This window comes from Homo sapiens, chromosome 9 (genome assembly GCF_000001405.40).
Source record: "Homo sapiens chromosome 9, GRCh38.p14 Primary Assembly".
NCBI classification, from domain to species: Eukaryota; Metazoa; Chordata; class Mammalia; order Primates; family Hominidae; genus Homo; species Homo sapiens.
Genome location: NC_000009.12, coordinates 119,855,468 through 119,999,646, shown reverse-complemented (window position 1 = coordinate 119,999,646; position 144,179 = coordinate 119,855,468). Strand labels below are relative to the sequence as shown.

The window sequence follows — 144,179 nt, the reverse complement described above, 5'->3', positions numbered from 1 at the left end:
GACTCTGTTGTCCAGGCTGGAGTGTAGTAGCACAATCATGGCTCACTGCAGGCTTAACCTCCTGGGCTCAAGCGATCCTCCCACCTCAGCCTCTCAAAGTGCTGGAATTACAGTTGTGAGTCACCATGCCCGGCCAATATTTGCTGAATGGATGAATGAATGAATGAACAAATAAATGCTCAGGAAATGCTATTTCCAACCCTCATTCCTTTTTGTAAACTGTAAAGTGCAACTGATTGTCTATTACAGCAGAAACAACAGATACTCTACCCACTTGACAAATGAAGAGCCTGAGAACTAGAGTGAAATACTCATCTCCTATATTGTACAGTTTTTTCAGTTGACCGAGAACTTCCATGGTGTTTCATTCATTCAAGACATGTGCTGAGTGTCTACTGTGTACTTGGCCTTTCACAGTTGAATCTTGTGGCCTGCCTGATGGGTAGAAAGCACATGTTGCATTATGCCCATTTCTCAGGAGTGGGGGAATGCCACAGGAAATTATATGGCCAAACTCATTGAGTCTCTAATGCTGCATTTCTACTTGTCTCCCTCAAGTGACCTGCTTCAGGTTCTGTTCCTTCATATTGGTCTGCCTGGAGAATCTTAGAATTTTCATAGGCTTGATGTTTGCCTGGAAGGCAGGGGAGAAACTGTTAGAGGGGGAGGAGACTGGAACTATAAATGCCTTGCTTCCTGCAGCATTCTGAGCACGGGCATGGTGTCTGTGACATTGAGTGTGTTTAATAAATACATTCCCTGCTTAATCTTCCCCTTCCTCCAGTGGCTGCCGTCTACTCAGGATAATGTCCAAACACTTGGCATGGCTTATAAGGCAAGGAATGCAAGTGTACAGCTGAGAGGGTATCCTCACTTCTTGCATTCCATTTGCCCTCCAGGCCTTCCCTGGTACTCTCAGACCAGGCTGTCCTGTAAAAACACCAAGTAAAAACAAGTCATGGTCTGTTTTTTCCTCCATGTTCCCAGGAGATTTGGGGTTTCTTAAGGGCAAGGCCATCTCTTTCACCTCTTTACCTCCAATACCTGCAACAGGGCCAGGTGCGTAATAGAATTGTAATAAATGTCTGTGAAAGAAGTCGTTGAATGAAACTTGTTCACTCCAGGAGGCGGTGTGGACTGGAGTGTGTTCTTGTTTCTCATTTGCATTGTCTGGTGCTGGGCCCTCCCCGGGGCAGTGACTGACCTTTGCTGCATCTTCCAAAGTGCGTTGTGCTGCGGGTCTGCAGCTGTGTGTCTGGCATGAGCTCGCATCTATTGCTGCAATTTGTGAGCACCAAAGCCATTTAATTAAACGGGATGGAATTGAATCTGCGAGGTTGTTACCACCGATACTGTTTTCCATGCATGGCCGTTCTGCAAGGGAATCCACGGGAGGCCTGGGTGTGAGCTCCTTGCTCATTCTGGGCCTACTCCCCACCCCCAGCCCAGATGGCATGTGGGGGCGGCTGAGATTCTGGGCACAGATCTGAAGTCAGAGGTTCAAAGCCCCTGCATGTGCGTGTCCCTGTGGGTGGGTCGCGAGCCGCTGACAGACGTGTGCCTCTCCCCAGGAAGCAGCCAGAGCTGCTTAAGCTAATTTTGCTGAGGGGAACCTTGCCAAGCCAGAGGGAGCTTTCATTTGCCTAAGTTTGCATCAATAATTAATCCAACCTGGTTTTACACAAGACTCAACATAAAGTTATTAGCTCTGAGAGCTTTTCTTGAGCTGGTCCCAGAAGAGGGCTATCATGAGCCCAGGAACTGATGACCCAGTGAGGCTGCATAGGTGGCTTAGAAAGTTGTTTTCTCCTTCCCCGTTTCAAGCTTCCTCCATGGTTCCATCTAGGCCTCTGCCATTGATGGCCGTAACCTTCTGAAGTTCAAGGTCATTTCTCTGCTCAGAAACCTTCCATGGCTTTCCACTGTGTCCCTAATTCAACACCAATTCCCCCTGGATTTTCCTATATTTCCTACTTTCCCTCTCATAATTCCCCTCCATTCTGTCAATATTGCCAGACTGCCTCAACTCCCTGTCCGTCATTGCCTTGGCTCATGCTCTCCGCACCATATTTTTGTGGGTTGAACACTTACTCATTCCTCAAGGCTGAAATCCAATGCCATCTCCTCTAGGAAGCCTTTTATGATTTCTTCAACAAGGATCATCTTCTTTTTTCCACCTTCCAGAGATCTCTATTTTGAAAGGTACCAGTTTATCGTATATGACAATATTTATATACATGTCTTCATCCCCAAGCGGGTGTATGTTTCTTGTGGGTAGGTAGTAATAATTAATAAAGAAATGTCCACTAGACGTTGGGCAAGGGAAGGGGAGAAAATTGCAAAGGAAAGCTCTAACGAAGGGACGGGGGCAGTTCTGTACTTGCTGTTTCTTTCCCTGGATTGGATTTTTAATCTTATTTCCAAATTTAGCTAACAGCACCATTAGCTTCTGTTATGTGAGCTGGAAACCTCATCTTTTGTGAGCGTGTTTTTTCCTCCACCCAAATGGCTATTAAGTGTTGTCATTTATCTTCAGGAATATCTCCCAAATCTACCTGCAGTCCCTTTGTTATAGCAGCGGACCTCAAAATCTCTTGGAGGAAACAGCTTCTGATCTGCGGTTTCTGCCTGGGGTCTCCACCAACCCAGTCTTTTCCGAATACTCCCACAAGAGCCTTGCTCCCCTTCTCACAAACCTCCCTAAGTTGGGCCTAAGGTCAGAGCCTCACCTCTCCAACCAGGCATTCACAGCCTCATTCCTCACCACTGTCCAACCTACACCAGCTCCACTGAACTTCCCCTTGTGGCTCAAACATGCCCTGCTCTTCAAGGCCTTGCTACAGTTTCTTTTGTTGAGAAGGTTCTTCCAGCTCCCTTACCCTTTCAACCCTCAAGGCCCAACTCAAAAGTCCCCTGTCCTATGAAGTCAACCCTGTCTTCTCTTGCAGAGTTAGGGGAACTCCTCTTTGCTCCGATAGCACTTTGCTTGCACCTTGATGATAGCAGTAGTCCTATTGTATGATATACAGCTGACCCTGGAACAACGCAGGTCTGAACTGCATGGGTCCACTTTGACACAGATTTTCTTTTATCTCTGCCACCTCTGAGACAGCAAGATCAACCCCTTCTCTTCCTCATCCTCCTCAGCCCACTTAAAATGAAGATGATGAGGATGAAGATCTTTATGATGATCTACTTCTACTCAATGAATAGTAAATATATTTTCTCTTCCTTTTGATTTTCTTAATACCATTTTCTCTCTGGCTTACTTTATTGTAAGAGTACAGTATGTAATACACATAACATACAAAATAGGCCAGGCATGGTGGCTCACGCCGGTAATCCGAGCACTTTGGGAGGCTGAGGCGGGTGGATCACCTGAGGTCAGGAGTTGTAACCAGCCTAACCAACATGGTGAAAGCCTGTCTCTACTAAAAATACAAAAATTTTCTGGGCATGGTGGCAGGCGCCTGTAGTCTCAGCTACTTGGCAGGCCGAGGTTGCAGTGAGCTGAGATCATGCCATTGCACTCCAGCCTGGGCAACAAGAGTGAAACTCTGTCTCAAAAAAAAAAAAAAAAAAAAAGTGTTAATTGATTGTTTATGTTGTTGGTAAGAATTCCGTTTAACAGTAGAATATTAGTAGTTAAGTTTTGGGGGATTCAAAAGTTATATCTGAATTTTCAACTGCACAGGGGTCAGTGATTGTTTAAGGGTTGACTGCATTGCTTACCTCTGCATTGTTTAAGGGTTGACTGCATCTTTTATTCATGCATTTGCCCCCTGAAATCTGATCCCTTTGAAGGCAGTGATCATATTTTCTTTGTTTCTATATTCCCTTCTGCAAAGGTTTAGCCCACAGCAGATGCTCATGAAATATTTGTTGAATTGCTACATGAATATTAGAGAAGTTGGACATTAGAGAAGGCAGTCTTATGATCTATTGGGTGAGGAGATATCTGCTATGGTTATCGTCATTGTCTTAGTTGCTATTATTTCTCACCTGTCAAATAACACGTATACTATGCCCACCTGGCTTAGGTGTTCAGGCAAGTTTATATTTCAGATATCCTGATTTTCTGTCTCCTTGAAGAACATTTAGACTTCTCAGATCAGATGCCCTAGTATTTTGTTTTTAATGAAAATTTCTTCAAAAATACATTAAATGCCAAATCTATCCTCAGCCCTGGTCAGGTGCTGGGCAGAGTATCTGAAGCCGCATGGTTCCTGCATGGGAAAACATTCACCATCTGCTTATGGGATAGGACAAACAGACTAGTGTAAAGCAGGCTGTGCCTAATAATGACATTTCTGATCATAAAGTTGATCACCAAAAGAAAACCTCTATAGTAATAGAGCTACAACTGTGCTCTTCTCTTTTAGCAGTCAGTGCTAGCAAAGAGTCTTTTTTTGTTTTGTTTTGAGACAAAGTCATATTTCCAAGTTTTACTCCAGATATAAAATGTTGAAAGTGATGTGGAGTGAGGAGGGAGGTGGAGAGGGAAGGTATACGTATTTTAAAAGGTCTTTCCAGGGATCTGATACACCACCTTGTTGCCCAGGCTGGAGTGCAGTGGCATGATCTTGGCTCACTGCAGCCTCCGTGTCCCGGGTTCAAGCAATTCTCCTGCCTCAGCCTCCCGAGTAGTTGGGACTACTGGCACATGCCACCATACCCGGCTAATTTTTTGTATTTTTGTAGAGATGGGGTTTCACCATGTTGCCCAGGTTGGTTTGGAACTCCTGAGCTCAGGCAATCCGCCCACCTTGGCCTCCCAAAGTGCTAGGATTACAGGTGTGAGCCACTGCGCCCGGCCTGCAAGGAGGCTTTAAAGTGGGAGAATTAAATCATTCTGTTTAGAAAGGCATCACTGAGGTGTAGTTTGTTGAGCAAGATGGATCGAAAGTGTCTGTGTTTTGTTTGCCGGTTGACCAGCATACATTTCACCAGAACCGTTTTCTTTTTCTTTTTTTTTTTTTGCTCCCACTTCTCATACGATACCAACTGCCTTCTCTTTTCTTCCCAATAAATCTCCTTTTGTTTCTCTTGAGACTCTCCTGCCAGCCTGTCAGGAACTCTGCACAAAATAGTGTATTTCTGTCAAGAGTTCCATGTGAAGTGTTAACTGTCTTTTGAACACAGGAGGCAGCTGAGACGGTGTGGAGGGACACCCTTGTCCCAATGCCTGTTTACTTCCTTTCTGGCAAGCTCTGAGCCTGCCAATTCAGCTGCAGACACGGAGAGGGGTCCCATGGTCCTGCTCAGTTCCCAAAGGCTCTCTTGGAAAGAGCCTTGGAGAGGAGAGGATGCCTGAGGTCTTGTAGCTGATGGGGAAGCAGGACCTTCTGTGACCCCTGTGAATAATATTCCTAACTCAGAGCCACAGAACAGCACCATGCAAATGGGTCAAGGTGAAATGCTTCAGCTAGCCTGCTGTATGTCTTCAGGTCAGGTGCCGTACCTCTGTGTTTTCAGTTTCCCCATCTATATGAAAGGGAGAGTCCATGGTCCGTAGGGTGCCTTCCAGCTCTGTCATTCTATCATTTCACAAATCTGCAGCAGCTAAACCTCGTTGAAATGTGATTCTCTCTTGGGGATCCAAAGTCAATAGAAAAAGAATGGTCTAGGAGGTAATTCAAAGACCCAGGAGGGACATTCGTTCAAGGCTGTAGAAATAAAAATAATAATAAAATCTAGGATCAAAGTGCTTTTCCATCTCTCATCTCATTTGATCTTCCCAACAGTCCTATGGGAAGAGTCAGATACACAGGACTTTTCAGTGGACCATCAGAGCCACTATGTGCAGATGTTCAGGTTGTGCACTGGACAAGTGTGGCACATATGAGGAAACACCTTTCAAATTAGAAATATAGACTAACTTACATGAGATAGTGAACACAGTCAGAGAATCCAAGCCTTCTAGCTGGCATACAGGGCTGTGCATACACCCAGGGGAATCAATTGTACAACACGCTCACTGGTGAACACACATGTGCATGGCTGCCCCAGTCCCAAACACACTTTGGATGACTCCTGAGCTCACCTGCCTGTTGCTCTTGGAGACCCAATTCCATTTTTCCTCTCTCACAATCTGACACCATTGCTTCATCTGAGGGGTAAGACTGGAGTCTCAGAGAGTGTGTTCTGCAAATGGTGTGTGTGCCTGTGCTGGGCGAATGTGGGAGTAGACAAGATGTAGGGTCAATGGGGTTTGCCCACTGACCTCTGAAAACTTCCCCTGGGGCACAGTCAGGCCAATCCAAGGGGGCATATCCACACAGCAGCAGCACCACATAATTCCTATGGCACACACACTCTGGCCACCATTTTGAAAAGAAGCTGGAGATGCTGAATGTCTGTGCTTGTGAATTTTAGCTGATGGAACAGATTAAAGTGAGGGCTAGATCTTCCCCCTCTGCCCTATCCCCTCACTTCTCTTCCTCCACCTCCCCCTTTACATGAGGGCCATGCCAGGGGCGCTATCATAGCCGGAGGGGCCATCTGCCCACATCCCTGCTCTGCCAAAGCCAGACCGCTTAGGGGTATGCTGGTTAATACACCCACTTTAAAAAATGTTGCTGGAGCTACGGCATCTTTTCTTGATTTGCACAAAGATGCATTATAGGCTAGCTGTGGACATGTGGACTAAGGTGCATGCTTGGGGCTCTCTGTGGGCTATCATTTGCTGCACATATCACAGGTAACTTCCAAGATACTTTTGATACAGGTTGGATCATGCCACTTCCTCCTCAAACACCTTCGATGGCTCCCCATTTCTGTGACAGAGCTTTGCAATGGTAGAGGATAAAGGGCAAATGCCAGAATTACACAGGGCACATGATCAAAGTCATATTTCTAAGTTTTACCCGAGCTATAAAATGTTGGAAGTGATGTGGAGTGAGGAGAGAGGTGGAGAGGGAAGGTATATGTCTTTTAAAAGGTCTTTCTGGGGATCCGATACACCAGCCTGGCTAAGAAACACCATGTTGAAGGATACTACTTAGACCTTGCCATGGTTTTCTAGGACTGGCCCTAACCTAATTTTCTAGCTTCCTGTCCTGCCAGGCTCCTCCGCACACCCATGTTTCAGGCCACTCAGTAGAAAACCTGAGTGTCCATTATCTGGACACTATAGTCTAGATGCCATCTCCTCTGTGAAGCCCTCTGTGATTCTTTGGTGCAAATGGCTCCCTTCTTCCTTTGTGCTCCCACATCCTAACTGGGTGGGGGCTGAGATGTGGGTATGTCAGGGGCGTAGTCAATATCATCACACTGTTACACACACTGCTCCATCCAGTCAACCCATGGCTTTAGTAGGTTTTTCTCTTAGGAAGGAAAAGGAAAGAGATGATGGATATGCACGTGTGCTTGTGTGTTTGCATTGCTGTGTTTGTGTGTGTGTGTGTGTGTTTGTATGTGTGTGACTGGGTGTCTGACTGGGAGGGAGGAGGAGGGAAGAGAAGAATGACAGGATTTGGTGGCCTCTGTGCCCTGCTGTCAGCAGAAGCAATGGATTTTGAGCATTGACAGAGGGATGACAGTTGGAGCTGAGAGGCTGGATCCCTCCCATGTGAGACCTCAGGGCAGATGCAGCCCTGTACAGGGCACAGTGCGACCTAGAGGTATGTAAGGGATGTCTCCTGCCCTTACCCTCTCAGCCCCAGACCCCCGGTGCACCGTGGCTGCCGAGCAGAGTTGGATGCTGCTGCTGGAGCAGTGACTGCTGGAGGCACCAGCAGTGGTGGTGAGGTGCCTCAAGGAGAGAAGTCCAGAGTAAAGAATCCACCAGAATTCTTCCCAAGTGGTAGTATTTGAGAGGGGCCAGAGCACCTGCAGGAGAGCTGTGGCTGAGAGCCAGGGTGCTTCTGGCTTTTCTGCTGGGGAGCTCCTGGCTGGAGAGGCCAGGAGTTTAGAGTGTCAGAGGTATCTGAGGGTGCCCACAGTAGCTTCCTAGGGCTTCCATAGCAAACTACCACAAGCTGGATGGCTTAAAACAACAGGAATTTACTCTTTCACAGCTCTAGAGGCAGGAAGTCTGAAATCTAGGTGATGGCGGCACCACACCCTCTGGAAGGTTCTAGGGGAGAATCTGTTCCATGCCCTTCTCTTAGCTTCGGATGTCACCACCAACCCTTGGTGTTTTATGGCTTGCAGCTGCCTCAGAGCTCTGCCTCCATTGCCACGTGGCATTCTTCTCCCTGGGTGTCTCTGTCCACACACAACACTCCCTTCCCTGTGCCTCTCTCACCTCTTCTTATAAGGACACAATCATATTGAGTTAAGGGCCCACCTTACTCCAGCATGACCTTAACTAATTATGTGGATAACAATGGTAACAACTCTATTTCCAAATAAGGTCACATTTTGAGGTACCAGAGATTAGGAATTCAACATATCTCTTTGAGAGTACAATTTACCCCATAACAGGGCTGCAATAGTGCTGCCAAGGCCTGGACTTGAGGAGCCTGGATTCAGGTCACTATATCAGTGGCTGTCCTCTAGTTCTACCATCATTGCTCTTTCTCCTGCTACTATTACTAATACTTCTAGGTAATACAACAGTAGTCTGTCATTATCTGTGGGGCATATGTTCCAAGATGCCCAGCAGGTGTCTGAAACTATGAATAGTACCCTATATATCCTATGTTTTTTTCCTAGGTATACATACCTATGAGAAAGCTTAATTTATAAGTTAGGCACAGTAAGAGATTAACAACAATTACTAATAATAAAATAGAAAATTATAACAATATACTGTAACGCAAGTTAGGTGAATGTGATCTCTCTTTAAACATCTTATTTTACTTTACAGTGGGTAATAACTGCAGAAAGTGAAACTGCAAATAAGGGGAGGACTGTTGTAAATGAGCATTTACTATAAGCCAAACACTGTTCTAATCGCTTTGCTGTGCTGCTAATTTGTTCTAAACTTCATAACAATCCTATTGAATAGGTGCTCTTATTATCCTCATTTCATAGATGAGTAGACTGAGGCATGGAGTGGGGAAGCAACGTGTTCAAAGCCACACAGCTTGTATGTGGCAGTGTCAGGAGTAGAATCCAAGTAGTCTGGATCCAGAGGCTATGTGCCTAATACATATGCTAAACCTCTCAAGTTAGTTTGTGGACACATTCAATAATCTAAGGCAAAATTTTAGAGATGCTGAGGGCAGGAGCTGAAGTGGTCTGGGCCTTGTCTGTAAATCTCAACCCTATCAAGACTTAGGTAATAGTGGCAGCATCCCCACATCGAACAGGCTGGTTACTATCTGGTCACCACCAATATATTATCATTCCTGGTAAACCCAAATGTCATTATGTAATAGGTCCTTTGCCCACCTTAACCTTCAAATCCTTATTGCATACCTGGTAGGAAAGCCAGTCTTCCTTTTCCTACCTCTAGAGATTTTAAGGGGCTTTATTCCCTCTGTGCCACTTCTGGTTCCATTTTGCTTCTGTGGTTATCTTGGTCCTCTCATCTTCTCCCATTTTGCGCATCTTACCTAAGCTGAGCAGATCCTCATGGGACAAACCTCAGTGTTTTCACTTCCCCCAAAGAGCCAGCAACCAAGACCATGCATGGCAGCATGAAGCTTAGGGGATGAGGATCAGGGGGATAATGTTGCAGGATGACATGAACATTCACTTAAAGTGAACACTAGGTACCCAGTTTCTAGAAAATCTCCCTGCAGGAGGACTAGCCACTACCTAGACCTTACTGTCATCATGTTGATCAGCTTCTTCTCGGTCTCTTCCCACCCAAGCTCCCCTCACCCCTCATACTTTCTGTTCATTCTTTTGCAGATCTTTCTTATATCCAGGGATCATTTAAAATAATTATTTATTGTACATTTCTTACACAATGTAGAACACTGCAATGCAAGATCAATGCATGTGCCCTTGATGACCTCTTACTGTGCTGTGTTTCACCTTCTTTTCCCAGACATACACTAGGTGGATATGTTGGGGTTACTTTTCCTACCCAAAAAGTACCTTTCCAGGTATTTCATTTTCTTAAAAAAAAAAAAAAAAGCTATCCATGCTAGAGGAAATTATGCCCCTTTTTAGAGGCAGAGTGGCTGCTGCAGTCAGTTAATAGTATTACTTTCCCTTTGTTATCTATGTTGGAATTGGTTGTTTACACGTTCTTCTTTCCTGATGGATTGTAAGCACCTTAAGGGAATAATTCCTGTCAGTCACTTCTTTTTATCTTTCTTTGCACTTAACGCATACCAAAGGCTCTGTCAATGGTGACTAATTGATGAAACCAAATTGAAATCAGCTCTCCAAGATGGCTGATGGAGATGTAAACCAACATTTATTGATTCTCTACTATGTGCTATTTGTTACACTTAATACACATTGCCTTATTTGATTTTCAAAATGATCCGATAAGATCGATCTCTTACGTATCAGATTAAACCCTTACATATAAAAGGATTGCAGCTCACAGGCATGGAGACCTTCTCTAGGACCATAGGATTGTAACTGGGATCTGTAATAGGTGTGTGAGTAAGAAATGCAGGAGTCTCCTGGGTTACCTGCCACTAGGAAAATTACCAAAAAGTCTCCTTCCAAGTCCATCAGCATTCCTAGGTATCTCATCTGCCATGGTCTCCAGCCTTCTGCCTTGTGACAGCTGCCCTGTGTCTCCTGGTACTCCCACCCGAAGTCATCCTCTAGTTCTGGCTACAGTGCCGATGGCTGATTACATCTGTATGCTCCATCAAGTTTGTGTAAACCCCAAGCTCCCAGGATACTAGCGCAATAGTTTTTGGTTCTGTTTTTCCAGCCTAACCCTTGGTGACTATGCTGTTATGAATGGAACACTGGCCCTTTCCCCACTGATGTTGTACTCCAAGATATGTCACAGACTGTAGTGAGAAGGCCTTCTTGGCAACTTTCTGATCACTTAGACAATGGTTATGCTCCAAATAGAACTCATGCTCTTGCTTCCCTCTCAAATGTAATGCTCATCTGTCCCTCCTCATCTCAGTGAAGAGGAACATTATCTGTCTGGTTATGCAAGCCACAAGTCCCAAACTTACTTTTTATAGTATCCTTCTTCTTATCTTGCACTCCAATCCATCTCTAAAACCTGACAGTTTTACCTCCTCAGTGTCTCTCCTCTCAATACTTCTCCAGGCTCTATCCTCACCACTAGTCTGAAAAACCATAGTCTCCTGCCTGGATGACTTCAGTAGCTTCCTGCTTGGTTCACCCAAATCCACTTGATATACTCTAAACAGTCCTCCATATTATAGCATGAGAAACCTTTTAAATGCACAGAGTTGATTACTGTCCAAAACGCTTCAATGAATTTCCACTGCTCTTTGAATAAATATCATGTAGTTTAGAAGCTAGTTGAGTCAAGGACAGAGCAGGGACTAACAGGTGAAAAGAAAGGCAAGTGGGGAGATCAAAACCCCTGGCCAATGCCAGTTGATCTATAGGTGGATGGGTATCCTCCTGGCGTGAAAGTGAGTAGAGAGATTTGAATTCATGTTTGTTTTTAGAACTTAAGGGTATTCTGTGATAGGTGTTCCTATTTCACAGGTGTTGCATTGCCTGTGGCAATGGGGAGGATGTAAGAGGTCCTTGATCTCACAATTTGTGGTACTTCTTAATCTTAAAAACCTGTTTGTTAGGCCGGGTGCGGTGGCTCATGCCTGTAATCCCAGCACTTTGGGAGGCCAAAGTGGGCGGATCACCTGAGGTCAGGAGTTCAAGGCAGCCTGGCCAACACAGTGAAACCTCATCTCTACTAAAAATACAAAAATTAGCCGGGTGTGGTGGCTGGTGCCTGTAATCCCAGCTACTCGGGAAGCTGAGGCAGGAGAATTGCATGAATCCAGGAGGCGGAGGTTGCAGTGAGCTGAGATTGTGCCGCTGCACTACAGCCTGGGTGACAAGAGCAAGACTCCATCTCAAACAACAACAACAATCTGTTTGTCATCTCAATTTACTCATCTATTATTCATTCTATATGCTCCTTGTTTACTCCTACCCAGAGAAATGATAATAAGGGCTAATATTTACTAAACATCTACTATGTACTCATCCTTTATATAGATTGCCCTATTTAACGTTCATAATAATTCTGCAGTTTAGTTCTTATTCAGCCCATTTTACAGAGGAGGAAAACAGGGACCAGAAACTCAGTAACTTCTGTGGTGGTCATACTGTTACCAAGTGGAGGGAGTAACATCTAAGCTCAAGTCTGTTGGACTCCAAGGTATGCAGTATTTCTTGCATGCTAAATAGGCAGCTGATCTCTTCAGCCTCTAGTGTTATTTCTGCGTTCTTACCCTGCAGCTACTTATTCAAGGTGGAGCTCAGGTCCAGGCCCAGGTTTATTAGGCTCCATGCACTTGCAGCCTGGTGGTTAATAATTCAGATCCTGCAGCCAGACACACCTGAGATGCATCCCGTATTAGCTAAGTAATCTTGGACAAGTAGCTCAGCTTTTCTGAGCCTATTTCCTCATAGAGTTGTGATGCGGATTAAATAAGAAAGTATATTTAAGAATTTTGCAGTGTCTGGCCTATAGCAGGTGTTCAATGAGTGGTTGCTAATGAAGTTATCTGTCCATTCAATAAGCATTAATGGAGGACACACTATGTGTTAGGTGCACTATCCACTCCCTGTATCGAGGTTATGCGCCGTAATGAATTAAACTGTGCCCTTCCCTTCTTCCTAGTCTTTGCTGGAGCCTGTGCTGCATATGGAGTGGAGACCTTTCCCTCCCCCGAGACCTGCAGGGCGCTGCTGCTCTTATTTATCATTTAGGAAGCATCTGCTCTTTGGTGAAATATCACCCTCGTGAACAAACACAGTACGGGTGTTTGACCTTTTTCGATGAGCGTTGGCTTCTTTGCTTACCGCGAGGAATGAAGCAGATTTGAGAAGGAGACATGTGTCAAAGGACCTTTCAAAGGAGTCACCAGATGGGTGCCTGGGTGCTGACCCTGGGGCTGAGAGTAGCAGTCAAGAGGAATTTGAAGCTGCAAATTAATAACCCTGATCCTGTTATTCTGAGAGGCCAAGAAATCTCCTCAACATCTGCAGGTGCAAAATCTGAAAATGAAGTCAGCCTGGCAGATGCCAAGAATGCAAGGCAGGCATCAGCTGCTGTGGCCCTTGCTGTCTTGCTCTGGTCTCCCTCTCATGCCCTCTGCAGCAGCAGGTGGCATCTGTCAGGCAGAACCCAGAAGGCACAGCTGGCCATGCCCTCTCAGGTGAGCCTGCAGATGGCATCAATGAGCCCTCGGGTTTGCAGTGGCATCAGTTCAAAGTCTCTAAATCCTCCCACGGCCTGTGACTGGGAGTGGTCTGGGCCGGAGGCTGGGATCACTGGGAGGGGCAAAAGCAATTTTGTAAACTAAAAATCACTAGACATCGCACTTGTACAGGAGAGCAAAGTTGCAGTACTAATCTCACTGCAGAGGGGCTGTGCCACTTAGACCAAACTGATCTGCCTCTCAGGGCCTTACCTTGTTCCTCTGCTCATGGGGCAGGCAATCTCTCCACCTGGGGGTCTTACAGGACTCTACTTAGGAATAGAACATTCATGCAAACTGCTATTCTAATGTAAGGGACTATTATTAATTGTCTTCATTCATAAGCATTTACTGATACCTACTGTGTTCCAAGTTCTTTCTGGAGTTTGCGGGGACAGAGACATGAACTAAACAAGGTCATTGCCTTTGCAGAGCTTAGTATTTAGTGGGGTCAGGATTGGGGTAGAGATGGGGAGAGGAGGCAGAGTAGGTGAGGCAAAGATAAAGTCGCTGGCACAAAATAGGAGGCACATGGTTCTTAACACTGTCCATGTGAGATGACGCTGCAGTGGGTTTAGGACCTGCAGAAGAGGAAGGGTTGGAAATTGGGAACACGGAGAATGAAGCAGGCTTGGGGCAGGAAATCACTGCAAGTTTACAGCAAATGGGATAGGCTCACACTCCTAGGTAGGAGAATAAATGAGGTTGTGGGATCTAAGATTTGAAAAGGAGCTTGTGGCTGAACCACACACACTATGGGGACTTTCTTCTGAAGGCAGTAAGGAGCCACTGGAGATTTTCAGGCTGTGCTTTGGGGCATTTAATATTGTAACATTTTATATGCTGTGTTGGTGTTGGAAGAGGCGGTGAGACTAGAGGCAGGAAGATTAGTTAAGTGGCTATTACACTAGGGCAGGAGGGCTAGAAATTAATATCTCAGAATCTACCAATTTCTGTGGTCACCTTCATGACCTATCACCAGCCAGGGGTCTGCAAATGGATGGGCTGGAGATATGTCTGGAACATTATCGTGGAGGAAGTAAGGAGGCAACAAATAAGAGAGTGGAGACAGCATGAAATATTTTCAATACTGGAGATGCTGAAAGGAGTCCGCCTCTCTCATTCTCTTGACTTCTCTTTTTATCTGCCTTATTTTCAGCTGGGATCTCAGATTCTGCAAATGCATCCAGAACAAACAAACACACGAAAATCAATGCAAACTAGACAAAGACCTTTCTGGGCTGAAAAGTAAAGATGGCAGGAGGTCTCCATTAATCCCCTTTCCCATAGGGTGGATGCACGGGGTAGGAGGCAGGGTACAGTGAGCCATGGTGGAGCCAACTCTGTCCTCTGCCACTCAGTAGTTGGACAACCTTGATCGAATTCATTAATACCTCTGAGTCATCATTTCCTTGTCTGAAAATGGAGTGATTGTCATCTCATGGTGTTGTGAGTGTTATGATGCTCTGAGAAAAATATTGCCCAATCAATGCTGGCTTCTCTTCCCTGTCACTGATGAACATGATGACCAGTTGTTTATTGTAGCTAAAATACTACAATAAGAGTTTTCTTTTTTTTAGTCAGCTTTAACTCAAGATAGTGATTTTGGCTAGGTTACAATTCTCTTGACAGAGGTTGTCAGTAGTCATTTACACCTCAGTATGAACAAATTTTAATTTACAAGGTGTCCAAGCTGGAGATGTCTGTATAGGTGACCCAGAACAACCCACTTGCTTTAGTACTGGGGACCCTTTAGTCTAGATAGGGGAGCAAAGTTTCTCAAAGTCTTAAAAAGAGTTAGAGAAAGAACCAGGATCAGAACTCGAGTCTTCTGCCTGCTAATAAATTGCTACCTTTTCAATTGTTCATGGCAAGAATTTATTCATTTTATTTATTATTTTTAAAGCAGGCAGGTGCTAGAGCCTGAGACAGGAAGATGGCTGGGAAGAGAAAAACGTAGTAAAGTATGCTACCACCACTTTTCAGGCTTTCTTGCATTTTGGGAACTGTGAAGATAGGTATGTCCTATATGATTGCAGGATTGAAGCCAGGCTCTTCACTGGAAGAGCAAATGAGATGCTCTTGAGTCCATGGAATAGCTAGTTGAGAGGTGGATGGTGGCAGATGCAGGACCCTGGGCAAATTACTTAATCACTCTGAGCCTCAGTGACTTCATCAGTAAAATAGGAACATTCTTATAATCCACTTATCCAGGACTCATCAAGTGATGGTGAAGAGATCTTGACAGCTCCAAGGCTTCACTGACGAGGCATTAGGACTTCAGCCCCAAGAGAATCTTCCCCAGCTTGGAGGAGCCCTCAAATTGGGAATGTCCCCTACAGCCTCATAAATAAGCGTGTGTGTGTGTGTGTGTGTGTGTGTGTGTGTTGCCTCAGAAATAAGCATATGGGTGTGTGTTTTGCTCTTGGACTCTGAGTCTCGCCACTGTGTCTGCACTGAAACTCCAGTATCTGACCAGGGATGCTGCAGCCCAGCATCCCAAAAGCCACCACCCATGTATGCAGGGCAAGGATGCCCTCTTCCCAATTCTTTACCTCATCTTGTCACCTGAACCCCAGTACAATATTCCTTGTGCCCCACACTTCATCCAGTCCCTCGGAGAACAGCTCAGGTGGTAGCTGGGTCTGCCCTTCTCCCCACTGGGGCCCTAATCTTTCCGAAGATGTGGTGGGTGCTGGACATCATGCTATCCTCTGCTGCCTTATCTTTCCCCACCCTCTTAGGTTCTGCCCACACAGAGTCCCTCTTTTCTCAGACAATTACAATGAGGTCTCCAGCAGTATGGTGTGCTGGAGAGTGTGGCTCAGGAGCCAGGCTGCTTGGGTTTGAGACTCACCCATGTCTGCCACACACTAGCTTTGTGATCTTGGGCAGGCCGTGTAACCTCTCTCTGACTCAGCTCCTTTATCTATAAAAAGGAGATGACAGTAATACCTGTCTGGTTCAGATTAAATGAGTGAGTAGAATCTAGCATGCAGTGAGTGGTCAATAAATGTGCATAAACATACAAATATATGCATTCTGTAAAGAAGTGTGCCTTTCACTCTACCTACCAGGAACCTCTGAATTTGGCTATGATTATTTGTTCAGTGTCCTATACTCTGCAAGTCTTGGGACAATATTACCATCTCTCGTCAGTGGATGTAAAACTAGTAGGCTGAAGGGCTCTTCTTAACACTGGGCAGTGAAGCATTTAGCTATTTCCCAAAGGTTATGAGATAGACTCGGGAAGAGGGGTGCAATGTTCTGGCAAATGAAAGTACAAGGATCATGTCTTAGGTTGACTTTCCTGTGAAGTAGATTCTGGGATAGAGATTGGCTTGCAGAATATTTACTGGTAAATGCTATGGGGGAGGAAAAAGGAGCGGGCAAAGGGAGAAGCTGAACTGTGTTGCAAGCCAAGTGAAAGCCTCATCTGACCCACAGAGCACTCTAGATCTTGGTGGCCCTTTAGAGTTGTCCTGAGTTACGGTGAGGGCGATAGGTCTTCCTTCCCCAGTCATTGGATGCAGACTGTCCCTGGGAAGGGGCCATGACCTAGGACAAGACAAGCCCTCTTCAGCAGAAGGCGGTTTCAGAAAGAACTGCCAGCTAAGTGCCATCTTCCACCAACACATCCAACAGCTGATGGAATAAGTCCTTCCTTCCTGAGGAGGATCAGTGTGGCTCAGCGTGGCCCCCATGACAGACCAGGACAAAGAAATTACAACAGGATCATATCTGGGGGCCTCTTACTAACCATCCTTGCAAGCTGACTAGACTCAAATTCCTCAGCAGGGCATATGCCTATCTTTATAATTGACTTTGGCCTGTTCATATCCTGCCACATCATTCCTTCTTCCTTAGGCACTCATTCTTTCACCCTCCAAGAACTTCTTATGGATCCTATCATGTCCTTCCCTCTTTCTGTGTCATTGCATATGTTGCTCCCTCTTCCTGGAATACCCTTCGATCCCTTCTTTTCATTACTGGGAAACATCCTCATTCTTCAGATCCAGATCAAATATTACCTCTTCTTGTGTTCCATCCCATTTTGTATGTATCTTTAACGTTCATCCATTCGTCCATTCAATCATTCAACATATATTTGTTGTATATCTAGAACGTGCCAGGCTCTGTGCTACCACTTCCCATGGTCCTGCTAGTAAAGGCAAGGGCCATTTTGATTCATCTTTGTGCTGTGAACATCTAGTCTAATGGCTATCACAGAATAGGTGCTTTCAAATTCTTGTCTAATAAATTCTTGTCCAATAAAAGAAACGCAGTGGATTCAGAGTTAGGTCAGATGAACCCCCAGTGTCCTTTCCAGCTAGAATCATGTGTGGATTTGCAATTCTTAGACTGACAGGGGATATAGGGATCATGCTTCATGTGACATTATTGAGCACCTCCCAAGTTCCAGGCACTCTGCAATGCCCTGGAGATGCAGCGATATCCCTGATCTCAGACAGTTTAGATTTTGATGGGACACAGACATATTCATGCATAGAGTATCACCTGAATACCAGATAGGATGTGCTCAGTGCCTAAGGAGAGGGGCAGAGAGAATGCCTGTGATTTGGGGGAAGGGCAAAGCCACATCCTCCTGGTGAAGGAGGAATCAGAGAAGGTCCCATGGATGAGAGGTAAGTGAGCTGATGCTTGAAGCATGGGCAGGATATGGAGATGGAGGCATAAAGTCCCCGGGAATCAGTTGTGGGAAGGGGAAATAATCTACTTTGGTAATAATAACATTTAAATTCATTTTCCCCTTTCACATAAAACTGACCTTTGCCTTTAATATAATCTGGCAACACCTCTTGAAATATATTTTCATGGCATATGGTTTTGGGAGGCCATTAATATGTGATATTCTTCAAAAAATAAAAAGTTCTATGGACAAGTAGGACTTTGGGCTAAAAAAAGTTGAGCAAGTCTCTCCACTGCAGGCCTTTTCATAGCCTTTAATGTCGCTGATGGGGAGACAGGGCAGGGAAGCATTCCCTAAACTTATGGACATCACAATCATTCTGTTCTCAGCCTAGCATTTCTGAAAGAGTGTTCCAAGGAGCAATCTGGCCTCCCTTTCTGCAGTGTCAGCTGAGGGGCTGCTGAGAATCAGGGAGAAGGCCATTTGTAGGGAGAAGGGCACAGGCTCCAGGTCTTATTCCCCCAGGCTGACACTGTAAGGAGGGTGAAGGAAGTCGACATTTGAATTCCTGCTTTGTGCTTCGTGCCATGTCTCTTGCAGATGATGGTGTGTCACTTAACTCCCTGACGCAGATATTCTATTTCATGGAATACAAGATTCAGAGAGGCAAATGGACTTTCCCAAGGTCACACAGGTTGGAAACGGCAGGGTTGGGGTTTGGACCAGGCCCATACACCTCCGGTGTCCATGCTTTTGCCTTTAGTATACACCCACATGACAACTCAAGGTTTCTTCTGACAAAAACTTCCAAGACCTTTGAAGCAAACCTTTGCTGAGCTCTCTGTATGGCCCCAGGGTCCCAATTCCTTTCCCCACTGATGGGAGCCCAGCTTCCAAGGGTCTTCTTTAGTTTAGCTTTCAAGACTCTTCCAATCCCATGGACTCAGAATGACTGTGCAGGACAAAGGAATTTGTACCCCAAACTGCCCTTGACTCCCTCTGCCCCTCCATCATGCCTCATCCCCCACCACCAAGGAGGAGAAATGCCTTCATTACGGAAGGGCCATCCCAGCCTCACCTTATTACCCATGCCTAGGGTGGAGGGTTCCTATTTCGGGGGAAGGGAGAGCAGACACACTGAATTACTAGGTGGAATAAAGCTCCTTTTGGCTAGAAACGGAGTTTTTTTTTTTTTTTTTTTGCAGAAGTCCTTCCTTGATTTTTGCACTGTCAGAGGCTGTTTTCATATTTTATGTTTTCTGGTCTTTTAGCATTCTGCCTGGTTTGCTCTCACACTTTAGTGGGCAATTTTCAAACATTACACCTCAGTCGTGGCAGACTTTGGGGGCTAGGGAGGTCAAGACTTCCAGGCTGTGATGGATGTAGAATTGAAGGAATGGGTGCTAGGGCTAAGGAGAGCTTGGGAGCTGCACAACCCCACCTGCTTCAAGAAGCCTTCCCTGATTGCATCCGAAGCTGGAATTCAGCTCTCTCTGCTCTGCAACCTACAGAACTCCTCTCAGGGAGGCAGTCTGGTCCAGTGGTTAGGTTCATGACTCCATAGCCTCACTGCAGGCCACTTACTTGCTGTGAGACCTTGGCCAAGGCCCTTAACCCCTCTGTGCTTTCATTCCTTTATCCTGTAATGAGGGAAGTAAGTGTACTCACATTAATATTAGGGTTGCTGTGAGCCGTGAGTTGTTACATGTAAAGCACCAAGAACATGCTCAGCACATAGTAAGTGCTCAGTAAATGTCAGTTAACACAATCCTAACAGCTTCTATTTATTGAGCACTTGCTATGTTTTATGGATCTCAACTTGTTTAATTCCTGTAAACAATACTGAGTCTTGGTGTTGACCTCATTTGACAGATGAGGAAAGTGAGTCTCAAGGAAGTTGAGTGACTTCCTTGACATCACACAGCAGGGCAGAGGGGACTGGGGACTGAACATAGTTCTGTTGAACTTCAGTGTCAAAGCACCTTGCACTTCCTAGTTTGTATTAAAGATATTTGAGCAAATGCTTTCTGTCCCCTATGACAATTTCAGTCTCTAAAGAGAAGAATCCTATGCCAGTTCACATTTGTAACCCCCATAGCATGTAGCACAGAGCATTGCTCTATAGATATTTGTAGAATAAGTGAATGATATCAGGGAAAAAATGAAGATCGCATATATTGAGTCCCTACTGTGTGCTAGATATGTTGCCATGCATCTCTTTAAAGTCTCACAGGAAGGTATTATCTTTGTTTTACAGCTGAGAAAGCACCAGAGGACTTTCTTAGTTCCAAAGTTAAGAAAGGAGATTTGATGCCAGATGACCTTTTTAATGGCCTTTGCAAAGATACACTTAGAATAAAATGGAATTTTAATGCTGAAAGGAACTGCAGAGAGGCAAAGCTAATGCACTTCACCACCACTGTCTAGTGGAAGGCAGTGCAAAGGCAAGAACAGAGGCGTGGGAATTGAACAAAACTTTTCCCAACCTTGGCTCTAACACTTTCTGATAAATGACATTGAGCTAGCTCCTTGACAGCTTTGAGCTGCCATAAAAAGCTGTGGGATGAGAGTATTCTGAGAAGAACGCACAGCCCATGAAAGGGCCTGGGGATGGGAGAACCTGATACTGGAAAGACAGGCAGGTCAGGGAGGCTGCAATGGGAGAAAATGGGAGTGAGTGGAAAGAGTGAGATTGCACAGGGGCATGGGCCAGGTTGTTTAGCACCCTGTGGACCTCAGCAAGGCATGCAGATTTCATTCAGGATGCTACAGTTAAGTCATTCAAGAGTTCTAAGGCAAGTCAGGAAATTGTGATAATTTTCCAGGTAAGGGCTGGTTGTGGCTTGGAAAAGAGAAATAATGACAAATGGTTGGATTCAGCCAATATGGTGGGGATAGAGCCAAGAAAACTACTCTTGGGTTGGATATGGAGTCTAAGGACAAGAAAACAATTTAAGATAACTTCAAGGTGTTGGGCTTGGGAAACTGAGTGGACAGTGCTACCTTTATTAATATGGGAACAACTTGGGGTGGCGGGAGTGTGTAGGAATTGAGTTCTGATCTAAGCATGTTACATTTTAGATGCCTATTAGATATCTAGTTGGAGACGCTGGAAGGGCAGTGAATTAGGAAAACATCCTGTAATGTACATGAGAGTCATTAACATATACAAAGATCAGGTGAAGACATGGGAGTGGTGGAGATTCCAGAGAGTGGGGCTCACAAAAAGGGTGGGGAAGAATCCTAGGGCCAGGCAGCATTCTGAGGTTGGGCCGAGTGTGGGAGCCAGCAGAGGAGGCTGAGCATGTACGGCCAGGGAGGTGAGAGGAACACAGTGAGGGTGAGGTGCCAAGGATTTCTAGAGAAGAAAATATCTCAAGCAATGGGAGTGAACCTACAAAATATCAAGAGGAAGACAGATAACTCACTACTGGTTTGGCTGGAGGTGGGCCAGAGATGACTTTGATAAGAGTCATCTCAATGGAGGCGGGGGTATAAGCCTGATTGGAGTGGGGTAAAATTAGAGAGGGAGGTAAGAAAGTGGGCATAACAAGGATAGGCTGGGCTTCCAGGTAACTTACTGAGAAATGGGATAATAGCAGGAAGTGGCTATGGAGTCATAGGATTTTATGAAGCTAGGTGGTATTATGACACATGTATGCCATTGTAGGAAGAATGAATCCATATTCAGTAAAAACAATTACCACCCAGTGCACAAAACAGTAAGTGCTTGAAAAATGAGGGTTATTATTACCATTCAACATATCTCGATTAAGCATCATTGTGCTCTGGAAGTTGCCATTGTGGTAATCATTAGTGCTGTTCACCAATACTTGAAAGTCTGCACTTTTTGGCTCCCTGGTGCAGTCATGAGACCAGCCAAAAGAGTTGTGCATGGAAGCAATGTGTGACATGCTCCCACTGGAATATTTTATTGCCAGCATGTGATCCTCCAGAACTCTGCTCTCCTGGTGTGTGATTGTGGAAGCACACATCAAAGCAGAACTTTCATCAGCTTGGGCTACAACGAGCAGTCTCCTGATGACAGAGCCATGCACTATGAATGAGACATAAACCATTTTTTCTGTTAAACCCTTGCATTTTTGGTGATGCTTGTCTCTGTGGCATATCCTTGACTCTCCTGACTGAATCGGCAGTGATAATCAGTGAGCCAGACGGAGACATCTTTTCAGTAATGCTCACTGCCCAACTTCAGGCATTATTAGTGTTACTGAGGGGAGGTGAGGACCTGTGGGAATGGAAGGCAGGGGCCTTAATCCCCACTGAGGATCCAGGTGACTTAGACCCAGAACTGAACCCAGGTCTATTGGACTCAAATGTCTGACCCCTGAGGAGGGGATATTTAGGCTGAGACTTGAGGGGTGAGTGGCAGTTAGCCAGGTGAGGGAGAAGCTGAGCTGAGAGAGAAGCTGGACAGAGGGAATCCATGTGTTTGAAACTTAAGAGACAAAGCTCCATTCAGAGATGGAAAGAAGTCTGGACCAAAGTCTGGTTCAATTCAGAGATGAAAAGAAGACTATGTCTGCAGTGTGTAAAGAGTGAGAGAGGAACATGAGGCGAGTGTGTAGACACAGGCAGGACTAAGGTAGTAGAGGGCTTTGCCATTTTATGCATTTTAGACTTTATCCTCATGTCAGAACTGGGTCTAGGATCTCATTTTCTTCACTCCCAGTGTTATGGGCCAAATTGTGTCCTCCCAAAATTTATATGTTGAAGTTCTCTTTCCCAGTACCTAGAAGGTGACCATGTTTGGAGATAGGTTCTTTAAAGAGGTTAAGTTAAAATGCGGTCATTAGGGTGGGTTCTAATCTAATTTGACTAGTGTCCTTATACAAAGAGGAGATTCTTCTTAACTGCCACTTACCCTACAAGTCTCAGCCTAAACAGGGGTTGGACACTGGAGTCCAATAGTCTTGTGTTCAGTTCTGGGTCTAAGTCATCTGAATCTTCAGTGTAGATTAGGACCCCTACCATTCATCACACACAGCAGGAAGACCACATGAAGACACAGGGAGAGGATAACCATCTATAAACCAAGGAGAAAGGCCTCAGAATGAAACCAATTATGCCAACGCCTTGATTTTGTACTTTTAGCCCCAAAACTGTGAAAAAGTAAATTTATGTTGCTTAAGACACTCAGCCTACGGTACTTTTTCATGGCAGCCATAGCAAACTAAGGCACACAGCCTCTGCTACCTTTCTAAGTTAAATCAAGGAGCTATCTGGAGCTGAGACCTTCAATAGGAAGCACTCTCAGAGCCAACCCACAAAAGGCTTCAAGGTCTCTGGCATGGGGAGGAGAAGGAGCCTTAGAACTTTATGGCAACTGAAAGAATGCTGATGTTTCACCTTCATGGGCTGTTTAGAACCTACGCTCATGTTCTTAGGAGTTGCCACCAAAACTATGGTGGTAGAAAGTCAGACATTGTCATGCCCAGTCTAGTCTGGCAGTGCATGGCAAGCATTTGAAATTCACCCTCCTTCTCTCTGGAATTCTGAGGGAAGTTAGTACAAAGATCAATAGACAAATGAGAAGTCGAGTTTGACTTTTTTTAAAGTGAAGTGATTCTTCATAACCTGGTGCAAAGCACTGGTAAAAACTGAAGAACGTGGAAGAGGTCCTCACACAGGAGGCTTGAGGAAGCTTTTCTCCAGTTGCCCTGGATCTCTATTTCTGTCATACTTCATTATCTGCATCCAGAAAATTGATGACTGGGGTTAGGGTTAGGGAAGAAAGACCAGTTGGAAGCATAAGACACATGAGCACATTTCCCCTAAAGTGTGGATGTGCTAAGCTGGTCCAACTGCCTAGCCCTTGCCTGGGGCAGTAACCCTGGCCAGGCTGCCAACATGGAAGAAAAGGCCACAGTAAGGAGGTGACTGGGGATTGAGTGCTTTTCAGAGCCTTGGTGCTTTCAGCAGTTCATGAAGCAGGAAATAAGATTAAATAGGAAATAGGCCTTCTGCATGTGAATGCAAGTGAAATATTGGAGAAGAGGGCAGGCTTTTCACATGCTGGGACCTATGCCAGTCATTAGTGAAACATGGTCCAGAACTTCAGGTCCTGCCACTCAGATGAATGCGTCAGTCCTCCTTTGGGTTGAGTTAGCAAAGGGTGGCAGGGAGCCTATTCATGCTCCTTCATTACGGGCCATGGCAGCCTAGGCTGATGTCCTGTCCATGACATAACTGACCTGTCAAGGTTACAGAGAGAATGTGACATCCCCCTTTCTGAATAAACATGCTCAAGATCCACTCTCCTACTGACCCCCTCTTTTCTATCTCTATTGCCATTAACTTCCATGCCCAAGTCCAAAATGATGGTGGGAAGATGGGCCCTGGGCTGTGAGGGCTGGTTAGGTAACTGCTCCACTTACATGTTGTGCTCCCACCTCAAGGCCTGGATGAGAGAGGTGTGAAATCTAGCAGCGCATTTCAAGCCCACATGATTCAAAATATGTTTCCTATTTTTAAATTGGGTTTATTTATATATTCAACAGTTACTTTTTATAAATAGAAATAGAATAGCAATGAAAATCTTCTTCTCTTTTTATATCTTCACAGATTCCTTAAAGTTATGGCCCTGGATTCTCCCATTTCAATGGCATTGCTCTGGCCAACGGGTCAGATGGGGCAGTGCATTTGCCTTTTCCTAGGCCTATGGCACAGTTGCTAGTTATACTTTCAGCCCATGGAGATCATGTTGGCTTTGAGAAATTTCTCTTGTGAAAAGTCGTACTAAGTTTATATTCTTTGAACTTGAGAAGGTGAGGAGTGAGGACTTGGATCGGATCAGCATTCTACTCACTCACGGTTAATGCAATGTCCCATTCAATGTCAATTGCAGCATCACTGCTAAAGTCTCTCAGGGAGGCCAGGTGTGGTAACTCACACCTGTAATCCCAACACTTTGGGAGGCCGAGGCGGGCAGATCACTTGAGCCTGGGAGTTCATGACCAGCGTGGCCAACATGGTGAAACCCCATCACTACTAAAAATACAAAAATTAGCTGGACATGGTGGTGGGCTCCTGTAATCCCAGCCACTCAGGAGGCTGAGGCAGGAGAATCGCTTGAACCCAGGAGGTGGAGGTTGCAGTGAGCCAAGATCACACCATTGCATTCCAGCCTGGGAGGCAGAGTGAGACTCCGTTTCAAAAAAAAAAAAAGGTCTCTCAGGGAATTTCATGCACTGAGCTCCCACAGGGCCCAATGTTACCAAGGCAGGCCAGATCCAGACTCCATGGGCCTTACATTCTGTGTATCACGGATCTACCCAGGAATGTGGACTCAGCCATTCAATGTCATTAAAGTCAAAGACATTCTATCCTATCCTGTTACTGTGAAAGAAATTGAAGACACACAATAAGAGCATTTGACTTGGTGCATATCAGGGATTTATTCAACAAGTCCGAACTCTGTGCCAGGAGAGCAGTACAGTGTGGAACTAGAGTTGAGGCTTTGGAATCGGTCCTGTGTTTGGAGACTGGACTCACCACAAATGGGTTGAGTAAACATTGGCAAGCTGTTTCACTTCTTTGAACTCCAGTTTGCTCATCTCTGAAAGGGGACACAAAAATGCTAGCTTTGTTGCATTGTTTCTAATATGAAATAAGGAAGTATAAGCAGGGTGGCTTGTGCTCAATAAATGTTGGCCTTGTCTCCTTGTACTTCCATCAGCACCATGCTGGGAAGTGCATTAGAACAACTATCTTGAAGGAGCTCACAGTGTGGACATAAGTTGTGGGAGGTCAGGTACAAGTTTTCTCTAGTTCTCTGTTGTATCCTTAGGTCTCAGCACTATATGTGTCCCACAGTCCACACTTGACAAGTATTTGTTGCTTACCAACTCAATATACATGGATTTCAGGAACATAAATCTGAGGCAGAACATGATCCACCTCTTGGGAGTAGTCAGGACAGCAAATGGCAGTGACTGCATTCGTACTGGAGTTTTGATGATGACCAGGATCTAGGAAGAGGGAACAGCATTACAAAGACGCAGATGGCAAGGAACAGCACACTGAGTGATAATGTTGGGGCATAAAGTAAAAGGTGACAGAGAAGGGGTGATGGGAGATGAGGCTGGAGCAGTAGGCAGGGGCCAGGGCATCGAGGACTTTGAACTTGACTCTGTGCATTTCAAGCCCACATGATTGAAATCATTCAGTGGTTCTGTGGGAACCACTGAAGGGCTTTGTTCAGAGGTGTAGCGTGGTCATACTTGCATTTTGGAAAGATCACCTGGGATGAATGGGGAGACACAAAAGTAGAGGCAAGGAAACCAGTTAGGAGACTGTTGCCATGAGCTTGGGAGGCAGTAACCATTAAGATCATGACGATGTGCAAGGAAGGGAATATCTAAGGGTAGTTGAAGCTGTGCAGATTATAGGACTCAGTTGTCACTTGGTGGCTGGTGCAAGTCCTGGGGCCTACAACCTACTTGGAAACAAAAGGGTAACCTTTGGATTCTATCCCCACTCAGTAGGATGGGAGGCCTCTTGCATTTCCTAATGAGGGCGGGGTAACGCACTGCCCTGCTGGAGGTTCCTTCCCAGAGGTGTCTGTTAAGGGCAGAGGGATCGCTGTGCCATCTCTTTATTCACCAGGGCTGTCAATCTGGAAAACAAAGGTGTTGTCAAACTGCCTTATTGAGAAGTAGTTTAAATTAACCTTGACAGGTAGATTAATAAATAATAAGGCCTGAATAGCTTATAAAAAAATCAATTACACTATAAATTTTAGAAGAGCACGTGCTCAGCTCCAACCTAGTGAAGCTGCAGCATTCTTGAACCAAATGTGCCCAAACTCAATTCCAGGCAATTTTATTTTTTGGGAGATTAGACAGGATGCATTCAGTGGGGCAGATTACTGTACATTCTGGAATGGCTAAGGGATATTTAGTGGGTGAGGATGATTTGTAGAAAACAAGATAATTTACTCTCATTCGCCTACCTGTAATGTGTAGCACGTGATTCTGGCATGTCTCTCTTTGCATAATAATTCTGCTTTGCCTGGGCTGGAAGGAACCCAAGGGTCATGTGACCTAGTAATTCTCAAACCTTCCAGACTAATATTTTGTGATGCTACCTTTATTATCCTGAAATGGGATTCATAAATTATATAACCCACCTAGACATCTCATTTTAAAAATCTATATAATGCCCAAACTGCAAAGTCAATGAAAAATAAAAAGCAAAGTAATTTATAATAAAATAATATGTATGTTGATAAGTGAATGAGTGGATGTGACTAGACTGGAAGACATAATAGCAGACAGATGATTGCTTGATAGTTACTGAAATGGATGTGTGGAATTGGCCACCCAAATACACGAACAGCATGGCCTTTCGAGTTGTAATTTTCTGAAACAGTAGCTATCTGAACAAACAAGCACAATTTCTTCTGGATTTGCATGATACCGGCATCCAGGAAAATTCAGTGTATATACATGTATGTTACAATCATGCAAAAATGCTTTCTCTATGTGTGAAATGGAACTAGGATCTAGACCCAGATAATTACAACGTAGACTTTTCATTTATATGTCAGGTGAAACATCCCAAAATTGAGTGGGGTGTGGTCGAGTTCTTCATTGGCTCGGTCTTCTCTTTTGCCGCAGGCTGTCTAGCATCCAAACTCCAGTGGAATCCCTTCTATCTGTTGTGACAACCAAAACTGCCCTGGAACTATCTAAATCATTCTTTAGAGGTACAGTTGCCCATACTGAGATCAATAGTTCTTATTTAACCTCCTCATGGTTTGGATGGAGATACAAAAAGCCACGAAGGGGAAGAACTTGTTCCTGGTAAAGGGAGGTTGGAACCCAGGTCTCATGTCTGCTGGCTCAGTGCTGTCCCACTGGCCTGACTCTCCTGCAAAGTTGGTCCTCCTGCAAATGTCTTCGAAAGCTGGTCTATAGAGAGATCCTTTTGTTCAATGGAGGTTCAGCCCTTAACCTGGCCAGTGTGAATTCTGGGCTTCTGTACTGTGTGTATATTCTTAAAGTGAGATGCATCTGCAGTTTAACATTTTTTGTGCCTATTTTCTAATCATTCTCAGCAAAGGTGTGTAAAGGACTGAGGATAACACTGTATGCCTTGTGATCTACAGAGCATTGGAAACACTTTCTGCATCAACATTTCTTCCCACCGACTGGCTAGGATGCCTAGAATTTCCCCATACCTTTGAGTAAAGCCATTTAAAGTTTCCTTTAAAATGCAAACACTTTTGATTTACTCACATGAATTCTTCAGTGACCTCTTAGGTCCTCAGTTGCTTTATCTATATAATAGGGATAACACACCTACTTCATAACTGTTATGAAGATTAAATGTGATTAATGAATAAAATTAAAACACTTGTGATAGAGTAAGTGGCAAAACCTTGTTTATCTTCCGACCTCTTCACAAAGAGGTCTGGTGGGTATAAGGCGCACATACTGCTACTCATTCCCACCAATCTCAAGGCAGACATCACCAATTTATTTCAGCACTCTTATGCATGGACACCAACACGGCCTTGGGTAACTTCTCGGATTAGAACTCCAGGCAGCCAAGACTAATTGGAATCAGCACAGGAATTGAAAGCTTTCTTTATCTTTGCTTTAGCTAATTGCTGGACATTAACTCCCTTTATGTTAATGAGAGATGAGATAATCCCTCAGCTACCAGAGCCTGGAGGGACAGAGAAAGTTTTATGGAGAAGCAAAAGATGACAGAGAAAGAAGAAGGGAAGGTACATCAGAATGTCCAAGAACAGGGCACTGAGCTGCTGGCACACAGCATAAGCCCTGCCTTCAGAAGTTAATAAGCCACACGCAAGGCACCTAGCATGCGCCTGTCACACATGGGTGCTCAATATCCAATGGTCCTCTTCCTGCTTGTTTGCTTCCCTCACTGTTTGGTCAGGTCTCCGAACTAAGGCACCTTGCTGCCATATTGCCCATAGAGTTCAACCCAACTTTAATGATAATCAAGAACCATTGGGCTGAGCGCGGTGGCTGGGTGTAATCCCAGCACTTTGGGAGGCCAAGGCGGGCGGATCACGAGGTCAGGAGATGGAGACCATCCTGGCTAACATGGTGAAACCCCTTCTCAACTAAAAAAAAAAAAAAAAAGCCAGGGGTGGTGGCGGGTGCTTGTAGTCCTAGCTACTCGGGAGGCTGAGGCAGGAGAATGGCATGAACCCGGGAGGTGGAGCTTGCATTGAGCCGAGATTGTGCCACTGCACTCCAGCCTGGGCGACAGAGTGGAGACTCTGTCTCAAAAAACAAAAAAAACAAAACAAAAAAAAACAAAAACAGAATCATTGGCCAGGTGTGGTGGCTCACACTTGTAATCCCAGCACTTTGGGAGGCCGAGGTGGGTGGGTCACAAGGTCAGGAGATCGAGACCATCCTGGTCAACATGGTGAAACCCCATCTCTACTAAAAATACAAAAAATTAGATGGGCGTGGTGGCGTGTGCCTGTAATCCCAGCTACTCGGGAGGCCGAGGCAGGAGAATCGCTTGAACTAGGGAGTCGGAGGTTCCAGTGAGCCGAGATCGTGCCACTGCACTCCAGCCTGGCAACAGAGTGAGACTCCATCTAAAAAAATAAAATAAAATAAAATAAAATAAACCATTAACATTTACCAAGCATTTATCACGAGCATTTATCACGTATCAGAAATCCTTCTCAGTACTTTCTATAGATTATGTTAACTTAGCCTCCTAATATCCTCGTGAGGTGGATACTATGATATTTCCCATTTTACAGATAAATAACAAAGGGCCCAGAGAAGTTAAGTTATGCTCCAGCTAGCCAGTAGTGGAGCTGGGATCTGAACCTATAGGCTTCTGCTGTTGAGGACAGTGGGATCATGCTGCCTTCCTGCACCACTGTGAGCCTGGCCCTGTGCCGGTGATAGGAGGTGAAGGGCATAGTCCTTGACATCAAGGGGCTTTTGTTCTGGCAGTAGAGGCTGGTGGTGAGCCATCCTTGGAAGGTTTCTGGGGGTGACTGGTCAGAAAAGGAGGAGCTGCGGTCAAGCAGGTGAGGTGTTGGAGGCTGAGATCCGGGTGTCAATGTTCAAAGTTTGAATTTGTACTCTATTGAGGCAAGGGGTAACCCAGGGGTATAAGAACTGAAGACACTAGAAATACTGCATTCTCTATTTCTAAAAGTCAAAGACTGTGTGATTCTAAGACTCCACCCCTATAGCTTAGAGAGTTAATTTTTCTATAATTTCATAATTCCTACATGCTAGAATTAAAAGGTTCTATGATCTCACATTTCATTTTATTATAGAATCCACCCACAGAGCCAGAAGCAGGCTTCCCCGCATCCCCTTTGGTTATGTTTGGGAATCACTGCGGCTTTCCTTGCCTTCTGGCTGTTGCCGCTGTTGCCCTCTAGATGGCGCCCAGCCTTCTGAGCAATAGTGCAGGACACCGGCCCGGAGACTGCACAGCTCCAGAGAGCTTCGAGGGCCAAGTCTGCAGTTTGGTTGCTTCCTCCTGAAATCAACGTGGGAGTCTTAAAAGCACGGGGAGAATAGTCTACTCAGCAGGGAGCATTTCGGGATGATGCAGCCATTCATAGGAAGCATGGAGAGGCTTGGTAAGTGTCATGCCAAACAAGCACCCTGAAAGAGGATTGTCATCACTGCTTTGCAAATGAGGAAGCTGAGGCGCGGAGCGGTGAGGTAACTTGGTTCAGGCCCCAGAGTTAGTAAATGGTAGAGCAGGTCTCAAGCCCACCTCTCTTCTAGTCCGGCTTTTCACTGCAGAGGCTGCCTCCAGAAGGACACTAGGAAAGGAGTGGGGAACATAACATGGCCCCTGGCAGCCAGTGCTGTGGTGCGGAGGGCCCATGGGTCCTAAGGGCCCAGAGGAGGCAGCCCCCCTGTGGCCCCAGCTCACCAGGGGGGCTCACTAGGACCACTGCAACTTCTTCTCCAGGAGTCTTCCTGCCTTCTGGCAGTTCCTCCTCTGCACCAGTTGGCGACCTCTTTGTGATGCAATCTGACCACTTCACTCGTTCCTTAGAATCCTTCAGCAGCTTCCCATTGCCTATGCATTTCAAAATGTCTGCCTTGAAATTTAAGCCTCTATGGTCATGGACCCCCCCATATCTGCAACCTCTTTTCATACACTTTATCTACTCTTCAACCATGATCAGCTTTTGGCTTCCTCCTTTGCTTTAAGGACCCTTGTGATTATATATTAGACCCACCTGAATAATTGAGGCTAATCTGCCCATTTCAGAGCCAGCTGACTGGCAACCCTGATTCCATCTGCAACCTTAATCCCCACTTCCTGTGGAAGGCAATGTATTCACAGCTTCTGGTGATTAAGACTTGGACATCTCTAGGAGGACATTATTATGCCTAGCACCTGTTCCATGTTCTCTCTGGCCTGCATACTTTTGCCTAAAATGCCATTTCCCCCTTCCACAACTGGAAAACTCCTATTCTTTCTTAAGGATTTAGCTCCAGTGTTGCCTCCCTTGTGAATTCTCTCCTGAGAGCAGTTAGATGCTCCTCCCTCTTTTGGGTTCCTACATTACCTTGTGTGTGCGTGTGCACGTGTGCGTGCATGTGTATAACACTTCTCAGACTGTAATTTTACTATTTGTTCTCTTGATCGTGAGCTCCCGACAAGAGTAACCTGATTTACTCAGCTCTGTTTACTCAGTACCTGTTTACTGCCTGATACAGTGTTTGTGTTCAAGAAAAGTTTATTGAGTAGGAGAATGAATATAGTGAAAGCTGGAAGTTGGGAAGCCTGCTATATTTTAATTTAATTTTTCAATTTTAATTACGAATTTTGGACATCCCCTTTCTGGGACTCAGTTCTCCCACCCTGTAGAATTCATGTCAGGAATTAGAGGAACTTGGTCTCAGTTATGATTAGGCACAGCTGAGAGTGCTTACAGAGTAGCTTAAATGGGGTGAAAGCTTATTTCTTGTTCACTTGAAAGTCCACGGCTGCTAGTGGCTGGACTTGTTGCCCATGAAAGAAACCAGGAAGAGCAATTCTAAAGAGATGTCCAATAACAAAGTATCATTCTTCTAGCATTGAAGTCATCAGCCTGGTGGCTGAGATCTTTCCAAGTTTCCAGATCTTTTACCTGAGGTGGTGTGGAGGCAAGGGATGATTAGATTGACAACTAATCTCAACCCTTACCTGCCACTTACCTCCCAATCAAGTGGTGGTCATACCATTGGTCATGTGATAGCACCCAGCTCTTTCCAATTCATCCCTCCACCATCTCTATGATGTGCCCTTTGACTTCAAGGTCCAAGGAGAAACTCTAGCCATCATATCCATGTTTGTCACAGAATTATGGAGGAAGGCAGGGAGGAAAGGGCAGACGATACCCAACAAACAACTGTATCTTCAGAGAGGTTTGTGAAAGTTTCCACTCAACACCTGTGTTTGCGTCCATTCACTAGAATTAAGTCACATGGCCACACCTAGCTGCAAGGGAAGCTGAAGAATGTACCCTCTATTCTGGGCAGCTAGATTCTGTTGTTATGAAACAAGGGGAGCATGGATATTAGGGGGCCCTCTAGCAGCCTCTGCCGTAAGCTGTAATTTTCCAAGGATTAAGAAGGTGAAGAGGGGCATGCTGGCATCTTTGATGTATCATGACTCATCCTAAAGAAGTTTAGTAGTAACAGGAATGCAGTGAATCTGGAGGAAGGCAAAGGCCTTTACCTTAAGGCTGGGTGACTTTGATTGGACAGCTATTTGCATATCTACCTTTCTTCCATCCTCTCCATCTTAGCTAATTGATCTGGGATACAGCACTTGCATTAAAAAACTGAGTTTACCGATCTCGGAGCTAGTTACAGCCTGTAAATTGGGTCACTTTACACTCTGGCTTGTCTGGGACCATCCTGGTTTATGCCTGTTGTCCTGTGTAATGATCCAGAATGCCTCTCCCCTTCTCAGAAGTGTCCCAGTTTGAATGAAAAATTATATAGTCACTTGCCTATAAACAGTGTAGCATACTGGAAGAGAAGGGAAATAGTGATTTATATTTGACTCCCAGGAATATGAAATCTAGAATTCAGGCTTTTTTTAAGGTTTGGGCCAGTGGAAAGGTAGAGGACATGGAATCAAGATATAAGATATTGGGAATATCAGTCCTCACAGGATGAAGAGCCTCATGAGTAATAGCATCCACTGACTTTCAGAAATATATATAAGGTTCTATCCACCTGTCTCAAAAACTCTTCTTCAGCATAGCTTTTTATGACCATCCAACTGAAAGTGGCCTCCCCCACCTCCATTCCTTCTTGTTCTCTTACCTGGTTTTGCTTAATATGTAGCACTTTTCAATATTTGAACTTGTTTCTTCATCAGATTACATGTTTATTTTATGTTTCTTCCCATAGCTTCTGCCACTAAGAATCTAAACTTCCTATGATCACAGGACTTGTTATCACCTTCACTTTTGTGTCCTACTGTGTAGGACATATTATATTAATATATGATTAACCTATGGGTGGATGATTGGGTGAATGTGGGTGGTTAAGATAGTTTTTTGGAAGGTGGAAAGGTGAAAAAATCAGGAAGAGATTGGAAAGGTGGAAGGTGGCAGGTGGAAAAATCGGGAAGAGATTTAGAAGTCACTCAAAATTGGGAAGAGATTTAGAAGTCGCTAAAATTAATACTTATACAATGTTTACATAAACTTTTTCTGCATTGGACTGGGATGAGCCTTGGTGTGATCTCTAAGACACGGGATAGACCACATTGGCAACAAAATCCACAAAGGCTTTGCCAGTCAGAAGGGCCAGAGCATCATGGGGAGGTGGATTCTGGTGGTTGTAACACATGCCACTCATTTTCTGTTCTGCCAATGCTATTGCATTAGTTTCCTGGGGCTGCTATAAATAAAGTACAAACTGGGTGGCTCAAAACAACAGAAATTAATTCTTATAGTTCTGAAGGTTAGAAGTCCAAAATCAAGGTGCCTGTGGGGCCATTCTCCTCCTGAGGGCTCTAGGGGACAATCTTTCCTTGCCTCTTTCTAGCTTTGGTGGTTGCTGGCAATACTTGCTCTTCCTTGGTTGAAAACACATCACTGTAATCTCTGCCTCCATCATCATATGGCATTCTTTCTGCACATATCTCTGTGACCAAATTTTCCTCTTTTTATAAGGACACCAGTCACTGGAGTAGGGTCTACCCTACTGCAGTATAACCTCATCTTATATTGATTGCATTTGCAAAAATCCTATTTCCAAATAAGATCACATTCACAAATATCAGGGGTTAGGACTTCAACATATCTTTTTTGGGAATGCAGTTCAAGCCACAACAGCTATGGCACTGATGGGATTAAAGAGGTGTGAATCTTCCTTCTTTTTCTTGCTCATCCGCCATCCTAGTAAAGGGATCCTAAGCATTTTCAAAATCAGGCTCAATCCATTTGGCCCTGAGCAAGTGCACAGACTTTTCATTTTCTCACAGGCCCCCTCTCTGGGTTATCAATAAAAAGTAATCCTATGCTGCAAACTCTTTGCCCATAAGAGAAACCAGGAAAAGCAATTCCAAAGAGATGTCCAATAACAAAGTATCCTCATAGCATTAAAGTCATCAGTCTGGTAGCTGAGATCTCTCTAAGTTTCCAGGTCTTTTACCTGAGGTGGTGTGGAGACAGGGGGATGATTGACCTCTAAGAATCTCAGCCTTGCCTGGTGCAGTGGCTCATGCCTGTAATCCCAGCACTTTGGGAGGCTGAGGCGGGCAGATCATGAGGTCAGGAGTTCAAGACCAGCCTGGCCAACATGGTGAAACCCTGTCTCTACTAAAAATTAAAAAAAAATTAGCTGGGTATGGTGGTGCATGCCTGTAATCCCAGCAACTTGGGAGGCAGAGGCAGGAGAATTGCTTGAACTGGGGCGGTGGAGGTTGCAGTGAGCTGAGATTGTACTACTGCACTCTAGCCTGGGCGACAGAGTGAGACTTTGTCTTGGGGAAAAAAAAAAAAAAAAAAAAAAGAAAAGAAAAAAGAATCTCAGCCTTTGCGCTGCAAATTAAGTGTTGTTCATACCATTATGCATGTTATGGTCCAGAAAGAGTCTTCTTTCAGGGGAGAGAGGCAAAGACGTTGAAGAATATGGTGAGATGTCAGGTGACCCAGTTCTTCTACTGACAGAGGGGGACTGTCTCTCTGAGCCTGGATTTTCTAATCTCTAAAGTGTGCAAATGAACTTCTGTTATTTTACTCCCAAGTTTGCTCTGAAGATTGATTATGAGAATAGATATAGATAAGCTTTAATAACTTCAAAATTCTTCTCTGTATGTCAGTTGTAAATGTTAAGACAGCAGGAAAATGGCCAATGGCTTTTAAATTCTTTTTGAAGTATATTCTTGCACAATTTGTTTTTTTAGGATCTGAGGCTCAGAGAGGTTAAGTCATTATACAGAGGTAGCACAGCACTTAGTTGGCACAGGAGAATCACGCTGCCTCCTGTTTCTTCTTGGGTTTTTGGTCTTGGCTGTTTGTCCCCTCCAAGTATGACAATTGAGCTGGCATTGTGCTCTCCCCTTTAGCCCTTGTCTCCCCCACCTGCCTTCTCCCATACTCCCCTGGGAAAGTGCTGAGGACTAGCAGGAGGCTTTGCTTTCCAGGCAGCAAGGCTTTCATGAGTTAATGGGAAATCTGTTTGTGGTTTTCTTCGTCACAGCATGAGGGAGGAAGTGGCACGTCTGGAATGTGAAGCAGCCTGAGGCTGTGAGCAGGGATCCAAATGCTGCCCAGCCCGAGGGGAGGCAGCCAGGGTCTGAAGCTGCAGCCAGCAGCCCGGACCAAGGTGAATGTTCTTGGGGTCACACACCCAAGGAAGAAGATCTCAAGTCACTGACTGTGTGTGTGTTCACTGCCTTGTCTGGTTTCATCCTGACTCCTGTGATGCTTGTCTGCTTCTCCATGTGCCCACAGGTTTTAGAGTTTTCAAAACATTTTCACACTCTGTATTTCATGTAATCCTCACAATAAGCCCACAAAGAAGTTGGATTAATTCTCCCCATTTTGTAGATGGAGAAACTGAGACCCCACATGAAAAGAGACTTGCTTAGGTCACATAGGAGAGCTGGGAGCATCCAGAGCTTTCTTTGCCACACCACACCACAGATTATGCTACAGCTCCCATGGCTTTTCCGTGGGTGTCCTGCAAGCCAATCAAGAACAGGCTTCCTTGTCCTCTCACATCACCCAGCCTCGTGGCCCAGGAGCCCTGCTCTCTGGTTGGTCGCTTCACCTCTCTATCAAGATCAGTGTCCTGAGTTTCCCAGTCTGCGTTAGCCACCTCTCCCCTTCTCTCAACCAGGCACCAGCAATCTTAATTAGTTACAGATACAGAATTCTTCTCAACTTGTGTTATTCCTGCTTTTGAAACTAGAGATTAAATTGCTTGAGAACAAATTCTTATCTAATCATGTGATGAGGCATTTTCCCAATGCGCCTAGTTTAGGTCTGAGAACATGGTAGATGATCAGTAAAGATCTGGAGATGGGCAATAATAGTAATGGCTTTTTATTAAATACTTATAACAGCATGGGAGGGAGATGCTAAGATGCAAGAAAGAATCCAGCGGAGGGTGCAATGGTTAAAGGAAAGCAAAGAACTGCCTTCTTGTTGTAAATAACCTCACAAAGGTCTAAGAAAGAGCATTCAGGAAAAGCCAGGTGCCTCACTTAGGCTGTCATATTTAATCCTTAGAAGCATGTAATGAAAATGCTATTGTTCCCATTTTAGAGGGGGAAAAACTGAGTTTCAAAGAGGCTAAGCAACTTGCCCAAGGCCTTATGGGTTGAGCAGGCAGGATCAGAAGTTAGACTCAGTTCTGTTGGATTTCAAAGCATTTCCCAGAAAAATTTCCTAGGTATCAGTTTAGGAACAATGCCTTGCACATAGTAGGTGCTTAATCAATGCCTATTAACCAATGTTGACCTTTATAGTCATTCTTAGAGAGACTTGACAGCTGGTGGAACCAGGTTTATTCGTGTTTATACTCCCAGCTCCTGACACATACTGAGCCCTCCATAAACTCAAGCTGTAGCTGAGGAAGCCTAGACTCCAGGAAAAAGCTACAGATGGTGTGGCCCAGGCTTGGACCCAATGCCCACCCTCTTTGTCCTGCAGGGTGCTGCCACAGATTTATAGAAAGAGATGGAGCTGAGAAGATGGTACCTGTGGACACAGGGGGTTGGGAGGCAGGACTGTATTTCATCTCAGCATTTATATTTCCCCAGAGTGGATCCCACTGCATTTCAGGACCAGTGCAAAGTACTTAATTGAAATCCGTAATTCCAGCCCTCATTAATAACCAATCTCGGCAAGCAGAGAGCTCCACGACCATTAATGATGAGCACGATGCAGACGCAGGTCTTTAGAGGGGAACAGCAAGTCCCCAGTTCATTTTACAGTTGATTAGAGTGAGTTAAACTTTGCCCTGCTTGTAAGTTGTATATTAAAATTAAGAAGTTGGCAATATGTGAAGTTATCAAAATACCACAGGTGCATTGGCGGGCCTCCAGCCGGCATCGCTCATCCTAAACAGCGTGGTGACCCCTCAGAAATGGGTCTGGGACACCATGGCACAAGATGGATAATTCAATTGAACCTAATCAGTCCCAGGGAAACGAGAGACCTTCATCAACTGTCTGCAGATGCACAAGGATCCTAGTCCGCAGGCGCGCTGGCCACAGCGGCCCCTGCTGGCAGAATCCTCCCCTTCCGTGGGTGTGATGGGAAGGATCTCTGGACTCAAATCTTGGGATCCTGGATTCTCTATTACCGACGTGCAGTGTGGCCTAGGGCAAGGTTTCCTCTTTCTCCGGTCCTCTGTTTTGCCATCTGTACAATGAGATAACTAGGCTCCATGATGTCAGACTGTCTGTAATCGGACATATTGCTCCCCAATCCATTTTTGTGGGAGTGCTGTTCCTGAGACCTTGCGGGAGATCATTGACAGCAAGTGGACAGTTCTTTGCTTTCCCTCAATCATCGCCCACCCTGTGGACTCTTTTCTTCTTTCCCATCCCCCTTCCCAGCTGTCATATTCTAGAATCTCTTCACACCCGACGATTTGCATTTCAAAAATATGTTCACATCTTGGACACTTTGTTCTTGCTCATTTAACCATCTTTGGATACCTCTTTCATTCTTTAGACATCAACTCTACCTGGGAGGCTTCTATTCACCCTTCAATACCCTTCATAAATATGCTGTCTGGTTACTTTAATGCTCCTGGGACAGTGAAAAGAGTGTGCAGTGTGGAGTCCAGGTTTGAGTTCTGCTCCTAACACTTATCTGTGACTTTGAGCCAGTCATCAAGCCTTATAGAACCTCAAATTCATTAATACGTGTTCACTGATTTAATTAATTTTAAATCGGCACATAAAAATTGTATGTGTTTATCACATACATGTATCACGTACATGATGTTTTAAAATATGTATACATTGTGGAATAGTTAAATTGAACTAATTATCACATACATTAGCTCATATACTTAACATTCTTTGTGATGAGACCACTTAAAATCTATTCTGAGCGATTTTCAAGACTACAATATATTGTTATTAACAATAGTTGCTATGGTATACAATAGATCTCAAACATATTTCTCTTGTCTAACTGAAATTTTGTATCATTTGACCAACATCTTCCCAATCAATCTCCTTACCCTCCAGCCATTTTCACCTATTAGAGAACTCGATACACATTAGAAGATCAAAAATTATCTCCTTTCTTGGCATCTAAGACAGAGTTAACTTCTTCTTCTATACCTAGGGTTGGCAAAACTTTCCTGTAAGGAGCCAGGTGATAAACACTTAGGCATCATGGGCTATAAGGTCTTGTTACAACAACACAAGTCTACATTTGTAGTGTGAAAGCTGCCATAGACAATATATAAATGAATGGGTGTGGCTGTGTTCCAGTAAAACTTTATTTATAAAAAGAGATAGTGGGCTGTATTTGGCCAGTGGGCTGTAATTTGCCAGCCTCTGCTCTATGACATCTTGGGCAAAGACTCAGCACACTGAATAGCACCTGATAGCTTATGTGTCAGTCTCTCCTGCTAGACTGTGCCTTCCTTAATGAGGGATTGCTTTATTGTTCTTTGCTTCTCTCGGACCAGACCCATGCATTATACCATTTAATTCTCTCAGCAATACTGTAAGTTAGAAACAAGTATATCCCTACTTTCTAGATGAGAATACAGAGGCAGAGAGAGTTAAATAATTTCGTTGGTAAATGGTGAAAGCAGGCTAGCCCCACAGTTCAAATCTCAACCATGACTCCACAGTAACTGGGACATGAAGATCTGACTGTCATTGGCTAACTGAGCATTGACGCCAGTAATGGCATAATTCTCCTGCCCTGCGTTTATGGGCCTGGTTTTCAGGACCTAGAAACAGGATTTACCATTGTCCCAAAGCAGCATTTATTGTGCATCTGTCCCTGTTAAATTCCACCCTGTTAGATTTGGCTTGTTTCTCAGACCTGCTCCGATCTTTTTGGATCTTGATACTTTTGTCTAATGTGCTCGTTCCCTCTATCTTTTGCTTTGGAACTGACCACCCTTTTTTTCTGGAGCTGCCCCAGCCAGAGATGACTGTTAAATTAATTTTGCATCAGTGAATAAAGGCCTGGACAGAAATTGGGTTAGAAGTTGTGTTGGTTCTTATGGTGCCTTGCCAAACCCATTTCCTGTGGATTAAGTCCTAAATCCCTATAGTTTAAAAACAAAAATCTGTTAACTTGGCACCTGGAAGACTGCAAGTCCTTGAAATTCTGGTCTAGTCTCTAAACACTCATGGTCCGAGTCAATGGAAGTGGTTGGTTTGATTTTACTGAATTATAAAATGCGGGCAACAGAAACGGATGTGAATGCTGTTCATTTTAGTTTTCATGTACCTAGCACTTCTTATGGACGAGGTTCTGTGCTAAATGCATTATACACTCAGTCTCTTTTAATGTGTACTGGGACCCTCTGGGGTATGTGACATCAGTCTCATTTCACAGATAAGGAAACTGAGGCTCAGCAATTTATCCAAGGTCACAAAGGCATTAAGAAGGGAAGCTGGACTTGTACCTAAAGCTCTCACTTCAACATCAGTCTGCTAGTACTTGACCTGTTTAGCTTGACTTATAGGAGTAAAAGACCAAGTAGCCTGTACTAATACAATTACTGTAAGAGTGGAAGGGGGCTTGGTTTACTGAATGTCTATTACATGTCCTGTGCTCTGCCAGCCTAAGGAAGTTAGGTTTTCTAACGTCTCTACAACCCAAGATTTTTTTCTTTTTTTTTTTTGAGTTGAAGTCTTGCTCTGTTGCCTAGGCTGGAGTGCAGTGGCACAGTCTCAGCTCACTGCAAGCTCCGCCTCCTGGGTTCCCGCCATTCTCCTGCCTAAGCCTCCCCAGTAGCTGGGACTACAGGCGCCTGCCACCACGCCTAGCTAATTTTTTTTTTTGCATTTTTAGTAGAGACGGGGTTTCACCATGTTAGCCAGGATGGTCTCAAACTCCTGACCTCGTGATCCGCCCACGTCGGCCTCCCAAAGTGCTGGGATTACAGGCGTGAGCCACCGCACCCGGCAAGAATTTTTTTCTTCTCATTTCATAGATTGGGAAATGGCTACTCAGAGAGGTCACACATTTCCCTCAAGGTCACAGGACTGATAAACAGTGGGGGTAACAATGAGTCCAAGGATAACTGACTTCGAAGGTTGACTCTCATCCTTGGAGTAGAGAACTCTTGCCCTTTGAAGGCACAGGGGACTCTTTAAAATAGAGATATCTGACCCTGACCCCAGCAAATTTCTGATTTAGTTGGGGGAGGGGGTCAGGGATGGAGCCCACACATCTGTATTTTTAAAAACACCCAGCAGATCTTGATATATAACCAGGGAAGGAGCCGTGCTTGTTGAGTAAGGATGGAGTTGATGAGGGTAACTGCCAAGTCCTTTTCCACTTCCCAGGAGTCTGTTATTACAGGGAATTAGAGCAATAATTATTATGTTTAGGGTCAAGAATAAGGATGAAAAAATATTAATGCTTACATCAGAGATTCAGATCACAAAGTTATAATGAGACACAAAGTCTGAAACCAAGGAGGCATGGGGGCCTGGGATTCCTAAAGTCCTGGAGGGGAGGGGAATGAGGGGGCAACCCTGCAAGGGGCAGCTGAGCATGGCACTATGAGCTTTGACCTAGACCCACCCATGCGGGTTCAAACCCTCACAAGCCATGCAGCTGCAATCAAAGCCTGCAACCACTCAGCTTTCAGTTCCCACATCTGCAGAGTGAGGATGGAGATGATGTTAGGGAGATGGAGGGGGTGTGGCGCACGCAGAGAATGCTGTATGTAGCAGGCTTGCAGTCCACATTAGCAGTTGTTGTATGTGATTGCAGGCCTAAGTTTTCTCTGATATGATGATATCCAAAGGCAAGGCTTTTCCACTCTCTGGCCAAAAGAAATCCAATGCACTTACTTATCCAAGGCAAGGTTGAGCACAAGCTAAGCCCCCAAATGTGACTGTGTTCCTACTACGTGTCTCACCTGGATCTGTTCCCACATTCCTACAAGTGTCAAAGAGAGAGGGATGGAAAGGGCTGTGGGTTTCAAGGACAAGGTACCCAACGCTTCCTGGGGCCACCTAGCAGAGGGGACGAGAGAGTGGGGATGCTGCAAGGAGGGTAATAGCCAGCAAGTGTCCAGTCTCACTGCAGGAACAACAAGCATCGTGCTAACAGCTTCCCGTGCGTTATTTCATTTAACTCTTTCCCCATACCCTGACCATCTGTGTTTGAGGAAGTCGCCTCCCTTTTCTGGGCTTTGGTGTTTCTCCCTGTACAACAACATTTTAAGACTGGGTGATTCCATTTAAGGCAAGCATGGGTACAAGCCTCTTTCATTTTTATGACCCTGTGTACCTTCCTGAATTAAAAAATAAAAATAAAAAATAAATGCAAAAGGAAACATATATCAGCTGATTTCTGAGGCCCCAGCTGGTCTAAGATGGACAGTGACTACTGTAAAGAAGAGCATTCATGAATTCTTCCCTGAAAATATTTATTGAGTGAGAATTCTGTAACAAGCACTGTGATGAGCATTGGCTAAACAATGGTAAGTAATGACAGGAGCTGGCATTTATTGTCTACTTGCTGTGTGCCAGACTCAGTCATGAGCTTTTTGCATGTATGTATTAATATTTAATTCATTCTAAATTCCTATGTTATCATCCCAAGTTTCCAGATAAGGAAACAGATTCAGAGAGGTTAAATGACTTTCTTGAGGTCACACAGCTGTAAGTGGCAGAATGTGGGTGAATGAGGCAGCAGTCATCCCTGCCCTCAGGGGACTTAGAGTCTATCAAGGGAGACAGAGGAACAGATGGTTAGGACAGCAGGTTGATAGGCCTATAGATGTGTTGATGGGCCCAGAGGAGGTGCCTCACCCAGACTTAGGGGCATCAGGGAAGACATTCTGGAGAGAGTGACAGATCAGTAGAAAATAATTATGAATTACTAGTATAATTTTGAGGGCTGGGGGGGTGGAGCAGGTGGATTGGATGTGTCTGCCAGTCAGAGGGCACAGGATATGAAGCCTTGGCGATGAGAAAATTCATGGACCATTAAAAATAGAATGAAAGTTTTCAATGTGTCCTGAGATGTTGGGTCAGGGTTACAGATTACAGTGAGCACTTCATTACCTGGGGGCAGGGTCTTTCGTCTCTGCCTGATCCCCCTGCTGGGGCAGGAGTAAAACCTTAAGGTCCCCTAATTCTCCAAGGGCTCTTGGGTTTTCATTTGGTTTCAGAAGCCCCTTCCAATTACATTAACTCACTTCGATATTGGTTCTGGGCCATTCATGAAACATCAGACCAAAAAAAAAAAAAAAAAAAAAAAAGAAAGAAACCAATTCCAATAAAGAATCAAATTAGATGTGATTCAGAAGAGGGAATCATCAAAGACAACTGGATTTTATTTCACAAGGATAAAATAAATTGGCTTCTATAACAGAACAATCCAGAGCCATTACTGAGTACAAGCCCCTTTTGTAGGAACATTGAGCTATTGGGCTATAAACCTTGATTGCCTGGAAAAGGCCAAGAAGGAGACTTTCTGGATAGATGAATTATCTATATAACTGAGGTATTAAGCACTTTGCACTTAACAAAATTGTTTATCCAATGGTCTAGTCTATCCTATACCATTAATCTGAGAGCAATGACTATAATTCAGCATTAAAAAAAAGGACACACACTGTTCTTGCAATAGAAACTGCACTATGATCTATTTTGGTTTGGAATGAATTCTTACGTTCTTGGCTCCCATGAAAAACACTCCACCTCTTCCTCTATAAAACACTACTTTTTGTCTGTCTTGTTTTATAGTTGTATACTTCATCTGTTTCCTTTAGGAGACTGTATGTTCCTCAAAAACAAGGATTGTGTCTTATTTTTCTTTATATCCTCTGAAGCCCAAAGCATCCTCAGAGACCGCTTAGTCAAACTTTTCACTTCCCTGCTGAAAACCCAAGTGTTGTGAGTTAGTGGACTGGCCAGAAGGAAAACCCAGATCTCATCTCCAGTCCTGTGATTGCTCTTTCGGTTAAGTTCTCATCGTGCTTGTGTCTGCACCCTCCTGCAAGCCTTGTGCCTTCTAGAAGACAATGCAGGTTAGACTTCTGTGGTGAAGTCAGTGTAAAGAAACTCCAAGCAAGAATAGGAGGTACTTGCCTTGACATTAGACACCTGGGCTGGTAATGATCTCTTTGGTTGTGCAGCTGTGGTTGTTTTCTTTGTTTTCCATCTAACATAGTGATTAAGATCATGGATCTGGGGTAGACGGATCAGCTCTGCCACTTACTAGCTGTGTCTCCTTAAGCAAGTTACTCAGGCTATGTGAGCTTCTGTTTCCTTCTTGGCAAAAAAGATTGGTTGTGAGGATTTAATGCGATGAAGCATTTAAGTGCTTGGGTGGGTCTCTCTCTTTGGAGGTAGCGTTACTGCACTATTCAGATCATGTTCTGAACAGGTGAGATTGTGAGATTACCTAATTCCCAAATAGGTGAGGAGTCACCATATCAAAATATATGTTGGGAGTCTTGGGACATTATCTAATAATGACTATCCTCTTACACCAAGCTCTCTGCCCTGGCTTTTCCCCACAGGATGTTGGGCTGAGCTGCAGCAGTGATTTCACACAAACAGGACCCAGGATGACAACTTTTATTATCTAAACATATAACCGGAGGCTTTGGAATTGGGCCAGAGTCAGGGAATTTAAAAGTAAGAAAATATTTTTGAAAAAAAGAAGTGATTGTTGCTTACGGGTTTTTACACAGATTCCACGGCTTTAACCATTCCAATTCACTCTGCAACCTGTAGTAAAGATGTCCCTATTGCTCAGATGTCCCCCTGGTAGTAAAGATGCCCCTATTGCTCAGATGTCCCCCAAATCACATTGCCCTGACCTCCTCTAGACCCATGACCCATCCATTTGGAGTCACTATTTCTTGCTGATTAAAAGCATAGAGTTGGGTCCCAACTCCGCTACTTGCTTGCTGTATGATCTTGGAAGAGTTACTTAACATCTCTAAGACTCAATTTCTTGATCTATAATGCAGGAGTGATAATGTATATGGCATATAGTATATGGAAGAATCAGGATAAACCTTCTTTTTTATTTCTGATAGAGGTTAGTTCAGTTTATATTAGTTTACATTAGCTAAAAAAGAGATGAAAAGGTCCCTCAAAGAAAAACACAATTGCAAGTTTCCAAAAAATTATAGATCATTACAAGTTTTGTGGACAGAATACATTTGCATTATCCAAATGTGGCATTAGGGTAGCAAACTGATCTTTTGTAAAGAGAAAATTTGTACTTTTAGATCTAAAAATAAGAATGCAATGTGGCTAACATGTTTATTTATATGCATTGGCCCCCTCTTTAAGGAACTTAAAAAACACTATAGATACAATGAAATACTCTCTCATAACATGTAGGCAGGTCTGTGCATCACTGTCATCATTTTATAGTCATTAAGGTCTAGAGACGTTAAATGACTTGCTCAAGGTCACACAGTAAGTTTAGCTTAAACCTCAGGCCCACTGACTTAGGGATGGCCCATTAAAACACTATACCCTGTCCACCAAATAAAGAACCCCAAGCAAAACACTGATTGTTGAAGAAGGAAAATAGCTATTGAGCTATGGAAGTTGACATTTAGCCAGCCAGAAATCATTAATGTGGCCAGGTTTAAGGAGAGCTCTATTAAACTGTCCATCAAACATTTTACTCTTAAATGAATTTATTGAGAAAGAGAAAAGAACATGGTAGAGAGAACGTATTAGAAGTGGCTTTTTCTTTGTCTGCTGGAAGTTCAGGGTGAGTGGCAGGGAAAGAGGATGCCCCTGGAGGAGAAGATTTTTTTAGAGTAAAAGGAGGAATTTCTTAGGGCTTTGGAGCCAGGGAGAACCAGGTTGGAGTGTTGGTAATTAAAAGTATTAATGTGCCATCAGACACATTTCTTTTCTTCTCTGAGCATCAGAACAATGTTGCGAGGATCCACTTTCATGATGCAGGTAAAAGGTGGATCCTGGCTCACTGTCACTGTATTGTGTGTAGTTATTTGATATGATTGCTGTTATAGTTGGTGAAAAATAAAAGAAGAAAAGGAGTTGAGCTCCAGAAGCTAAACAGGGGAAGACCCAGAGTAACCAAGCAAGTCAAGCATGTTAACAGGAGAGGAAAGAGAAGGGTGAAAGAGCATAGGCCAGGTTCAGTGTCATCATCAGCGAGGTCCAGAAATAGAAAATGTGCGTCTCCTCAGGGAGGAGCAGCCCAGAGATTCAGGAGGGGTGGAAAGAAGTGGATAGCCATAGGTAGAGAGAGGCACGTAAAACTTTATTTTCAAATGGGGATACAAATTCTAGCCCCCTTCCTGCACAGAGTGGCTAGAGGATTAAGTTGGATCTCTCACCCTGCATGCTAGCCCCTGTGATATGTGCTGGCAACCCATAAAAACAAAGCTGCAGCCCAAATTGCCATCGTGGTTTTCGTTCCAAGCCACTAGCCATAACCCACTCCTTGATAGAGACATCTATTCTGAATCCAGCCCTCTTGGCTGTTACCCTTCATTTCTTCATTCATCAAACCTGCCTGAGCACTGGCACTCACTACCCTTAAAGGTGCACAGGTAAGACAAATGGCTGAGGTGGGGACTGTGGGCACACAGGGGAATCCTTAACCTTGTTTGGTATCCAGAAGAAGGCGATGTCTGGGCTTGCTCACAGAGAATGAGTAGGGGCCAAGCAGGATAAAAGGAAGGAGGAGGTCATTCCAGGAAGAGGAAATAGTGAAGCAGGGCCCAGGGGAAATAAATCACTTGGCTACTGTAGAGATTCGAGCCATTTCAGGTGATTAAGATGTAAAGAATGGGTTGGAGACAGTCAAGAGAAGGCTTTGGAGAAGACATCTGGGCTCAGATTATGGGAGACCCTGTGTGCCATGTTCTAAAACTTGGGCTTTTTTCCTGGGGGCAGTGGGGAGCCCTCAAAGGGTTTGTTTTAGAGAGAGAGAGAGTGAGAGAGAGAGAGAGAGAGAGAGAGTGTGTGTGTGTGTGTGTGTGTGTGTGGTGTGACCAAATATTTGGGAAAGAGCAACCTAGGGTTGTCTGTAGGAGAAGGGGAGGAATGGACATAGGGTAGAGACCAGTGAGAAGGCTGCCCCATCCATCCATTATTCTCTGGCCTGGCCCTTTGGATCTGACACTTGGCACCATGTTTCCTGGATGAGGACTTAACTCTGTTGGTCAAAAGTTCTGGGTCTCAACTCTGTGTGTTTCCTTGGGTGGCCACAGCTAATTATGTCATATTTGAATGGATTCCTGGATCTTCCTGTCTGGGCAAGGAGAGAAATGAGACAAAAATGTCTTGTGCCCTGGAAAATCCTCTTGAGGATGGTGGAAACACCTGCAAGAGACCAGTTGAGTTCCTGAGAGGACTAAAAAATCAACAACCTATCCCTGAGGATCTCAGGTCCTGGGCCGGCTTGCCTGCCTGCCTGCCTGCCTGCCTGCCTGCCTTCCTTCCTTCCTTCCTTCCTTCCTTCCTTCCTTCCTTCCTTCCTTCCTTCCTTCCTTCCTTCTTTCCTTCCTTCCTTGTATAGAAGAATCAATAATGCTTAGTCTCTTACATCAAGAGGAGCTTTAAAGGTTAGAGTCCGGTAGCATGTTGTGACATTGGAGGAGGGGGGTCACAAAAAAGGATGAGGCTAGTTGTATCAAGATTTGAAAGGGTTTTCTAGTGGAAATGATACCTGTGTTTCTGATTCTCTGAAGATAAGCAGATACCCTCCAGTCGGAAAGGACAACAGGCATTCTGAGAAAAGGGGGTTGTGTAAGCAAAACCTCAGAGGATGGAAAAGTATAATAAGGACAAAAGAGCTGTAGGACATGGTGGCTTGTTGGAGAAATTGAAACTCCAGGACCTTACCTTATGATATAGCTGGACTTGCATTCCATTTCTACCATCCCAGCCATGTGAGCTTGTGCAAGTTACCTGATCTCTCTGAACCCTAGTTTTCTCATTCACGAAATGGGGGAAAATTATGTTTAATTTGTAATGTTATGAAAAGGAATAAATGAGATGGTAATTGAAAAGCATCTAGCACAGTGCTTGTTCAATAAACAATGGCTATTATTATACTTTTTAAAAAATTCTCTGTGCCTAAAGGTTGAAAACAGAACCTAAGTCAGGTATGCCAAAGCCGTTTCACCTTAAATGTCAATTCTCATTGATCAGTACTGGCTGCCTGGGGCAGAGAATTGTGCTGAGATGTCATGTGAGGTTGTGTATGAGATCAGCAGGAAGAAGTGCTGTGATCAATTAATAATGCCTGAACAGGGGAGGCAATGGGAGTGTCGGTATCAATGCCAAGTATTGTCAATCCTAAAATAAATATTGTTTAAGTGCTATGAATTCTGAGTATAGATCGATGTGTTATGAGAGAATACATGGACAAGGTGTGAGACTTGAATTAGCCCTTAAGGATGGGACAGGGGACAGGTAGAGAGGAGGGAGAGATAATCTAACACAGATGAATTTGAGTTTCATTTTGTTGGTAACATAATATTCTATTTTGGGGCCCCAGCATCACAAGCCAAAGTTTTAAAAACTCATGCCTTATTGACTGACTGCAAAACAAACATATGTCCTCTTCCTTGGCAATGGAGGGACTGCTTGAGCAAGATCTGAGTGAGGGGGCAAAAGGTATGTGCTTCATTTACCAAACCCCCAGGTCTCTGGTAACTTTCCGGAATGCTAAGCTGTTTATTTTGGGAGTCTTTAAGCTTAGTCAGTTGGTATTTAGAGACAGCTAGGAATTTTGGATTTCACTCTCATTCCAATAGAAAAAAGAAAAACTTAAATGCCTTCCAAATACTGGTAAGTCAAATAAGGACAGCCTGGCTCCAATCTGGTCTCCTCCCCCACTCCCTACCCCCTCTCATAAACTCAGAGAGAAACACAGAATGAAAAGAAAAAAAATGACATAATAAATGCACTAAGCCACAAGTTAAAACTTCCTCTGGAGAACGCTAGACAACGAGACTCCCTTGACATTAGCTGATGCAAAAAAGCATCCATCAGTATTTGTCAATGTCCAAGCAAGAGGAGGGGGCTGAGAGAGCCAGCAGGGTCAATGCCTAGCTGGAAATTCCATAAGGGTGTCTTCTCTGTCTTTCATGTGGGGCTCTGATACAAGCCTTTAAAAAGCTTCCATTAGCAATGTAATTGATCTTCTGATGTGAAGCAATAAGAAATCCAGCAAAATAAATATGTGATTACAATGTACAAAAGTAGACACATATTAAGTAGCAGGTTTAATGTTTACTGCCACAACCATCTATAAACCATGCTTAGATATAAGTTTCATTATTCCTTTGTACCTGTCCTCAGCTCATGAATTCCTATCTCTGCCAGGGGCAGGAAACTTAATCCTGTACATTCAAATAACTCAGCAACTTTCAGCTTTAAATGTGATTGATTTGGGATTTAAATGTAGGCAGGCTAAAATTCTATTTCCCTCCTTTTGCTCTTCTCCCCAAAATGGAAGGGGTGAACTAATTTCCAGCGGTCTTGGCTTTGTCAACCTGGTATTGGCAGAAGGGCATTTGGTGCTTGTGCAGCTCCATGAGGTTACCTGTCCCTTCACAGGTCATTGGCCTCTCTCCAGATGCATTGATTGCTGTTGGTGGCTTCTCCCTGGCTGATGGTTGTCAGATCCTCACACCTCCTTTCCTGAATCCTGACTTAAAATCTCTTCAGCTCTGTACATCTTCTGCTCTTCTACTCCACCAGCACATCTCAGCATCTCCTGGAGGTGTATGAGGTTTATGAGTCTGTCCTTGGCTCATCCATCTGGACATCTCCCTGAGCCATGGCTGCTGACTTGTGCAGGGACATCAGTTACCAGGCAACAGTCCCCCTCCTCTGTAATCTCTCAAGCTCACTTGGGTTCCAGTCATCCTACCCTGAGTAGATTGTGTGACTGGCCCCAAGGTTTTGACCCTGCTGATATACATGTAATTTGCATGAGACTTTGAGGTTCTTTCTATAAAGGCAGGACATATCCCCTCCTCACTGCTACCTACCCTCACCCTGCTTGACTTTGAGCACAGCCATGTGATTTGTTTTGGCCAACAGAGTGAGGCAAAAGTAATGGCAGATCATTTTCAAGCTTAGGTCTTCATAGGCTTTCACCATTTTCTTTTGCTCTCTGTGTCTCTGCCATCACCAAGAAAACATTCCTTAGCTTGCCTTCTGGTCCAAGGAGGAAAAGAGATACACAGAGAAGAACCACCCCAGCCAAGTCCAGACTAAACAAATGGACTCCCAGCTGACTTGTAGATGGATGAGAATAAAAGCTTATCATAGTATATGTCATTAAGACTTTGAGTTTGTTATGCAGCATTTTTATGGCAAAAAGTAACTGATATACTCCCATACCCAGAACTTAGCTTCAGACACTGGAAACCTGGGGGCCCTAAGATCCAGTATTTCTTTTCTGGTGTTCCTTCTCTTATCTTATCAAATTTTGATCTCCTTTCTCAATGGAGGGAAAACTTCTCTTTAAGTGCCGTCTATTTTTCTTTCCTTGACTATGATTTATGCTTTCAATTTGATGTTCTGGGTCCTTCATGTTGTAGGTTTTGAGGAGTAAAGTGATGTTTATGGAAGTCAAAAAGTCATTTTCCCTCTCTCAAGAAGCCTAGTTTTTGTGCACGTTGGCTTTTGAATCTACAGTCTCAGTTTTGTGGTAAAAACAAATCCATTGAGAGAGGCTAATGACTCTGTATTCTTGGCTGTATCTGCTTTTCTTTGGAGGTCATTGTATCCAGAGAAGTACAGTATCTACTTTTCCAAATAGTCTAAACGATGGGAGAGGTAAGAGGCATGTGATGAGTATGAGAAAGTTGCAAGGAGAATTGGCCACTTGCTTTTTCAGACCAGTATCCTACCACGAATGTGAGTGCGTGCAGAGCCAGCATTATCATCTCCACTGCTTCCATTCATTGAGCACTTACTGCATGAATATTATGTGGTAGACACTTATTTTTGCTGCTGTAAAATACACACAACATAGAATTTGCCATTTCAACCATTTTTAACTGTATGTTCTGTGGCAATAAGTACATTCACTTGGGAATGTGAACAATGGGAAGCGTTTTTAGACATTTTTCCATTTACCACAATGCCCCTACGTGGTATTATTATTCTTCCTAGGATACAGGTAAGATACAGGGGCTGAGAGAAGTTAAGTGATATGCCAAGGTCACACAGCTATTGTCTGGCAAGTCAAAAACTCATATCTGCCTCATAGCATTTCTGGACTATGAAGGAATCTTAGGCAACATCTAGTTCAGTTGTTTTCAAACTTATTTTTGTGAACTGCTCAGTTCTTTTCATAAATACAATTTCACATAGAAGCTTGTGGTCACAAGCATTCCTGGTCTCATTCTTTACTCCTCTGCATACCTGGGCCCTTGGCTCATGCACCTGTGCGGTGCCCTTCCACTATGGGCAACTGGTTCCATCCCTTGATGCTGAGTTGGCCAGAGTCACACGATTTGCCAATAGGATGTTAGCAGAAGTGACACAAGCGGAGGCTTGAAAAAAGCGCTTGCACAATTGGGCTTGCACTTTTGTGCTTCTGTCATTGCCGTGGGAAGGATGGTGCCTGCACTTTTCCACTGGTTCCAGGAGGAGGATGGGAGACACATGAAGCAGGGACAAACTGCTCCAGCGAAACCCGACTCAGGCCCGTCCACTCCATCCTACCAGCCTTACCCCGTGATGCTGAGTGTACATGGCGAAGATATAAACTGCCCAGTCCAGGTCAGCTGACCATGCAGACATGAGAGACAAGTGTTCATTGTTGAAGTCACTGAGTTTGTGGGATTTTATAAAATAACAGCTTCATGGCAATAGTTAACTGATACAAACCTCTATCCCAAAAAAACAATGAAAATGGAGCTTTTCTTACTGAAGCAGTGGGAGGGAAGCCTGGAGTCTGAGCCATTTGTCTTCCCTCATCCTCTGTGGCTGGCTGTGAGGCCATATGTTAGCACCAGGTTCCATGGAACACCCTTTGACAAACCATTGCTCAATTCCACACCATCTGCCTGGGACTCGTTTCATTCCCTTCTTCTTCTCCTGGATTAAATCTTTAAATTCTCTCTACAGCATCTCTGTCACGCTTTCTCAGCTTGAACACCTCTGTCACAGGGAGCTCCCTCTCTTCTAAGACAGTGAGTTCTACTTTGGAAAGCTCTGGTGATTGGACAGTGATTCCTTATTTGCTGGGGAGCTCAGGGCTATAGCAGAAGAATGGGGTAGAATATGGTGGGAAAGAGACGGTTTCTGGTCAAGCTTCTACCAAAGAAATAGCCGACATCTTTGCCCTCAGATTCTTCTCTTCCGGGATAAGTGGGTGATGGCACACACACACACTTCATAAGCAGGCCCAACCACCCACTTTTTATAATAATTATATTGAGCACATACTAGGAGTCAGGCACAGTGCTAAGGATGTCAGATGGGTAATCTTTAATTATTTGAGATAGGCATTATTATTAGTCTGATTTTGCTAATGGGAAAACTCAATCTGGAAGATGGTGAAAAACTTGGCCATGATCTTGCAGCTGGTCAGTGGTGTAGGTGGTCTTTGAACTCAGGTTTGTTTACTCTGAAACTGGTGTTCATAGGAACTGTGTATTAATAATAACAACAATAATAGAAGCAATAGCAACTATAATAACCATACCATGACTATTAATAACTAACTTTTATCAATTCCTTAAGGGTTAAGCCTTGTTCTAAGAGCTTTGTGGGCTAATTTATTTAATCTTCACAAAAAAACCTGGAAGGAAGGTAATTTCCCATTTTTAGAGATTAATAAACTGTAATCCCTCCCCAACCTCAGCATTTTTATCACTTAGAGTGAATTTCTTCCTTATTTGAAATAGTGAGTTCTCTATCATAGAAGGCATTTGAATCAGGGCTGGAAGAATGCTTTTTAGGGGTGTACTAATGCTTTTTATGGGTATACTGGGTAGTGGAACCTACTAGTGACCAGTATGGTATCTTTTCCACCCTGACATCCCTCCCCACCCCCTCCCCACCCCTTCCTGATTCCTCCCCAACTCCACCCCTCATTTCTACCCCCATCACTTCCATGTTTGTGAGCAAGAAAGAAGGAATCCCTTTCACTTACTGGGTTTCTACTACAAGCCAGATCCCGAACTAGGTCTTGTATATCATCACTTTATTTCGAGCTCACCCCAGCCTCCAGAGAATGCTGATATTGCTCTTATAGTGTTTGCTGCCATTTATTTGTTTGCTTGACAATTGTCTTGCCTCTAGACCACTATCTTGGGGATGGCAGGAACTATGCTTGTTTTATTTCTCTCTAGGACTACTGCACTTAGTAATTCCTCACTAAAGCAATGAATAGAACCCCGGCTCACAGAGGCATGACCAACTTCAAAGGTAGCCACACAATGGATAAGAGCAAGGCTCTGAAGCTGAACTTCCTGAGTTCAAATCCCAGCCCTGCTACTTACTAGCTCTGTGGATTTTGGCAAGTGATTAGCTTCTCTGTGCCTTAGGTTTCTGCATATTTAAAAGAAGAATAGCATTTTTACTGTACCGAGGAAGTCAAGCACAGTGGTAAAAGTAGGGATTCTGGAGACAGACTGCTCAGGTTCATATTCCAGCTCTGCCTCCATCTCCTAGGGCATCTGAGACAAAGCATGTCTATGCCTCTATTTCTCCCCTGAAAAGCTAGCAGAGGTAATAATAGCTTCTCTCTCACAGAGCTGTTGCAGGGTCTAAATGAGCCAAGACTTGTGAAGAGCTCAGAACAGGTTCTGGCACAGAGTAAATAAACATGGCAGACTCGAGGTCATCTGGCTAGTTAGCAAGCTAGACGAAATTTAAGCCCAAGTTCACCTCAAAGTTCATTGCTCTTTAGAACACCCCGAAGTTTTGAGATGTGCTCTTTGCTTGAGTTACTTTCTTTCAGTACCTCTAAGAGAGCAGACCCTTTCCTCACGCTATTTCTGCAATCGACATCCTGACATACATGAAACATTTTCTGCTTTGCTAGAGACAAACATATTTTCCACCCAGGGAGGAAGTGGAGCCTGCTTCTAGAAGGGAGTGAAAAGAGTCATCAAAAAACAGAGACCAGCAAAGGAAGATGCAAAAATAATTAAAGTATGAAACGTGCTGCTGTCTTCGCAGGATTTCAATTTTGCATTTGCCTAAGGGGAGAGGGGTGGCAGACGTTCACTTTCTCACACTGATACACATTTTGATAAAGTGTGATAAAGACTTAGAAAAATTGACAGATTAAATTGGAATAAGAGCTTTGGACGTTTGCATCCTGTAAGCAAGGAGAAGGGGTGAATGTACAGAGAAGCTCCCCGGGGTTTCCAGCCTCTCCCTGCATCACATGACAAAGCAGCTTGCGTGCTTTGGGTCCTTCCATGGGGCTCTTCCAGCTCTGTGGCAGGGTCCAGGTTTAGTGATGAAGACGTGGAGCCCAGAAGGAATAAAAACTTCCTGTGGTCAATGGGAAAGTTATTGGTTTGGCAAAGCTGGGATTAGAATTTGGGTCTTCTGATCCCTGGTCCCTTGTTCCTCCCAGCCATCATTCATTCATTCAGCCATTCGAGTATTCATTTATTTAATCAATATGTAGTAATGGTCCTGTACTGGGCATCAAGCATTCAGTGTGAAGGAAACAGGATCGAGACCAACAAACAGCAATGACAGCTCATGTTTGTTTTATTTTATTTTCACTTTCTCTTTTTCTACTGAGGACTGTTATTCTTTCCAGCCCTTTCCATTTCTCTGTCTCATGTGAGCATCAGGCCAGGTAGGTAGAGATTGGTTGGGATTTTCACCCTGTGTCCTCATCTGCCAATCAAGCCTTAGTAGAGTCCTTTGCCCATGACTTGATGACATATTTTTCCCTTCCTGAGTGCTGGGAGAAGGCAAGACGGCACCACCACCCTCAGGGACTTCAGGCCACTTGTCTCAGATTCAGGGAGTATAGCATCCCCTGGTATTAATTAACTCCTTGAGTTAAATTGGGCATTTGTAAAAGCTCAGAGGGCCAAGTTCAGAGGAGAAGTGGATGTGGACATCTTTGACCATTGCATCATTTATTTGAACAACACATATTTATTGGGCAGCTACTATATGCCAGGGCCTGTACTAGGTGGCCGAGGTGTAATCTTTAGAAGCTCCCGGACTATCAGGAGAGGTGTTTCAACAGACAATACTAAACGGGTCTCAAGAAGACAAAGATGGTCTTATCTCAGGGGTCAGTTCAGAGCTAACAGGGTAATATTTTTAGAGTCAGCTGGATTTGAGTCTAAAACCCTCTTCCTCTAAGAAAGACCTGTGCATCACTCACTCTTTATGAATCCCAGTTTCCTGCTCTATAAAATGAGGTGATAATACCTAACTCACTGGGTGGTTGTGAGAAATCACATGACATAATGTTTGTGAAGCATCTGGAACACAGTTGGCTCTGTCAATATCGATTTCTTTTCCCTTTCCTCCTGGTACATGCACTTGTTTCATGCCTGTGAACTGAACCAGGCCTCTTGCCAATCAGATGGCCAGATCCTCAGGGACAGGGGGAAGTATCGTTGCTGGCCATGTGACCTGGGCACCTGATCCACAGAGTGAGGATAATCAGGCCTCCTTTCCAGGATTATTGTGAGTATGGCCAGGACTCCAAAGAGGCAAGGGAGGTGCCAGGGTCCACAGTGTAAGGAGGTACTCATGGTTAGGGGTGCACCCATGAGTGCAGAGTTGGTACTTGCCTTGATGGTGAGCACCAAATATATCCACCAATGCAAAGTGGGGATCCCAGAACCAGGCACTAAGTGGGCATAGCTTTTGGCTGGGGTTTTGTGCATGAAAGAAGTGGAAACTCACTCAAGCTATTTCAAAGAAGAGGAGTTTATTTTAAAAACATATGTTCCCCCCTATAAAATGGGGGAACAGGGTCTCATGGGAATCATCAAAGAACCAGGACCCAAGAATGGAGCCAGGTTGCAGGGAGCCCAGAGTGGAGGGCCAGTGGAGGATGTGTGGTAGTTTCTGGAAGTCCTGCAGGAGTTCAGGGCTCCCTTAGTGTGGCTTTCAAGGTCCTGCAGAACATGTTCCTCTCCTGCCTGCTTCCCCAGCCTCAAATCTGACCCCTGTTTTTCATCAGATTCTGCCCCTGCCCACAGCTGCCCTGCAGTCCCTGAGTGCCCAGTTCTTTTGCCTCTGTTTCCTGCATTTGTGCCCCTGTCTGGACACTCTTGTCTCCTCTTGTCACCAGGAAAACTCCTGCCCTTTTTTCAAGAGCTGGTTTCATTCAAGAGGTCTCCCTGGGCCCCTAGTACAATTTATTCAAGAGGTCTCCCTGGCCCCCTAGTACAATTTAAGTAGCCTGTGATTCTCTCTCTTGAGGCACTCTTTCTGTAGCTACATATTTACTGGCATAACTATTTGTTCAACATCTGTCATTTCCCACTAGACTGCCAATTATGTGATGACAAGGACTGATCTGTTTTGCTGTTTACTGTACCCCAGTGCCTGGCACAGTGCTTGGCAATGGGAGGCGCTCCATAAATATTTATTGAATGAATGAAGGAAGGGCCATTTCTTTACTCCAATAACCTGCCATTCATGTGCGTCAAGCTGCACTCCATTTATGAGCTGCATTCTGCCACCATTTGCTTTTCCCTGCTTCTGGAGCTTCTGGGTTATTTTCTTCCATACTGAAATTTGTTCCTGGCCCTTCACAGCCTTGAAAAACCCCATCCTCACCTTTCAGCTGCAGCTTTTAACACCAACTGGCAGTCTTTTTATGTTTCTTAGTTAAAATTGCCTAGAGAAAAAATGTGACTGGTCCAGCTCACCTTGTCAGATGAGATCATAGGGTTGATTCCATGATGGACAGCCGGTCTATGGATCAGTTGCCTTTGGGGCAGGTGTCCACATAACCCTGTATGGTCCACATAGTCACTGGCCACATGGGGCTATTAAACACTTGAAATGTAGCCAGTGTCACAGGCAGAAGTGATACCATTTCTACATAGTGGCTCAATAAAATATGTTATTCAAATTAATTTTCCTTGTCTTTTTACCTGTTTAATGTGTCTAATGGAAAATCTAAGATCACATATGTGGCTCGTGTTATATTTTCACTGGACAGCGTCGAGGCAGTTGTTGCTGGAGAGTGGGGGTAGGGAACCAGATTACATGGTGTAAAACAGGGGCCACCTGAATGGCAGGAGCTGTGTTTAGGAAAGCTTCCTTTAGAAGGGGGCACTGGATAACATCTGTTATATTTTGACTACTGCAATTGTTATTAGAGTCCATTCACATGTATTTATTGTGTATTTTCTCAGTAGCATTCATCATTTTATCCTATTGTATTAGTTATCTATTGCTGTATAACAGTATCAGGATAAATTTGGTGTCCTAAAGCAACAGACATTTATTAATTCACAGTTTCTGTGGGCCAGGAGTTCAGGCATGGCTTATCTGGGTCCTTTGCTGTAGGGGCTCAGAAGGCTGAAATCAAGGTGTTGATTGGGGCTGTCCTCTCGTCTTGCTTCTTGACTGAGTAGTTGTGGGTTGTTGTGAGCTTACTTGATTTTGGCAGGATTTAGTTCCTTGAAGCTGTGATACAGAGGACAGTTTTTTGCTGGCTGCTGACTGGTGTCTTGCCACACGGGCCTCCCAACATGGCCACTTGTTTTATCAAAGGCAGCAAGGGGGAGAGTCTTCTGGCAAGACTGATGTTACAATCTCATGGAACAAATCGCAGAAATTACATCCCATCATCTTTGTCCTGTTGGCTAAAAGCAAGTAACAGGCCCTGCCTGCATGCAAAGGGAGGGAACCACATGAGGGAGTGAACGCCAGGTATCATGGGGGGCTCCTGAGCATCCAGCAACCACATTGTAAAATGCTTACTTTGGAGCTGGGACTACAGACATAGGCCACCATATGTTCCAGATATAAGCCATTATATTAGGAATCATTGGCTCCAGTTACCCTACAAGGAAACTGAGGCCCAGTGTCTTAGTCCATTCGAGTGGCTATAACAAAATACCATACATAGACTGGTGATTTATAAGCAACAGTCATTTATGTCTCATAGCTCTGGAGGCTGTGAAGTCAATATCAAGGTATTGATAGATTCTGTGTCTAGTGAGGGTCCATTTTTTTGGCTCATAGATGGCTCCTTCCAGCTGTGATTTCACATAGTGGAAGGGTGAATGAGCTCCCTTGGGTATATCTTATAAGGGCACTAATCCCATTCATGAGGGATCTCCCTTCCTGATCTAATGGCCTCCCTCAAAGCCCCACCTAATACCATCACCTTGGGGGATAGGATTTCAACATATGAATTTGTGTGGGAGGGTACAAACATTCAGACCATAGCACCCAGAGGAGGGAATGCGGCTGCAAAGATGCCACAGGGGGTGTCAGCAGTGGGGTCAGAATGTGAAACTCCCCACTCTACATCCCACCAGCTCCAACAGCAAGTGGTGGAATTGAGGCAATGAACTTTGTTCTTAGCAGAGAAAAGGTCATAAAATTCTGCAGATTGGGAGAAAAGGCTGATGGCAGCTCACCCCTCCTTAGAGGTGCAATGGCTTTGAATGGGCCTCTCTCATTGGTCAAGCATCTTGTGTCCTGGTCACTGCAAGAAGACAGGCAGAAAATGTCCTGCTGTTTGTGGCCATTAATGACCTGGGGCCTTCCCAGGCAAGTTGGAGGCTGACGTGCAGAGGCCCAGCAGGATCTCTAGTTAGCCACAATTGGTTCTGCTTCCAATTTCTAGGCTGACCAGCTGGAGACATGGCATCTTTCTTGCTTCTGGAACACTGTGAGGCAATATTCAACCACATGCAGAAGCTTGTCAGTTGGGAGTGTGTGTACACACAGCTCTAAAAGGTGCAGAATATCATCCTTGAATTTAAGAGTGTAGGAAGTCCTTTAGAGCTAACAGAAATGTTATCTATCTATTTATTCATTTATTTATTTATAAACATAGTAATATAGTATTGACGGCCAAGCAAAATTCAATTTATGCTTTTCGAAGAGGTATGGGGCTTAACAATTTTCTGTATTACTATACTTTTTCTGCTAAAATGCAATTTATTTGTAATATAGAATTGTCTTTGTAGAAAAACTTCACTGGTTAAAAAACATCTTTATTGAACTATAATTGATAAGTAAAACTGTACAAATTTCTTGCATATAATTTGATGAATTTAAGTATATATATATATATATATATTTATACACCCATACAACAATCACTATGATCAAGACAATAGATATATCCATCACCTCCAGAAGTTTCCTTATGCCATCTTTTTTCTGTTCATTTGTTTTTGTTTCATGCATAGTAAGAGCACTTAACATGGGATCTACCCTCTTAAATATTTTTGGTGCGCAATACACTATTATTGACTCTAGGCATTATTTTGTATGGCAGATCCCTAGAACTTATTAATCTTGTATAACTGAGACTTCATACCCACTGAATGCTACTCCTCATTTCCACTGATGAGAGGTGACAACTGATATTGACCTCATGTTTACAGAGCACTTGGCAGTCACACACCTTACAAGCCCTGTATTTTGAATGACAAAGCTAGGCCTTAGGAATAAGCTAAGTGATTTGCGGAAGTAGGTCTCAAATCCATAGTTTTAGGGTCAACCTTCTCCATCTCGCCATCTTTTGCAGGACAAGAGAACATCTGAATATCTAGTAATAAAGATAGTGGGAGCTTATATTGCATGTTTGTTGTGGAGCACCCACTGTTTTATGCACTTCCCATGGACTAGCTCATTTAATCCTCACCATAATCCTGACAGGTAGAATTGATCATGACTGCCACTTCACAGAAAGGAAACTGAGGCTCAGGAAGGTTAAGACACTTGTCAAGGTCACACAGCTTATAGGTGGGAGAGGAGAAGTTTGAGCAGACCCCATAGACTTAACCACTCTGCATACTTGCTCAGTGTGGGGCAATCTCTATAGTGACCTGACCTTTCTATTTTCCATATGGAGAAACTGAGGCCTGGAAAAGTGATTTTCCAGTGGATTTTCCCTTTGCCAGTGGATTTTCCCTTTGCCAGCTTCAGCTTTCAGAGCTAATGGCCTTTAAATGTTCCTGGGTGTCCTGCCCTTCCACAGGAAGAATGCAGGATAATTAAAATCTATCTTTCCCACCCTTGTCTCTCTTTCAACATGTTGTAAACTATTTTTTTTCCTATCATTTTGGTCATTTCCAGCTGCTCATTTGGATAAGATCTGGTACCCTGGAGTTCCTCTGATGAGCAACATCACAACCCAGTCCCCTCCCATGGGAAGCCAAGGAAGGGGACAGGGAGGACAGGGAACATTTTCCATTAAATTGGCCTCCTGCAATCTCTAGAGTTTAATCTTAACTTGAAAGTGTTTTTGATCAGATGGCAGGCTGCTCCCTCCTTCCGGCCCACCCCTGTTTTTGGGCCCAGCACCTTTTCTCTCCCCTGCATTCAAAGTTATGTGTGATTGGAGGTAGGGGGTGGGGTGGAATGAGTGGCCGTTCTTTTATCTCCATCTTCCAGCTGCCTTTCTGACCAGACAGAAGTGCTAACTTCAGTACCTTTTGTAGAAGCTTGGGATCAGCTGCTATATTGAGATCTGACCTGGTGTCTGCATTTCAAAAGCATCCTGTGCCCAGTGCTCACAACGGCAGCCTCCTCCTTCCTTCCTCCTTCCTCATGTCTCCTCCTTCTTCTGTCCCCTCCTTCCCCTCTACCCCTGACCTTGCCTTCTCTTCTCTGCTCTTACACCTTTTTCCGTGACTGTTTCTGTATTGTCCTTTTATGCTTTGGAATGAATCACTAACATAGTTTTCCTGCCAAGCAAAGCAAGGTCTGATATCCTTCTAAATGGTCCAGGATTTGCAGGGAAAATAATGTCTCAATGTTCTGAAGGCCTCATTATGTATTCATTTGGCAAAATGCAGGTTTACGAGAGAGGGAGACTGTTTGCTTTCTCCATAAATGAATTCTTGGCAAGGCAATATCCATCCAGATTGAAAGTATCCCCAGGTCCTCTTTTCCCCAGGGGAGCTATGAGGCACTATTATTCCAAATAAACCAAATGTATACTCACAGCTATGGAATAGAAAAACTCTGGACTTGTAAGAGCTAGCCACATCCTTGGTGTTTGCCAGACCTAGGTGTGAGATCTGGTCCTGCTGCCTTCTTGCTCTGTGAGCTTGGGCAGGATCCTACCCTCTCTGAACCAGCATAGTGGGGATAATAATGGCACTTACTTCCTAGGTTTATTCTGGGGATTCTATTAGATGATACTTAAAAGTTTCACTGGACCAGGGAAAATGCTCAATGGATATCAGTTCTGTCTCCCTTTCCCTAGGATAATTTACAGGGAAGACATTTTTAGTTTTGGAGCCCAACGCTCTGCCCACTGACCCCCATTTTGAGAGATAACTGTACAATTTTGCGAAGAACAATGGCTTGGGCTACTTTTTTGAGCCTTTGTTTCATCATCTGTAAAATGAAGATAATCCTGGTTCTGATTGTGGTGAAAACTTCATTGCAATATAATTAATGCCCTCCAAGAACAAATCCATTTCAAATAGTCATATCATGTTAAAGAAAACATATCTATAGTGCTTCCAGTTTTTAAAACATTTTCATAAACTCATCCTTTTTTATCTAAGTATCAGAAGAAGACCCATTTTCAAGGCTTCTGCTAATTATAAACCATTCTATGTATTTATTAGAGCAGGCCCCATAGACATTCTGTTCTACCATGCTACTGTATACTTTAAAAAGTAACCCACCATATTTCCCTATATTGCTTTATTGTGCAAAAGTTTCACTCATTTAGACCTTCTCTATACACACATATACATACACATATAGAAAGATGCACATTGAAATTTAAAATTTTTTGCTGGAGAAAAATAGGAAAGACTAGCTTATTTTTCATGCAAGCATCCTTAGAGGAGGAAAGATAGCTGAGGATATCTATAGCAATGGGAGGCCCTAATGACTCAAGTACCTCTTCATCCCCAGGTTGATGTTTGAAATTCTGCCATCAGAACTACATCATTTAGCTTATGGCTTGGATTCCCTATATGAACGCAGCTGTCCTTGGCAACCTACACCGTTATTAGTCATTCATACCTTATTTATGCATAGTCTAAAAAAAGATGAATTGCAATGAGGGATGTTGAGAGCGAGGGCATAGGGTATATTTGGGAACAGAGGAGGAAACAGTACCAAGAACAGGAAAATGACTTCAGAAGCTTGATGTTTTTGAAGCTTCGTTGATGTTTGATTGGACCATCTTTCCTACTCACTCCGTCTTTTCTGCTTTAGTCCAGGACCTGCTGTTCTCTTTACCTGGATGGCTGAAGTGTCCTTCTTACTTCACTCCTTGCCTCCGGAATCAACAGTACTGTCAGAAGCATGGTCTTTCTAAAACCCACAACAGATTATGAGAGATTAGAAGAATTTTTATCTTTAATGCAGGCTAGACTGATGCATGATCTCTTTGGGCCCTCCATCTCTGATAAACTGGGAGTCTAGGTTCTGGATATCCCTTGGGAAAGCGCCATTCACCATGGTGTTTCTTCCCTTGTAAGAGAAGGAAGGAGAGATTTGAGCTGAATATTCCTCAGGCCCCAGCCATCAGCCACTGCTATGCCATCTCAATTTCCTGTGTTTCAGAGACTCCTACCTGCAGTTCTCCATAGCCACCTGGTGTTCTTCATCTCCTTCAGAGCCACTGACTCAGGTGTATGCCCTGTGTGAGCATGAATTTACTGGGAAATCTGTCTGCATCATCTCCTGTGACTGCTGAGTCCATTTGTGTGTGGGAGGGGTGAGGGCCTTTGCCTCTGCTATTCAGCACTGCATATTTTAAAGGGAAAAACAGGAACAGGTGGATGATTAAATAAACGTGTTGCTAGTGGTCAAGGTAACACAAACAAATATTTGGTATCTATTGGGACCTATTAAAGAGCTCTCAATTTGCTGTCAAGATTCTCATCTTGTCTCTATCCCTGAATTTTATAGGACAAATTACTGCCCCTTGCTGGACCTTGGTGTTGGTGTCCTGTTCTTTAAGATAGGGATGGGAGGATGCATTGATCTGATGAACTTTAAATCCTAACTGTGCTTTGCTAAATCCTCAGCACACCATATTTCACAGGTTGGCTTTTTTTCCCCTCACATTTTAGCATTTATGAAATTGATTTGCATCTCACAATCAATGACATGTCATAGTTTAATTGGCAACATTTTTTTCTTTGTTGGTGATGCATAAAATTATAGCATGTCATGCAGTTGATGGCATTCCAATCTGATGAACTGTGTTTCATTCATTATTCCTTCCTTCCTTCTTATGACCATGTGGGCCAAGGGAAGGAACCAGGTCTGATAGCAGATAGTGTCTTCTTTCTGCATCATTTCTCAAATTAAGCCATCTCATTGTAACCTTTAGGATTAGGCTTAGCTGCATAAAAAAGAAGCCCTGCAAATAATGTGGCTTTATAAAAATCATTTCTTTCTTTCTTATATATGAGAATTTCAGAAGAAGGCAAGCCAGGGTTGGTATGGCAGCCTTGAGATGCTCAGGAGCCCAGGCTCCCATTATATTTCATCTTCTTCATCCTAATGCACAGCTTTGTACTCAAGCTCACTGTTAGCCCACGATAGTGGATGGAGCTTTAGTTTTTCATCGGCAGGGAGCAGGAAGAAAAAAAAGAAGAAGGGAACAAATGATCCACCTTCATTAACTCAGGTTGCTTTAAAAGGACTTTATGGAATTCTCCCACAAAAGTACTCACTGTCTGTCCAGAACTTGGTTGCATGATCAACTCTAGTTGAAAGGGAGGCTTGGGAATATAATCTTTTTGCTTGATGCTTTGCTGCTTCAAATAAAACTAGGCTCTTCTATTAAGGGAACAAGGCTATTGGGTAGGCATCCAGTAGTCTCTGCCATATCAGTGAGGTATGGAGTCTATGAATCTGGGCATCAGGAGATAATGTTTCTAATTTCATCTTTCCTCACTTGGCCTCAGTTTTCTCATAGACATAATGTGGTTAATAATGTTTCTATCTAGTGGAAATAATTTTCTTGCAAGTAGGTGAGACATAGTTATGAAACAGCTTCTTTAATAAAAGATATACTCTAAAATTAAGGGACTTGGTTTTTTAAAAAAAATTATCAAGAAAATCTTTACAAAGATAAAGACCATCATGAATGGTCTGGCTTCTCACTCTGCAGATCTTCATTTCCTAACTTTTATTCTTTTCTTCAAACATGAAAAGTGGCTTTCAGGTCTTCTAATCTATGCCTCCAAGTCCAGCCTGGACCAGAATCAAACATTTTGAGCTATGGCCATCTGTGTCTTTAAGCATGAAGCTGTCCTTGTTTTGACTCTGCTGCCTAGAAACCTTCAGACCATTCTCTTTTTACTCCAGTTGTAATTCCTCATTCTGCAGATAAATTCCCTTTCATTCCTTCTGCTAGTGACAGACACTGGACACTGTATGGGCTCTTGTGACTGGCTGGGGTTTTTCATATGAATATGGAAATAATTTTGAGGCCAGGGGAGATGTGAGAATCAGGCCGCCTGGGTTTAAATCCATTGATGACTTTTATATCTACACAACTTCAGAAAGATTACACCCCGCCCCGGCCCACCAACACCTTGCATTTTCCTTGTAGGAAACATAGAACTGTTGGAAATATTAAAATCTAACCTGAGGAGATGTGAGGATAAAATAGATGCAGTATGTGTAAAGCCCCAATACAGTCTCTGCCCCAGAGTAGGTGCCTTTGTTGACACTGCAATAAAGAATCCTGGAAATGTAGATCCAGGAGAAGACTTAGAAATCATTGGTTCTTTCCCTTTCTTTTTATAAACAGAAACGAAGGCCAGAGAGTGGAGACTGACTTGCCTATGGTCACAGAGCTAGTATGAGTATCAGAACTCTAACTCAACTCTGAATCTTCTGACTCACAAATGCCAACTTTTACCCACATTCCAACTCAGAACACCATCACACATGTAGGTTTCTGTCTTTAAGTTTTACATTAAGAAACTAAATGCTTACATTAGAAAAGGGGATTAACTCCTTTTCAGCCCATGGAATGTGTCTGACGTGGGGAAGCAGGTCTTGGTGGCTGGTACCATTCATCTCTCTCACAGCATTTGAAGCAATCTTCAGTGATGACAGAAGCTACAGAACACCCATGACATCAGCCTGACCCCCTGGACTGGTGGGGTCAGGGTGGGGTTGTCCCCTGACAAGATTAGAAACAAAGCAGACGTTCCTTGGACTTGGCTGTCTACAGGATGCCAACAGCTGCCATTGTCGGGAAGTGCTGGGCTGACGGCTGATAATGGGGTGAAGCCCTGTGACAGCTGTGGCTCTCACTAGGGGCCTGGGTTTGGAAATGCCCATGAACATAATAAAATTTCCTGCAATACTGCTACATAGAGACAGTCATGTTCTGCTGGATGTCTGGCTAATGTCCATAAACTTATAGATAGCATTGGCTGATAGATGTCCAGCACTGACAAATGACCACTGTTGCTGATCAGATCCTCCTTCAAGAAAGAGCTCATGGTCCAGTGCAAGGACTGGGTTAAGGGATGGCATCCAGCTGCTAGATCTTTTGGGCTCACCTGAGCTTTCGAGATGAGGTCATGTTCTTCTTGGGGCAGCCCCTGTTTCTCAAATTATATTTTTCTCTTTCCTATTGCTGAATTGACCCAACGACATTTACTAGGTCCTTGTAAATAAAAAACAGCAAAGGTGGAGATCAAAGGTGCTCTTAGATCAGAGGAACAAACATGCAGTAAGCCAAGGAGTAAGGAGATGAAGATGCCAGAGCCCCACCCTCAAAGAGCCTAATGTGTGACAAAGAGGGGTGCCTGATCATGGTAGTGATGCAGATCCCTCATGGCTTGGGGCTGTCCTTGTGATAGTGAGTGAATTCTCATGAGAGCTGGTTGTTTAAAATGTGTGGCAGCCCCTCCCCTCTACTGTGTCTCTTGCTCCTGTTTCCACCATGTGACATGCCTGCTCCCCCTTTGCCTTCTGCCATGATTGTAGGCTTCCTGAGGCTTTCCCAAAAGCAGATGCTGGTGCTATGCTTCCTGTTCAACTTGCAGAACTCTGAGCCAATTAAACCTCTTTTCTTTATTAATTACCCAACTACAAGTATTTCCTTATTGCAAGGCAAGAATGGCCTAACACAGCAGGTTTTGCACAGGTATTGGCATTAGTTTTGGACTTTGAAGTAAAGACTGTGTACAGCAGAAGTGGGGATGACATGGTTGGCAATCAAGGACCTGAGGTGTATTAGCCTGTTTTTGCATTGTTATAAAGATATATCTGAGGCTGGGTAATTTATAAAGAAAAGAAGTTTATTTGGCTCCTGGTTCTATGGGCTGTACAGGAAACATGGCATCAGCATCTGCTTCTGGCAAGGACCTCAGGAAGCTTCTACTTATGGTGGAAGGCTAAGGGGGAGCAGTCGCGTCACACGGTGAGAGACGGAGCAAGAGCAAAAGGAGCAAGAGAGAGGGGAGGAGGTGCCCCACTCTTTTAAACAACCAGCTGTCATGTGAACTACCAGAGCAAGAATTCATTCATCACCAGGGGCATGGCGCTAAGCCATTTATGTGGGATCTGCCCTCATAACCCAGACACCTCCCAGCAGGCCCCACCTCCAATACAGGGGATCATATTCAACATGAGATTTGGAGGGGACAGATATTAAAACCAATCAGGGCATCTGCCTGCAGAAAAGCAAGAAGGCAGGAGATTATGCCCAGTACTTAATGAATGGTAAGCTTGTTCATTTTGCCACTTTGTCTGGAGCTAAGGGGACCCTGCCTATCTCTCCAGCTCACTCAGCCCTCTCATCCCTGCTGCTTACCTTTAGTCCCATTGGCTTTTCAGTTCCTAGATGTCCCAGGCTAATCTCCACTTTTGCATCTCTCTTATGCTGATTCTTATGCCTAGAACCTTCTCTTCTCATCAGAGAGGATATCTCTTGTGTTCACCACTGTTTCTACAGTGCCCAGCATGGATGCTGGAACATAGTAGGTACTCAATTATTATCCATTGAGTGAATGAACAACAAGAATAACATTGGACAGGCAGGTTGGTAACAATTCTTGAAGCTTCTTAAAAGCTGAGTTAAATAGGTTGAGTTTTATTGTTAGGCAATGGAAAAAACTCATACTTACTCATTAAAAAAAGTTCTCCAAACCTCCTTGGTAAGATTAATAGTATTTTATATATCTATGGCACATCTATATACATTATCACATTATACTTTTAGTGATTCCTTGAGAGATTTTAGGAAACTCATTTTATTCCCTTGAGGATAAGTCTGCAGCTCAGGGAGGTTGAATGGGGGGTAACAAGTTCACCTAGCTAGGCATGTGACAGAGTCAACTTAACTCCAGGTCTAATGACCTCACATTCTTACTCCTTTTTTTCCTATTGTGTTAATGTTCTTTGTTGGAAGAAAGAGCATTTTGTATATTTGAAATAATCAGAAACCATAAAATGCAGTGAATATGGATAAAAATATATGTGTATTCTCAGGGGCCCACAGCACAGGGCAGACCAAAATTACTAAGAGGAAAGCTGATGTCTTCATGGAAGGAGTTATTTCTTGTGCCAGTCAGTCCTAAGCCAAATACAGATTATCCTATTTGAATGCTTACTGATTTGAATAGTCAATGACACAAGGTGGCAATTTATGTCTTTACAAATAGTTTTAGGACAATTCTTCTTAGCTCCTTAACTGCTACATTTCTACTCCTCACTTCTTTGCTCATTCCGTTTTGTTTGAAATGCAAAAAAGAAACAGAGGCCCAACATTAGAGCTGCCCCTCCCTTGTGAAAATAAGAGGTCACTGTGTACAAATAGGAAGGCTGTTTTCTTTTTCTTTCATTTATTCATTTTTAAAATTTTTATGTATATATATTTTTACTTATTTATTTATTTTGTATTATAGTTTAAGTTCTAGGGTACATGTGCATAATGTGCAGGTTTTTTACATATGTATACATGCGCCATGTTGGTGTGCTGCACCCATTAACGGGTGATTTACATTAGGTATATCTCCTAATGGGATCCCTCCCCACTCCCCCCACCCCATGACAGGCCCAGGTGTGTGATGTTCCCCTTCCTGTGTCCAAGTGTTCTTATTGTTCAATTCCCACCTATGAGTGAGAAAATTCAGTGTTTGGTTTTTTTGTCCTTGTGATAGTTTGCTGAGAATGATGATTTCCTGCTTCATCCACGTCCCTACAAAGGACATGAATGCATCCTTTTTTATGGCTGCATAGTATTCCATGGTGTATATGTGCCACATTTTCTTAATCCAGTCTATCATTGATGGACATTTGGGTTGGTTCCAAGTCTTTGCTATTGTGAATAGTGCCGCAATAAACATGTGTGTACATGTGTCTTTATAGCAGCATGCTTTATAATCCTTTGGGTATATACCCAGTAATGGGATGGCAGGTTCAAATGGTATTTCTAGTTCTAGATCCTTGAGGAATCACCACACTGTCTTCCACTATGGTTGAACTAGTTTACAGTCCCACCAACAATGTAAAAGTGTTCCTATTTCTCCAAACTAATTCACAATAAAAGCTTTCAGCAAACTTTTATCCTTAACTTGATAAAAATCATCTATAAAAATCCTATAGCTAACATGATACTTAATGGTGAAAGATTAAATACTTTATTCCTAAGGTTGGGAATAAGGCAAGGATGCCCACTCTTATTCAACATGGTACTGGAAATGTTAGCTAGTGTACTAAGACAAGAAAAATAATAAAAGGTATATTTCAACAAAACCAAGAGAGTAACTTCCAAATGTCTCACTACAAAAAAATGATACATAAGTGAAGTGAAGGAGATGTTAATTAGCTGGGTTTAATCATTCAGCATTGTATACATATAGCAAAACATCACATTGTACCCTATAAATATATACAATTATAATTTGTCAATTAAAATAATAATCTACAAGGGGATTAAAAATATTAACAAAAACAAAGTAATAAAATATCTCCTATTTGCAGAAGACATGATTTTCTACTTAGGAAATCCAAAGTTTGGAATCTATAAAATCAAAACGACGACAACAACAACAACAAAACTCATGTTAATAAGTGTGTTTAGCAGGCTTACAAGTTCCAAGATTCAATTTTAACACAAAAATCAATTGCATTTCTATATACTAAAAATGAACTTGTAAATATCAAAATTAAAATGAAATATCATTTAGAATCATGCCGAAGAAAATGAAATACTACATATGCTTTTAAGAAAACATGTACAGGATCTCTATGCTGAAAAATATAAAACACTAATAAATCAAAGGAGACCAGAATAAATAGAGAATAATACTGTGCCATGGACTGGAAGAGTCAACATCATATAAATTCTCCCCCAAATTACAGGAGGGATCCTTGAAATCTTGGAAAAGCTCTGTGTATTGATGGAGGTGGTGGATACATGAAGCTATACAGGTAATAAAATAAGGAATTATATAAATACATCTTAACATGTACACACACACACAAGTAAAATGGGATAAATCAGTATAAGTTCAGTGGGTTGAATCAATGTCAGTATCCTGTTTGTGATGTTACACTGTAATTTTAGAAAACGTTACCATGGTGGAAAATGGGCAAAAGTGCAAGGTGTAAATGAATCTACAATTATTTTAATACATATTTCAATTAAAAACATAGAGTATTTGGTTTTTGTTTTCCTGACTGGACCCAGTCAATATACGTAGCCTTAGGATAAAGTCAACATTATAGAAAGTAGAGCATAAAGATGCAAAATAGTTCAGGTCCATTATGACCTTGCTGTGCCTTGGATCAAACCAACTCGAATGTTCGTTCTATGTCTGTACTTCCCAATCACATAAGCCAATACATTTTCTTATTGTTTAAGTCGTATGAATGATCAATAGATTTTCCTTTCCTATTACAGGGAAAGTTCTCATTCATGCCTCTGGGAGGCGAACTGAAGATAAATTTTACGAAATTCACTTGTGGGTGGCAGTGATAATGTAGCAGAAGTACACAGTACTTGGAAGTACTTAAGTTTGAAGCTCTTTAATAGCTGGGTGACCTTAAGCAAATTATTTATCTTCTCTGAAGAGGCTACTGAGTTCTAAAGCTTTTGTGGTAAGGCTCCATCCATGAAACAAATACTGAGTGTTTTGTCTGAGTTTTAGAACAGCAAGTTAAATAGACAAAGTCTCCACCTCATAGAGGTTTCATTCTAGCACATGAAGACATGCCTTAAATACATAACCAATTAAATAAACAATACATTGTATTGTATTATAAGAAATACAATACATTAAAAAACAATACTAAAAGAGAAAAAGCAAGTATTAGAGTGTTGTGGGGTAGGAGGATGGGGGCTGATACTTTATTGTGTGGTCAGGGAAGGTGTGAATTATAATATGGCATTTTAAAGTACTTTTATTTTAAGTTTAGGGGTACATGTGTTACACAGGTAAACGTGTGTCATGGGAGTTTGTTGTATATCATTCAGGACATAGGCACGGGCAAAGATTTCATGACGAAGATGCCAAAAGCAATTGCAAGAAAAGCAAAAAGTGGCAAATGAGATCTAATGAAACTAAAGAGCTTTTGCACAGCAAAATAAACTATCAACAAAGTAAACAGACAACCTACAGAGTGGGAGAAAATTTTTGCATACTATGCATCAGACAAAGGTCTAATATCCAGCACCTAGAAGGAACTTAAATACATTTACATGAAAAAAAAATCCATTAAAAAGTGGGCAAAGCACATGAACAGACACTTTTCTGAAAAGAAGACATACATGTGGCCAGTAATCATACAATACGCCATTTGAACAGAGATCTGAAGGAAGTGAGTGAATGAGCCATCTGGCTATCTGGACAAAGAGCACCCCCAAGCAAGAAGAGGAAACAGCTTGCCTCTTTGGGCATGTGTTTATAGAGCTGTTAAAAATGATCTGGTTAATCTCTTAGGGAATCTTTATTCTCTGGTTGTCCAAAATGTTATATTTACTAGATGTGTAGTAAGAAACTAAAATTTTTATTAAAATAGTCACTTTTCAGTTGCCTGAGTTGGTTTCCTATGAAAAAACCTGTATGTGACCTTTTGGCTCACATGGATGGAGAAAACATGTGTAATTCCCTATCAAGGGCAATCCCTATCAGATGTTAGTCTCTCTTCTTTTTCCATCTCAGTAGTGTGGCAGGCAGAATTAAAAAAGATAAGTGGGTGTTAGGGGACATGAGCTTGGAGATACCTCCAAGCCCGGTATTCTCATCTATCAAAAAGTCATACTTGTAAGGTTAATTTCATAAGGTTGTAGATGTGTGAATTAAGTGAGGAAATGGAGGAAAAGGCACTTTTATAAACTTTAATATCTTTAGTTTCAGGTCAGTGAGATCATTCCCATGACTTGGTGGCCCAAAACCTTTTCTTGTGGGTAGGGAAATAGGCATGAAAACCCTGGATCCTAACACGCTGAAAAAAATGCACATATAGGCAGTTTTGCATTCGATTTCAGAGTAAGCCTGAGAACCTCTGAAACCCATCTAATGAGGCTCAGGTAAAGACCCCTATTAAACTATTAGGTTGGCATTTTAAAAAATCAAATAAAACATGGGTTATTTTAAGAGTAAAATGGGAAAACGGACAGGAAAAGACCTTGTGTGTTGTAAGATGGTATATCGACTTGGGTTATTATTAAATGTTTATGAGGACGCATTTGTGTAGAGGCATGAGCGAATTAGTGCATTCATCTGATCCTGTGCTTGCTGTGATGGTGAAGGAGGATGATGTATTGCTTGTTTGTGAAAACATATGCAGGAGTCCATTTGTGGGCACTGATGGGCATAGTTCAAACATATGTGTAAGCATGTGCAGCTGTGGATGTGCCTCTGTGTCTGCGTGCCTCTGCTACAGTTTGTTGGAAGTGAAGCCCTCCCTTTTGGATCAATGCACCAAAAGATGAATCTTGTATAGAGCAGGAGCCGACATCCTGCAAGGTTTTCTGAAAAACTCTTTTGCAGGAAGATGCTAGCACAGTCTGAAAAACATTGACCATGTTCAGAATCATGTCTGCTGATTTTCTGCCACTTTTAAAGAGAAAAGGAAAACATAATCCTACCTTTGGTCTTCAGTTGTTTTCACTTATTTTGTTCCTTCTAGTGATGGAGATCCAAAAAGGAGAAAAAAGTTTTCATCAGGAAATAAATTCCTTCTGCTCCCTAGGTTTTCAGGAGGAGGGTACAGAGCATGGTGGCAAGAATTTGAATTTGGGAGTCAAAATATATGACTTCTAATTCCTTCTGTACCACTGGTGGCTGACACATCTTGGACAAGTTGTCGAAGCTTCCCAAGCTACAAATTGCTTATCATTAGGATGAGGATAATAGCTATTTCTACCACATTTTGGCATTGTTGAGAGTATTATAAGGGGTAACTCGTGCAATAATTTGCATAGAATAAACACATTTATTTTATAAAAGAGTTACATTTCATGTCTAGTCAACATATGTAAAATACTTGGGAGAATTAAATAGTGCTTTCTTTTCCGTAGTGGGCTTTCTAGATTAACTCTGAAAAGGAGCTGGGGAAGTTCTCATTATGTATTTATTTACAACAGATGTTTTCCCAGCACCTATTTTATGCCAGGCACTGTGTTAGGTGTTGAAGATACAGGGGAAAACAAATTCCTTTTATAGTAATAATCCCTACATAAATAAATTTACAGTCTACTGAGAGATATAGGCATTAAGCAAGCAGGCAAACAAATAAATGTATCATTAGAACTGTAGTAGAGTAAAAAAGGAATACCAACAGGAGCTGTGAGGGCCCATGATTAATGGGAATGATCTAATGTAGACTAAGTCATCAAGGAAGGCTTCTCCGAGGAAGTGACTTTCAACCTGAGATCAGAAAGGAATTGGTTGAATTGGTATGGAGCTAAAAAATTCTCTAAATTCTGCCTCTCAAGATCTGTTTTTTCCCCCTGTGATTCTGCGAAACAAACATGAAATTGAATTCCTATTCCACGCTTAAAAGTAAGAGAAAAGGGTGGAGGAATATATGTAAGGAGAATATTAAGAGATAAATCTTATTTTTATATTGTAGCCTCTTTCCTTCAAACTGTTCCTAATCCCCTGACTTTTGGCTCATAAATAGATAGAATTTTCCCTCACGTTACAGCCTTGCCTAAAGACAATGAGCGATTTCACAACAAATGATTTATGTACTGAAAACTGGAGAGATTTTACTCATAAAAATACTCCAGCCATTTGTCTTGATCACCCAATATATCAGAGCCTGGCTCAGATGCCTCTGAATTAACTGCAAATTAAATGATTCAAGCCAGTTGGTAAAGTATAATGGGGAGTGGGGTTTGTGGGGGGTACTGAAGGAGGATGATAACCATCATGATTGTATCCTCATCAACTTAGAAGGCACAAGGCTTCCACTGCTCATCGCAGGATTGAAAGCAAGAGAGGTGGATGTGAGAGCTGGGACCTTGGGGACTTGCTGGGTGGGTTAATGTCCAGCCATTAACTCTTTTATTGAGTACTTATCATGTGTTAAAACGGCGAGGATGCAATGGTGAGCACATCAGATACGAGTGCCGTTCTCTGAGAACTTTCAGTCTTATGGGAGGAGAAGATGATAAAACAAACAAGATGTCTACTAATAAATCTTGATGACAGTGTCATTTCAATTTAGCAAAAACTGAGCGTGGACCAGACCATGTTGCTGCCTTCCAGACACCACGAGTTCATTTCCTCTGCTAAGTAATTCTCGGTCTTCTCATATCCACGTATTCGATCATCCACTTGCTTATTCAACAAATATGTTTCCTGAGCTTCTGTTATACTTTTTATTCTGTGTAGGAGCCCCAGAAGATGAATCAGATGGGAACCCCACCTTTAGAAAAGCTCATAAGCTCATGGGGGCAAAAAGCCATTCTTGCAAATTATTATAGCACAAGGCAGAATTATGTAAATGTGTAAGAAGAGTTTTATTGGAGAAGTTGTTAAGTGTTCAGAGGGAACTGAGATCTTATTTAGTTGGGGTAATTGACTTCATGGAAGAAGCCAAGAAATCTACAAATATGTACTGAGTGCCTTGCTCTAATGTAGACTATCTGCAAGTTTTTGGGCTTACAGAGGTGATCAGACAGAGGCACTGCCTAATGGGAGTTTCCACTGTAGAAGACGGGACAGACATTTAGATAATTTCAGTACAATGAAGGCCATTTATCCATTTAACAAATATTTTCCGAAGTTCTACCATGTCTCAGCCTTTGTGCTATTTTATGTGGGTGTAAGGTGAGACCCCTTGTCCCTGTGGGACTTATACTCATGCTTACTGTCTGACAGATATATTTGATTATTTTACTAGGCATCACCAGTTTTAATTATTTTCAGATTGAGTAGCAATGGGGACACCCATGGGGAACTAACTTTCCTACTGGGGTCAATGCATTGAAAATCCAATGAGCAAAATTAAGCTGGGAGGGATTCAACGAGCAGCCTGCCCCCTAAAAATCCAAAAGGTGGACTAGAGTGGTCAAATCGGAAGATGGGAGAAACTTGAAGTCCAGGTAGTCTGCCAGCAGACAGAAGGTCTGTTGGAGGAGAGGGAAAGAAATTAGCATTTACTAGGCATGTACTACTAGGGAAGACATTATGCTAGTTGTTTTATATGCATTATTATTATTTTAGTCTTTACAACGGACAATTGCAAGAGAAAGTCAAGGCCCAGATATAGGTAGGACTTGGGATCCTGGTCATACCAGAAAAACACTGAGCTAAATTTCTAGGAACTCAGTCACACGGGGCTGGAGAAAAAGAACAGGGCTTTAGGAAAGAGAAAGGAGTGTGCTGATGAAAAATGTGCATTTATACACTCATAAAGGCTGGAAATGAGTGATATGATGGATGATCAGCGGAAGCTGCTGAGAGCCTTCCTGCCCTGCATCATGTTCATATTGACCCTAAAGCCCTCTGCAGGTGAGGGCCAGTGGTGCCTTCTACAAACAGAGGAGGGAGGCGAAGACTGGAAACCTATAGGGTTGGCATAGAGGAACACAGCCATACATTTGGCCCACCAGGCCACTGTTCTTGATTTCTACTCTGAATGTCCCCCATGTCCAGATGAGATCAGGTAACTCCGATGTATACTCTTGAAGCCCTGGTGGTTTTAATTCATGGCACTTGTATTAGAAATTGTTTAATTGCAAGTAGCTAAAACCCAATTTAAAACCAGCTTAAAGAATAAAGAAAATCTATTTATTTTTAAAGCTTTATTGGTATATAATTCACAACCATACAATTCACCCATTTAAAATATATATACAATTCAAGTAAATGGTTTTTAGTATATTCACAGATATGTGCAATCATCACCACAGTCAATTTTAGAAGATTTTCATCATTTCAGAAAGAAATCCCACACGTTTTAGCTATCAGTGCCTATCATCCCATCCCTCTCTCACCTAACCAACTGCTAATGAACTTTGTCTCTAGAGATTTTCCTGTTCTGGTTATCTCATATGAATGGAATCATACAATATGATTTTTAAAAAATGACTGGCTTCTTTTGCTTAGCATAATGCTTTTGAGGTTTATCCATGTTGTAGCATGAATACTTCATTTCTTTTTATAGCTGAATCATATTCTATTTTATGGATATATCACATTTTTCTTGCCCATTCAATCTGAGTTATTTCCATTTCTTGGCTATTATGAATAATGCTTCTGTAAAGATTAATTTACAAGTTTTGGTGTGACTGTGTTTTTATTTCTCTTCGATATGTGGCAAAGATGGAATTGGTAAGTCAAATGGTAACTCTATGTTTAATCATCTGAGGAACTACCAGACTATTTTCCAAAGTGGCTGCATCCTTTTTTATTCCCACCAACAGTGTATGTGGGTTGATTTCTTCACATGCTCACCAACAGTTGTTAGTATCTGACTTTTTGATTCTAGTCATCTTAGTAGGTGTGAAGTGGTATCTTATAATAGTTTTGATTTGCATTTCCCTGATGAATAATGATGTTGAGCATTTTTTCATGTGCTTATTTGCCATTTGCATATCTTCCCTGGAGAAATGTCTATTCAGATCATTTGCCGGATTTTAAAATTGGGTTGTCTATTTGTCTTTTTGTTATCGATTTTTGTGTGTGTGTGTAGATATTCCCAGGTATGGCAGGTTTTATGTAAAGCTAGATCCAATGGTTCAACCATATTGCCAAAACTTCATTTTCTTTATACATCTTATTCTTCCATCCACAGAGATTGACTTCCTTCTGTTTGGCTCTCTTGCTGGTTGAAAAATGGGCTGCTATCCACTTCTGGGTCAAATACTTTCGCTGCCACATCCACTGGCAGAGAAAGGGAGTTTCCCTTCCTACTATAAAAGTTCTAGGCTTCCCTTTGATAAAAATGATTTAGGTCACATAATCACAGTGGTGATGAGACAGAATTTACACAGATTATACTGAGCTGTTTAGACCACATTTAAAGAGCCGAGATTGGGCTCGGTTCCTGTCCCCAGCCCAAATGTGCATGGCTACTACACAATGGAAAGGCAGCAACATAATCTATTCTAGCACTTTTGTAACTATTGGTTTATATGACTATCTGATTAAAATCTATGCTTCCCATTAGAGTATGAAGGCAGGGAACCAAATTACTTTGGCTTACTTGCATTTAGAACACCATCCTCATTCTCATGATACTAATGAACAGCCATGGACCAGATACTGTGTATGTTGTCTACATGGATTTGTGTCATAAGTTTGGGATTATTATTACTATTCTCATTTTATACATGAAGAAATTCAGGCTCAGATAGGTTAAAAGACTTGTCTAACATTTCACAGTAAGTGAAAAGTGGTGGAGCTGGAATTTGAACCCAGGTTGTCTGAGTCCTAGTTACTCTTGACCATCTTTATCACGAATAATGAATAATTTTCATCTTAACAGCTCCTTGCACAATGTGTGGTACAAAATAGGCATAGGTACTCAATAAATATCTATCAAATTGCAGTGAAATCTAATTCTAATATTCTTCAATAAAGGCATAAATTTATCTTTTGTGGCAGGAAAGTAGTAGAGGTCAGAGACCAAATTGAAGAGTCAGATGCCTGGAAGAGTTTCTCAGCAGCTCCTTCCATCACACAGATGCTGCTGCCCCTAGCTTGGAGACAGAGGTCTGGGTCAGAATATCTGAGGGCCCACATGTCAGTCAGACACATCCTTCGACCTTCACTGAGCTGTCCTCTCAGGAGGTCATACCAACTTCTCGATGTGCATGAGTGAGTGTAGAAATCCAGAAATCAACTTTGAAACCAGGCCTTAAATGCCTTCTGTGATAAATAATTGAAAAGTCCTGTAGATTCTTTTTTTTTCCATCCTTCGAATCAAAAGAAAAATAATGTGAGATCAAAACCTCCAGAAGAATATGAAGAAAAATATTCAGAAAAGATATGGGTGCCTTGGAATAAAAACATTTTCTTTTCCCATGCATCAAAAGAAGCTCCCAGCTTATCAGACATTTTCACGTGGGTTGTAGCACGTTGGGATGAAAATAAAAGCATAGCAGTGAATTCTAGGTCATTAGACTGGAAAGTCAGCTGAAAGAAGCAGAATCTTGTCTTTCCTTTGAGACAGACACATTTGCAAAAGATGTTTTCAATTTATGACTATTTCTCAATTTTTCCTCCACATTTGGGATTGAGAGAATATCTTGTATGGTCTGAAAAATAAAATCTTTATGTGAATGGTAGTTTATACTTTTCTATATTTTTTAGATGCTTTCACTTGCATCATCTCATATGATCCTCATGACAAGGATTGTATATTCATTTTGATGCAGGAAGGTTAGTATTATTGTCCAATTTTACAGAAGATAAAATTGAGGCCCATGGTGGTGCACTGATGTCTTGAATGTCATACAGCTGGTGAGGGCAAACGCTGAAATTCTATTAAAATCTTTGTCCCTCTATGGTTTGAAGAATAAAAATATTAAGGCTTTCTGGGAAATGCAGACATGGGCTCAAATTGTCTATCATGTTTCTAGTTGGGTGGCTTTAATCAAGTTATTTTAACTTCATCTTCTTCATTTGTAAAGTTAGGTTAATACCTACATTGCAAAGCTGTGGTGAGGATTAAGTGAGACAATGCATGTAAAGTGCCAAATTGGGGGATTTGAGATGGCCGGATAACCAGCAATTCTCTTTTCTGAGTTTGAACTGAATGAGAAATAGAATTGCTAAAGTAGGCAGATGGGTGAAATGAAAATTATATTGGTGGAAACCAGAGTCCTTAATATTGAACTCTGAAAGCAGGAAGACTTATCATTCAGCCACATGCAACATCTGGTGATCCAAGGAAGGATGGCACTGTTCAACTCAGTGTTTGATTTAGCATCAAGGAAGTTTAAAATTCTGGGGGATATGATTATCAAATATTATTTTATTTAAAAGGGTCATAATGTGGCTAAAGAAATGGAGATCCAGAAATTGTATCTCACTTACCCAGAGTTATACAGTAGTCAGGTAGGGACAAAGCTGGAAATAAAATCTAGTCTTTTGACTCCCAAGATGAATCTCCTCCCAGTACACCATGCTGTCTCATTTCCCAGAAACTAGAATGATATTGCAAGAAGGGTCTTTGACACACTGATTTCAATTCTTTTGGATATATACCCAAAAGAGAGATATAGTCAACAGATCTATGAAAAAATGCTCAAACTCTCTAATCATCGGGGAAATGCAAGCTAAAACCACAATGAGATATCACTTCATGTATGTTAGAATGACTATTATAAAAAAGATGAATAATAACAAGTGTTGGTGAGGATGTGGAAGAAAGGGAACCCTTGTACATGGTTGGTGAGGATGTAAATTAGTGTAAAAATTGGTATGTCAAAGAGACATCTATACTCCCATGTTCATTGCAGCACTATTCCCAATGGTCAAGATATGGAATCAACCTAAGTGTCCATCAAGAGATGAATAGATAAAGGTGGTACAAATATATAATGGAATATTATATAGCCTTTAAAAGGGAAATTTTGTCATTTGTGACAACATGGATGGAACTGGATGACATTATGCTAAGTGAATAAGACAGGCACAGAAAGACAAATACTGTACAATTTCATTTATATATGGAATCCTAACAAGTTGATCTCACAAAAGCAGAGAGTGAAAAGGTGGTTACTAGAGGCTGAGGTAGTGGAGAGAGGGAGAAGAATGGGGAAAGGGAAGATGTTGATCAAAGGGTATGAAGTTTCAGTTACACTGGAGGAATACGTTTTAATAATCTATTGCACTGTATGATTACCACAGTTAATAATTATGCATTGTATATTTCATAATTAGTAAGATAGATTTTTAATGTTCTTACCACAGAACAACGATAAATTTGTGAGGTGATGGATAAGTTAATTAGCTTGACTGAATCTTTCTATAATGCATGCATATGTCAAAACATCACATTGTACCTTATAAATATACACAATTATTATTTGTCAATTAAGAAAAAGAAGAGTTTCTGGAGCAATCCCATTACTGGGTATATACCCAAAGGATTATAAATCATTCTACTATAAAGACACATGCACACGTATGTTTATTGTAGCATTGTTCACAATAGCAAAGACTTGAAAACAACCCAAATGCCCATCAATGATAAACTAGATAAAGAAAATGTGGCACATATACACCATAGAATACCATGCAGCCATAAAAAAGGATGAGTTTATGTCCTTTGCAGGGACATGGATGAAGCTGGAAACCATCATTCTCAGCAAACTAACACAAGAACAGAAAACCAAACACCGCATGTTCTCTCTCATAAGTGGGAGTTGAACAATGAGAACACATGGACCCAGGGAGGGGAACATCACACTCTGGGCCTGTCAGTGGGTGGGGGGCTAGGGGAGGGATAGCATTAGGAGAAATACCTAATGTAGATGATGGGTTGATGGGTGCAGCAAACCACCATGGCATGTGTATACCTATTTAACAAACCTGCATGTTCTGCACGTGTATCCCAGAACTTGAAGTATAATGAAAAAAAAAAAAAAGAAAAAGAAAAAGCAGGGTCTCTGAATATTTCTTTGGCCAAACATGACACATAGGTCTTGGTCACAAAGCCAATTAATAAATTAACTCATGCATGCATTCTTTTATTTATAAACATTCATTGAGCCTACTATGTGCAAGACATTACATGTGGGATACCACAACAAATAAAGCTTATGTTTTTCTTATGTTACTTGCTTCCTTTTCTCATGTTACTTGCTTTCTGATGGGGGCTTATGGAAAATAACAAGCAGGCAAACAAACAAAGAAACAAACAAACAGATATTTGCTATTTGAGACGGTAATGAATGCCATGTAGAAAAATAAAGCAGGGCAAAGGGATAGAGATAGAAGCAGGGTGCCATTTACATGTTATATTCAAGAAAGGTCATCCTGTGGAGGTGATATTTGAGCAGAGAGCTGAAAAATGTAAGAGGGTGATCCATGAAAATATCTGGGAGAAGAACATTCTGGGTGGAGGTAAAAAATCTTTTAGGCAAGTGCAAAGACCCTGAGGCAAGAAGATGCTTGGCATGTCTGGCAAGGAGGTCAATGGGTTAGAGTAGAGAGAGTGAGGGAGAAAGACAGTAAGGATTGGGGGTCAGACTGTCAAGCAGAGCCCAGGTCATATTGATCCTTTTGGGAAATTATAAAGACACGACTTTAACACAAAATGAGATGAGAAAGCATTTGAATTGTATTTTAAAACAGTCCCTCTGACTGCTATGTAGGAAGTGAAGGATAAAAACAGAAATTGGAGACTAGTTAGAGTGCCACTGCAATGATTTAGGCAGGCTGAGAAGCTGGAACAAAACTGTAGTAGTAGAGATAGAATGAAAGTGTCAGTCTCTGGATTCTGCCTGTGCATCGGACAGAATGTGTAGGTGCATCACTGCTTACTGGGTTAGAGAAGATGGTGAAGGAATATGCTCGGGAGAGGGACATCAGGAATTTGGTTTGGGACATGATAAGTTTGAGATACTTATCAGATATTCACGAGTTTTTGAACAGTAGAAATTTGGCTACCTGAAACTGGGGTGGGGAACACAAACATGGGATTCATTGGTCTATAGATAGTATTTACAGACATGATGCTGGATGAGATGACCTGGAGAGTGAGTGTAGCTGGAGAACTAAAGAAAACTGAGAACAGAACACTGGGATACTCGAAGGCTAAGAAGCCAAGAAAAGGCAAAGATTTGGCAAAAGAAAATGAAGAGGCAAAAGGAGAAACAATGGAGGGTGGTGTTTTTCATTCCAACCAAGAGAAGCATTTCAAGAGAGAGGGAGTTTAAGTAAGTTAAGTACTGAGGATTGACTATTTGGTTTAACAACATGAAGATCATTGTTGACCTTCACAAGAACAGTTTTGCTGAAATAATGAAGATTAAAAAGCATGATTCTAGTCTGGCTTAAGAGAGAAGGGGAGAAGATGACATGGAGACAGTGAATATGGTTAATGGCTAATTCTCTCAAGGAAATTTGCTGTAAACGGAAACTGTAAATGAATCAATAGTAGGAGCAGGGTGTGGGGTAGGAGGGGTAATTTTAAGAGAGAACATATTACAGCATGTTCGTTTGCTAATTAGAATGATCCAGCAGAGAGGGAAAATTTGGGAGTGCAGAAGAAAATGTGGAAACCTTTGTTGAGGTGATACCCTTGAGAATATTAGAGGGTGTAGGAACTTGTGCCTTGAGTGGGAACAGGAAGAGTATAATGGTATTAATGGTAGCAAGGATGAAGGTGGAATGTATGGTCAGGTACAGAAGACTTAGTAGATATGATGTTGATAAAACAAGTGGAAAGTTCTCTATGGGTATTTTCTCATTGAACTAGAAGACAGCCTGAAACTCACAGTGGAAAAGAAGGTGTTAGAGGTTTGAGGAGAGAGGAAAAGGTTATGAAATAATTACCGAGGACAGTGGAAGAGTGATTGAGCTAATGAACTGTCCTGGGAATTCCAAGCAGTCCATGAGCTTAGTGGCCAGGAAGTTACAGTAAGAACAAACCATTAAGGTTGCCTCTTCTTCTTCTACTCAATTAAATAGTGTAGGTGCAAGTAGGGGATGAGGACAAGTTGGGTTTAACTAGGGCTCTAATCTTGCCAAGCAAGTGTGATGGCATGTAAAAAGCAAGGGAGTTGAGGTATACATAAAGTACGGTTGTAACTATGGATCGTATAAGTGTAGATACAACAAAAAGTGAGAGTGTGAAAGAGTGAAAAAAAGTGAAAATCTGTAGGATCAATGAATTGTAAGTCACGGTGGGGCCAAATAATTTTAGGAGTCTGGGAGCTATATATTATGAACTAGAAAGGTAAATGGCAGTAATAGGAGGGTGGATTCCTGTAATTGAGATCATGGAGGTGTTGGAGTTGTTTTCGGTGGTTAGGTTAATATATGGCTGTGGGAATGAATCATGCAGGTGAGGCAGAGGACATTATCACTGAAGGAATTAAGGCCAAGGAACTTAGAGCTCAGCGTATGAAAAGATGACGTCAGTGGATAGCCCAATCAGGAACGATTATCCTAATGTGGTCAATTAGCACATGGTGATATTAAGATTGTTGTTAAACATCATTAGTTACCAGGAAAATGCAAATTAAAACCACAATGTGATACCAATAGGATGGCTGTAATGAAAAAGACATACGATAGCCAGTGTTGGAGAGGATGTGGAGAAATGCAACCCTCATTCATTGCTGGTGGGAATGTAAAATGATGCAGCCACTTAGGAAACCAGTTTGGCAGGTACTCAAATTGTTAAATATAGAGTTACTATTCTACTTCTAACATATATTCAAGAGAAATGAAAACATATGTCCACACAAAAACTTGTACAAAAATATGAATAGTAGAATTATTGATAATAGTGAAAAAGTGGACACAAGCTAAATGCCCATTAACTGATGAATGTATAAATATAGTGTGGTATATCCATACAGTGAAATATTATTCAGCAATAAAAATAAATGAGTTATGAATACAGGCTAGAACATGCATGAACTTTGAAAACGTTATGTTAAGTACAAGAAGGTAAGGACAAAAAGTCACATGTTGTCTGATTCCATATATATATAATGTCCAGAATAGGACAAATCTGTAGACACAGAAAGTAGATTAGTGGTTGCCTAGCACTGGGGACTGCTAATGGATACAGGGTTTCTTTTTGGGGTGATGAAAATGTGCTAAAATTAAATTGTGATGGTTGTACATTTGTACAGCTCTATGAATATACTAAAAAACCTGTAAATCGTACATTCTAGTTGGGTAATTTTATGGTCCGTGAATACCATCTCAATAAAGGTGTGATTTTTTTTTTAAACAGAGCTATACTGGAAATACTGTTGAAAAGAGTGAAAGCAATCCAGGAGTTCAGAACTTCAAGGAATAAGGGGTGGTGACCAGGGGGTTTGCAGATGACAGGAACAAGGAGAGGGCATAGTCTAATGGTATAAGCTTCACTTCTAGCGTGTGTGTTTGTAGGAGAAAAGAAGAATGATCTAGAAAAGGTGATGAGAAAAAAGGAGACCTTTTCTCTTTATAATAAACCCATGAAGTAGGTACTGTTATACCCATTACATCTGCCAGGAGCTTCAAAGCAGTTTAAAAATCCTTGCTGGTTTATCTTTTTTTTTTTTTTTTTTTCAGTAGTGGAGGAGTGAAGACTCAAATCTAAGCAATTTTACTCCAGTGTCCACCACAAATATAACTCTGCATCATAATCGAGGCCATCAGTATCTCTCTCAATTCAGTTCGATTCTGCAAGTTCAATCCTTAGCTTCTTCAAGCACAGGGAAAGAGAGGGCTTTTGGAGAAGAAATTACCTCAGGAATCAGCTAGATTTCAGGTAGAGCAATGTCATGGAAGGAACCTTGAGGGTAATGGTTGAAGACACAGGGATCTTGCTGATGAAAGTGCTGATTTGCAGAGGGCACTGTGGAAAGACTGGGGAGTTGGGAAGAGGAGTAGAATTTGGTGATATCCAGAGCAATGTAGGGATGAGAGTCTGGTTATGAGAGATGACTTCAAAGTTTTGGGCTTTTTAGTGATTGATAGAAACAGAGATGTAGCACGTGACAGGATTCCTCCTGAAGGTCTTCAAGGCAGACTTGATGATGAGGCTGTGAGTGTTGCAGGAAAGAGGTCTTGCCCCTTCTTCCCTTTTGCTGAGCATACTGTCAAGGCAGAGGAAACTGTTCTTACCAGGAAGTGAAGTTATAATATTTCCTTTTTTTTTTTTTTTTTTTTTTAGCGGTATATACGTACTTTGATGGAAGGAAGTGACAGAGGTAGGGTTGCTTGGTGCATCACTCTAGGGGCATCATTTACTTTGTATTCTTTGTAAATGCCCCCAGGAGTTGTGTATCACAGTGGTCCTCCATGGAGAAAGCATTCCACTCCTTGTGCGACCTTGGGAAAGTCACTCACTGTAAAATGGATGGGGTTGGGTGGTTTCTAAGGGGTTTGGGATTCTCTCTGCTTAGCTCTGCTATGCATTTCTCTCTTGCTGAGTATACACATGGCTTTTTCTGTTAGTGTCTTTACTTCTTACTTTGGGAGCCCCTACAGCAGTAAGATGGAAATACCGAGGAGATGTGAATGCTGTCTAGTTCCCTTGAGTCCAGTTGAACATATGGCCTTCCTCTCACAGAAGCTGCTTCCATCCTTGGATCCATTTCATGCCCATGGATGGGATTTCTGTAGAATCTGGGGTCAACTGCAGGCCTTAGCAACACTGATTACTGATATCCAAAGCAACAGCAGAGATAGAAGCAATTGCTTAGAAACTGGAGACAACCTCCAACCGTACTCACACCCTCTGATGCTACAGGATACTTTTGGCAGATGTGTTGATGATGGGGATGGAACTATTAGATTAGATTGCATGACCATTCCACAGCTCTCAAAGGCAGTCATCTGAACAAGAGGAAAAGGAGGAAGAGAAGGAGGAGGAGAAGGAGGAGGATGAGGAGAAGGAGGAGAACAGCCTCAACAGTCCTGATGGACACTAATTGATTGTGTGTGTCATTCTGTGCACTTTTGCATGTTTTTTGTCTTTATAATAAATCCATGAGGTAGGCACTGAGTTCAAATCCTAGTTTTTCCTGTGTGGCTTTAGGTAGGTTATTTACCATTTTTGACCTCTGGTTTTTACTTACAAAATAAGATTGCTTTGGAACCTACCTTATTAAGTTATTGAAAGAGTATAAGGAAATAATATGTGCACTTATTAACACTGAGCCTTACCTATAGTAAGTACTCAGTAAATGTTTGCTGCCATTATGTTATATAACCAGCCAGACGTGTCCCACCACTGTAAATGCAGGCAAAGTAGTAGTTTGTGCCTTAAGTACTTTTCAGAAAAAGGCAAGGGAGGAAAAAAAGAAAATAGGAAAGAGTCGGATGGATGGAAGAATAAAAGGAAGAAGAGGGCATGGATAGTCTCCTTGAATATGTTAAAGAGACTAAAAGTTTTGGAATCAAACAGGCCTGGGTTTCAATCATGAAGCAAGCCATTTAATCTCTTAGAGCCTCATTCTCCTCATGGATAAAATGGAAATAAAAATCCCTTCTCCTAGAATTTGAACAAATCATACGTCTGATCTCTTTTTCACTCCTGACATAGGAAAATATTGAACAGGGTTGGAAAAAAGGAAGTAACAATTATTAAGGGTTTACTGTGTACCTGTTGTGAAGTTTGATAGAGATAATGCATGTAAAATACCTGGCACATTGTAGGTGCTTAGGACAAGGTATTGGTGTGTTGGGATTTCAGCAAGAGACCCAGAAATTCCTAGAACAACTATGCTTTTCATCTTCCTTTCCTCCATAGTTTCCAACTAAGGGGGCTATATACACGGCGCAATAAGACTAGAGCTCAAGGTATCACTCTATTAATAACTTTATTAATAAGAATCTGCTCTCCGAAGAACAGGCTTTCTCATAAAAGTTAGATTTGAGCACATGGCTGGAGGCCTAACTAAAGCTCCTGATTGCTCTACTCAACCTGAATCTGACCTACCATTGGTGCCAGTGTGCTGAGGGGAGAGAGGGAGGGCCAGGTACCTTGCCTCAGCTTATAAATTTCTCTGGATGGTGTAGAAGCTGGGGCTACCAGAGAATAGCTGGCTTACCCCAAAGGACAGCTTACCTAGGTGTGAGGTAGGAGGTGCAAATGATGAGGAGGACAAGGGGTCTGACTTGGAGGCTTGATAACCTCCCTCCATAGTAAAATGTGGCCCAAGTAGTGCTTTGAACTCTGACTTACCTGATAACTATTCTTCCTACCTGTGGGGGCTGCCAGAAAGGGATCTGATGTGGAAAGGGAGGTGTACCCTGTCTCCACACTCCATATATTCCTAGGGGAATTCTTTAGGCTTGTTTTTGGATATTATTTTCTCTTTCAAGGTGGTCCTTGTGTGTGGATTTCATCTTCCCTCTCATCCAACTCCACGTTGAGCCTCTACACTGGGCTCTGGTTATCTCTCCCTGAATCCGATGCCACAGTTTCTGACCTCCAGCTTCTCTGACTTTCTCCAGTTCACTCTTCTCGTAGCTACCTGTGGCTTTCCTAAAATACACTCCCCAGATCAAAAACTTCACTGGCTGCAGACTAAAGGTCACATCTCTTAGCATGATGCTCTAGACCAGGGGACCCTAACCCTTGGATACTGCTCCATGGCCTGTTAGGAACTGAGCTGCACAGCAGGAGGTGAGCAGTGGGCAAGCCAGCAAGGCTTCATCTGTATTTGCAGCAACTCCCCATTGCTCACATTACTGCCTGAGCTCCGCCTCCTCTCAGATCAGCTGCAGCTTTAGATTCTCATAGGAGCACAAACCCTACTGTGAACTGCATACACGAGGGATCTAGGTTGCATGGTTCTTATGAGAATCTAATGCCCAATGATCTGTCACTGTCTGCCATAACCCCCAGATGGGACTGTCTAGTTGCAGGAAAAGAAGCTCAAGGCTGCCACTGCTTTTACGTTATGGTAAGTTGTATAATTATTTTATTATATATTACAGTGTAATAATAATAGAAGTAAAGTGCACAATAAATGTGCTTGAATCATCCTGAAACCATTCCCTCACCCTGCACCGGTCCGTGGAAAAATTGTCTTCCACAAAACTGGTCCCTGGTGGCAAAAAGTTTGGGGACCGCTGCTCTAGACCACCACACACTGACTTCACCTATCCTTTCTGTTCACAGAACTTTCAATTCAATCAATTCCCCTCCTGCACAGTGCCCTTATGTAACTGAGTGTATGTTTCTGTCAGTTGACTTTCAACCCCTTAAGGCAGGAACTATAGTTCATCAATCTTTATAGCTGATATGCAATGTTTGGTACATAGTAGATACTCAAAATATTGGAGTGGGCTTTTGGAAGTAGACTTCCAGTTTAGATCTGCTGTCCACCATTTACTACGAGGTTTTGGAAAAAGCATTCAAAATTTCTGCACTTCAGTACCCCCATCTTAAAAATGAAGGTGAGAATAATATGTACCTCATAGGACTAATTTGAATATTAAACTGGTTAGTATTTTTAAATTCCTTTTGCTAGTGCTTGGTATACATAAGTATGCAGTAAAGGTTAGCTGTTATTGCTATCACCATTACTCATGACCATCGCAGAGTGGAAGGCTTACAGGAATTAGCATGAATTATAACCATCATGATCCATCACTTTTATTTGAGCCTTTACTACTTTCATCACATTTTACGTTAACAATTTAAAATGATCCTCACAACCAATTCTGTGAAATCCCTTTCTTCAGATAAGGAAACTGAAACACAAAGGAGTTTAGTGGCCTCTCCATGTGACGGTGAAAAGACGCAAAAATAGATTTTTGGCTGTCTGGTTTACTATTCATTTCATTACACTGTGAGTTCCAAAATAAATTAAGTCTAAGCCCTACACTAAATTGATTTAATTTACTCACCTTTTTAAATTTTAAAAATGAGACAGTGAATGTTTTGATTGCTAGGACCATGTTATATTTTATCTGTATTCTCTGAATTTCATGCAATACCTAGGAAAAGGCCTATACTCAAATATTTTTGAAAGGAAAAAATTAAAAAGAAAGAAAGAAAGAAATGAAAATATTTTAGGGTATGCAAAAATCCCCCCCATTTTTCACACACCTATAATATAAGTTATGTTAACTATTCTTTATCAGAAGTGAGTGTCCTTTTCTTTTTAGTTTAGTGGACAAATAAGTACTAGCAATCATCTCTTACCCAATTCCTCTTTAGAAAATGCAGAATGCGGAGTAAGTAGAGTAATATTCCCCTGTAAGAATCCTCCTACAATTTCTCTGACATCATGAAAACATTCATAGTACCGCTCAATCTGAGAGAAACATTAATTATATTCAGAACTCTTGAATTTATGTCTTAGGAGTTGCTTGAGATGAAATTAGAAAACTCCTTTAAATTAATGAAAATCCTAAACTCATAGAAGAGACTCATTCAGCTGCCTTGTTCTATCTTGCAAAATCATCTTAGCCAAAATCTTGGAAATCATAACATCCAAAAGAGGCTTCATTAGAATAAATGCTCCACAAGAGCAGACCTTGCCTATTTGTGCTCTGATGTGCTCCCAAGTGCCTAGAATAGTGCCTGGCATGTAGTCAGAGCACAGTGATTATTTGGTGAATGAATTAAATGGATCCAATAAGAACCTTTGAATGAGAGTGCCTGTGATTTATTTATTCAGTTCAAGTCAGAGGCACTTGCATTTGCATGTTTATAAGTCTCCTTTAAAAATAAGTTGATCCCAATTCTCCTAATGATTCTGTGAAATCAGGCAGACCTTGCTGGATATTTATGATTGAACTTACTAATTAGTAAATGGATAAGCTTCCAAACACAAACCACAATACCTGACTTTTGTATACAGCAGCAAATCCAAATATATTCAAATTGTTCATATCAATGCTGTATGCAGTTTACCAGAAGATTTGATTGCCTTCTTTTGAGCAATGCCTGATGTAGCCGTACCTTAAGCTGCTTTCATGAATAGCACCAGCTCATTCTCTTCGGGACCCAGGACAAGGATGCACATTGTCTTTAATTCTAATTGAGGGCTTCAATCCTGGGACATTTCAAATATTGTAGGTGACACATGCTGTCTCTTCCAAGGCCACATTTCGAAGGGTTTTCTAACAAGGAAGCAGCCAGATTTGAATATGGTGACATTAGACCTTGTCAGACAAAAACATCAATATTGGTGCATAATTAATGATTGGAGCTTCTCTGACATGGACAGAGCAGGCCCAGAGTGCTTTCAAAAATCAATTTGCTACCTGAATTACAAACATCGTAGATGCAACCTGACAGGCTGATGCTATTAGAACATGGGGGCATCTATCGAAACAGTTGAGCAAATGAAAGATCTGATCTCTCTTTCACTCCTGATATAGGAAGAGATTGAACAGGGTTGAGATAAAAGAAGTAACATTTATTAAGGATTTATTATGTGCTATACAAAGTACTCAGAACTATATGGACATCATCTTGTTTCAATTCTCAGAATACTTGAAGAAATAAGAGTTATAATCCTAATATTAAAGAGAGGAGAATAAAGGCTCAAATAGATTAAAAAACATAACCGAGCCTGGTGTGGCGGCTCATGCCTGTAATCCCAGCACTTTGGGAGGCCGATGCAGGCAGATCATTTGAGGTCAGAAGTTTGAGACCAGCCTAGCCAACATGGTGAGACCGTGTCTCTATTAAAAATACGAAAATTAACTGGGTGTGGTGGCACGCACCTGTAATCCCAGCTACTCAGGAGGCTAAGGCAAAAGAATTGCTTGAACCTGGGAGACGGAGGCTGCAGTGAGCCAAGATTGCACCACTGCACTTCAGCCTGGGCGACAGTGTGAGACTCTGTCTCAAAAAAAAAAGAAAAAAAAAAGAAGACAACAAAGTTTACATGCTAGTAAGTAACACAAGAAGTGGCATTTGGATGCAAATATGGCCATAAATTCCATTTTTTTCTTTTACATTTTTTCCCCAGGACCATAGCATATTTCCATCTTCTCTGTCCTTTTAGAGTCATTTTTTCAAAGCTTTGTTCCAGGGAATGGTGAGTGCTTCTGCAGAAGTGCATTGTGACTAAAAAGTAAATAAGTTAACTTAAAGGAAAAATTCACCTTACAAATTATAATTTTAAAAAAGTACACATTCCATTATATGACCAATTTACATATCACAATGACTACCAAAGAGCAAACTTATTTTGTGTGTGTATGTGTGTGTAGACTTTGGAATACGCATGTAGACTTTGGAATAAATGAAATTAAACTTTCATAGTCTGTATGTCCATCCATCCATCCATCCATCTATCCATCCATCCATCCATCCATCCATCCATCCATCCATCCATCCATCCATCCATTTCTGCTGTCTGTCTCTCTATCTATCTATCTATCTATCTATCTATCTATCTATCTATCCATCCATCATCTATCTATCTATTATCTATCTATCTATCTTTCTATCTCTGTCATCTACCTATCTATCTTAGAAATGTAAGTGTGTCATTATTTAGAAGCCTGTAACCCTGGAGTGGGATTTTATTGTAACCCAAAGAAGTTATTTTTCACTCATGCAAAACTCTGTAATTGAGTACTACTACTTACCTGTGAGAAATATTTTTCTCAATATGTGTGACTCAAAATACTAAAGCATATTAGCTTCTCAAGCTATTTTAAGACCATAAGTCTTATCCAAAATCCTTGCATTATTGTTTTATTGAATAAAACATCGTTTTAGTGAGAGGTGTTTAAATAAGTGTTGTAAAAAGGAACTTAGTAAATAAATGCATATTATGAAGATGTGCTTTCATCTGTTTTCCATATTAAAACATTACATTTTCTATGTAAAATTGCATTTTTATAAAAAGAGTTCTATTAAAGCAAGTTGAAAATCATTGAGCTAAAGAAATTGGGACATCCACAAGTTCGATTCCTTTGATCTAAAAGATTTCAGGTGGCTCATGCCTGTAATTCCAGCACTTTGGGAGGCTGAGGCGGGTGGATCACCTGAGGTCAGAAGTTCCACACCATCCTGGCCAACATGGTGAAAGCCCATCTCTACTAAAAATACAAAAAATTAGCCGGGCATGGTGGCACGCACCTGTAGTCCCAGCTACTGAGGAGGCGCAGACAGGAGAATTGCTTGAACCCAGGAGGTGGAGGTTGCAGTGAGCTGAAATTGCACCACTGTACTCCAGTCTGGGCAGCAAGAGTGAAACTGAGTCTCAAAAAAAAAAAAAGAAGAAAAAGAAAAACAAAAGATTTCAGTTAACTCAGTGTCTAAAAATAAATATAATTGTTAACCATAATACCATAAATGCCCAAAGTGGATTTTTATACATAAAATCTTACCTATAGTTCAAGACCTAACTAAAAAAACACAGCTCCTTGTTGACTTTTTTTTCCAGACCACAGTTTTTCCACAATATGGAAATAGTACCAAGAGTGGGGTTGCAAAAGAGACCCAGAGATAAAATGTGAAACTAACAGGCACTTTTTAATAAGGGGATCAACAACGTTTTCTCTTTGGATATGCACAAATTTAGTTCTGCCTCTTGCTTAACCCATTCCTCAAGTCACATGCACTTTTTTTTTCTCCTTGCTTCTACTTCCATTGCTGACTCTACCATTTCTCTCTTCATTGCGGTCTTCAAATTTAATATAGTTTTTGTCTCCCTTACTGCAGTCTTGCCTCCTGTCAACCACCATCCGAGTTCTGCATCCACTTACAATTCTTTAGGCTGTTCTAATTAAGCAAGTTTGGTGCACTAATTACACTAATGACACCAATTAGTGGCCTATTTGAATCTGCATTCTTTATCTTTATAACTTCATAGTTTCCACTGTCTTTGACTCTGGGATGATTTTGTGATTTGATTTAGCCAATATAATGCAGTAGAAGTGACAGTGTGCTGATTCTGATCTTAGTCCTCAGGAATCCTTGCCTACTCCCACTTAATCTTTTTCATAATTGGTTTTCTTGTGCTTATACTATGGCCTTGACCCCCCCAAGCACCTGACTGAGGAATGTGAGAGACATATGGAGGCTGGCACATATGGAGAGTAGAGGCACCTTGGCTGACAGCCAAGCCAAGACCAAAGGAATTGTCCACCTGATTCTAGCCTAAACTGACAACCCAGAATTGTGTGATAAATAAATAATTGTTGCTTTGAATTACTAAGTTATGGGGTGGTTTGTTATGTGCAAGAACTAACTGACAGAGTAATCCTCTTAGACTCAACTTAGCCCCATTTCTCCCATTGGCTTCAACTGGGTTCTGCTGCATGCCTGGATATGCAGCCCTTAATCTGTTCTTCCTTCACAGAATTTAGCCCTTTTTGATAATTTTACCCAAATTATCTTGGCTTATATAATCTCATCTTGTCTACTGGATGGCAAACATCTTGAGAATGAGATTTGTGCATAAATCATACTCCATCTTGCCCTCTAAGATCCAATCACATTGCCCTTTTGACAGTTCCTGGAATGTGTTGTTATAGTTTGCCTTGGGGTTTTGGCACTTACCATTCCTTTCGATGGAGACAATTTTCCCCAAGCATTTCCCATTCTTCTCATGGCTGGCTTCTTTGCATCTTTCACATTTCAGTTAAAGGTCACTTTCTACTAGAGGCTTCCCCAGATGACTCACACTAAATCATATATATCTTCCTCAACTTTGTTGTTCTCTGTCACAGTGCTGTTTCCCTCCCAGGATCTTACAATGTGCCATTATCTTCTGTACTTATTTGTTTTCTTGTTGATTATCAAGTTCCTTCACTAGAATATAAACTCAATGAACACAAGAACCAAATCTGACATGTTCTCTTCACTGTGTCTTGAATGCTTAGCTCCTTGCATGGGATATAGGAGGTATACTACTAATATTTATTGAACAAATGAATTCATGATACCTTTCTGTATCTTCTCAGAGGTCTTGTACATTGTAGATATTCAGTGTATGAAGTGTTCATTGGCTGGTTCATTGAATGAGTTTATTCTATCACCCAAAAGCCTTATGAAGTCACTGTAATATCTAGGAGTATCTTTATTTTCTGGATGAGAGAGGATGGTGAGGTTAATTGCATATACTGATTCATTGAGCAAGTTAGGGAGCATGATGATGAGAACTCAGATATTCTGAGTTCTTTCCTGGGACTGTTCAAAGCACTCCACAGTGCTTGTACACAGCAAGCTCAGCAGATTTGTTCATTTAGAAAAATTAGGAAGAGACTGTTGTGTATTACCAAAGTCTCAATTATAATTTATTGATTACAATAGTTTTCATCAATTCACAAATTCACATCACAACTCAAACTCAGCTAATACAATTGTATATAGTATAGCTCTTCTGAGATCCTTTAAAAGCAAATATATGAGAATTATTTTGCAATTAGCCAAGTAACTCTACATGAATGGAGGTCTGAATCCAGCCTTAAGCCTTCACCTTCATGTCACACTACTGCTATGGTTCCAATGCCCCAGCATAGTTGGCTCAGTTAAGGTAGTTAACTAGCCTTCTTTCCTGTCCTGCTTACCAAAACTTTTAAAGACCTCGTTGAATTTTCGTAAAGTCTAAATTAATGGAGCTGAAATCCTGAAGTTAGATTTTTCTTGGAATGCTGGAGATTGGCTTAGATATGAGGCAAGCTTTTATAGGGACAGAGTATCCTAGCCAAGAATCCCAATGCAGCCCATGGGGATGGTGTGGTGTAGCAGTTCACTGGACAGGGACATCACTCATGGTCTCTGTCAGAAAGGCCAGCAGGCAGGGCTTTGACAACAATTTAATCAAATTGACACTCACCACACCTTTAGGTTTAATTCTGTCCCTGGAAGTCAAATGCTTAAGCAAACCAAGCAAAGTGTTTGCTCACTTTAAATGGAGTGATTCAAGGACATGCAGGAAGACAAAGGATGAGTCATAGAATTTTCCAGTTGGAGGGGTCCTTAGCAATCACCTAGTCAGAGAAACAAATCCTGACCCACATAAAAGAGATAAATAAAAATAAAGTATTGTTAATGTGAGAAAGCCAGGGATGTGTATAGGCAGTGCGTTGTGCTCTGGCAGGTGGGGTGCTGGGCTTGAAAGCAGGAAACCAGGAGACATCCAAGAGCAGCCACTTCTGAGCCTTGTCGCCCTGGGCAGGACATTTCCAGGTGTGGATCTCGGGGTTTGGATTTCTAAATGAGGCATGTGTGTTTGGGACGTGGTGGGGATGTTGATTATGGCTCTCAGGTCTCTTCCAACTTTTGGCTTTCTTGGAGTAAGTAAAGGCAGCACAAACCAAGACATCGAGAGGCTGAGAGAATTTGGACTTTAAAAAGCAGAGAACCCAGAAATCTAGATTTTAATCTCTGACACCACCTCTCTCCCATCAGAAGTTTTCAAAACAAATATCCTGGGTTGAATAATTTATAAACCAAGGCACAAAGGTTTTAAAAATAATCCAAAAAGTGTTTCCTTAATTACTCTTTAACTCTTATATCACACTAGTCTCCAGCCTCTAACTGGGAGAAAAGAAGACATTGAAATTTAGCAAAATGAAAGTGGTGGGGTGAAAGGAAAAGCAGGATTATCCTTGTGCCAGTAGAGGGAGGGGGTCTTGGAGCCACAAGGTGGACTCTGGTTTTGCTGGGTCGGGAGTCTGCCCCACTTGTTTCTGGTACTTGGCCTCTGTCCTTGCTCAATCCTTGGTGATATGCCTGGTCCTGCAGGGCCTTGGGGCCTGGGCTGGCATCAGTCACTGATCTTGGATAGAAATACTTTCAATAGAAAGTATTCACCTGGGAGGCCCCTTGTGAACTCAGGTCTTTGTTGAACCACTGGGCCTTATCCTGGGGGACAAAGGGAGGACATTCGAGGCCCCCTCAGAGCACACATAGGCTATGGGGGTCAGTTGATTTCACTTTACCTGTGCTGGGTTCCTGCCTTCTTGTGTCTTAGTGCATTCAGTGAAGAAGTCAAACAGCAGCTGGGTGCCTTCTTATTTTGTTTCCATATCTAGGGGTTGTAATGGAGATTTTACTGTGTTATGCCCTCTCCCTGATCCTTCTTTGGGTTGAATCACTTGGGGCTGGTGGGGTTCTGAGTCTCTTTCCAAGAACCCAGACCTCATCTCCACCTGTGTCTTATCTCTTCCAAATTTTCATCTCTAGCAAAATATGTCTCTCTTCCTCTTCCCATCTGGTGGAAGCTTGAGTTATGTCATATCCTGAGAATTTGTTTGTTTGTTTACCCATGACATGGAATAAAATTTAATGCTAAATTGTCCTGGTTGGGCTCTTGATGTCTAATGGTAGCTTTTAGAATTTAGCAATCCCTTTTCTTTCTAAACAAACTCTGAAGACTATTGTTTTACTTAAAAAAAAAATCTAACTTGAACATTTAAGTTGAGCTGTAACTTCATTATTTTAGCTAGTAATGTCCTCTCTGTGAAGCACTGCATGAAACACATGGATTCAATAGCTAGGGAATGACAGTGTGTTATGAATTGAGAGGAATGGAAAATACATTGCTTTGTATTATCAAAAATATCATATATTTTATATGAAGAATAAAGGAAAAGAAGAGAAATATGGTACAGTGTGGTATAAAGAGCAGATGTCTGGGACTCAGGAAACCCCAGTTCCAGTCCTGGCCCCTGATCCTACTGAGCTTTGTAGCTTTCGGTAAGTCACATAATCTTTCTGGTCCTCAATTTTTCCCCTGGTTCAATGAAACCACTGGGTGATGTGGAGTCCTAATAAGGGAAAAGGATTCAGGCTGGCAGAAGCAGGAGAAAGCAAGAAGAAAAAGCAGATAAGCTGTAAGTCTGCCTTTCTTCATGGTCCAGAACACTGACCCCTCTTGCGCAAATAACGTACAATCTTCCTGCACTGGATTTATCAACAGACCCTCGACTGATAGAAAAATGCAAGTTAGCTCACGGCAACCTTGGCTTTATCAGTACTACATGTAGCCTTCTCCAGCATAAGCACCATCTCATAAAATCCCCAGCAAGCCTTTGTATCCTTGTAGTCAGCTTTTCTCTTGCTGACCTGCCTGTTGCACCTGTGCAGCATATTTTCATATCTCCCTAATAAATCTGCCTTTCTTTACCTACAACTGTCTTAGTGAATTCCTTATGGCCCATGCCACCAGCCCCACTCAGTCACCACCTGCAACAGGTGAGATCATCTGGAAAGTTCCTTCGCACTCTAACAGGCCAGATGACTGCTAGTTTTTCCCAGGTTCAGCGTAGCCCCTCAGTGAGGATGGAAGGCAGGATGGTGCAACAGAATGAGGGCTTAGGAGTCAGGCAGGGATGAATTTAAAGCTCAGCCCTGCAAATTTTCTTGCTGTGTCTTAAGCAAGTACCTTCACCTCTCTGTCTCAATTTTCCTATCTGAAAAATGGGGGTTTTAAAAGTTGATAAATTTGTCATGAGGATTAAGTGATGCAATTGATCTCCCTCAGTATGAGGTCAGGGATGTGTTTATTTTTGTCCACCACTATATTCCTAGGGCCTATTATAGTCCCTGGTGCATAATACAGTCTCATAAATATTTCCTGAATAAATGAAAGAAGGAATGATGAATTTAAAATACAAAACAGAGGACTTAGGCATGGTAGATGGTCTTTGGAGGTCTTCTTTCCTCCTTTATGTCTGTTTTCCTTATTTTTCTATCTCTCCCTTCATTATTCATTCCTCTTTGCTCATTTCCTTCCTTTTTAGTTTGTGTAAAACTCTTCCTACCACCTGCAGGAACCCTGAGGAGATAGAGCCTCTGGCTGAGGACCCCAGAGTACACATTCAGGCTGACCTGAGTTGGAAGAGGGGTGTTTCTGGGGCCCTAGAGGAAGAAAAGCAGAGGCTGAGCTGTGCTCCTCACAGCTGGGGATGCTGGCGTCTGCCACACAGGTGGCGAGCTGCCTGGTGGGTAAAAATAGGCTGCAGGAGTGGAGAGTGTTAAAGCTGCCACCTTAGGATTGATTTTCAGAAAAAACAAGGCAACATATGGTGAGGCTCGAGTTGATGGGGATGGGCGGTGATGGGGGTGGGGAGGAGAGGTGTACAGAGGGGATCAGGGAGCAGAAAGAAGGAGCAGGGCAGGTTGCTCAATGAGCTCTTTGTTCAAGCCAACCAAACTGCTGCTCACCATTCCTTTGAGTAATTTTAGGTTATTGGAGCTAGGAGGATTGTAAATGAACCTGGAACTTGCCCATTTTACAGATGCAAATGCAGAAGCTCAGTGAGGAGCTGACCTGCTTAGGTCACAGAATGAGGTCAAATAGCAGCAGTTCATGTATTCCTGAATGCCTGAGCAGGATCATGAAGGCAGTAAGTCAGTAGGTGGATGGGCAGGGCTAGATCGGGCATCAGCAAGGTATAAGTCATCTCCGGTTTGAGAAAGCACACACGTAGAATGGATGAGCTTTGCCAAAGGACACGCTTGAAATACACAGGTCCTGGCAGGTCCCTGAGTACTCCTGCAAATTCAATACCTCTCCCTTAGATTTGTGGGAGACAATTTAAGTCTTTAAGCCCCTCAAAGACTTAAAAAACTGCAACACTGAAGCAAGCCTGGCCCAGCTGTCTGCAGTTGCAAACAGCCCAAGATAACTCCAGATTCTACCAGGGGTCTGATCTTTGAAACGTGGCTAAATCCTCTGGCTTCTGTGTATGCCCCACTTTTAGAAATGAGAATAGCAGAGTAATAGTGGTGGGTGGGAAAATTTAAAATTGATGCTAGCTGGTTATTTTGCGCATTAGTTGATGCAGTTTCTTCATAGTGTCAAAAACCCCATCGTCTCAGCCCCAAAACTCCTTAAGCTGATGAGCAACTTCAGCAAAGTCTCAGGATACAAAATCAATGTGCAAAAATCACAGGTATTCCTATACACCAATAATAGACAAACAGAGAGCTAAATCATGAGTGAATTACCATTCACAATTTCTACAAAGATAATAAAATACCTAGGAATACAACTTACGAGGGATATGAAGGACCTCTTCAAGGAGAACTACAAACCACTGCTCAAGGAAATAAGAGAGGACACAAACAAATGAAAAAACGTTCTATGCTCATGAATAGGAAGAATCAATATCGTGAAAATGGCCATACTGCCCAAAGCAATTGATAGGTTCAATGCTATTCCCATTAAGCTACCACTGACTTTCTTTACAGAATTAGAAAAAACTCTTTTAAATTTCATACGGAACCAAAAAAGAGCCTATATAGCCAAGACAATCCTAAGCAAAAAGAATAAAGCTGGAGGCATCATGCTACCTGACTATAAACTATACTACAAGCTACAGTAACCAAAACAGCATGGTACTGGTACCAAAACAGATCCATAGACCAATGGAACAGAACAGAGGCCTCAGAAATAACACCACACACCTACAACCATCTGATCTTTGACAAACCTGACAAAAACAAGCAATGAGGAAAGGATTCCCTATTTAATAAATGGTTTTGGGAAAACTGGCAAGCCATATGCAGAAAACTGAAACTGGACCCCTTCCTTATACCTTACACAAAAATTAACTCAAGATGGATTAAAGACTTAGACATAAGACTTAAAACCTTAAAAACCCTAGAAGAAAATCTAGGCAATACCATTCAGGACATAGGCATGGGCAAAAACTTCATGACTAAAACACCAAAAGCAATTGCAACAAAGCCAAAACTGACAAATGGGATCTAATTAAACTAAAAAGCTTCTGCACAGCAAAAGAAACTACCATCAGAGTGAACAGGCAACCTAAATAATGGGAGAAAATTTTGCAATCTATCCATCTGACAAAGGGCTAATACTCAGAATCTACAAGGAACTTAAACAAATTTACAAGAAAAAACAACCCCATCAAAAAATGGGCAAAGGATATGAACAGACACTTTTCAAAAGAAGATATTTATGCCACCAACAAACATATGAAAAAAAACTCATTATCACTTGTCATTAGAGAAATGCAAATGAAAACCACAATGAGATACCATCTCACGCCACTTAGAATGACAATTATTAAAAAGTCAGGAAACAACAGATGCTGAAGAGGATGTGGAGAAATAGGAATGCTTTTACACTGTTGGTGGGACTGTAAATTATTTCAACCATTGTGAAAGACAGTGTGGCAATTCCTCAAGGATTTAAAGCCAGAAATACCATTTGACCCAGCAATCCATTACTGAGTATATACCCAATGGATTATAAATCATTCTACTATAAAGACACATGCACACGTATGTTTATTGCACCACTATTCACAATAGCAGACTTGGAACCAATCCAAATGCCTATCAATGATAGACTGGATAAAGAAAATGTGGCACATATACACCATGGAATACTATGTAGGCATAAAAAAAGAATGAGTTCATGTCTTTTGCCGGGACATAGATGAAGCTGGAAACCATCATTTTTAGCAAACTAACACAGGAACAGAAAACCAAACACCACATGTTCTCACTCATAAATGGGAGCTGAACAATGAAAACATATGGGCACAGGGAGGAGAATATCACACATCGGGGCCTGTCAGTGGGTGGGGGGCTAGGGGAGGGATAGCATTAGGAGAAAATACCTAATGTAGATGATGGGTTGATGGGTGCAGCAAACCACCACGGCACATGTATACCTATTTAACAAACCTGCCTGTTCTGAACATGTATCCCAGAACTTAAAGTATAATAATAATAATAATCATAATCATAATAAAAGAAAATTTAAAATTGAAACCAAGAGCCCAAATAAGGTGTTTTTTCTCTCTCAGACTCACTTTGTAACATGGGAGCCATATAGATAGATTCATGAACTCTGTCACTAGTTACCAGACATGAGCTCTATGAAGGCAGAAATATCTGTCTTCTGTTTTGGGTAATGTAATCCCAAGGCCTAGAATAGTGTTCTAGTCATATAATAGGTGCTTAATAAATAAATATATATATGGCATGAATAAATGAATGTATTTTGAAATTAGGTAAAGTTGAATGAGTTCTAAACTCAGTTCCACATCTCACTTAGCCATGTGGCTTGGACAAGTCACTCCCCTTTTCTGAATCCTCATTCTTCCATTAATAGATGGGATAATCAGATCTAGCTGATTAAGGTGTTAGGAAGGGTAAATGAGGTGGGCTGTGGAAAGGATTTAATAGAATACTCAGTACAAAGTTGCACAACTATGGACAGTATTCTGGCATTGTCACCATCATCACTGCTGAGGGGCTTTCTCCCAGGATTGAGGGAGGGCTCCTCATTTAGGTAGAAAGATCCTCAGGAGTCTAATCCACTTTGGATAATATTGTGTCCCCTTGTGCTTTTTTCTGGGGCCAGTTACTATTATAGGCATCTCCCAAACCATGTTTTCTTTCCTGTTTAATAAGGTCTCTTAGTAATACCCTGGACCTCCTTTTGTCTTAGAACTTCTTACCTTTCCCAAATCATCATATAAAAGACACCTGCACTCATATATTTGTGGCAGCACTCTTCACAATGGCAAGGATGTGAATCAACTCAAATGTCCACCAATGGCAGACTAGATAAAAAAAAATGTGGTAATACACACTATGGAATACTACTCAACTATAAAAAAGAATGAAATCATGCCTTTGCAGTAACATGGAGGGAACTGGAGACTGTTATCCTAAGTGAAACAACTCAGAAACAGAAAGTCAAATACTGCATGTTCTCACTTACAAGTGGGAGCTAAAAAATGGGTACACATGGACATACAGAGTGAAATAATAGACACTGGGGACTCCAAGAGGTGGGAGACTGGGAGGGGGATGTGGTTTGGAAAACTACCTGTTAGGTACAGTGTTCACTATTGGGGTGATGGGTACACTAAAATTCCAGACTTCACTACACAATGTATGCAAGTAAGAAATGTGCTCTTGTACCCCTTAAATATATACAAATTTTTAACTTAAAAATAACATAAAATAAAAAGGCTTTTGAAGGTGGTGAAAAAGAAGAACATTTTACCTTTCCCTCATAGACATGTAAGATTTACAGCAATCCATCTGACCCATCCATGCTGGTTATGAGAGAGGACCAGGTGATGTCTTTGGAGCCAAATGCCAGGAGGGCTCAGATCTATCCAGCCTGTTTCCCAGGGCTCTCATAGATGGGTTGTGTATGCCAAAAGATGCAAAGAGCCATCAGAAAAAGCACAGTACCTAGCAGGAATGGCTGATGACAAACACCTTAGTGCAGCCAAGGTGGCTCTAGGAAGACCTTTCCTCCTGTCTCCTGTGATAACATCCTCTCTGCTGGTACTGGAATGTGGGTTGTCATGGAGATGGGGTTGGGCTGCTGAACAGAGAAGAGTTATACAACACTGAAATTAGAAAATGTTTTCATAGTTGATGTTATTGTGGTTTTGACTTACACAAGAATTGACCAAAGTGTATTCTTTTGAGATGAGAATGTGACATTCCCTCTGATATCAATAAAATCTCCTAAGATTCAGCAAGCTGGAGTAATTGCCACCTTCCTTACATTAGTCAGAAACCAAGACATCTTTTCAGAGGGTTCTAGTACTAGTAACATCACTCACTCACTCACTCAAGCAACAAGTGATTTTCTGGTCTGTGGAGGAGTCATCCATTGAACAAATAAATCTATAAGTGCATAAAAATTTCAAATTTTGATCAGTTTCGTGAAGTAAAAGTACAAAGTCCTATGAAAGAAAATTACATGAGAGAAAAGTTTAGATCTGGGTCTCTTGGAAAGCCTCTTTGAGGAAGTGACATTTCAGCTGGGACCTGAAGAATGAAGAACTAGCCAAGAAACGAATGGGAGTGGAGGGTGTTCTGGGCGAGTGGGTGGGTGGATGTGAGCATGGGTGTGAGTGTTCCAGGCTTTGAGGTGAGAAAGAGCTTGCTGTGTATGAACATCCAAAAGAGGACTGCATTTGGGAGAAAAGTTCCAGGCATTTGTGTATATCAGCACTGCAGCAATCTCATGCTTACTTATTGGGAGGCCTGGACAATCCTTGACTTAGCCCTAGGAGATGACATGTGATAGAGGAACTGTCTTTATACCGGATGCACTTGGTGACCTTGAGAAGGTTGCTCTCTGAACCCTCTTGGTGGAAGAGCAAGAAGTCACCTCCCCTTCACCTACCTTAGCTGCTGAATGAGACAATAACTTCTCAGGTGAAGAACTGTCACCTGTCAGTGTCTCCCTGGGCTTAGCATGGTGTTTGATTATACATTTAAAAAGTTTGTTGATTAAGGGAGAGGAGGAATTATTGTATGGATGAAAAAGGAGTGCCTGAACTTTTAAGAGGAGGAAGAATCTGTCCACAGGGGATAGGACTGCCTTTAATTAGATGCCAGATGTACCATAAACCTCTGGAAGCATCTCTGATCTGAGCAGGAGCTGATGTTTAAGCCAGTAGAAAGACCAGTGGGAACCCATAGGTGTCAAGAAGCAGATGGCTCCAGTTCGATTTGCAACAATCATAAAATGGCCCAGTGGAAGGCCTGCCAGTGGGGATGAGCTCTGTCTGTATAGCTAGGGAGTTAGATGTATGCCTTCCTGACCTGCACACACAGCCCAGGCTTCTTGCCTTATATCTTGGCTAGGGCTTCATACAGATGGATGCTGCTATTCTGGCTTGAATTTCCCTGGAAGGCAGCATCTATTGGTGGTTTAGCTTTAATATTTCATTTCTGACTTAGCCGCTTAGTCAGTTCTTCTTGTCAGAGGAGTCTGAATTCCCCCTCTCCTCTCTTATTCTAAACTACCTTATGGACAGAAGGGACTGGGGCACTTGAAAAGAGCTTTCAGTTGGCTGGAAATTAGGAGAATTGAGTTCAAATCTCAGCTATGTTAACTTTCTGTAAGGCCTTGGTCCACTCTTGTTCAGTGCTTGGATTTCAGGCTTTCTATCTGTAGAATGGGCTAGATCAGTGGTTTTCAAACTTCCTTCCTTCCTTCCTTCCTTCTTTCTTTCCTTCTTTACTTCCTTCCTTCCTCCCTCCCTTCCTTCCTTCCTTCTTCCCTCCCTTCCCTTCCCTTCCTTCCATCCCTCCCTCCTTCCCTCCTTTTCTCCTTCTTTCCTTCCTTACCACCTTCCTTCCCTTCCTTTCTCTTTATCTCCCTTCATCCTTCCTTCCCTCCTTCCTTGCTGTGTGTAGAACATAACGCTTTTACTTCCAAATCAATATTTGTTGGATGAATGAATGAGTGAAAGGATATTTTATTTGAAATTTCAATATATTAAAAGAGAAAAAAATGGAGATTCTGAGTCAGGCAGAGGTGGGGTCCCTGAGATCTCCAAAAGAGGCCCTGGACCGCTTACAGGGAGTCCTGGGGACTGCAGTTTGAAAACAACTGGATAAGAAAAATTTGAAGACATTTGTTTGGGTTTAAATTTTTGTGATTATTCACTGCTGTGACCATTAGAGAATACTTCAACCATCTACCATCTTTAAGGTGAAGAAGGAAAGACAAGGATAGCACAAGTCAATCAAGAAAGTATCAGAATCATAGTTTATTAGATCTGAAAGAATTCTTAGTTGTCATACAGTTCAGGCCAATGCCTACTCTGATTGATTGATTGGGAGGCTATCTCTGGAGCACTCTGAGAGAATTCTGCAGTTATGACACAGTTGGAAAGAGTGCAGAGATCCATTAGTGATGTCTGCAGTGAGTGCAGAGGTGGAAAATGATGGTGTTTATGCCATCTATATATGCCAGCTACCTGTCTATTAGTACCCACTTAATATTACATATTGGGAAACTGAGGCCCAGAAAGGACAAATAACACAATATACCCCATGGTTAGTAAGTAGTACATCCAGAATTCAAACAAAGTCTATCTGTCTCTGGTTTTCCTGCTTCGTAACTCAGAAATTCTAGAGGGCCCTGCTGTTCTGAACTGTGACCATGATGAACGGAGTTCTGGCTTCTAACTTGGGTCCGCAGGATACGTTAGGCTGTGTCATGAGCATTGACAGTTCTAACAGCTGTCTTCCCTTACTGGATTGGGCTCTATCTTTTTCTTTCTCTACCCTCTTCCTATGACTTCCAGGAACTTCCTGGTTGCTGTATTGAATATTGCTCCTTGGTACCACACTTCCCTATTGCTGTCTGCTTTCTTGTTCATTCAATATTGCCTGTTTTTGACCACTCCATCACCATGCCCCCACACCACTTCATTAAGAACATAAGCTCTCAGGTCAAATGGAACTAGTTTCTAGACCCAGCCACTCACTAGCTGGACAACATTGAGGAAATCAATTGACTTATCTAAGCCTCAGTTTTCTCACCTGTCAAATGAGGACAGCAATAGAACAATAGTACCTCTCTCCTAAGCAGGATTGTAAAGATTCTTTGAGATCAGGCACTTAATATACTTAATACAGGGTTAACATATGATAGTTGATTCAGAAATATGAGTTACTATACTGATAATGATGATAATTATAACTCATTAAAAACTACTTTTATGATGCATCATTATCATCATTATCATCATCTTGGGCACCAAGCTGCTTGCCTGTTCGCATCTTCTGGAGATGGTTATAAATAATAATAGCAAAATGATAATTCTTCCTATTGTTGAGTTTTTACTATTTGTCAGTGCTTTACATAAATATCATTTGTCTATCTATGTATTATCTATCAATCATTTTATATTTTTTATCTTCCATCTATCTATAATCCACAACACCTCTATGAGGTAGGAGTTATCATCCTAACTTTACTAGAAAGAAAATAAAGAGCTTAGGGAAGAAGTGCAACTAGCTCAATTCATATAGCTGTCAGCTGGTCCTGCTTGGACTTGTGCTAGGGTCTGTCCAAGTCTGCACTGACATCTGTCTAATTCGACACTGCCTCCTAACACTGTACCCAGTGGCATGGATTTCTTTCCAGCCCTTGCTCCTTGGTATGCATCCCCAGTGGTGAGTCCAAATCCTTGTCCCAGCTTTTCCCATTTTGCCATGCACTTGTCTTCAAACTCTCTACTTCCCATCAGAAACCACCAACACAGAGACTAGCTGAGGACACATCACAGAATGAAAACCAGAGAGGTTCAGCAACTTTCCCAGCCTCTTCCAGTCACCAAGTGGGGAATTTTGGATGTCAGCTCTGTGTCTCTCTCTCTTTCTTTCCCAGGGTGCCAGCTACTAAGCCAACTGCCATCGCTTGCCAATAGCGGACAAACAGGAAGCGACATCTTGGGTGCCCCAAAATGTCACACAAACCGTCTGCACAACACTGGGGTTCAAATAGCAGTGGGACATTAACAGCATTGTTTCCCTGCCTGTGGAAAGCACGGAGTCAGGGAAATGGCTGAGTGTTTTCAAAGAGCGAGATAATTCCGTGTGACCAACAATAACATTTACAGTTATTTAAGCTTAGATAAGGGTAATTAAATCTCATGCTTCATGGGCTAAGCTGATTGCCTGCAGGGGTCAAGGAGGACCGCCCCCCCGCCTCAGTACAGCATCCATAGAACAATTATCCAGGTGCATTGTGGGCCCTCTAAGACAGAACAGGTTTCCTCTAAGGCTGAGGCACCAAACAAGGTAGCCCCCATATGAGCATCTCAGGGGAGGGGCTCAACACATTGGATTCAATGCTTTATTGCACTGTGGCTAAAATTCAGTCTCTGGAGTTATATGGCCCAAGATTTGAATTCTGGCACTGCTAAGTGCAGGGTGAACTTCAGGGAGTCACTTGACCTCCATTTGAATTAGTTTCTTTGCTTGTAAAATGGAGATAGCACTGTGTCATTGGGTGCTTAAAAATATGAAGAACAACTAGTATTTATTGGGTGTATTCCAGAAGCCAGACTGCTTAAGTGCTTTTCCTTACTTAATTCTCACAAAAGCCATGTGGTCATCCCCCTTCCTTTCATCATCCTGTCCTCTGATTATCCTCCTTTGGCAGATGAAGAGACTCAGGCTCAGAGGAGGGGTGACTTGCCCAGGATCCCATTCTAGAAGTCAATGCATAGCCGGCATCCGATGACACACTCAGATAAGGTAACTCAGGAGAGTTGAGGAAGGGCCTACTTAAAAAGGGGTGCACCAGGAAGGTGGATAGTGAATCTCCCTAGGCTAAAGGGCAGGGGATGGAGCAGTTACCAGAAATTGGAGAAAGTAGCTGTGACCTAAGAGAGGACTTCCCTAAAGGGGCTGTGGTCCTGGCCAGGTGGGCAAAGAACTGGGGACAGGGTGTGATGCTGTGGCCCTTACTCTCCTCCAGTGCATTGGCTAAACCCAAGTGGACCATACAGATCAACTCTCAGGGCACAGAGCAGGGTAGAGAAAGGCAGAAAGAATCCAAAGAAGCAAAGCAAAAATATCCAGTCCTCTGGCTGGAGGGTGATAGAGGCAGGAGGTGACCTGGGGCAGTCTGAGCCCCAAGCCCACCTTCACCTCCATGCTATGCTGCTTCTCATCAGACAGCATACAGTAAGTGTTCAGCAAATGATCGCTACTGAAGTTTGTTTGCATCTTTCCCGCATCCCCCAAACAGAAGGGGAATGCACGACAGTCTTGTCTCAAGTGGAAGTTGAAGCCTTTTCCACTCCTCAAGTTGAGAATAGAGATTTCCTATTCCGTAAGGGGAATAGACATGATTGTTCCCCTCCATGAAAAGAGGATAGGTAATTGCCATCTTACCCCTGGACAGACACACAGACCACTCGGACTAAGTGTGAAGATTGGAGCGGGGCTGACTGGAGGGAAGGTGAAATCTCAGCCTGGAAAAGGCAGAGACAGCAAGGGTGAGGAGGAAGTGGCAGAATCGAGGACTTGTTCAGGATGCCATGGCTGGATATGGGGAGAGAAGAGATCCAGGGTGCATGAATGCAGAGAAATGGAATTGCATCCTGCTCTGGACCCAGAAAAGAGGGGTATAGAGAAATAAGTGGGCCACTCTTGAGAAAATTCTTGGTGTTAGTGACACAGGGGCTGCTGCATGCCCAGAGAGGTGGAAGCTGTCAGAGAGCAGCTAATTGTTTCAAGAGGATGGCAGAGTTAAGGGATCAATTTATAGAGACAGGTTTTCCAGCTCCGGCAGGTAAAGGCAATTCAGTCCAATTTATGTCCAGTGAAAATGGACACTTAAGGGGAAAATATTTGCAGATCGGTATAAATTCAATCTTGCCCCTAAGGCCAGCCACAAGCTGAAGGGGAGGAGGAGGAGGAGGAGGAGGAGGAGGAGGAGGAGGAGGAGGAGGTGAAAGAGGGATCTTCCTTTCTTCCTTCCTTCCTTCCTCCCTCCCTCCCTTCCTCCCTCCCTTCTTTCCTCCCTTCCCCCCATTCCTCCCTCCATTCCTTCCTTCCTTCCCTCCTTCTTTCCTCCCTCCCTCCCTTCCTCCCTCCCTCCTCCCTTCCCTCCCTCCCTTCCTCCCTTCCTTCCTTCCTTCTTTCTTCCCTCCCTTCCTACCTCCCTTCCTTCCTTCCTTCCTTCCTTCTTTCCTTACTTATTTTTTCCCTCCCTTCCTCCCTCCCTCTCTTCCTTCCTTCCTTCCTTCCCTCCATCTTAGAGAACAGCTAGTGCTGCTTCTGGGTGGAAAGAAGATTCAGTTTGCCTGCATTCTTTCTTCATCTGCAAAATGGGGGGAATTTCCCACATCGTCTCAGTCTTGAGGTTGTGAAAATCCAATGAATGTTTGCGAAAGCCCTTTGCAAACTGAGATGTGACATATTCATAAACTATATAATGAACTCTTCAACCCTTGGTATTATTACTACATTACGTGCTGTAATAGAAAAGAAAATCAGTGGCTCAAGTCTCAAATAAGCCTGATTTTACATCCTTAGCTTTTCTATTTAGTAGTTGTGTGCCTTTGGGCAAGTTACTTCACTTCTCTGAAACTCTATTTTCTCATCTTGAAAGTGAGAATAGTAGCACTTTTCTAGCAGGGGTATTTTATCATATGAGGAAAAGTATGCCAGCCGGCTAAGACAGTACAAAGTGAGGATGATAATTATTACTTGATTGATAAACCCAGGATAAGGTTCATTAAAGACAGCTTCCTGCAAGATTTGCTATGTGCATTCTCTGAAAACTGTAATTTAGTTTTGGCTTCATAAGGGTTTCTCAATTAATATAGATTGAGTTAGTTTTGGAATGATGAAAGCTGTCAAAGATGAATAGAATCTGAGTAGAAGCAGAGGAGAAGAAAGTCAGACATTCTAGGATGACAGGTCAAACTGAGCATAAGTGTGAAGATAAAAATAAATATGATTTGTTTAGGAGATAAGGGGACCCCTGAATCTAGAACTTTGGGTCTGGGAAAGCCATTGAGATTATGGCTTTGATCCAGAGGTCAGAATCAAGCACACACAGGGGCTGGATGGGTGACATACCTGATTTAAGATTGTTGGGGAGACATAAGTGAGGACTGTGCTCGCTGGTAGAGCATATATACCTGAAAACATTCCCATTGGGATGTTATAAAATCCTATGCGGACAAACAAAGCACATAGGCCCTTAGATCATGAGTTTGAGACCCCCCATTTAGTCCAAATCTCATCTTACAGAAGGCAAAAATGACACTCCAAAGAACAATGACATTACAAGATTCATGATTGAATGGAGAACTTGAAGGGCTGCAGAGAGAGGACGGGTTACTGCAGGGCCCCCCACCTACTCAGGGAAATCCTGGAGAGACTTAGTGGAAAGAGACACTTCCTTCCTTCCACACACAGAGTGGTCTGTGTGTCTGTCCAGAGGAGGTTGAGAGTTAAGATTGACTAGTGGGAGGAGACTTAACATGCATAGGCCCCAGCCATCACCAGGGATTGTAATGTATATTTCAGACACATTGCTCTCATTTAATCTTCAAAATAATCCTGTGAGTAAAAGGTATTAATGTCCCCATTGTACAGATGACAAAACCAAAAGTCAGAGAGGTGAAGTGGCTTCCTTGTGGCAACATAGATTGGAGTAGGAGTTAGATTTGAACCTGAGTCTGCCTGGGATCCCAACTCAAGTTCTCTTCTCTATCCCACTCCTGGCCAAATGGCCACCTGCTTAATAGCTATGCTGTTTGTTTCTTTGTGCTATAGACTCCTATCTGCCTTGGGCAGTGTTCTTTCCTGCTAAAAAAAGACTGGAGCCCACAATGTTCTCTTGAGTCTATTCCCCAGTGGCTCCCTGCATCTGTACCTTCAGGTAAGGTATGAGGGTGTGGGCCACCCACTGATAATTTTAATGAAAAGAAATAAAAACTGAGACCAGCTTGTCAGGTGCTGTTGGAAACCTTGCGTCACTGTCTAAAACAGGCTCCAGGGCAGCATGCCCATGGGAAGCAGGCGCAGCCCTGGGAGGTGTCTGTGTTACTCAGTATCCTCAGTTTCCTCTGCATTCTCTATGTTCCTTGGTCATTTTTATTCTCCAGATTACAATGAGTCCTAAGACATCATGATACCTGCTGGTTGGCTTTGAATGCTTTAGAATCCCAGAATGCCTCTTCTATCCCCAGTCTTGTGGCTTAAAGATATAGCCCTGCAGGATGTGTCAGTGAATCCTCTGACCCAAGCTTACCTGTCCAGCCTCATCACCTGCCATCTTCTGCTACCAGACACACAAACACATACACATGCATGCACACACACATATATATGCACACATGCTCACATACACAGTCACACAGGACACATACTACATGCACACACACAAACATGCAATACACCCACACATATGCAATGCATGTGCATACATGCACACACATGTGAGCACACATGCACACATACATGCATGCATACGCATGCACACATATGGACACATGCATGCATGTGTGTATGTGCACAAACACATACAGCAGTTTATGCTCTAGCAAGGATAGATTTGTTTTTCTACTCTGTACATACTATGCTGCATCAAGCTGTCCCATTCTGTATGCTATTCCTGTATCCCAGAGCAATCAACTTAGTAGACATCTCTCAATTTTCTTCCATACAGCACTTCCTCCTATGAGGAACAGACCCCCCTCCCCAACTCTATGTAAAACTGGTGAAGCTATCAATCCTGTAGCCCTGACAAGATGACTTGAGATACTTAATAGAGTACTCCAGTTCCCTCCCTCTGAAGATGTGCATAGTGATTGGTTTGGGGCTGGAGAGTCTTTTTTTTTTTTGAACCTCAATTTAGATGTTGAAGGGGAACCTCATTCTTGCTCTGGGGCTCTGGAGTCATCTTAGCTTGGAGCCTCCCAGAGTTATCACTCAGCCTTGTGGAAGATACCTGTTTGCAGACGAAGCCAACAATAGTCAAAGTGGAGAGAGAGAGAGAGAGACAGAGAGAAGAGAGAGAAAGAGAGGGAGGAGAGACCTAATGACATAGTCCTTGGATGTAGCTATTCTGGAAGTCAGATCTATTCCTCAGACTTCAAAGTTATTTAAGCCAATGTATTCCTCAGTTTTTTTAGCTTAAGATATTTTAAGTTGCTATTTTCTTAACTGTAACCCAAAGTCCTGATGTAATAATACAATGCTAATCACTTAACCTATATTGTATTAATATTATTTAATCCTCCCAACAGCCTTCTGAGGTAGACATGATTATGTCCACCTTTCAGATTAGGAAACTGAGGCTCAGAAAGGTAAGGTGAAGTAACTTGCCCAAGAGCATGCCCACTGCCTCCCCACCACCCTGCTATTGTCTCAACAGCCTCTATTTTCTATTTTAGTCCAGGCAGCTCCAGCATCACTTCCTCTGGGAAGCCTTCCCTGAATCAGTTACGACAAATTGGACCTTTCTTCTCTTCTCTCATCGTACTTTGGGGATACACCCTGAACTGGTTAGGATAGGCCCCAAGTTATATGGCAGTAGTCTACAGCCCCCCGGATATCAATGACTAAACATAATAAAAATTTATTTCTAACACGTTACATGCCCAGTTAGGGTCCGCTGAGTGGGATACGTGCATTCAAGCCACTCAAGGAGGCAGCCCAGTGGAGGCTCCATCCTGAATTCTAGTTCCACAATCAATGAAATAGGCCGAAGGGAACAATAGGAATTAATAGTAGCCCTTAAAGGTGTTTGCCTGTAAGTGACACATGTGACTTTCACTCATGTTTGTTTGGCTAATGTGAGTCAAGTCACCCTGCTGAAGTTCAAGCGGGTGGGGAAGTGCAATACTACCATGTGATTGGAAGTAAAAACTCCAGAACGTTTACTGTGACACAGTGAGCTCCATGAAAGAAAGACTGTCTTATTCTTCCCCAGAACTCTGGCACTAAGCACCAGGGCTACGACAAAGTAGAAGCATTGGGAGAGTGTGTTCAATGGATCTTAGAGCGTATTGCATAGTGCCAATTGTTCATGTCAATGGTAAACATTTCTGGGGCATGAATTATCATTGTCACTGTACCCCCAGTACCTGGCTCAATGCCTGACATCGAGTAGATGCTTAGGATTCATGTAGAATTAGCAATAGGTGATATCTGCTCACAGTGATGCTTATCATTTCTTTCCATCTGTTTGGGCAACATTTGCTAGTACCAAGGCCAGAGCGGCGAACCTGGATATGCAGAATGCACCGAGATCATATTCTAGAGAGAGGTTAGACAGCACATGCCAGCCTGAAGCAAAAGGAAAGTCTTGGACAAGCCTGGTAGGAATCCAACCAAATAACAGAAGATTCCAAGAAGGAATTGGGCTTTTGTTGGAAATCAGTTTGCTGTCCCAAGTTTAGAGACAGTAAAGAATAAGGAGGGCCAACGGTGGTGGCACATGCTTGTAATCCTAGCACTTTGGGAGGCCAAGTGGGGAGGATGGCTTCAGCCCAGGAGTTCAAGACCAGCCTGGGCAACATAGCAAGTCCCATCTCTACATAAAATGAATGAAATTAGCCAGGCATGGTGATGCATGCCTGTAGTCCCAGCTACTCAGAAAGATGAGGCAGGAGGGTTGCTTGAGCCCAAGAGATCAAGGCTGCAGTGTGCTGCTGCATTTCACCTTGGGGAAAAGAGTGAGGCCCCATCTGTTAAAAAAAAAGAATATGTAGGACAAGATCAAGGGACCAAGATATATATGAAAACCAGAGCTATTTGGGGAGAGGGGCTCATTATTATTTTTTGACTTGCTCCATCATATGTTCTTTTTCTTTTGGAAGAAACTGTACTCTTTTGGCATAGTCATAGTAAAAAAGCATAGCTCATGAGTTGTGTTGGCATCTAGTTCAGTTCACTCCTTCACTCCCAGACTGTAAACTCCTTGAGGGCAAGAACCGTCTTATTTATCACTGATTCCGTATCAGTATTACCCAGCACAGGACATTGCAGACAGCAGCGATTCAGTAAATATTAGTTGATTTGTACTGAATGTGCACATATGAATCTACAAGGAACAGGGAAGACTATTTGGAGCAAAGTTAGAAGGCATATAGTAGTCAATAAAACAGACAGGTCTCACTGGAGCATTATGAGATACAGAAAAATACTGGGTCTCCATTATTCTCAGGGAATTGGTGATTCTGCAGAGTAGGAATATTTATAAAAGCCAATCTCTTCAAACACAGAATTCCTTTTAAAAAGACAAATATATATATATATATATATATATATATATATATATATATATATATATATATATATATATAAAAGACCACAAGATTGGGTACCTATCTAAACAGATCATGTACTCCCTGACTTTTTAAGCAGGGCATTCACTCTACCATTTTGTGAGGACTCAGAGTAGCACAACAATTTTTCCATGCTGCATGGTCCTAGCACACAGCTCTCGGAGACACTGGTGCATGCAGAGCCACCAGACCCTGCACTGAATGGTACCAGGGCGCTGTGCTTTATGTTTTAATTGAGCTGATATTTACTATCCTCAGCTTTGTTTCACTCTCCTCTCTTAAAGTCAGATTGTCAGCTATTATTTTTTTTGTCATTTCTCACCAGCAGAGTCTTTTTCTATGAATAATCTCCTGATGCTTCATAAATAAGATAAATAAGCCTTAACATTCAAGCAAACAAACCATCTAGTGAGTACCCCTATTTTTGAGACACTGTGCAGGATGCAGTTTGGAAGCTATGGGGTCTCCTCACAGGTATGTGGGTCATACCTGACATATAGAGAACAGGTTTTTTTTTTTTCTTCTCCCACTTAGGGGACTTCGAGCAAGTTACCATTCCATTTTTAAGATACAATTCCCAGGTCTGTAAATTGGGAATAATAACAGTGCCTATCTCAGAGGTTTGTGGTGGGGAATTATTTGGAGAATGAATGCAGGTGTTAGGTGTTGTTATATTTATAAGAAGTTTGAAGACTGGTACAGGAGATAAGACCTGTAGATAAAGTCTGCAGGAAGGTCATGTCTTTCAGGGGCCACTAGGGATGTGGTGATGAGTTGGAGGCTTGAAGAACTGGGAGGATGTTTAGGAAGGGAAGAAAAATCCAGGCAGAAAGAATAGGCAAATGGTACAGAAGCTGGAAATGAAAGAACTTGCACACAGTAAGACAGCCCTTTCTTTCGATGGATCCACAAAAGGAACACAAGATAGGGCAAAAAATACAAATTGAGTCTAGCCAGGGGTTGGCAAACCACGGCTGAGGGTCACGTTGGCCCATTGCCTGTTTTTATATAGCCTGCAAGCTAAAAATAATTTTTCATCTTCATATGGTTGAAAAAATTAAAAGAAGAATTTATTGTGCATAAAAATTATATGAAATACAAATTTTAGTGTCTACAAATAAAGTGTCACTGAAACACAGCCACTCCCATTTGTTGATACATTATTTATGGCTACTTTTAGGTGACAAAGGCAGAGTTGAATAGTTGAGACAGAGACCATATGGCATGCAGAGCTTCAAATATTCACTATCTTGCCCTTTACAGAAAAATTTTGCTGGTCCATGGTTTAGATCCTAAAATGACCTAGATCCAACCAGGGATTAGAATCAACCTGTACTCCACAGGGAGATACAGAGCTGGGGAAATGGTGGTGTCAGGAATGAAAATGCCACCCTTTCTGATTATCACAGGCTCGCCATGTCCCCATTAAGCACCATCTCCTCTATAATGTTCTCCAAATAAGTGCTTTCACCAAAACTTTTGTTCTTTGAAAAGACAAACCCATTCTTCTTCCTTTTCATGTGGGAATTTTTAAAATGAATATTCAAATGGACTTTCTACCTTACTTACTAAGTACAGACAGCTCTGGGCCTCACGCTAATCAGAACTGGGTGCCATTCTGTAAGTCATTTTGTGCAATTTCATGTTCTCTCCCTCTGAAAGAAGGAGAATTACTTTGATAGATTAAAGCCGTTTCCTTATTGGAATGGGCGTTTTGTCTCTTTCCCTCTGCTCTTGTCCACTGTCTCTCGATGCCTCCAAGGTAGGGAGGCCCTAATTTCCCTGAGTCGCTCTTGGTAAAGCAATTTCTCATCTCCACCTGCCCTCCAGGGTCTCATTTGTAGAATGAGGGGGGCTCTGGTGAGGGTAGGAGATGGAAGGGGCTGGAAGGTGACCCGCTCCTTTCTGCTGTGGATTTGTGTTATAAAATATTTTCCACGCAGAGGCAGATGCTCCTGGTTGTTGGTCAAAGAGGTTTCTTTTAACTCTGGTCTTTGCAAGGGCTATGGAAGGGCATATGGAGAATAATTGAGCTCCCACTGTGGAATAAACTGGACACTGTGCTCTTTGAACTTAAACCTGAATAGCTACATTTACAACTCCGCATAATATGCAGGCATAATATGGGTAAAACACTGGGTTACTTGCTATTTCTTTCTTAGAAAGATTTTGATGCACATAGTAGTGCTTATACTTCAGTGTATTTAAGAATTACTTGGGGGCCTATGTTAAAATGCAGATTCCTGGACCCCACCTCCAGTCAGTGATTCTGATTTAGTAGGTCCAAGGTTAGGAGTGGAAATCAGTATTCTTAACAAAACCCTTGGATGATTCTGATGCTGGTACTCCCAGAACACCCCTTGAGAAATGCTGTCCCAAGATAACATTATATCCCTGGCTATTTTCTTAAGCTTGCAGGAGATATCCTAAGGACCTGGCACATACAGGGTGCAAAATAAACAGTGGCTGTTGTCATTACAATGTAGGGTTTGTCCTCATAGACATTATTGCTGTATATTTTTGTGTTCTTCTAATCTGTGTGGTTTGCATTTACACTCTGTGCTGATTCATACTGGATTCATGATTGACTTCTTGGAACTTCTGTTTCCTCCTTGGTGGAAGAGAAAGACAAATACCTAACTTCAAAAGAATGTCTGTTGTTATGCTAAATGCGAGAAATTCTCAGGTCACCAACTGAATTTCTATTGCTTTATTCTGGTTCCTAATTCCTTCCGCATAAATCCACACATGGGAAGGCAGTTCAGATGGGTGTCTTTCTCTGCTTTGCCCTGTGACCTTCAGATGAAAATGTGCTCTGCCCAGGTAATACTCTCTGCTGGGGTGGGGCTGTTTTCGGGACTATCCAGGATGAAACACATGCAATTTCATTGGTAGGTTTCTGTGGCAGGAGGCAAAATGGACCGAAAACAGGGTCAGGAAACCTGGGTCTGCCCAAACATTACAACTGGTGCTGCAACCAGTTTCTATCAACATGCAGGCAAAGATAACATACACCTAATTTTTCTTATCATGCTATTTTCTATTCATAAGTTTTGTTTGTTTATTTTCTGTTTATTTACTATTTATTTTCTACTCATACTATATATATATATATTTGTGTGTGTGTGTGTATGTGTGTGTGTGTTTTGAGACAGGGTCTCACTCTGTTGCCTAGGCTGGAGTGCAGTGGTGCAATTTTGGCTCACTGCAACCTTCACTTCCTGGGTGCAGATGATTTTTCTGCCTCAGCCTCCCGAGTTTAGCTGGGACTACAAGTGGGCACCACCATGCCCAGCTAATTTTTGTATTTTTAGTGGAGACAAGGTTTCGCCATGTTGGCCAGGCTGGTCTGAAACTCCTGGCCTCAAATGATCCGCCTGCCTCGGCCTCCCAAAGTGCTAAAATTATAGGCTTGAGCCACTGCGCCTGGCCTCATACAATTTTTTACTCAAACTATTTAGTGTTGTAAAACTATATTCCTAAAATACTGTCAGATTTCAATAAACACTGGGGCACACTGTTATCACCATTTACACGAATCTAACGCTTAACCATTGCAATGAATGGTTCATTCAATCCTGGCTCCCAAATGGACAGAAATAACTCCCCCCGAACCTTTCCTTGAGAATGAAACTTCTATAAGGTGTGTTCATTGCTAGCTACGGTGAAGTTCATTTTAGAATCACAAGCCCTTGGAACTTCATGTTAAGAGTTCTGCATTCTTGGCCGGGCATGGTGGCTCACGCCTGTAATCCCAGGACTTTGAAAGGCCGAGGCGGGTAGATCACGAGGTCATGAGATCGAGACCATCCTGGCCAATGTGGTGAAACCCCGTCTCTGCTAAAAATACAAAAATTAGCCAGGCATGGTGGCATGCCTGTAGTCCAAGCTACTTAGGAGGCTGAGGCAGGAGAATCACTTGAACCTGGGAGGCAGAGATTGTGGTGAGCCAAGATCGCGCCATTGCACTCCAGCCTGGACAACGAGAGCAAAATTCTGTCTCGGAAAAAAAAAAAAGAGTTCTGCATTCTTGAAGGGGTTCCCAGTGGCAGCTCACCTACTACCATTGTGCTTCTCTTTGCTACATCAAGGCTGCAAAAATGAACAGGGCAGCGTCTCCAGCTTTTCCAAGCTTATACAACAGTAAGAAAGACAGACACATCTGAAATAAAAAAGAAGTCTATGGGATAAACTAAAGGTTTGTGCAACATGTGTGGGGGTGTGGTCATTAGCAGGAGTGATGAAGTCCTATCTGAAGGAGATGCCCCTTGGACTCAGGCTTGGGAGGAAGAGAAGCTCCTGCATGAGCTCAGGAAGTGTCCAGGCATGGGCATGGGCATGGGCAAAGGCCCAGAGGTCACTAATTCACTGATTCATTTGCTAACCATTAAAACAAACAACAAACAAACAAACAAACAATATTTGAGGGGACTAAGTCAGGCATGGTGCTGTGGGTTTGAATGAAGACAAATGACATGGTTGGGGAAATAGGAAGATGCCTATTTTGGTAGTAGTGGTGGCTACAGAAGATGAACCTGGAAAAGTGCTTTAGGGCACATTTCATGTAATTTTATAAGCCAGTGGAAGATATTTGTGAGCAATGTAGAAACCCTGGAGCACATAAAAAAGCAGAAACTCAGTGCAAGCAATGCAATAGGTATTCATAGTCAGAGAGAATTATCAATAGATAAAGAACATCCCTGACATCCTCAGACCCCACCTCTACCCTCCATTGTCAACCAAGATCACTCTCTAAAGTGTCCACTTCACCCTGGCTTTGAGGGTCTCCTCAGAGCCTGGAGTCACATCACTCCTCCTTTGGTGTCTTTGCTATGATCGATAATTTGCACCAAATCCATTTTGGGAAGTTGCTTTTCTTCCATGACATACATCACAGGATATTTTTATAGCTTGATGAATCTAACACATCTGTGTAATCACACAGTTTCCAGAAATCCAGATGTTCCCCAGAGCACCTCTGGCTCCTACGCTCTTGCAAACATTTGCTGTAAACACCAAAGGCTGTTTGTTGGTTTTAATGTTCTAGCTCATCTCATTACCCAGTGAAGGTGAAAGATTGAAGCCAGATAGTGTTGCCAGTAAATGTTTTCGCCCCTAATGCATCTATTTCTAGTGACTGATTAGTATGCAGTGGGGCCCACAGGCCTACACAGTCTAAACGGCCAATCGTGTTCTGCCTACTGTGGTGCAGACAAAGAAGTCAGGCAGGGTGTGTGGATTCCCTTAGGTTTCCTGGCCTGCAGTCCCCAGCTGAACAGAGGGCGCAGCCAGCTGAGATGAAACGGGGGAAACAAGGAACCACTATCAAGCCCTGTACCACTGGGTTACTGGGACAATGCTATGAAAGCTGAGTGTAAAATGTTAACTGTATTTGGAATATGAACAAACCCTTCACAAAAGGTAGCTATTGTGCTTACTCTTATAACCATTGGTCTATAACAAAGACATGCACATACTGTCTTTAAAAAGCTCTGTGGTAATGGAACTTCACCCTGAATCTGAGGAAAGAACACTAGAACAGGAGGACTCTGGCCTGAGCCCTAGCTCTGCCACTGTGTCATTGTACGCTCTAAGGCACATCTCCCACCTTCTCTAGGCACCAAGCTGTCCATTTGTAAAGTGAAGAAGTTTCCCCAGATGATCCCTAAGGGCCCTTCCAGTTCTAACGCTTCTCCTAAGAGGCTGCTACAAAAGCAAGAGGAAGCATTTCAAACTCTAGAGTCGGTTAACTGATCACCTAAATTGGAGAATGTAGATGCCTTTCCCCTATAAAGCCTTAAAGAGCAGGTAGGAGGAGCTGGTTTTGGGTAAAGAGCCTTTCTCCTCTTTGTCCTCCTAAGGAGTCCCCTTCCAATCTCCTATCTCTATTCAGCTCATACATCTTAATGGGGTCTTTCTCCAACCCCTGCCTAATGACTCTCACCAATGAGACAAATTACGTCCCTTCTGTTATTATGTTGCTCAGCCTCACAGATTGAGACTATATATTTTGTAATTATTTCATTAACGTTGATCTCTCCCACTAGATTGTAGGCTCCATGAGAGCTAGGACCATGTGTGTTTTGACCTTCATTCTATCACCCACACCTGATTATGCTCAATCAGTATTTACTGAATGAGTAAATAAATAAATGAATGAAGTCTTGCCTGGGGAAGGGGGATGGGTTAGATAGCTGCCTTCTGAGATCTCAGAGTCCTGGGATATTTTACAAAAGCAAATATAGGGATGCAAAGTGATGGGCAAGTGCAAATACTGGCCAAAAAGCCAGATGAGCAGAAAGCAATCACCTTTTAGCCAGGACAAAATTCGATGTTAGAGGGAGAAAATGGGTGACAAAAGGAGAGGAATGAATATGCTATTAGACAGTAAAAACAAACAAAAAACCCACAAAACCCAAAAACTGTCTTACACACAATAAGAGCAAAGAAAAACAAATGCAGGGCATAATGTTTGAGAGAGGAAAGGACAGGGAAGGGTTTTCTGACTGAAGCCTGAAGATCAAGGATGGCACTGAGCACATTAAATATTTCACAATCATTATCAACTTATTAAGACAGAAAGATTGATTTGTTCTTATGTTCTTGAGAGAGAACTGTGAAGAGCAATAACCCATCTCGAGCACAATAAGCTCGCCTTAATCAGAACAGATAAAGCTTAGAGGATTGAGGAAGATTAAATGATGAAAGAATGAGTCCCTGGGGTTTTTTGGGGAGGCAGTGTAGTGAAGAGGAGAGAATGAGCAGGGGAATCCTATAGATGTGGATCGAAGCCTGGCTTACTGCTTAGAAGCTGGATGACCTTGGGCAAGTCTCTTTCCCTCTCTTAGTCCCAGTTTCCTTTTCTGTAGGATAGGAGTAAAAAAACTAAGTACCATGGGCAAAATCCAACCCACCACCTGTTTTTTTAAAATAAAGTTTTATTGAAACTTTTGTATTGTCAGTGCCTGTTTTTGGATTACATGAGGAGAGTAAATGGTGATAGGGACCCTAGAGACCACAGAGCCCCAAATCACTATAATGTGACTTTACAGAAGAGGTTTGATGACTCTTTGATTCTTGCTCTGAATGATAAAAGTGATGACCGCTAAACAGGTTTGTTTTGAATATTCATTCCTGCGGTGTCTTACGTGAGAAGGTGCTCAATACCTGTTGGTAGTGTTTGGTTGAATCAGGAAATATGCACGACTCACATAATATGCCAGAATGGGTAAAGACAGATGTGGGATCAGATCTCAGCTCAACTCTCTAAGAGCTGTGCAACCCTGGTCAAATTACTTTCCCTCTTTCAACTTCTTTATCTTCTCACCTATAAATTGTATAGAACAAAATTTATCTTGCAAAATGGTGGCTGGTAAATAAAACATAGTATGATTGCCACACATGTAAACACTCAATAATTTCTTATTCAAGAGCCTAAGGATAATAAAAATAATTGTTATTGGTCAATTATTGCCTTTGAGGTATCAAAATTTAGTGAAAGTTGCTGGAGTTCTCAGCTGAGGTTCAGAAACTACCTCCGGTAGCCACTAACATGGGATCATGGTTCAGAATCAGGGGTTCTTTGAGCTGGAGCCATCACCTGAGTCCTAGTACCATGCCTGGAACATAATAAGAGCTGAATATTTATGAATGAATGAATACTGCATGCATGAATGAATATAGGCTTAGGCATCAGCTCCAGTTAGGACTCCCCATTGGGTTGAAGTACTGCCTTCCAGGTCTTTTGGTGTCATCTCTAATGTTTCCTAAGTTGTTTCAGACAGCAGTGTGGTCCTTTCCACCCTGTTAGGACTGGAAGGAATGCTGGGGCCATTGTCCAGAGGATATTCATATAGGGCTTTCCCACTGTCATCTGTAGTTGGCAGTTGTCAATATTTCTGAATGAATGTGACTGTTTACAGGAGAGTGTACACATTAGAAGCAACTTGGGAGCTTCTTTTTTTTTTTTTCTTAAAGGTGATGTATATTGTCCTTTATGTATATGTATATGAGAGCAAATAAATTAGAGTTTCTTTTGGATGGGTTCAGGCATTGGCATTTTTTAAAACCTCGCCAGGGATGGAGAGTTTCTACACTGGAGGCTGTGGTTTAGCCTTGCTCCACTGGACCCTGAGGTCTCTTTGGCGGGTTTCTGGGCAGCCTCGGGAATGTCTGCAGTAGGAGTTCAGCTAAAACAGCTTCCAATCTTCTCAGCTGAGAAGGCTGTAGAAATCTGACATTGGATCTAGGCGTTTCAGGAAAGTATACTAGTTCATAAAACGTTAAGAAGTTAAGGATTTTATCCTGGGGGTGGGGGATCCTGAGTTGAAGGTATCTATTCTTAGAGCCTAAGCTTGCTGCTGGTGGTAGAGCAGTCTTTCTTGGTTTTTCAGAGACTGAGGAAAAAGCATCTCCTTGGATCCTGGAGAGAGCCAGTACAAGGGATCCCTAGGACCATGAGAAACATCTGGGTCCAGCTGACTAGTGGCAGAAGGGACAGCTAAAACTATGTCGCTGAGTTCAAGGGACTACTTACCTGCCCCAGAGTGAAGCTGTGTCATAGGAGGGAGGATTTAGGGCCCTAGGGTCTGGTATAGGTAGAGGTACAGGGAGCCTTCCGTGGGAAAGAGGCTTCTCTGTCTCAGGAGAGGCCCAAAGGCATGTGATCAATTTAGAGAGCTTGGCTAAATCAGTTTTCAGGGGTCTCTGAGACTGAGGACCAAATTGAATCAGTTTGGCCAAGACCCAGGCTATTCTAGACCAGCAAATGGATTTAATGTTTTGTCCCAAACATGATCAGTTGGTTGTGACTGCCTGGAACACCGTGTTGAGAAAGATTCTGAGGTCGTGTCTGACTTGCTAGGAAAAAGTGCCATGATTCTTGAGGTTGGCTGCATATGTGGGAGAGGGAGAGCTCTTAGTAGAGAAATGGCAAGAAGATGGTGTGTTAGAAGATTAGGAGACAGGACAGGAGCTCTCAGGGAGACAAGGCTGGGACCACATTTTGCAGGGCCTTGAATGCTAGGATAAGAGTTTGGATTTGAATTTTTTAGATCTGAGAAATTCTATTATGCCCTCTAAACAGAGGGCCAATGTTATCAGATGGAAGTTCGGGAAATATCTTTTAACTGCAGTAAGGAAGATAGCCTGAAGGAGGTGATTATGGCACTGGGTGGGGAAATAAGGAGGCCATTGCAATCCAAGATCCAGGCAAGAGATGAAAGATTTGTTTGTCCTTTTAATAATTGTTCAAGTGATGAGGTGTGAGGGTGGTAGTGGAGTGGACAATTAACTGTAGGATGGTCCTGTGACTATATGTTGTTTACTCCACAAGGTTTGGGTGCTTGGTATCCTGACCCCATCCCTTCTTCCAAAATGAGGAGTGAGAGGAAAGTAAGTTTTCCTTAACTCTACTCTGATCAATAATAACAGCAGCTGTAGTAACAGCCATTTATTTAATGTCTTTTTAAGTGCCAGGCACTGTGCTATGCACCTTGCATACATTATTCTTTTTAGTCCTCACAACAACCAAATGAGTTAGGATTATTTTATCATTCTTATTTTGCTGATGATGAAACTTCAGCATGGTTCAGAGACGTTAGGTAGTATGCCCAAGGTCTCACAGCTAGTAAGCAGCAGACCTCAGTCTAGCCTGGCTGAAAGCCAACATGCTTCACCATTACACTACTATACCCCTGTCTCTGCAATCAGCCACTCCCGTGGGTCCCCTTTGCAGCATTAAATAGACCTGCAGGCTTTCTGATTCCACAGGGGTACCGAGCTCTCATTGTTTCTCGTTAGCAGTTGTCTTCCCTCTCTCTGCGGGCACTTGGTTACATAATACCTGAAAATATTAAATTAGTTTTCCTTTACAGGAAATTATGTTCCATTAGGGCCACTGACATAGCTATTCTGAGACCTCCAAGAGAGTTGTGTGCTTTTGGAAATGTCTGACAAATCCGATTGCTCTCTGGCAAGGAGCTCTCTGAAGGCCTTGTGGCTGGTTGAGTAATTAGGCATTAAGTGGCTTTAATAATAGAAATAGGAGGCCCAGACAAGAGGGTTTCACCTGTGATCATCAGAGCTGCCTTGGGTCCCTCTTCTGGCAGAGAAAAGGAAGGGGGCAGAGGCACATGGTAATCTTCAAAACCATCCTGTGACTCCGCTTCCCATCACTCAGCACTCAGCACAGGCAGAGACTTGCTCCAGGAAGGAGACCAAGCCTCCAATCCTCTAGGGGACTCTGCTTTAATCAATCGCACTAGGATACTACTCTGCTTGAGTCATGCCTTTAACTCAAAATGCGCGGCAAAGTCCACCTTGATTTGGCATTCAAGATCCTGCAAGATCTGGCTTCCATATATTTTTCAGAATGCTTCTTTATATGAGCTAGTGGTCCTCATGACTTCCTGTTCCTCCTCATATTTGTTACTCCCTTGTTCTTGCTTGAGACACTTCTCCATGAAGAAGACCCGCCTTTTATGTCTGCATTTCCATATACACCCTAGAGTTCAAGCTTCAGCTTCAACACCACCTCTTCCTGGAAATTTTCTCTAAATTCTCTTGCCAAAGAAATCTTTCTCTCTCTTTTGCATACCCACAGCACTTTATAGCACTTAAACTAATTATCCTATTTCCTCTCACCTTGTATTATAATTATTTTATAGAAATCTCATCTCTCTTGCTATATGGTAAATTCTTCAAATGGACGGGCTATGTTTAACCCCTCTGTATAGCTTCCCTGGCTTCTGTTACAGAGCTTTGCATGTTGTGTTTAATAAATACATGCTATATACATTATTATCACTTTGAAGACAGATAACATAGCTAGAGATTGATGTCCCATGGCCATGTATCCATCCATTCATTCTTTCCCTCTAGTAGCTCTTACAAAAACTTTTCTCTACTCTCATGCATATCCCCAATACCAATATGGTATTGATGCACGCTGGGGAGGGAGGCGTGAGATGTTATGTCTCAACACACAGATTGATAGCTAAGAATCTTAAGAGTGGAGCCCCATTTCTCTAAAGGGAGGGTACATTTCAGACTTAATATAGTTGATATTTGGTATGGAGGAAGGGTACTGAAATTACGTGATAATTTGGATATTTTCTCCCCCATTTCTTAAGAAACAAGTTGGCCTTTCCAGCTTTATCTACCACCATCCATACCCTGCCCTGTGATCTAAACACACCAAACCATGCACTGACCCAGTAGCACATGATGGGAGATTTAAGCCTGCCAATACCTGGCTACTACTCTCCTCCAGATCCAGTCAATTTAAAAACGAACACAAAAACATAGGTAAGAAATAAAACCAGAATCAGATTCACTAATGGTAGAGCTTGATTAAAGAATGTGCCGGCCGGGCGCGGTGGCTCACGCCTGTAATCCCAGTACTTTGGGAGGCCGAGATGGGCGGATCACAATGTCAGGAGATCGAGACCATCCTGGATAACACAGTGAAACCCCGTCTCTACTAAAAATACAAAAAAAATTAGCTGGGCGTGGTGGCGGGCGCCTGTAGTCCCAGCTACTCGGGAGGCTGAGGCAGGAGAATGGCGTGAACCCAGGAGGCGGAGCTTGCAGTCAGCCCAGATCACTCCACTGCATTCCAGCCTGGGCGACAGAGCGAGACTCCGTCTCAAAAAAAAAAAAAAAAAAAAAAAAAAAGAATGTGCCTGCACTGGGACCTTCTTTCCTGAATCAGGACTGTGGAACCCACCTTTCTTTCCTCCTGAGACTGATGGAGAAGCTGGCAAACAGGTCTGCCTGAGCTTGTAGGAGCAAGCCCCTCTGCCCAGAGCCTACCAACCTGGGCCGAGGTAGGTGAAAGGATCCCCATGAAAGACATCTTTACTCATGCCTGGAAGACACCATTCTTTCTTGCTCTTTCCCATGTATGCCCTTTGGATGATGGGATGAGCTGCTCTTTAGCCTTACCAATCAAATCCATTATTCCTCTTGTGGGGAGAGGTGAGTAAGAGGGTAGATAGAGATACCTTAGAAATCCCCAGTTCTCTCTCTTTTAGGAGAGGACTAGAAACCTCTGCTTCTCAATACATCTGTGACATCAGAGGCTTCAAGTCATTCTCCCATGATATATATTGTATATCCACTTGGCATCATGCCTTTGCCCAGGCTGGTCCTTTTCCCCAGAGTTTCCCTCTCTCCTATTTCCACTTGGCAAGGTCCTACTCAAATGCCACCTCCTCCTGGAAGTCTTCCCAGATCTGTCTCTATTCTTCGCAGGAATTCAATAGCTCCCTTAAGTTTTCTATTAGCCTTGGTGGTGCTGTTATCACAGCACTTACTCCAGCTTGTGTTCTGGGGACATGCATGCAATATGTCTCCTTTCCTTCCTGCATTCCCACCCCTGCTCCCTGGATGGCAGTCTCCATGAAGGACAGCCCCCATACCTCTAGTGCCCACCTTGAGCCCAGCACAGGGTTGGTGCTCATGAATGTTGGTTGGATCTGCTCAGAGAACTGGCTCTATGATGGTACAGGGGCAAGTAATGGGATATGTAACTCTGGGCTAAACATGGACAACATTCTTTGTTGGCATTCATATTCCTGCATTTAGAACTGGACCATGTGGTGCTGGAGAGGCCATTGCACTGACTGGCAAGAGAAGACCTGCTTCACCGTGGTCCACACAGTAATTTCCCTGGCTTCACTCAAGGCTAACTGTCCTCCAGCAAAACACCCCTCTTTTCCTCTCACAGATGAAGCAGGTGAGTGACTCCATTATCTTCCAGAGAGCACTCCTGTGAACGTAGCCTTGTAGCACAAGCTTACACCCTAATCATAACGCCCGTAGGAGAGGCCATCAATGCTGAGTGGATATTGCAGGAAGGGAGCTCAGATATGGGGCCTGACAAGTCCAGGTTCTTGTACAATTCTTGGTGTAAACGAATGGTTCATAAAGTCTGATTTTCTTCCTTCTTACAGCTTGAAAAAGGGCATGATCTTAGTGGATTCTCACAATAACCCTGGGGAAAATTTTTATTGTCGTTATTAGTATTTTAAAATTGTCTGGTTTAAATCTTATGTAGGAGAAAAGAGAAGTCTTTGCTTTAAAGCAAATAAAGAAGGGAGGATGTTTATCCAGTGGTTAAGAATACAAAGATTATATTGATAATATATGGAAAGTACTTAGCATGATAGGTCATAGCAAGTGGACACTCAGTAAACAGTAACCACTATTATCGTTATAATCAGAGATGGGGAGTGACTCACTCAAAGTCACAAAGCTAGTTAATAACAGAGCATTGCACCTGGAACTTTAGGCTCTAGGTTCCCTGCCCTTGCACTTGCCCTTCCTTACTTTCATGGCTTTGTGTGTGCGACCTTCCAGATCCTTTTTATGTCTTGGCCAAATTCATTCTGCCACTCAGCAGGCACACACATGCATGCACACACATGCACACACACACAAACCGAAGACCAAAAATGTAAAAAATGAAAAAAGAACTCTTCCACCACGATGCAGGGAAAAAATTACTCTTAATTACTGGGGCTTCTCTACAATTATAGGACGTGTGTTTGAACTCTGAAGGGTCCTCTCCTGAGGATAACCTTTATTTGCCTGATTGCGTCTGTTCAGTTAATTCTGGCTAATTACTATTTTCTTCCTATTAGATTCTAATTATATACAGTATTTTCATTATAAAGCGTAATGTTTCCCAGAGAACCATGTCAATTATACAGGCGATATTACCGGAGGTCTGGTTTACCTCATTAAGCCCAAGCGATGAAGCCATGCATCTGATTAAACCCACAATTTGCAGGGTGGACTTTAACTATATGTGGGTACCAGTGAGTCTCACCTAAAACTTGCTGGATGTGGGAGAGAGCTAGAAAGCCTAGGAGAAGCTCCTCAAAGGATGTGGCAGCCCATTTGGATGTGTTGGATTTTCTGCAGGAAGAACAAGTGTTGATTTATATTGTCTATTTTTAAGCACCCCATGATTTCTAGTTTGGCTGAGGCATGAATTTGATGCTATCATGAAAGAGTAGGTCTTACCCTTGCTTCAAATGATTCTGGTAGAACACCCAGCATTTCCACCTCCATGCCTCAATATACTGACCATCTGATATCTTTCTGAACTTCTGGTTTACACACCCAACAACCATTTGATATTTCATGAGATGTCTAATAGACACCTTATCCTTAATATACCTAAAATAGAATTCTTAATTTCTGCTCTCCCTGAGCCCCAAATCCATTCATGCTTATATTACTCCCATCTCGGTAAATGCCATAACCTTGTCTACCCAGATGCTCAAGTGAAATGCCAGGAGCTCATACTGATGTCCTTCTTTCCTTTATCTCTCACATCGAATCCACAAAGTCTCCTGTGAACCCTAGGTCCCAAATATATCCTGGATCCATCCAGTTCTTCCCACCTGCACTGCTATACCCCTAGTCTAGGCCAACGTCACCCCTGCTATATAGTGACTTGGTCTCCTTGTTTCATTTCCTTTCACATGTATGTATCCCTTCTCCTAATGCCATCAAGGTAGTTTACGAAAAAGGAAAAAAAAAATCCATAAAGACCATGTTACTCTCCTGCTTAAAAGCCATACAGATGTTGTTTTGGAATTAAAAGCAAACTTCTTACTGTATCAGTAAGACACTCCATGATTATACTTTTGCCTACTTATTCAACAAGTATTATTCAAGGTCTAATATAATATGTGCCAGACACTGTTCTGGAATAAACAGTTCTTGTTTGTATGAAAATAAAATAATAAAATAGACACAATCACCCTCATGAGCACTGCTTTTTCCTATCATCTTGATAGTACTTAATATTTCATGTTTGTTTTTATCCAGCTGGCTTGTCTAAACGGCCTGGGTCCATGTCTGTCCCCCATACTCCAGCCCCAGCCCCTGTACCTAGAAGCTTCTCAGGAAATGTGGGCTCTTCTGTTATGATTTGACACTTGAGTAGGAATTGAAAAACAAACTTGATTAAAAAAACACACTTTTATTGGATTCTAAAGGAATTAATAAAATCCTTCCTTTGGGGATTAATAAAACAGGATTTTTTAATATTAGCTTTATTTTTTTCTACTTCATAAAAGCATTTTAATCAACATTCTGAGCTTTAAAGGATGGATTCAAGCTCTGTTCTCTATTTGGGGTGTGGGCAGGGGTTTAATTTATAGATAAGTTCCATTTTTGATATTTGCTCCTCTCTCTGAAAAGTGTTACCATTATTGTTTCCCTAATAAAAATCTCTGGAGTTCAAGCAAAAAGAGAAGTAAACTTTTGTGAGCATCTCATAATTAAGAAGTTAATTTTTGATAATTATAGGCCATGAGAATATTGCTTTAGTTTATAGAGATTCAGTACATTGTTTAAAGTCCTAGATGACTTAGTTATAGTAATACTGACTGTGTGGGCTCTGGGGTCAGGAGGCCTGGGTTCAAATTCCGGATCTTCCATTTATTACCTGTCTGTGACCTTGAAGACATTTACTTAACCTTGTACCTCACTTTCCCTATTTATAACATGGGGATAACAGTTGTTTCTGCTTCCTGGTGTTGTTTTAAAAATTAAATGAGTGAATCCACTTAGAACAGTGCCTGGCATATATATGCTCCATAAATGTAAGCTGCTATTATCTGAGTCTAAATCTAAACTCGTCTTACCCCAAACTACCTTTCCTGCCATTAACAAGTACCACCAGCAGCATTAGTAGCATTCATTAAATACTCTCTACAACCCAACCTCTAATCCCTTCAAGACACTTGTAATGCACACATTATTACTTCAATTTACAGATGAGTAAAACTGAGGCTCCGTAAGGTACTCATCCGAAATCAGGCAGAAGGTAAGTGACAGATCTAAAAGTCATACCCATGTTTGCCTGTCCCCAAAGCCCACATTTTTACAAGTTGTTACATGTTCTCTTAACTTCAAAATGCAACATATTCTAGACATAGAATGTGTTATAGACAGAATTATCTTCCCCTCAAATTCACTCCTCAAGGTGATTGTATTTGGAGATAGGGCAGTTAAAGATGCAATACAGTTGAAATGAGGCTGCTAGAGTGGGCCATAATCCTATCTGACTGATGTTCTTATAAGAAGAGGAAGAGGTACCTGAGGTGCTCGGGCAAAAGACAAAAGGCCATGTGAAGACACAGGGAAAAGGTGGACATCTACCCGCCAGGGAGAAAGGTCTCAGAAGAAACCAAGGCTGCTGACACTTCCAGCCTCAGAACTTCCAGCCTCAGAACTATGAGAAAATATTTTCAGTTTAAACCACCCAGTCTATGGTATTTTGTCATGGTAGTACTTGCCAACTAACACAGAAGGGAGCATTGTTAGTAGGAAAAACACACAAAAAAGATGTCAGGTGACTTGTGTCTTATTTACTGGGCTGTTTCCAGTGCTCATCTCCATGTTGGTGAGAGGTGACAGCGTGCTGGCAGTCCTCAGAGCCCTCACTTGCTCTTGGCACCTCCTCTGCCTGGGCTCCCAATTTGGCAGCATTTGAGGAGCCCTTCAGCCCACCACTGCACTGTGGGAGCCCCTTTCTGGGCTGGCCAAGGCTGGAGCCCACTCCCTCAGCTTGCAGGGAGGTGTGGAGGGAGAGGCACGAGCGGGAACCGGGGCTGCGTGCGGCGCTTGCGGGCCAGCTGGAGTTCCGGGTGGGCGTGGGCTTGGTGGGCCCGGCACTCGGAGCAGCCAGCCAGCCCTGCTGGCCCCGGACAATGGGGGACTTAGCACCTGGGCCAGTGGCTGCGGAGGGTGTACTGAGTCCCTCAGCAGTGCTGGCCCACCGGTGCTGCGCTCGATTTCTCGCTGGGCCTTAGCTGCCTTCCCACGGGGCAGGGCTCGGGACCTGCAGCCCGCCATGCCTGAGCCTCCCACCCACTCCATGGGCTCCGGTGCGGCCCGAGCCTCCCAGACGAGCACCACCCCCTGTTCCATGGCGCCCAGTCCCATCGACCACCCAAGGGCTGAGGAATGGGAGCTCACGGCGCAGGACTGGCAGGCAGCTCCAACTGCAGCCCCGGTGCGGGATCCACTAGGTGAAGCCAGCTGGGCTCCTGAGTCTGGTGGGGACGTGGAGAGTCTTTATATCTAGCTCAGGGAGTGTAAATACACCAATCAGCACCCTGTGTTTAGCCCAAGGTTTGTGAGTGCACCAATCGACACTCTGTATCTAGCTGCTCTGGTGAGGATGTGGAGAACCTTTATATCTAGCTCAGGGATTGTAAATACACCAATCAGCACCCTGTGTTTAGCTCAAGGTTTGTGAATGCACCAATCGACACTCTGTATCTAGCTGCTCTGGTGGGGCCTTGGAGAACCTGTGTGTCGAAACTCTGTAACTAATCTGATGGGGACGTGGAGAACCTTTGTATCTAGCTCAGGGATTGTAAACGCACCAATCAGCGACCTGACAAAACAGGCCACTGGGCTCTACCAATCAGCAGGATGTGGGTGGGGCCAGATAAGAGAATAAAAGCAGGCTGCCCTAGCCAACATTGGCAACCCACTCGGGTCCCCTTCCACACTGTGGAAGCTTTGTTCTTTTGCTGTTTGCAATAAATCCTGCTACTGCTCACTCTTTGGGTCCACGCTGCTTTTATGAGCTGTAACACTCACAGCGAAGATCTGCAGCTTCATTCCTGAGCCCAGCGAGACCACGAGCCCACCGGGAGGAACGAACAACTCCAGACGCGTTGCCTTAAGAGCTGTAACACTCACCGCGAAGGTCTGCAGCTTCACTCCTGAGCCAGTGAGACCAGGAACCCACCAGAAGGAAGAAACTCCGAACACATCTGAACATCAGAAGGAACAAACTCCAGACGCGCCACCTTAAGAGCTGTAACACTCACCGCGAGGGTCCGCGGCTTCACTCTTGAAGTCAGTGAGACTAAGAACCCACCAATTCCGGACACACTGGGTTCATAGGGGGAGCTTAGGAAATGGAGGGACCAGTGTTTAGAAAGCGCCTTCTCAGTCAAGATTGAGGATGGTGTCCTCTTCCCAGCCCTGATGTGGCCACCATGGTGGCACTGCATGGCAGTGGCCTGTTTTCCCCACCAGACTGGGTGCTCCATGAAGACTAAAGCCAAGTGTGTCTTTTTGTTCAGCTCAGGCATAGTCCATGACAGCGTTCTGATAATTACATATTGGCTGCATGTTTGCATAGCCATGAGGTCTGTGGGGTGCCTTTCAGCTCTACAAGCCTCTTCTCTAAGGAGTTGCCCTTGGCTGGTCAAGAAGCTCAGGTGTGGGAAGTGGGTTTTACGTGGCAGTCCTGCTGGGCCCCTGCCAGAGTGCTTGGAGCCGCTAAGTCTGGGCCATGCAGTCTGTTTACATGAGCATTAGGGAACATTGCTGAGATGTACTGTAAACATGGGGCAGGCTGTCAGCATTGTGCTGGTTTCTGCATTATCTCGGTGCCATCTCAGAACAGAGGCAGGCCAGAAAGCCCCTGCCAAGTGGAACTGGAGCCTGAGAGATAGGCACGAGCCTCCTAAGTCTGGCTTCCCTGCAGGGACGAGCCTTCCTGAGGGTGGGTTGGATGTGGGTTCATACAGCAGGGATGCTGAGCCAAGCTCCCACTCCACTTAGGGGCTTGGACCAGGGTAAGAGATGGAACTAACTTGTTAAAGGAAAAAAAAAAATAGAGAAAAAATGTGAAAGTTTTTCGCTTGAAAATATAGATCAGGGTAGGTTCAAAGTCATTGTGCTAATTTCACCCTTATTATATTTCATTTACTTTCTTCAATAAGAAAGCTCTTCCTGGATTTTAGCTGAATCCAGAATTGTGCCTTATCATGAGTGTGCCACAACAGAGGCAGAAAGACTGAGAGCCATTGAACTAACTGAGCAGGCCATGCAGAATCATTTAAGGGCTCTTGGAAGGCTTCTTTCTCCCAGATAATTCCTTCCCGGAGGCCTAAAAGTCTTCTCTTTGAGTTGTTTTTCTCTAAGAACTTAACCGTGGTCATAGCCTCCTGATGGGTGGTCCCAGTGGTGAGCCTGATGACCTGGCTCTGCTGCCCAGTGCTGCGGCTTTGTAGGCGTGTCTCCTTGGGCTGGTCCCCGGATGGGGATCCTGCTTTGTCCTCAGTTTCCTCACTGGTGAAATGAAGAGTTTGGTCTAGAATCATGACTTTCTCTGCCTCTATGAATTGAGAGCAAAGATACCTCCATCTGGATGTTATAGCTCCTCATGCCAAATATCAAGTGTTTGGCAAAATCAAGGCATTCTTGCAGAGGTGACTGAGGTGGGAACTATGGCAGTTCATCTGCGTGGTGCATATGGTAAGGCAAGTGTGTGGGGTGGGTAAGAGGAGTGGGCATGAGGCCCCCAGGCCAGGCATCATATTGTGTGTGACCAGCACCTGGACCAGCTCTGGGGACATGGGTTCTGGTCCTGATTCCAATATTTGAAACCAAGATGGGTCATAAGATTGATTTGTAGCCAATAGAATGTAGGCTGCAATGATGTACACTGCTTCTATGCCCTTACAACCTTGTATGAACCTCCATGTTCTCCTCACCTTTTCTTTTGTCTTCCCTTATCCACCTTTCCTTTCCCTTCCCTTCCCTCCTTTCTCTTCCCCTCCCCTCCTTTCCCATTGTACTTTCCTCTTTTCCTGTACTCTCCTCCTCTCCCCCCACACTCCTCCTGCACACTTTTTTTTTTTAAAACTTTTATTTTGGATTCGGGGGTACATATGCAGGTTTGCCACAGGGTATATTGTGTGATACTAAAGTCTGCGGTATGATTGAACTCCACATCCAGGTAGTGACCATAGTACCCATTAGGTAGTCCCTCAATCCCTTGCTCCCTCTCTACCTCCTCTTGTAGTTCCCAGTGTCTATTGTTCCCATCTTTATGTCCATGTGTACTCAACGTGTAGCTTCCATTTATAAGTGAGAACATGTGGTATTTAGTTTTCTGTTTCTGCATTAATTCACTTAGGATAATGGCCTCCAGCTGCAACCATGTTGCTGCAAAGGAAGTGACTTCCTTCTTTTTTATGGCTACATAGTATTCCATGGCATATATGTGCCACATTTTCTTTATGCAGTCCACCATTGTTGGGCACCTGTGTTGATTCCATATCTTTGCTGTTGTAAATAGTGCTATGATGAACGTAAGGTGCATGTGTCTTTTTGGTAGAATGTATGAATGCATGGGTCTTTTTGGATATATACCCAGTAAAGACATTGCTGGGTAGAATGGTATTTCTGTTTTAAATTATTTGAGAAATCTTTGAACTGCTTTCCACAGTTGCTGAACTTGCTGAACTAATTTACATTCCTATCAACAGTGTATAAGCATTCCTTTTTCTCCACAGTCTTGCCAATATCTGTTATTTTTTTACTTTTAATAAGAGTAGCCAGCCATTCTGTGAGAGAGTGAGACTCTGTCAAAAAAAAAAAAAGAAGAAGAAGAATAGCCATTTTGACTGGTTGAGATAGTATCTAATCGTGGTTTTGATTTGAATTTCTCTGATGATTAGTGATGATGAACATGTTTTCATATCTTTGTCACCCACTTGTGTGTCTTCTTTTGAGAAGTGTCTGTTCATGTCCTTTGCCAATTTTTAAATGGGATTATTTGTTTTTTGCTTGTTGAATTGTTTAACTTCCTTATAGATTCTGGATATCAAACCTTTGTTAGCTGTATAGTTTGCAAATATTTTATCCTGTTCTGTAGATTGCCTGTTTACTCTGTTGCTAGTTTATTTTGCTATGCAGACGCTCTTTAGTTTAATGAGGTCAATTTTTGTTTTTTATTGCAATTGATTTTTGGGGACTTAGCCATAAATTCTTTGCCAATGCTGATGTCAATAAGGTTATTTCCCAGGTTTTCTTCTAGAATTGTTATAGTTTGAGGTCTCACATTTAAATCTTTAATCCATCTTAAGTTAATTTTTGTATACAGTGAGAGGTACGTGTCCAGTTTTAATCTTCTACATATGACTAGCCAGTTATCCCAGTACCATTTATTAAATAGGGAGTCCTTTCTTTGTTACTTATTTTTGTTGACTTTATTAACAATAAGATGGTTGTAGGTGTGTGGCTTTATTTCGGGGTTCTCTATTCTATTCCACTGGTTTATGTGCCTATTTTTGTACTAGTGCCATGAGGTTTTGGTTGCTGTAGCCCTGTAGTATAGTTTGAAGTCAGTTAATGTGATACTGCTAGCTTGGTTCTTTTTGCTTAGGATTGGTTTAGCTATTTGAGTTTTTTTTCCGGTTCCATATGAATTTTAGAATATTTTTTTCTAATTCTTTGAAAAATGACATTGGTAGTTTGATAGGAATAGCATTGAATCTGTAGATTGCTTTGGGCAATTTGGCCATTTTGATGATAGTGATTCTTCCAATCCATGAGCATGAAATGTTTTTTCCATTTGTTTGTGTCATTTTCATTTGTTGCTTTCTATGATTCATTTAAGCAGTGTTTTGTAGTTCTGCTCGTAGAGACTTTTCACCTCCTTGGTTAGAAATACTCCTAGATATTTTTTTTATGTGTGTGTGTGTGTGTGTGTGGCTATTATACATGACATTGAGTTCTTAAATTGGCTCTCAGCTTGAATGTTACTGGTGTATAGAAATGCTTCTGGTTTTTGTACATTGATTTTGTATCCTGAAAGTTTACTGAAGTCATTTATCAGTTCCAGGAGCTTTTTGGTGGAGTATTTAGAGTTTTCTAGGTATAGAATCATATCATTAGTGAAGAGATAGATTTCTTCTTTTTCTTTTTGAATGCCTTTAATTTCATTCTCTTGCTTGATTGCTCTGGCTAGGACTTCCAGTACTATGTTGAATATGATTGGTGAGAATGGGCATTCTTGTCTTGTTCCAGCATTCAAAAGGAATGCTTCCACCTTTTGCCCATTCAATATGATATTGGCTGTGGGTTTCTCATAGATGGCTCTTATTATTTTGAGGGATGTTTCTTCAATGCTTAGTTTGTTGAGGATTTTTATCATGAAGGGATATTGGATTTTATCAAAATCTTTCTCTGCCTCTATTGAAATGATCATATGCCTTTTGATTTTAATTGTGTTTATATGGGGAATCATATTTATTGATTTGTGTATGTTAAACCAACCTTGCATCCCAGGAATAAAGCCTGCTTCATCATGGTGAAGTAACTTTTTGATGTGCTGCTGGATTTGGTTTGCTAGTGTTTTATTGAGGATTTTTGCAATCTATGTTCATCAGGGATATTGGCCTGTAGTTTTCTTTTTTCATCATGTCTTTGCTAGGTTTTTATATCAGGATGATTCTGGCTTCATAGAATGAGTTATGGAAGAGTCCCTCCTCCTCAATTTTTTGAACTAGTTTCAATAGAATTGGTACCAGCTCTTCTTTGTATGTCTGGTAGAATATGACTATGAATCCATTTGATCCAGGGCTTTTTGTGGTTGGTAGGATTTTTATTACTGTTTCAGTTTTGGAACTCATTATAGGTCTGTTCAGTGTTTCAGTTTCTTCCTGATCAAATCTTGGGAGGTTGCATGTTTCCAGGAATTTATCTACTTACTCTATATTTTCTAGTTTGTGTGTATAGTGATGTTCGTAATGGTCACTGAGGATCTTTTGTATCAATTGTAGTGTTACCTTTGTCATTTGTGATTGTGATTATTTGGGCCTTCTTTCTTTTTTACTTTGTTAATCTAGCTAGTGGTCTATCAATCTTATTCATCCTTTCAAATAACCAATTTTGGTTTTGTTGATCCTTTGTATGGATTTCTGGGTCTCAACTTCACTCAGTCCTGCTCTGATTTTAGTTATTTATTTTCTTCTAGCCCTGGGATTAGTTCTTGTTTTACTAGTTTCTCTAGGTGAAATGTTAGATTGTTAATTTGAGATCTTTCTAAATTTTGGTGTATTTAGTACTATAAACTTTCCTCTTAACACTGCTTTTGCTGCATCCCAGAGATCTTGGTATGTTGTGTCTCTGTTTTCATTAATTTCAAAGAATTTTTTGATTTATGCTTTAATTTATTTTTTACCCAAAAGTCATTCACGAGCAAATTGTTTAATTCCCACATAGTTATGTGGTTTTGAGAGATCTTCTTGGTATTGATTTCTATTTTTGTTCCATTGTGGTCTGAGAATATGTTTGGTATAATTTCAGTTTTTTTGAATTTATTGAGACTTGCTTTATGACCAAGTGTGTGGTCAATCTTAGAGTATTTTCCATATGCACATGATAATGTATGTTCTGTAGTTGTTGGATGGAGTATTCTGTAGATATGTTTAGTTCCAATGGTCAAATGTTGAATTTAAGTCCAGAATTTCTGTGTTTATTTTCTGTCTGATGATCTATCTAACTCTGTAAGTTGGGTCCCACACTTTTCTCATGTTCATTGGACACCAGATAAAGAGGATCCATCTGAAGACTCTATGGCCTTAGAGGATGAACAAGCCACTAAATTAAAAAAGCCCAAGTCCCTGAATGATTTTGTGAGCAGTGCTAATCCTGCCAAGGCTCTCTTTCCCCCTAGATTTAAGCCACTGTTATTTTTGGGTTGTCATAGCAGTTGACATACCTTGACTAACATGCAAGAGTTCTGCATTTTTGTGCCAGTAACCCCTGAGAAGAAGTTATCTCTTTCCCTGCATTACAAGACAATATATGGGTATGACATAGACTCAGGGTGCCCTGGAAGCACAAACTCAGGCTTGACTGGTTTGACCCAGAGTAGATGTTCCAGGAAATCTTCCCAGAGGAGGTAGAAATGTGGTAGAAACAGCAAAGACTGAGGTCACATAGACTTGGGGTAGGATCCTAGTGCCTCTAATCATGAGTTTTTCAGCTTCAGGTAATTAGCTTACCCCTACTCTTTGCCTAAATTGAGCCTACTCATCCTTCTGGTCTCTGGAAATGTCACATCCAGAGAGTATTTTTTTTTCTGTCTCCCAGGCTGGGCAATCTGCAAAAGCCCTGTGCTTCTCTTTTTAACCCCTTGCTACATTTGTTATACCTTGTTCAATCTCTGTATCTCCTGTTAATAAGCTTCAAGAGTGCAGGGAATGAATATCAATTTCAGCCCTATTATCTTCACCTTTCGGTCGAGTTTCTGGTACACTGTAGATGTAAAATAAATAATTGTTGATTGAATAGATAAATATATAGATGAACTTAAGCTCTTTAAACCCCAGTATCATTATCTATAGAGTGGACATAATGCTAGCCATATCCTGGGTTTTGGTAAAGATTAGTTGAGATCGTGTATGCAAAGCCCAACCCAGCACAATACCTGACATATCACAGCCAACAGTAAGTGTTGGTTTCCTTCAGACTTGATGAATAATAAGTTTGTTAGGCTACAAAGAAGGGAAAGAACATTTGTAGTGGAGGGAACAGAATTATTTTAAGGCAAAGCCGTGCATTTTGTGTTTGTGGAAGCTGATTGGGGGGGGCAAGTACCAAATTATAAGTCTTATGTATTGGATGCACAAGAAATAGAACTATATCATTACTGTGCCTTAAAGCCACCAAAAAGTGATGAGATTATAAATATTTAGCAAATAAAAGACATAACCTTGTTAATATTAATTCATGACCTGTGACAGCAAGGAAGGCTCCTGGGGGATGGAAATTTGCACTGAGCCTTATAAAATTCATGTTGCTGAAGAGCAGAAGGAAAGTCATTCAAAGCGGGATTTATAGCCATAGGCAAATGGATGGAGGCTGGGAGCCAAGGGGGGAAAAACAAGTTTGGTTAGAGTGGAGTTTATATTGGGGATTAAGAGGAGATGAGGTAGTATGGAACCAGATCATTGTGGCTCTCTGAAGCCAGGTGGAAATGCTTAGACTTGATCTGAGTGGCATTACACAGAGGAGAGAGAGAGCTGTAGAAAGCCTGAGTGTTGTGAGCATCAGATGGCCATGCTCTTCTTGCCTGAGGGTTTTTAGGGGCAGGAGGCTGGACCAGATGACCTCTGGAAGTTTCTTCCAACCACAGGGCTTTGTGGTAGTCAAAAGACAGATAGAGAGAAACAAAAACCTGGGACCTTGGCCTGGATTTCACTCCCTCATAAATCTTCTCCACTGCCTGGCATCATCTCTCAGTCCTCAGATTAATCTTCTCTGGCTTCCTGCAGGAACAGAAGGAACTATTGACCTCATCCTGTTCTCCAGGCTGCAAGTGAGAAATGGGGTTCTTAGACTGGAAGAAGCCTCAGTGTGGGTAGAGGCAGCTGGGGCCTGAGGCATGAGCCCCCAGAGGAAAACACAGGAAGCAGGTGGCCAATCTTGTTCCAGAAGGGCTCTCACCAGGACTGCCCCAGAGTCCACACCAGATTATGAAATATGCCTTGTGATTTTGCATGAACATCTTTGGCTGAAGATTGACAAATGTTGGAGGAAACTGCAACCTTTTTTTTTTTTTTTTTACCATTAGTTATTTTATTGAGCAATTACAAGTCCCAGGCTCTTACTTTTTCATATTAATTTTTTACAACAAGTTTATGAGATGCACACTGTTCTCATTTATCATATAAGGAAACTAAAACTAAAAGAGTTTAATATATTGCTCAAGGTTATCCAGTGTATTGGTTTGCTAGGGCCCTGTAACAAAGTACCTACAAACCGGGTGGCTCAAACAACAGAAATGCATTGGGAAACTGCAACCTCTTATCAGTTAATTTTCCGAGGCAAACAGTAACCTGGACTGATTGTGATTTCCATGAGTTTCTCTTCTTGGTTTTTTTCCTTCTTGGTATTGGTGGCTCAGATGCAAGGCCCTGTGGTTCAATAGGAAGAGCAGGAGCTTTATATTGGAAAACCTGCACTCTGGCTGGCTGTGTGCTGTCTGTGCCTCAGTTTCTTCATCTGTAAAATAGGAATAAGAATATTACCCACCTTAGATAATTAGAGGGAGTATTAGAACTCCTTGAATACTACTAGGCACACAGTAAGTACTGAAGAAATGTTAACTAATTATTAATCTCACTATTTATTAGAAAATGGAGATTAAAGTACCTGTCTCACAGGTTTTTGTGAGAGTCAAATCCATTCATTCATTTGTTCAACAAATACATACTGAGCACCCCTATGTGACAAGTAGTATACGAGGCACAGGGCTGCTATGTTAAAAACAAAATGAGATCATTCTGTACTCCCCAGAACTAACAGACTGGTGGGGGAAGAGATATATTAAGTGATGCATAAAAACACAGGCATAAATGTGCAAATTTGTTGTAACAATGCTTTGAAGGAAAAAGGTGGTGTGCTATTGAGAGAATAAGAGGGGAGGCTGCCTTAGGTGGTGATGTGGTTTGGCTCTGTCTCCCCACCCAAATCTCACCTTGAATTGTAGTAATCTCCATGTATGGTGGGAAGGACCTGGTGGGAGGTAATTGAATCATGGTGGTGGGTCTTTCCCATGCTGTTCTTGTGAGAGTGAATAAATCTCACAAGATGTGATGGTTTTATAAAGGGGAGTTCCCCTGCACATGCTCTTGGCTGCCACCATGTAATATGTCCCTTTGCTCTTCCTTCGTCTTCCACCATGATTGTGAGGCCTCCCCAGCCACGTGGAATTGTAAGTCCTTTAAAGCTCTTTCATTTATAAATGACCCAGTCTCAGGTATGTCTTCATGAGCAGCATGAGAATGAACTAATACAAGTAGGGTGGCCACAGAAGACTTCCCTGAAGAGGCAGGTGTTGAGCTCACCTATGAAGGATGGGTAGGAGTTAAATATTCCAGGTAAAGGCAAAACACACCTAAAGGTCTTACCTTAAGGGGAAAAAGGGTGAGGTGAATTTGAGCCTATGAATGAGGTGACAGGGTTAGCAGAAAATAGACAGGACAGAGGATGAGTTCTATTCTGAGTATAAACCACAAAAGCAATGGAGGAGGTAAATGCTTTTATAAAGTGTAAAATCCACATGTCTATAACTTACTATATTTTCCAGCATAAAAAGCTAGGAGTTGAAGTTTCACATGGAGGCCAGGTGAGGAGTGATTTCACCTCCATGGCCTTTGCAGTTTGCACTCAGGATAAAACAATTGCCTAAAAACTACACATGTTATGGCAGAAAGTGTGTGTGTCAGTGTGTCTGTGTAATCCGAATTCCCAAAGTGCATAACCCTTTCCTCGAATCTCATCATCTGAATGCATCAGCTCTTTGAGCCCCAGTTTCCTCCTTTGTAATCATGGGGCCATTTCTTCTTCTTTACTAATGTGGCTGTTTTCTCATAAGGTTGTTCTGAGAAAAACTCCAGTAAATGTTGATTCCCTATGCCTCTTCTTTTCTCTGTGGCTTAAGCTTCACTGTCTGGTGCTTCTGATGACAGTCTGCATTTGAGAGAAGGCATTAAACATTCACAGCTGGCTTTTCATCAAAATGTGTCCTGCCCACCACACAATCTTGGAGAACCCATTGGCATCTGACCACTCTAGAGATTGCCCCTTTCTTAAAGGAGCCCCCTGGCCTCCCCTACCCAGTACTAAAATCCATCCAATTCACACACCATTGCTGTGGAAGTTAGTCCTTCTTTTAATTCTGATCAAGTGAGCAAAAGGGGAAATAAGGAGGGATCCATCAGAACAGCTCATGAAAAATATGTACGTTCTTTAAAGGAAGACAGCATACAAATGGGATATATTTTTTTTTCCAAAAGGGAGGGGGAAATACACGCAGGCTTTTAAACAGAAGACTTTAAGCGGGGAGTGAGAGAGGAAAAATATGTCTCTTAAATGCATTCAGCGCCATTGCCACAAGGCTGCCGAGCCAGGATTGTTTATTAGAAGATAAGATAGTGAAAAATGTATTTTGCAGAAAGAAAATAGTAAAGTCAGGTCTGAGGCAGATAAGAAGCCAAATTTCTATTTTATGCTCAATTGAGTGACTCAGTTACATTATCTGGGAAGCAGGGGTGAAATAACACCCTTCGGAAATGAGGCCTGGGTTGCTCTGGGTCTCCTTCCAGCCTTGGCCAAGCTGAACTCTGCACAGCTGGGATGCTGCCTTCTCAGAGCAGAGTATTTGCCATCTAGGGATGAGGGGAAGAAAGGTTCTGATCTTTTCTCTTCAGCTCCTTTTTTTCTCCATCTTTTCATATGAGCACTCCAGTTCAGCTTCATGCTTCCCCTTCTGCTGCTGAAGGTGAGAAAATAAAAGCACACACATGCATACAAGATGAAGCTCTGCAAAGACCAACCGATGTTGAAGCCAGAAGCATCATTAGAGTTCAGCTGGTATAGGGGTCTGTGGTCAGTCCTTTATTTGGCAAGCACAAACATGTCATTTGAGTGTTTTTACACAGGGCATTGTTCTCTAGTTTGCCAAAGATCCTACTACACCTTTTAAAAATTTTACCTGGTGCTTTACACATTTTCATTGTGTGTCTGGTCCCTGGAGAAATGTAAGATGATTTCTCTAGACATCTTCCAGAATCCTCAGTGAAAAGATGGAGAAGCTTCCCTCCAGAGAGGTCAAGAGGCTCATTAAAAGTCACACAGCTGGTGAGTATTATCATTACAAACAGGCTGTACTTCTAATCATCTCTTATCCTTTCCTAATGGTTCAGCGTTTGGGCCCTTTTCCATTTTGGAGATCCTTCATTTATTATCCAGTTGGAGGTCAGAGCAATTTGAAAAATGGATATTGACTTTTTGGGCCAATAGTCAGTTCAAAAACTCACTTAGTTGTGCATTGGTAAGCCTGTGGTAGACAGAATAATGGCCCCTGAAGATGTCCATAGCTGAATCCCAGAAACCTGTAAGTAATTTTGCAAATGTGATTAAATTAAGGATCTTCAACTGGAATGATTATCCTGAATTATCTGGTGATATGGTTTGGCTGTGTCTCCACCAAATCTCATCTTGAATTGTAGCTCCCATAATCCCCACGTGTTGTGGGAGGGACCCTGTGGGAGGTAATTGAATCTTGGTGGGTGGGTCTTCCCCCAGTGTTCTCGTGGTAGTTAATGAGTCTCATGGGATCTGACGGTTTTATAAATGGGAGTTCTTCTGAACAAACCCTCTTGTCTGCCACTATGTAAGACATGACGTTGCTCTTCCTTCATCTTCCACCATGATGGTGAGGCCGACCCAGCCATGTGGAACTGTGAGTACATTAAACCTCTTTCCTTTATAAATTACCCTGTCTCGGGTATGTGTTTATTAGCAGCAGGGGAACAGACTAATACATCTGGGTGGGCTCAACCTAATCACATAGGTCCTTAAAGGTGAAGGAATTTTCAAGGTCAGAGAGGGAGAGATGTGGCAATGGTCAGAGAGATGTAACATTGCTGCTTTGAAGATGAAGGAAGGGAGCCATGAGCCAAGGAATGTGACCAGCAAAACTGCAGAAGCTGGAAAGGTCACAGAAACAGTTTCTCACTTACAGCCCCCAGAAAGGAACAGTGTCTTGCCAACACTTGATTTTAGCCCAGTGAGTTCCAGATTGAATTTCTGATCTGCAGAAATAATGACAAGATAATACATTTGTGTTTTAAACCATTAAGTTTGTGGCAACTTGTTACAACCACAATAGGAAATGAATACTACAGTCACCTAAGTCCTAACAATGTTTCATACCCCATTCATTCTCATATTCTTCCTTTGCTTCAAGGTTTCTATGAGGTCACTTGTAGCTAATTTTTAGGCCCATTTGGAACTTAACTTTGAGATAAAAGTCAGCTCCAATAAAGAGATTAACTATAAAAAAAACTTTGAATTTGGTAAGCCATTGTGTATTTGAATATAAGGAGTAATATCATCATCTAGTCCTATTCCCTCAGATATATATTTTTAAATAAAAAATGGATGCTCAGAGAAGAGAAGTACTTCCCCAAAGTAGCATAGGAAATTAATGTCAGGATAAATTTTGGTTTTCCATCTTCTATCCCACTGTCCTTAAGATTACTTTTTTTTATTGGTTAAAAGTACTATCTGTCCAGACACTGACCCACACATATTTTATGATCTTATTTACTACAAAAACATGATTGGCATTCAAAGGGAAAAGAAAGATTTTTGTTTGGTCAACTGAATATCCATATGGACAAAAATCAACTTTAACCCTTCTTTCATACCATACACAAAAGATAATTAAAAATATATTATAGACACAGATGAGAAAGGTAAAATAATAGAGGTTCTAGAAGAAAACATAGGAAAAAATCCTCATGACTTTGAGGGAAACAACTCTTAAATAGGACATTAAAAAAATCACCAGCCAGAAAAGAAAACTGATGGTGCTCAGTAATTAGGCCATTCTTTTTCTTTTGGGATTTTATGAAGTTCTCTAAAGAGAATTTTACCCTTTGAATGATAAATGAAATATTATTAAAATTAAGAACATTTGTTTATTGAAAGACACCAATAGTGAAAATCACAGATGGGGAAAAGACATTTGCAACATGTATATCTGAATGGGGTTCATATTAGTAATATGTAAAGAACTGTTAATGGAAAAAAGACAACTCAGTGAGAGTGGAAGACAGACAATGGAGACTGGGAAGGGTGAAGGGTGGAAAGGGATTCGGTGATGAGAATTACTTGAGTGCAATGCATGTTGTTTGGGTGATGGATATTCTAAAGCTTTGACTTAACCATTATTCCATCTATGGATGTAACAAAATTGCACTTGTGCTCCACAACTTTATATCAAAAAAAGCTAGCAAAGACTTGAACAGGCAAGAACTATAAAAGACTATAAAAGAGATATCACAATGGCCAATAATCATGTGAAAGCTGCTCAGCATATTAGCCACCAGAGGAATACAAATTAAACTGCAATGAGATGCTATCCCACACCCACCAGAAAGGCTAAAATTAAAAGGACTGATAATACTTAGGGTTGTCAGGGATCTGGAGCCACTGGAACTCTCACACATTGCTCCATGATACTTCCTCATCATATCCCTTTTAAGTTTTTTGACAGCAAAACTTGTGTTTTATTCATATTTCTCTCACCCCCTCACCTGCCCTGTGCCAATAATAAGTGCTCAAGTCTTTGGACTGCAAGTCCCACTCTAGATAAAAAGCCACCAGCACAAAAAAAGTAGTAGTGACCATGATGAGAAGAGATGGCCCAAGTAATCTTCCAAAATGGGAGTCTAATAGACTGTTTTTGCACCAAACTGCCTGCCTTTCCCTAGGCAAGTATGCAACTCTTCATGCTGAGTGTGATTCCATGGTCTCAGGAAGCAGCACAGCACCATGGACTCCTTTGGGCTCTGGAGTTAGATGAATGCTGGATAGTATCCCATATCAGCCATTTACCAGCTGTGTGACCTTGAAGCAAATGACTCAACCTCTCTGTGCCTTGATTTTCTCATTTACAAAACAGAAATAGTAATGGTATCTATCTTCTAGTATTGTAGTGAGGATAAGTGAGACGTTAGAAGCAAAGTATCTGCCCACTTTTAGGTGCTTAGTAATTAGACCATTCTTTTGGTTTTGGGGCTTCATGAAATCTTCTAAAGAGAATTTTACACTTTGCATGATGGTAATCCATTTTGTTGGGAGCAGTTGTGAATTCTTCTTTGCATATTCTGGAAATATCTTTTGTGTACCTTTAAAACTATCCCTCAATAAAAGCTCTGACCGGCATTGTCCAAAACCTCCACACCTTGTGGCCAGTGGATTTGGAGGTCCTCTTGGGAAAGGCAGGGCTTTGGGCATCCCCAATGCATCGATCACCTTTATGTCCTATCCTAGCTCTTGCTGCACTCAGGACTCATGAGACAGTGGTCAGGAAGGAAGCCACAGAAAAGCCTCCCATAATCCCCATCATCACACCTCCTATGGCAAAGGCAGAGAGGCCCTGGAACA

At 42.4% G+C, this 144,179-nt stretch overlaps 3 long non-coding RNA genes across 3 annotated transcripts, besides 4 other annotated features; 1 reads left to right on the top strand and 2 right to left on the bottom strand.

Moving 5' to 3' along the window:
- Window positions 918–1,418: an enhancer, noted in NCBI's record as "H3K4me1 hESC enhancer chr9:122760507-122761007 (GRCh37/hg19 assembly coordinates)". NCBI's record gives its function as "activates a minimal SCP1, AML or CMV promoter by ChIP-STARR-seq in naive H9 embryonic stem cells {active_cell/tissue: H9 hESC(naive)}" and the evidence as "EXISTENCE:reporter gene assay evidence [ECO:0000049][PMID:30033119]".
- Window positions 25,325–25,980, bottom strand: LOC107987123 (uncharacterized). Its single transcript, XR_001746920.2, has 2 exons — window positions 25,797–25,980; window positions 25,325–25,510 (listed from the first exon to the last, which is right to left on the bottom strand). It is a non-coding gene; the product is annotated as an uncharacterized LOC107987123 (long non-coding RNA).
- A 4,121-nt stretch (window positions 25,981–30,101) lies between these two features.
- Window positions 30,102–131,953, top strand: LOC107987122 (uncharacterized). Its single transcript, XR_001746919.2, has 3 exons — window positions 30,102–30,553; window positions 124,962–125,112; window positions 128,171–131,953. It is a non-coding gene; the product is annotated as an uncharacterized LOC107987122 (long non-coding RNA).
- Window positions 30,785–31,285: an enhancer, noted in NCBI's record as "H3K4me1 hESC enhancer chr9:122730640-122731140 (GRCh37/hg19 assembly coordinates)". NCBI's record gives its function as "activates a minimal SCP1, AML or CMV promoter by ChIP-STARR-seq in primed H9 embryonic stem cells {active_cell/tissue: H9 hESC(primed)}" and the evidence as "EXISTENCE:reporter gene assay evidence [ECO:0000049][PMID:30033119]".
- Window positions 35,347–35,942: an enhancer, noted in NCBI's record as "OCT4-NANOG-H3K27ac hESC enhancer chr9:122725983-122726578 (GRCh37/hg19 assembly coordinates)". NCBI's record gives its function as "activates a minimal SCP1, AML or CMV promoter by ChIP-STARR-seq in naive and primed H9 embryonic stem cells {active_cell/tissue: H9 hESC(naive and primed)}" and the evidence as "EXISTENCE:reporter gene assay evidence [ECO:0000049][PMID:30033119]".
- Window positions 35,943–36,540: an enhancer, noted in NCBI's record as "H3K27ac hESC enhancer chr9:122725385-122725982 (GRCh37/hg19 assembly coordinates)". NCBI's record gives its function as "activates a minimal SCP1, AML or CMV promoter by ChIP-STARR-seq in naive H9 embryonic stem cells {active_cell/tissue: H9 hESC(naive)}" and the evidence as "EXISTENCE:reporter gene assay evidence [ECO:0000049][PMID:30033119]".
- Window positions 61,815–64,587, bottom strand: LINC01613 (long intergenic non-protein coding RNA 1613). The gene has a single exon (NR_132393.1). It is a non-coding gene; the product is annotated as a long intergenic non-protein coding RNA 1613 (long non-coding RNA).
- Window positions 131,954–144,179: the final 12,226 nt, after the last annotated feature.